The sequence below is a fragment of the Poecilia mexicana genome, unplaced genomic scaffold (assembly GCF_051168715.1).
Source record: "Poecilia mexicana isolate PSO_F unplaced genomic scaffold, ASM5116871v1 scaffold_4, whole genome shotgun sequence".
Taxonomy (NCBI): Eukaryota; Metazoa; Chordata; class Actinopteri; order Cyprinodontiformes; family Poeciliidae; genus Poecilia; species Poecilia mexicana.
Window position 1 is genome coordinate 11,284,891 of NW_028263373.1, and position 115,870 is coordinate 11,400,760.

General features: G+C 39.0%; 1 protein-coding gene across 1 annotated transcript; it reads left to right on the forward strand.

Annotated features, from left to right (window-relative positions):
• The first annotated feature begins 11,300 nt into the window (after positions 1-11,300).
• Positions 11,301-96,873, forward strand: trabd2b (TraB domain containing 2B). Its single transcript, XM_014985377.2, has 7 exons — positions 11,301-12,002; positions 15,724-16,293; positions 62,460-62,606; positions 68,874-69,048; positions 91,269-91,365; positions 94,400-94,678; positions 96,027-96,873. The coding sequence occupies exons 1-7, from the start codon at positions 11,889-11,891 to the stop codon at positions 96,250-96,252; spliced, it is 1,608 nt and encodes a 535-aa protein (XP_014840863.2). The 5' UTR covers positions 11,301-11,888; the 3' UTR covers positions 96,253-96,873.
• The last annotated feature ends 18,997 nt before the right edge of the window (positions 96,874-115,870 follow it).

Sequence of the window (115,870 nt, forward strand, 5' to 3'; positions counted from 1 at the left end):
ACACTAAAGCTGAAGAAATAAGGTACACATTGTATCTTCAAAGCCTGTCACAAAACATGTGTATTGGCTTTAAATTTTACATTGTTCATTCCCATTCACCTGTCCTGAATGGGAATTAACTAAGTTCATTTATTTTTCAATGATGTCACCGTCTTATCATCTGACCGTCTCGGGATAAAAATTCAATGTTCTACGTACAGCCTGTGACTGTTCCCTGTTGGCCAAATAGTTATTGTCTGAACTAATCAGAAGATAACTCCAACACTGCCGTGTGACCTTAGCCACGCCATGCATTCAACATGCTGAGTGAATATTCATATGCGCAAACAGTACATCTCCATTGCCTAGCATGACATTAAATAATGGTAATATGTCTGGTTTAGCAAATGATCCCATTGTGTGTGTTGGGTAGAAAAGTCAATCCAGACGCTTTGTTTCCTAAAAGCAGTTTGTGTTTGCTTGTCTCCGCAGCAGATTTCAGAGTGTATTGGGGATAATATTGAATTGAATGGGTATTTTAGAGCAGTTCTTGGTTTAATAACCAAACTTTAAGTTGGAAAATAAAGACAGCTGATTTCACTGTATCCATTTTTGACATTGCAAATTCTGTAAGAAGTTTGTTCACTAATTTTCAAAAATATAACCAGTTTGAGTTTGTCTTTATGCTGCAACGTCCAAGAAAACAAGTACAACTCTTCAGTAACTTTGTCAGTTCTGAATTAGAGTTAGAACATTCAAACAGATTCACTGACTTAATTGTAGCTTTTTGCCAAGCTGAAAATAAGTTTCCATGAAAATATATTTGGTACTACATTCACAAACAAAGGTTTGCGTGTAATGTTGTATGTGCGAGTCTCGCTGAAGCAGATTATAGCGCTCCAAGTGTTTTATTGGCCGTGCCGCTGGGTTGCGAGTGTCAAAGCTTAGTCAGATTCAGGCTGTAATTTATCTTACATGAGGCCGGCTGGAGACTGGGAGCTGTCATCGCTGCGTTATTGATGCGTAGCACTTAAGCCACACTCCTAGACTGCATTGCTAAAAGAGCCAGACTAATCTTTGCTTGACGCAGTAATAATACAATAAATAAGATGGTTATTTTGAGAATGAATTTTGGATGATATTTATTAATCATCTGTCTCACTCACTGAAAGCTAAGTGGATTTAGGGACACACACACACACACACACACACACCGGAGCACAGCAGAAGAATCCCAAACAGAACTCCAGGAAAGTCTACAAACAAACCTGGAAGTGAAAGAACAGATGAAGTTGGTGTATTTTCTTTGTCTGATTTTTAATTTTTTTTTTTACTGTAGATTAGAGTGTAAACTGTGACACATGTTGAGGATCAGCTCAAGAAGAAGAAGAAGAAGAAGCGAATCATTTTCCTGGACCTTTCCCCAGAGCTCTGTTTATAAATCAGTCTGTGTGTTTCTGTATTCAGACACAGGAGTCATACTGTTTTCATGTGTTTCAGCTCTTTGTATACAATGTTTGTGTGTCTTCCAGCTCACAGTCAAACAAACGCTGCTGTTTAATGTATTCACCTTACATACCTCGTGTGTTTGTGTGCATTTTGTCAGAGGAGCCATCTTGCTTGACATGTTTCAACTGCGCTGTCTGTACGGATCTCTGTTTATGTCAGCGTCTGTGAGCGAGTGTGTTTCGCATGACGGTGCAGCCTGCTTCTCTGCAGACCCTGGGCCTGTCGACAGTCCAACTGCTCCCCGTCAAGCGCCAGAACAGCTTCAAGTGTTGGTGAGGAGCTGTTGAAGGAGCCATGCCCATAGAGGAGAAAAGGCGTCTTGTGTGTGTAGTAGATCTACCTGTTTTAATGTTTATGCGATTCTGTGTGTTTATGCGACTTGTCTCTCTACATTACACTTCTGTGTCTCCTCACCTTAAAAGCTTTTCTTTAAAACTTTTACTTTTTTTTTTTTTTGCATTATTTTTGTTCCCACTCTTCCACCTCCTCACAGATTCTGACAAATGCACATCCAGACCTGAGACGTGACCTTGTCTCCAGGGGTTCGAGTGAGCAGAGCAGCCAAGTGTTACAGAACCCCGCCTTTGTCATGAAAATAAACAGAACTCTGAAAATATGGGGAGGGAAGAGACAAAGACTCACAGGAGAGAAGAAGACGGCGTGAATCGTCATATTACTCAAAATTATATTCATACTCTTCAACCACTATAAGCTACAAGAAACCAGGGCTGATAATAGTGGTGAATTTGCTCATTGGTTACATGCTTATTTATTGCAACTGGAGACTCGGCTGGGTTATAAGTGTTGAACCATATCAAGGCTTAAAAATGCTAACGGTAAAAAAAAAAAAAAAGAATTAAAGTTTTCCATTGTAAAATTTTCTCAGTTTCACATCCGTTATTTATATGCCAGAAAAAGGGCCGGTGTAATTTTCTTTACCTGTGTGAAGCTCAGCATAATGCAGCACTGCACTGCCCATCAGCTGACTAAAACAAGGCTGATACCCTTTTTCTTTTCTTATTTTTATTTTTTTCCAAGACTATTTAGTTGTAAACATTTCCAGTCACAAGAGACACATTAAGTGATGTTGTGGAAAGTAAGGGAGCACCATCCTTATAAAGGATAACTGTTACTATTTGTTAGACTGCTTCGAGAGAACGGAGGAATAAACAGGAAAGGAAGAGGAGAACGGGGAGCCGAGCATGGAGGGAACAGACAACGCAGGACAGAATAATCTGGTTAGGAAACTGACAGGCTTTTTACTACAGGGAAGGTGAATAATTGACATGAGAGCCAGGTGTGTCTAATCAGGGAAACACAGTACAGCTGGAGGAGAACCCAAGCAGGGAAACCGACTAATAAACTCTGGAATGAACCCAAATGAAATAAAACAAGAAACAGGAAGATTTAACAATGGAATCCAAAAGAAGAAAAAAACCCACTAACATTAGAATCTAGTTTGAGACACAAAGAAGAGAAAAACTCAACCAAACTTTAATATTAAAAACACTTTAGTGTTTAAAAACTTTAGTGTTAAAAAATTGAACGTATTGAACATCCTTAGTGTTGTAAAATAGTCCAAGTACAAAAATGAAGTACGAACAAAAATACGGACTGTTCCTGACCCTTAACATCAAAATGAGATGACATTCTTCACAATACATATTTTATAAATTTATAAACCTCTGTTTCAAAAATCCAAATAAATAAATGTCATGCAGTTGACATGAATGTAATAGTTAATATACCATTCAACTTTTTGTAGTGATGGAAACAATTGCTACTGTTCTGCTTTAAATACGATTCTATTACACACTTTTTTAGTCATTTATTCTGTTGGAAATTACAAATTAAACAGATGCATTTTTACTCGAGGTTATCAGATTGAGACTCTCCCTCCGGTCCAGGCCAGTGCCCCGTTGGTACTAGCTTTTTGTGGTGGTGCTCAGCACTTTTTTTTTTTTTACTAAAAGAAAAACTTATCTTCTGTGCAAATCTATCAGCATATCCAACACACGTGTTTCACCAAGCAAACAACTTCACGTGGTTTGGTATTTAAACACCTGGCTCAAGAAGACACACTATGTCTAAAGTTCCTCTCTGAAATGATTTTTTTGTCTAACGACACCACCGGGAATGCTGTATGACCAGAAACTGAGTACCACAGGGCACTAAGCAAACTCTACATGAATGCAGAGCAAACGGTTAAAATCCCATCAGTCTGAACGCTGAGCCAGGAGCTGAACTTTCAGAAGACGGGCTTAGCTTTCTTTAGACCGTGTAAACTCCCAGAGGCTAGAGAGAGCAACCACAGACCAACAGTGGCTAAAACATCCACTTCACATTCTCTGACGCACTTTAAGGAGAGTATCTTTTAACCAAGGCAAACTTTGATGCCATGCATTTACTATATATATGACATTAAAGTACCTGGAACAATAAGCTAATCTTCAAAGAACCTCATTAGAGCACACAACCTCCTTCAAAAGGAGACTGAGTCTAAATCCTTTTTTCTTTTTTTTTTCTTCATCTTACAGAAGAGCTCATCTGATCCCTGAGGCTGGAATTCATGTCTGGTTCCTGCACATCACTAAAGACCCGAGGCTTTGATTTCATGATATCATAACACATGCTGTTAATACTCTCCAGCAAATGCAAAAAGGCCTCGTCTGGCTGCGGGAGCCTCTGACTGAATAAACTACAAACAGGACATTGATGATGACAAACAACAGTATCACAGAGACAAACATTAGTGATACTCGGCATCCATAATATTATTACACCGGCAAAAACTATTTTCCAGCCCTGGGATTTATACAGAAACACCATTATGGCAGCTGAAATGACAGGAGGGGAAACATTATTATTTCTCTGCATCCTTTTCTTTTACCATTCAAATAGCTAAAAGGTGGATGTGCCTAACAGCAGGAGGAGCCTTTTCACTCCTCTGCCTCGCCTGCTTCGGCTTTCACGAGGTAAATGGGGTTGAGGGAAAAAAAGAAGATAGCAGGGGGCCTGCAGATTTGGATAATGCAATTACTCACAATGGCGGTGATCAGTGGGAGAGAGTATAATGCATCACAGGGTGACTTTGGCAGCTAAGGCTTTGATGTGAGAGCATCAGCGGCTCTACAAAACAAACACGGGGATGAGGTATGGCTCTTTCTGAAGGAAGTTGGTATCTGTGTATGAAAAGAGCGGGAAAAGAAACATTATGATCCAAAGAGTCATTTTTTACCAAAATCAAAAGGGACAGGATTGATTCCAATTACCAAGCAGGCTTCATTTATCTTAAAATAGAAATTTGTCAATGCATGTTTTTTTTAAGACTTATCAGAGTCTCAGTAAGATATTGGGTCACCAGGGGTTTCTATATAAATGAAACAGATTCTGTATAACACACTTACATCTTTCTAATAAAGATCCGTGGTGTTCAACTGTTTGGAAATTCTTTAAATATTGCTTTTTCGTTTACATGAACTTTGAGTGGGAAGAGTAATCATCTGCTAGTCTTCTATGTAATAAATAACCTTTTATATAGTCACACTACAAATAATTACAAGTAAGACATGATTCAAAACACACCTCATATTGGCTGAAAGGCCACTTAGGGAAATAAGAAGCCATTAATCCAAAAGAAACATAAAATAAGTTTGCGTATTAGAAATGTATTTGCGCACAAAGACCTCAGTATTTGTGACTTTCCTGTGCAGTGATGACCTAAAGTTGAAGCATTTCCCCTTGTTACGTTTGGAGGAAAAGGGTGGAAACTTCCAAATCAAAGAAAACCATCCCGACAGTGAAGTATGAAACAACAACATCATGTTGTGTTGGCAGAGGTGGGTGAGCAAAACAGAGGGCAAATATTGAAACAACATAAAGACATTAGCTAGGAAATGCATGCATATGCACAAATTGAACTTCTACATATGAATATTGAACCAAAGCACAAAGTTTGGTCAATTACTAAGTGGCTTGGAGACAGAAAAGCCAGTAATTTTGGAGGCAAAGATTTCATCTCAGTCCGGTATAAGTAAAAAAACAATCTAAAAAAAATAATAAATTAGGGTTAGGTTTACACAACAGGAAAAGTTTGGTCTGATTTAAAGTCAGAGACAAATGAAAGGTGTTGATAGGTTTTCGAACTTTATGCAAATATCTGCTTTCACCAGTAACTTCTCTCCACTTACTTTACTTGCCTCAGTATCTATTTGAAACTTTTTCATACCTTTGGGCGTCACGTTCAAATACACAAACCTACATCCAGTCTCATGCTGCTTTGGATTGGCAGTGTAGAGTGCCTCATATAGTATGAGTAATATGAGTTTTAAGTTTATGAATGCAAAAACTGACTCTTAAAAATCTATGGAATCAACCGCACTTTTTCACCCCAGTTTTACTGGATCAGATACTTAAAAAAAAAAAAAAACACAACCCTGACTGTGACCCTTGCCATTTTATCTCCTCCTCTCATCTTCCTCCTCCTGCTCTTGCTCATTCAGGAAGACGAAGACAGATAGCCATCATCTGCATGTGTTGACAAGCCGTGGCAGATATCAGTCTGACTGCTGGCGGGAAACACCTAAACAGAGCCTCTGCAAAGTCTCTAAGTGACAACAAAACAAACAATGCAAAACACAGACGTCGACTGAACCTTGTTTCACTTCCTGCTCAGCTATGTGTCGTCCCAACTTTGAACCCTTTTGGAGTTGTGTCATATTTTGCAACGAATATCGTTGTCCTTCACCTCCTTCCCCTTTTGTATGGCCTCCTATTTTACCATGAAATCCAGAAAAGGGAGACTACAATAACATTTCACTAGAGACTCAGTCAATATTATTCCTTGACATCTTCAAAGCACGACAGAGGATATTGGAGCCTGAGCAAGAGATGGGTGGAGGTAGGATAGACTGTGCGTGTCTGTGTGTGGGTGTGTCTCTTTGCGTACAGCACCTAGCAAAAGTATTCACACCCCTTGAGCTTTTAACGTTCTCTCACAAAGTAACCATAAACATAGACTAAAACAAAGTAGTCGTGAAGTGGGAATTAGTGGAAGTTTTCAAAGTATTTTCCAGATAAAGTATGGCATAAATTTGTTTTCTGCCCTCCAAGGAAAATACTTTCTTGAAATGCCTTTTGTTGCAACTGCAGCTGCATGTGATTTGGGGGTTTGTCTAGGACAGCTTTGCAGGTCAGCACACAAAAGATATTGCCTCGTTTTCCTTGCACAGCAGCCCAGCTCAGTCAGGTTAGACGTAGAACATCAGCATCTGTGAACAATAACTTTGGGATCACGCCACAAATTCTCAATGGGATTAAGGTTTGGACTTTGACTGGGCCATTTTCAAACATGAATGTGCTTTGATCTAAACTATGCCATTTGCCTGAACTCCTTTGTAGCTTCTAACAGGGTTTTTTTTTTTAATCACCCTGTATTTAGCTGCATCCAAATACCCATCAATTCTGACCAAATTCCCTGACGGTGCTGAAGAAAAGCATCTCCACAGCATGATGCTGCCACCACCATGTTTTACTGCAGGGATGATGTATTGAATAGTGCCTCACTTCCAAAGCTTTTTCATAACCTAGCCTGTTTAAAACTTCTTCACAACAGTTTCCCTGATCTGTCTGATGTGTTTCCCGTTCTCCTTGATGCTGTTCTCTAATAAATCTCTAAGGCCTCCAAAGAACAGAATTTTACTAAGGCCAGTTTTATATATAGACTCTATTAACTAAGGCTACGTTGACACTGCACCCTGAAGTGACCTCCCGCATGCGCAGTAGAGGGCGCAATAACGTCAGAAGAAGAAGAAGAAGAAGTGCTCAGTGTTTGCGTAAGTAGACGTGGATGCTAATGGTGAGCATCTTACGATTCTAAAGTTGTTGTCCGGTCGGAGTCAGCACATTAACAACTTACTCCAGATCATGGTCCGCCATGGTTGTTGCTTTTCTTCCCGCTTGCGCGTATCAGGGCGCAGAATAGTGACGTTTGTCGAGCATCAATGACGTTCAGGTCAGATACGATCAGACAGGCTATCACTAAGTAGCCTGGATCGCATTCTAAAAAAATGGTTTAGACTGTCATGAAGAGATCAGACACAGGTCGCATTAATTCAAGCTGCAGTGTGAACGTAGCCTAATTGACTCCGGAACTCTGTTGGCTGCTCCGGAATGTATTAGAGGCGTCACAGTAAGGAGGTATGTGTCACATTCACAGCAGACTTGTATTGTTTTTCCCTGTTTACAAATATGCACAACTTTGTTGTGCAGTTGTTGCAAATTCCAATAAAACGCAAAGTCACAAAATGGAAGAAAGGTTGAAGGACCCTGAGTACTTTTGTAAATGAAAAAGATTGAGGTAGAATGAGAGTCAGAAGTTTCTTTTTTCCCGCCACTAGGGGTCCCTGTGCTCATAATAAACAATTTGATTACGTCCTTTTTGTCAATCAAATTTCACTGGATTCTTCAAGATATACAGTATTTTTATGTTGCGTTTCTACAACGATACCTAATGTTGAGAGAATGCAGAGCAATGCGAGAGATTTCTGCACATCATCAGACAGACAGCCTCAAGGACAAAGCAGACATTAACAAAGTCTCATTCTCCTCCCTCACTGTGTGCTTTCCTCTTTATCAGCTCACGCAGAATGTAACAGCCAGAGAAAGTGCTGGGAAGCATATTAACAGGGTTCAACTACAGACATGCGTTGTTCAGTATTTCAAAAAAATACCTTTACGAGTAGCAAGGGGAGGCTTTCCGTTTCTCCAAGGCCTTCCCCAAACCTGCCCTCTGTAGATAAGGGCATTTCTGCAATCTGCTTACAGAACATTAACTCTAAAGTCTTCTTTCGTCCCCGGCTATATATGCACACCATGCAGTAAGGCACTGGCCTGGGTCCAGGAATCTCCCGCAGCCGGGGCGCTCATAAGCCCTCTTCTAACAGGCCAAGAATGCGAAAAGCTCCTTCAAAGAGAAAGCCCTCTGCAAGGTGTGGTTAAAGTAAGGCACCGGAGTTCGCAGGTGGCTGGGTTAGAGCAGTTGAAGCAGCTAAATGAAATCCCACACCTGTTGGAGCAAAAGCCACAAAATGGGGAAAACAGCACAGTAAGTTTATAGTAATTAGGTTACATCATCATGCTTTTATTGTCCTACTGCTTTTTATCTGCAGCAAGCACGAGAAATCATTTGAGGAAACATTATGGAAAGGAGAAAGAAGACTTGTCTACTTCTTTGAGTCTCGGAGACTGATGTATGGGAGCCAGAAGAAGCTATCCAACTCAAATTTTTTTGCAATATGAAACGTGCTTAAAATTCAAATAGAACACAGTTACTCGGCACTCGTGAAATGGAAAACACAATAAAGGTGCAGAAGGACAGTCAGCTGCGAGCAGAACAGCCCCACAGCAAAAGTGAATGCTGAGTGGTGAGAAGAGGAGTGGAGAGGACGGGGAGAACACGGCCGAGGACAAAGAAACGCTTGTCTGGGGTCTTTCTACCACCAGCTTGGCTGATGGGGTCGGGGGGAGTGGGGGGGTTGGCTGGTGCCACTTGTTTGAGGGGGTCCCCATGATAAATTTCCACTACTTGACTCTGTCACACAGTCTGCCACTTGAACAATAACTGAGGTCACAGCTGAGTAGTGGAGCGTTGACATCGTGGCCCGGGCGGGGACGGGGGGAGAGGGGGGGGGGTCACTTTCTCTCAACACTGGCTGCTATTCCAGATCCGCCTGCTCCACATCATGACTGATGAATCTTTAAAAGAAGACTGACTGCAGGTAACATAAATGAAACAATTCTCACTGTTCTCTTTAATCGTACTTATTTATTTGCGTTCATTAATCACGCCCGTAGGGCTCAAGGCTCTTTGCCCCAACAAGACCCCCGCACAAAGGTTTTGTCGAGCAAGAATTCAGGGAGGATGCACGTTGTCGCATTTGAAACATTGTGTATTTACGTCTTTGAAATGAAGGTGCTGTAAATAACGTAAAACAAACAAACATCTCAGCTGCCCTGCAGGTTCTCGCGTTCAGACAGGAAATAGAAGCCATGGGCCTATTAACCGTCAGTCCGTCCGTCTGTCTGACCATCCATCCACTGTTTACACCTGTTTAACCAAGTATGGTAGTGGAAGTTAGTTTGATCTGATTGGACAATGGAAAACGCTATTGTTGTGTGCAAGTTGTACAAAAAGGAGATGGCCAATCACTGGAGCTATTCAAGCCTAACGTTATCATCTCAATGCCAAATATGTTGCAGCTGCCATACATGATGTCGGCGTCCAAACTCCACATTTCTAAAAAATGTACTTTTTCACAGAAATTACATGAATGATCAGGGTTTGAAAGCTGAATGTGTAATATCACTTTGCGCCAATCTGATGATTGAATGACGTAAATAACACTAAAACCAATAAATGTTTTTGTTGTTGAGCTCATATGTCTATTTATTTAATAATTTAGCAGCAAAATATTTGAATCCAAAATGTTGCTGATTTTGTCAATACTTGGTTTTAGATTTAAAATGCCATTAATGGTGTTTAATTATTAAAAATTTTAATTGAGGTCCACCACTAATTATTAGTAAAAAATGCCAACATATATATGATATAATATGTTATATTATAACAGCACTAGATATAATCTAGTGCTTGTAGTTAAAACAAAAAAAAAAGCAACATTTATTCTCATGGATGCTAAAAATATGATTGAATCAGTAAAAAGTGCTACCTATAGCATCAATTTATTTTTATTTTGGCAAACTTCAAAAGCACATTAAGCTGATATTAACTGCCAATCTGCTGAGGCAGCCAGCCTGCAGCCCGGTGCTTTACAGTCATGCTGCTGTATCTTGTCAACTGCAGTTTTATAACAATGTACTGACGGTTGGTGCTCTTCATCCCCCCTCCCACTCACCACCACTACACTCACCACCACTATCCAAGTTCTTACTGGACTCTAAATATTTTCAGTCAAAATGATCTTTCTTGTAAGCAAAGACATGCTGTTATTTTTAGCAAGCTGATAAGCAGTGTGCAGCAACAGGTGGTAGTGAGGTTTGGGGGGCTATTTTAACTCTTGGTATACCAATGCTGTCCCATGCCTTGATGCTCCTGTTACTAAAAAAGAAAAAAAAAAACAATCAGTGTCTTAGGGGTGTCAGGAAATGAACGACTAAAAGAGTAGTAGCTTTAGTTGGCCCAAGCTTATGTAAAGCCTGAAGAAAAATTCAATTTGGGGCTCACCTCTAGCTCAACCTCCACCACAGCAACACTAACCTTCTGTAAAATAATCAATGCTTGGTCTTTTCTAAGTGACTTCTGAAGGCAGTTGACATTTCTACTTAGAGATATTGAAGTAAGGGCACATGTTATTCACATTTAGCATTTTTTTTCCTGTCATTTTACTTAAAAGTGGTCAAGTTTGATGTGCCAACAAGTCCTCCCCTCTGCGCCCCCCCCCCCCCCAAAAAAAAAAAAAAAAAAAAAGACAAGCTCAGGCGGCAGAAACTGCGAAATTAGCTCAAGGTTATGGTTCTGTTATCAAAACTTTCAGATTATGATTTTTTTCATATGTCTCTCTCTCTCTCTCTGTGTGTGTGTGTACACAAATGTAGTGTGAGCAGGGTCTGTGAACATGTTAATGTCTCCTGAGCCCTAAGGCAAGCAGCTGCACCATTCGGTTTTACCAACCTGCTCTGCCTGCGGCAAGAAAATATATACACAATCACCAACTCTGTAAGATTTGTATATTTTAAGTAATTATTTGGAAGGGACTCGTTAATACTGATTAGTACGCAGGACAGATCCGGCTGTGCTAGACATAATATTGAGGTAAATTCAAGAATATAAGGCGATTTAAACCTCGCCGCGTTCTCTCTGCGTCTATCTTTAGGGTCTTCTCTCACGCACGCATGTCCTTCTCCGCTCTGGACCTGCTGCTCACTCCTCTCTAAAGGGGCTGTGGTGGTGTATGCATACTTTGTGTTTAATGTTGTGGAGGGGTGAGGGGTGTACTCATGTCGTTCCACCTCTCTCGCTCGCTCTCTCTCTCTCTCTCTCTCTCTCTCGCCCCCGTCCAAACTCGCGCAGCGCAAACTTTTCCCTAAGACTTTTTCAGCTCGTGCCCCCGGAGCGCACCGTGCGACGAGACACGAGAAAAACTGCAGACAGAAACAAAACAAACTCAGAGGCAGAGTGCGTGAAGAGGCGGGATGGTGCTCCAGCCGAGCTGCACATGTGAGCCCAGAGGCCACCGGTAGCGCTTCTTTTTTTTTTTTTGTTTTAACTCTTAATTCAAAGCACAGAGAGTAAGAGGAGAGGACGCAGTCTGACAGAGAGAGAGAGAGAGAGAGTTAAAAAAAAAAGTTCTGTGCTACAAGTGTCCTGTCACCTCGTGGAGATGTTTTACTCGCCGGTGTTCAGCTGGATCCTCCTGGGCGGTCTGCTGCAAACTGTGGCACCCTGGGGCGCAGGGCGTACGGGCAGACCGAGGCAGTGCGACCCACCGAAGTCGGTGAGTTTTATTGGGGGAAACTTTATTACGCAGAAGCGTCCTTTTATTAGACTCGTTACATAATTTGCTTCTGAGAAAACAAGTCCATGGCAAAACACACACAGACATGTGTGTTTTGCAGCCCTACTAGCAAAAATAGCAGACAATTTTTCTGTTTTATGTTTGCATTTGTAACAGTTTGGAGAATGTTGGAAAAACTAGAATCAAGTTCGAATAATAAAACATAGCTGAACGGCACAAAAAGTAATTATTCAAAAATCTATTGTATTGATGCCTTAATACTTGAAAAGATTTGCAGCTTTGAACCAAATATATAATTTATAATTAATATATTCTTATTAATAAAAAATATTATTAATATTAGTAACCATTATTATTATTATTATTATTATTATTATTATGTAAAAATATAAAGAGATTCTGTATAGGATTGTACAGATCTCGGCCTTCCCAATGAGCGGGTTTGCCAAAGGAAACTACGCGCTTGCCAACTTTACGGCTGTTTATGTGACAAAGTAGAGAACACCCACGGTTGACTTAACTTCATTTGGAAAAGTTTCATTGACCTTTCAGAAATGGTCATGTTTAAACACAGTGTGCGGCTTATTAAACAAATAAAGGTTATTATAGGGCAAATCAAAGATTTTCCTATGTGCGCAGAGGAACACTAATCATACATCCCACACGCTTTTCTTTTTTTTTTTTTTGCTGCTGACAGGAAGAAAAGAAAAAAAAATGCATCACCTCAGAAACAGGTGTATGGCACTTGAAAATCGCTCTCCCAAGTATTTGCAGCGAGGTTATTATCATTATGTCATTATATCGTTATGTCTCAAAAAAATGGTTTTGTTTTTTAGAGTTCAATGTAAAGACTTCGTGCCCCTGCGCGTCGTGTGATTTGTACGCGTCAGTACAGTGGTCTCTGTTTTGCATTAGGAGTAATTACCCTCATAAAAAAGGAGCACCGCGCGTCAAGGCTCTCCAGAAAAAGTCAGCACTGCCTCAGCAGAGGGGATCTCTCCTCTTGTCGGTTATAAGTCAAGCACGACCACACTTTCCGTGTCTAAAAGTCATCTTAGCCCTTTACAGCAAACATAAGTAATACAAATCAGGAAATGATGATCTTTTAAAACTAAACTGTTTATTGAACTTTTCTTTTTAGCAAGAAAAGTTACAAAATGTCCTCTTTTTTTGTATTTTATCTAAAAGGTCTGCCTTTTCTTTATCTTTTCTTGACAATATTTATCACTTTTACCACAATTAAAAACTACATTACATTTTTGTCTGGCACTGTTAAAGTTTCTTAAATATGTTCCGCAACACATTTACTTCACATGGAAGATTGAACTAAATGATTATATTATTATATTTGGAAACATGTTTGTTTTTCAATTGTTGAGGATTTCCAATATTTGCCACCGCTCCATTTGTGTCGGGACCTTGGGGAAAAAAATGCAACACACTGGGCATGTTGACAAACGCACACAAATTTGTGTTAACCGAGTCATAATTTAAAGATTATTTAATAATTTATGCTGCTTGTGTCTGAGTCAAGAAAACATTGTATGCACATGTCAACTATATGTGAAAAGATCAAAATGGAACAGGAGCAAGATTGGATATGAAGGCTATGTCAAACTTGGAGATATACACAGTCAGTAAATTATATATCATAAAGAAGATGCATTCGATGAGGGTCATTTGTCATATTAAAAATATCTTTTGAAAATAGCAACCCTGTAGCACGTAATAAACATGCACTTCATTAAACCCACATTTCTATGTTAAAAATGTGTTTTATTGGTCATTTGTAGTAGTCCAGTCTTATGAGAAATTAAGCATCGTCATCATAAATAATTGAAATAGAAGCTTATGAACATCAGTCTGTGTAAGGCACTGCACTACACATTTTTTTTGTTCAATTAATTAGAGGTTTTGCAAGTAATTACTCCAAATTAATCAAATTTTTCTAAATGAATTGGCACTTCAAATATCACCTTTATGAAATAACAGTATGCATTACCATCAGCAATCATTGAGAACAAAATTTCAATCACGACTGAATCAATCATGACTGTACACATACATGAACAGTTTTGTCAGATGTAGACTTACTCATTTTGGCTCTGAATCCCGTCATCTGTTTTGTTGCTGCCTGTCGTAGCTAAAGTCAGACCTGGTGTCAGCGCTCACACGACATGTTTTGCATTAAAGTAAAACTGTAGTCTTGAAGTACTCAATGCGTAATCCGTTTGGTTGGCAGACGTGCTTTAGATGCATTCAGACCATCTACTGGGGTGGAGTGTGTGCATCAGTGTTACCAGTGTGCCAGGAATCAGGGAACTAAAAAAGATACTCCCCCCCTTCCCCGTAAATAAATATCTGAAAATCTATATTCGGTATGCTTATACCCCTAATACCCCAAAGATGGAATTTGGTGAAAGCCACTGATTTCGCTGAACAATATACTGGACAGTATAGAGGGAGGTCAGTGGTGTTGTGGTGGATGGTCGACTCAAATGGAGCTTGGCCCCAAAGCGATTTCTGCTTAGGTCCTCAAACTGCTTGGGCTGGCACTGGCGCTCAGAACAAAAATACTCTATCCCCATTTCTCAGAAATACGACGAAGGGAGAATTTACAAATCCAATCCTGACAAGGAAAATATTAAAAACGAAATAAAACTCAAAATCTACTCTTCTTAAGTATCCCAGCTTATCTGCAAAGACTTCAAACCGCTGTAATGAAATCATCCAGACCATAGCAGCTCTGTTTAGTTTGCCCTTGCAGCAGACTGCCAGGAAAAATACTGGCTGCTCATTGCAATTAATTAAAGAGAACATCCCGCAAGAAGTCTTTGCTCATTTTGGCTGCTATTTGAAATTTTAAAGGCAAACTTGGCAGTATGCAGCATGGCTGGAGCACAGATGAGGGAAATCTTCTTGATTTAATTGTAGAGGTAAACATTTTCTAAGAATAACTTTATTTTACTGTAATGGGTTTCATCCCCTCCGTCGCCTGATTACACTGTGCGTCGGTGGCCAGCAGCTTCATATTGTTTAGAGAAGCAAATTCTTTTTTCATATTCAAATAATGCCAACATCAAAGCCGTAGCGCATGCACGGCACATTCGCTGAGCTCTTAACAAGAAACATATTTCAAATGCAACACGGTCTGATGTTTATTTAAAATGACTGTGATTATTTAATTTCCTTTGTGACATTGTTTTTTATGAATATAAGCATAACAGACAAATGCTTCCTGTTATGGAAACCACAGAAAAACACAATGCTGTGTTTAGGACTGTCAGCATCGCATCTCCTGTCTTGTGGCGAGCGCACAAAAACATCACAAACAAAGGTATCACAGTGAGGTCAGAATGGAGAGCAGGTTTCTTTCAGCTTTTTGTTTTTGTAAGCTTCAACGCCGCATTATTTTTGCACTGTTGCCTCGAAAATGCTACACAGGGTGAAAAGAGGCTTTGGCAACAGAAGTATGCGCCTCAACAATACACAAGGGTCTGTTTACAACCCCGGAGGCCTCGCTATAAACTCCTTCAAATCCACAATTCTCTGTTACTGAACAAAAACCCGTTTTCATTTTAGTTTCTTTTTTTTTTTTTTCTTTTTAAGCTCAGAGAAAATTTTCTTCAGCTCTAGTTTTAGTGTAAGCTTAACTGCTCTCTAAAGTGATACTTTTGGTTTTCCTCTCCCTTTTCCACAGCAAAGCGAGCTGAATTCTTTCCTGTGGAGGATAAACCGCACACCTCCTCAGCCACCCTCTTACTTGTTTGGTACCATACACGTTCCCTACACCCGAGTCTGGGACTTCATCCCCAACAGCTCCAAGCAAGCCTTCCGAAGCAGCAGTAACGTGTTCTTTGAGCTGGACCTCACAGATCCTCTGACCATCTCCAAGCTCACGAGCTGCCAGCTGCTCCCCCACGGAGAAAACCTGCAGACCCTTTTGCCCCGAGACCTGTACCGTCGCCTCAAACGCCACCTGGACTACGTCAAACACATGATGCCTTATTGGATGACTGCGGACCAGAGAGGCCGTGGCCTGTACGCCGACTATCTGTTCAACGCCATCGCAGGGAACTGGGAGAGGAAGAGGCCTGTGTGGGTGATGCTGATGGTAAACTCGTTGACGGAGTGGGACGTCCGGTCCAGAGGGACTCCGGTGTTGGACTTGTTCTTGGCTCAAGAGGCAGAACGAATGAGGAAGAAGACGGGGGCAGTGGAGCGGGTTGAGGAGCAGTGTCACCCCCTTAACGGGCTAAACTTCTCTCAGGTAAGAAGGAGAAAGGGAAGCTCTTTTCGTCTTTATCCTGTTGTTTTGCTTTTGAGTCCAGACGGCTGGGGACATCTGGAGAACTTGAGCAGAATCTTACTTTGTGTGTCGGTCATAACTCTGGCTGCAGTAAAGTAGCTCCAAAGGAGAAGGAGGTTGGGCTTTATAGTCTACTATAAAAGTTTAGTGTATATGGACGGATTCTAAAAGAGCGAGCGAAGAAAAAAGAGGGAGAGGACAATATGAGGAGAAGGAAGCGCTAAAAATGTGTCTGTATGGAGACAGCTTTATGGTTATGTATGTCTCTCCACCTCACTAGACAAACACGCTCAGCAGCTGAATCTGCAGGAGGGGTATCAGTGTGAGTGGTGTACACGAGACCAGATTAGCGAAGGTGAAGAGAGCATGGAGCTCTCCCTTCCATCAGCATAGATTGGCTCTATCTCTGCCAAATTGTTTGACTAGGACTGTGACTGGAGACTAAAATATTGCAGACACTAATTAGCTGATGAGTAAAACATGAGAATTTTCGTGTAAGGATAAAAAAAGCATGAATGTAGTTTGTTCTGGCATCAAATCACGAGGCGTATTTGATGTGATGGAAAACCCAGCAGTGAGTCGTGGCAGCAAGAAAAAGATGCTCTCCTCTGCCCTGTGTAGAGGCTTGCTGGAGCCATGAAGAGGCTTCACATAGGAACATTTATGGTGCGCTGCAACAGAATCTGCAGGGGGGCCGTGATGGCACGGATTGGTTCACAGCTAATTTGAGCGGCAGAGTGTTTTGAGCCTCTCCGCTTTCATCAGTACTTTCTAACTATGCTGTCAAAACGGCACTGCACATGCCTGGGAGCTTTTTCTCCCCCCTAGAAATAAGCAGCTGCAAGGAGCACTGTTTTTCGGTAATGACGAGGGTAAAGGCTTCCAGCTTTGGGTGGGCTTTCCAGTGATCTGTTTTGTGCTGCAGACATGCTGTTTCCGTAATGCATCAGAGGCCCCATGGGCCAAAACGTACAAACTCTCTTACATTCACTATCAAACTCTCTTACTCGTACTATCAAACTCTCTTACAGAGTTTGATTGCAACGGAAGTTAACTTAAAATTTCAGTTTCTGATTGGACCCCAGGCAGGAGTAGGCGGGTTTTCAGGAACAGAAAAATAGCTGAGCGGCAGCGACTCACAGAGGCAACTAATATTTTAAATGGCATCGTTAGCGCTCCTACAGTAATGTCAGCATTATCAGAAGTGTTTAGAAGCCGACAGCCACCATCGGAGACTCCGTCTATCAATGGGATAAAGCTAGCCGCCTCTTCGGAAATGGCAGTAAAGCCAGCCTGCACTCGATTTTAATGTGCGCAACAGCACAAGTTATGGCGCTCTCTTTTCAAAATAAAAGCGCATCTCCGGTTTATGTTTGACTCACACGTCAAGTTTCTCTCCGGCTGCTATAACAGGCTAAAGCTTTGTGTTAATTAATTTGCAAAACGACATTATGTATCTGAAAAAAAAAGAAAAAAAAAATTTTTTGTGTGGGCAAAAAATCCTGTAAAGCACATATGTGCAACCTCAGTTAAAATTGGTCTTATAGGTGTCTCTGTGTCATCCTGAAGTGAGAGAAGTACCTGGTAAGGTATTGTTTATGTAATCTGAAAGATTTTTTTTGCATGTCAAATGTCAGCAATTTTGATTGAGGTAGCACATATGTGGTTTACAGAACTTTTTGCCCACATAATATGTTTTATTTTATTTTTAGATACATAATTTCCTTTAGCAAATCAATTAACACAGAGTTTTACATTTTTAAAGCCGCAGAAAAACTGCAAAATCGTGAACTGGAAGCGACGGGACAACTAGCTTCCAAAAATATTTCAGCATGGAAAATTGAAATTTGCGCCATGCATTCTTATTCACTTCTCTTTACTTGTACAGCCCTAAATATAATCAAGCTACACCATATGCCTTCAGAAGTCACCTAATGAGTGAAAATAGTCCACCTGTGTGTAATTTATTCTCAGTACGTTTACAGCTATTCAGTGAAGGCCTCAGAGCTTGGATGGAGAACGTTAGGAAACAGGCGGTTTCATGAAGACCAAAGATCACAGCAGAGAGGTCAGGGAGAAAGTTGTTGTGTGGAGTTGGGTTATAAAACAATGTCTCAAGCATTGAAGTTCTTACAGAGCACTGTTTAATCCATAATCTTAAAATGGAAGGCCTATTAAACTGACACAGACTGTGCAAGGACAGCATTAATAAGTGGAGCAGGAGCTGTGGAGGATCTGCAGAGATAAACAGCTCTGGTGGGAGAATCAGTAAAAAAAAAAAAAAAAAAGTAAAGGAAAAAGGCTAACGTGAAATCAACCCAACCTGTGTGCTCTGAACTTCTGAGCCCCGGGTCCTTCTCTTTCCACATATGTATAAATACAATTCAGAGCTGGACTGAAACTGATATGGGAACCATTATTCTCAATTACAATAATGTGAGGTTTAATCTGAAGATCATGGCTGATTGGATCCTTTTACGCTTGACTGTAACAATGATGAGGTCAGGAGAATGGCTAGACCTCAAGTCAAAAGGGAAACTGTGTGGGTGTGAACTAAAGGAAAGTGAAGCACCAGAGAGACGGTCAAAGACACACACACACGCACACACACATGCACACACACACGCTCACACGCATACACACTATGCTGGGATAGATGGTGTGTTGAAACAGTGGTAAGGCTGAGTCTGGGGTGCGTCATTTCCCTGCTAACACGAATCTGAATCACTAAGAAAAAGGCAATCTGAATTTGTAAAGATCCCAAACCTCACCGTATTTTTTTTGTTCTTTCTCAGAGAGTTGTAGCTTGTGATATTTAAAGAGAAGCTTTTGCAGAAAGGTGAACTGTCTTGCCACACAGAGATGCCTTCAACAGAACTTGGTCCTGGGGATGCATGTGATTTCAACACATTTTCATGCAAAAATCCCACACTTTTCCAGACTCCGTTTTCCAAGGTTGCCAAACTCACTCAGTCTGTTCTTAGAGTATAGAAAGAAAAGGTTACATTGGATTTATGGCAGGTAGATGGATAGACGGACAGATGCATGCACGGGATAAACGGACAGGCAGATGGATGGATACATGGATGGAAAGTCATCTCCTGGAGCGTATAGAAACGTTAGACACACCAGAGTCTTCTTTTGACAATAAGCTGCGGCGGTCTAACACGAACCCTGCCCGTCTGAGACCTCTCTGTGGTCTCTTTAGATCTCAGAGAGGTGTGAATATGACTGTGAGAAACAGTTTAGAGGCTGTGGAAATAAAGGCAAGTCACGGTGCATGGTTCTTCTCCGGCTCCTTGAGGGCTGATGCAACTTGACAGGTGGGCAGGACAGCGAGTAGCGAATGCTTTGAGCGCAGATTGGAAAAGGCTGGAGAAAGTTTAGTCAGTTCAAAGAGTGCAAGCTGCACATCGGTATCCCTTTAAAGGCTTCCTTTTTTCCCACAGGGGTAGGTCATTAAAGTGCCATCAGTATTTATCAAGTCAACGCATCCATCAAATATCTAAAAAATTGCTTCAAAAAAAAAAAAGTTTCTCTTTGATCAAATCTCTTAATAATATCAGCTGTCGCAAAATAGCAATAGCAGTATGTAACTGTGATGCACTTTACCAAACTGAAACTGATTATTTATGTCACTATGTATGTCACTGGACATGTAAGCTAGACATTTCTCTTATTTAAGCTTCGTTCTGTTCCACCAAGCAAACACACATATTTATTTTCCCAGGGTCACATTTCGGCTGAGACCAGCGGCCCATGTCGAGGAGAAATTACATCATATTGGTGGCGCCTTTCTCCTGGGCTGGGGTCAGAGGTCATGGTAGGAGGTGGCGGTGGAGTCATGAGCAACGAAGCAGTAAGGAGACTGGCAGTCTGCTGGGGTCACGTCTAGGCACTGCTGAGCTGGACGGCAACGCCACTGCCCACCTCGGTCTCTGACCAAAGTTGAGTTACCATCGGCTGCTTTTTATGGGGACCGGTGCAATCACGCAGAGGGGGAGAGAGAGAGATGTCACTTGTCACTTCACGACTTAAGCTCAAATAGGGTTAAAGGTTTTGAGATTGCGAGGTGACAGAATCTGGTTTCCTCTTGGTCTCATCCTTTTTCTTAAGGGCTGCGATGTTTACGATGCCTATTTCAGTCAGCGTGACTACTGCAGTATCCTTCTGCTTAAGTGGGATTCTCCACCAACCAAACACAACCCTATTGGTCATTTGTCTATGCAGGAATTTACAATCTGTAGTTACAAGAATAGTTTCCAGAAACAGGTGACATTTAATGGCCAGTGGAACAACATATGAAGCTTTAAAAATGTGTTTTTAAAGCACCTGTTAGTGATAGAAGTAAATACATTGACAGAAGAGCAGAAATCACTTGTTGCATGTGGTCAAAGGTTTATAGTTGAAAGCATTGTGTGTGTGTGTGTGTGTGTGTGTGTGTGTGTGTGTGTGTGTGTGTGTATGCGTGCATGTGTATTAATAGTGCTATTTTTCTTCCTTGAGAGGACTCTGACATGAAAAACCCTTGGGATTGAAGTCTGCTGTGAAGTGAAAATGCTCATTTAAGTGTTTATTCTTGTGGTTGTAAGAAGCTATATTAAGCCATCATAAACAGTCACTTTCAAGCACTTTCATAACATATGCATAACATAATTTATCCAAACTGCGTCTGAAAGACTAATTCTTACCATCCTGTTTCCCATCTTGGATGGCGGTGCAGCAGCAGCTCCAACTAGTTTATCTGGCGCAGGCTGTCGGATGATTGCGTAGTTATCGCTGCATAGAAGGAAAGACAAAATAAGGAGAACCTTCACATAAAATTTGATAAAAGTAACAATGCACATGATACAATCAAAAACATTTATTTCAATCAAATCTCAAGACAGTGATCAGGCCTCGGCTCTATGTTGGCTGCACTTCTTCTTCATGGGTTTGTGATAAAATTTCATTTTCTTAGCTGCCTCGAATGCCAGCAGCTTCTGCTGATGGAATTCGTTGTGAGAGCCTGATCAGCCAATCAGATGTAGAATGTGGATTATTTTCAACCAGGTCGTACTAGGCAGCCAGTAAGAAAAGTGAATTCTATTTTCCTAACATTGCTTGTAATCGTTTTAATTTGGTGAACATTTCAGGCTCATAATACCCTTCTCAGATTGAAGATTCAGGATGACATCTGTGTCGGATAAGGAGTGTTTTACAGCTGATGAAACACTCCAGCAGTGGCATTTGGAAGGACCTCAACATTAGCAGCATGTGAAATGTCACGGCTGGTGTGTTTGTAAACATAACTTACTATATTATAGATTTGCTCCTGTAAGAGCAACTCTATAATCCTGCTTTTTGTTCCACCATCAAACTTGAAATACGAATAAACAAAAACATCTGTTTTTGCCTCCTACGGTCTAGGCACCAACACTCTCCAGCATTTAGCACAGATTTGCTGACTGCGGCTATTATGTTAGCAAACGGCAACAATAAATCTCCAAGTCAAAGGGTGGCGCCAAACACACAGCTGTCAGAGAAACCCACAATTTATAAAACAAGCAGGATGGTGTTTAATTTCCTTTTATTCTAAAATTTGTATTATTTTTATAATTCTTTACACATTTCAGTTTATTATGATTTTAATCCACATTTGGGTTAGTTGGGTTTTATGAAAGATGACAGATGACAGATTAAGACAAATTTTAATATATATATTTTTTGCTGGTCGACACCACTTATTACAGAAAACTGAGTAGAATAGGTAAAATCTGCTCTGATTTTATCTAATCTACTCAAAACATTTGAGTACAAACTGAAGCTTGTTCAATACCAGACAGCTCCTTTCCATATCTTAAAAAGTCAGGTACCAAAGTCAACCGACACCTTTTAAGAATAAAAACAATCAACCTGTGTTTGGATGAACTTGGTGGATTCTTCAGACTTGTTTATTGCTATGACTTCAGTCTCATATGTGCTTGGTCATTGTTTGCTCCAGACCCTGTGTATCTCAAGATGTGGTCATAGTTTTATAACTAATATTTACTTATTTATAACATTTAGACTTTATTATTTTTATGGAGCGATATAATGAAAAAAAAAAAGGCACTCAGTGGGTTTACAACCACTGATCCTGAAGATACTTTTTTCTGTCTGAATGAAAAAAAAAATGCTTCTCTTAACTGTTTATAGCCACACAATCTGTTTTCCACTAGTCACTATATTTTTTACATGCTGCTAAATTTGATTTGTGTTTATGTTTCAGTCCAGAAAACCTACTAAAAATATTCCCTTAAAAACAAATAAGTAATTTGACATACATAAAGAAAAAGGTAAAGACAGTACAATGTAGAATATCCAGGGAGAGTGTCCACTGTGCAGATCCAGATATTTCTGGCTGTTCAATTCACCAACAAGTGTTTATGGTGAGCAGCTCAATATTCATAGTTCAGAGCAGTAAATGTCTGCACTGACTGAACAAGCACTGTTTCAAATAACAGTCAAGGATCCTCACATGTCATAAATCATGCTAAATATTTCCCTTAGATAGTATTTATCCAAAAAGGCATATTTCAGGGAGGATTTTGAATTCCATGCGACCATGCCAAAATCCAAATATTTACATACAGTGATGGGGTGTGTATGTCTAGGTTTAAAGACGTGTGCGGACCATGATCTGTCTAATGGAAAGGGCAAATCTGTGTCTGAACTCTGCTCTAACCTTGTGCCTCCCTTTTGATTCTTTCTTCTTGCTTTCTTCTTCCTGTCTGACATGACCCGAGGGTCTGGCTGTGTCGTTGCTCACTTACTGCTCATTTGAACACACAATAACACACCCACACCAAGTGGAAAAAAAAAGTGAGAAAGGGAAGGAGAGACCGGGGGCATTACCTTTAAAGTGTGCTGGTGACGTCCAATTCCTTTTTAAGCGTGACATCTGAGTCACGGTCCACTAAGTCAACTAACCTATAATTACGTGCGCAAATATGTGGAAAAATGCTAGGTAAAACCTATCAGGCTGATCATCTGGTCCCTTCGGCAGGCAGACGGCAGTCCCACTGTTACTCTAATGACTTAATAGACTTCTTAATGACCAAATAGCTCTCTGCCATCCAGAAGCATTTAGAGAATTATATCCTGGACAGAACTCTGTAGGAGAGATGGAGCATGTTACATCGGCACTGTACACAGTAGACAAAACAAACGTCAACAGATCTTCAGCTTGATTCAAATTTTGGGAGAAAAGTAATGCATTTCTTGAACACACGTCTGGAAAAGTCAGCAGGCAGGAGCTTATTGAAAAATACAAAGTGGGTACACAAAGGCCTGGGTAGAAGTCAATCAGCAAATGTTTTTCCTGAATGGAAAAAAAACATTTTGGCTCTCTTCCACTTTAACAAACATAGAAGAAATGACTGGAAAGTACTAATGCTAAAAGTTAATTGCATATCCAGACGTTTTTTTCTTTTCTCCTTCAAAAAAATTGTATCAAACTGTTTTTCAAAATCATACTCGGTCAAACCAAGACGCCTGTAAAACATGTGCGTCCCTATAAACTTTCAGTCCTGTCTCCATTCCCCCGACTCCAACTGAGGCCATGTCCCCCTTTCACTCAGACTACCTGAAATCTAAAGTAATGACTCCACCATGTTTTCAGTACACTGGGAAGAAAAGTTTTTTGGGTGGCATTTAATTTACTAAATTCGGTCAAATAAAGAAATAAAATATATGATATTGATTAAATATCTACCACCATTGATAAGCCCTTCTAATCTAAAAATATGTTTTAGTTTTACACCAAAACACAGAAAAATAGATCATTTAAATTTTATTATAAGGAATTTAATGTTTAACTGAGTATTTTTCATTAAGCCATGACTTTTTAACAGAACAATTTCGCTATCTGGTTGAAAACATAGTCCCTTTTTAAATCCCACGGGGATAGCCACTATTGTAGCCACTATGTAGCTGACATCTCAGAATCTTCAGGTGACAGCTAGACATGTAGGCTACATGTTCCCTGCGGGTCCATCATGATAAATAATTGCTAATAAAAACAAATAAGCCATGTTTTACTGAAAAAAACCCTTTAATTTATTATGGACAGTAAAACTTATGCCAATTCCTTTGAGGTGAGATCTAAAGAATATAATACAAGTTTTTATCATGTCTTGCCTCCGACACTGCAAAGCGTTTTATGCTAGGTTCAGTAAAGGCTTCGATATACTCTAGTGTTCTGTGTGTATTACCGATTGCATACATTTCTCCTGACAAATTCCTTAATTTCCCTCAATCCCAATGGGTACTCGCAGGTTTGATGATCTAGATGGACTCCTAGCTGTGTTTCTTCTCTGCCAGTGAAGCCACTGCACAACAGTTAGTGCAACACAAAGTGGCAGTCTTGCTGATATGCATCCCTTCCACTGGTTGCCCTGACTCAACCTTTTCAGCTCGGTGTCACATACAGTTCGATGTGAACACCGTTTCCCGAGCAGTTACCTTGCGACACCAAGAACACGGTCGTCCAAATTACCTGTACGCGAACGTCTGCTTCGAGTCTGCATTGAATGCGCCTCAAGTATGTGCAGCGGTTGTGCGTATGCAGGGGCATTAAGACCACCTTTATGAGTCTATAGCTCAGGGGTATTCAGCTCCTGCCCTCTAGGGTCAGTGTTCTGCAACTTTCAGGATGTGTCTCTGCTTCAACGTCAAAATGATCAGATCATTAGCGGGACTCTGCGTGCTAAGAAGGTAATTCAACCATTTGGACAAAGTCTGTTGGACCAGGAACATCTCTAAAAGTTGTAGGACACAAGGCTTGAGGACTAGAGTGGGAGACCCCTCCTCTAGTTTGATATGATTTCTTCTACCCGTGTCCTTTTAACTGGAATACTCACATATAAACATATCTGTCCAGAGACATTGCGCTTTTTCAGGTCCTAAACTTCGGCACCAGTTAAAATATTAGACAGGCACTTTCACTGTATATTTTTAAATCTCTTTTGGCAGCCTGTGTTCAAGTGGCCTTCAGCACAGTGTGTTTATTCCACGTTAGTTTTTTTTTCTCCTTTGTGACACGCTTTATGTCTATTTTGTGTTAGTTTTATGTCTTGTACATATTTTATCATCGTTAAGCACTTAATTGTTTTGGACTTTCTTTTTTACATAGGTTGTAGATATAAATTGGACTTGGACTTTGACTAATTTGTTGGTTATGTTCCGACATTTCTTCTCCCCAGTGTGAGCCGAGTGCTGCTGAGACTGGGAGTTAAGCATGGCAGACTAAAGTACTCTTTCATTCCTCTTTTCTTCGCCCACAGAGAAAACAAATGTTCCTACCTGCTTAAATTGTAACAACCTCACATCTCTCATCATTTTTATACACAATTCTTCCCTTCAATGAGAAACAGAGCTGCCAAGCACACCTACACAGTGGTCGGTTTCTATGTAATTATTGTGTCAACCTTAAGGAAAAGGAGGAAGTTGCAATAAAGTGTGGTTGAATTGTTTTGTTGTTGGCTGGTGGTCTTGTTTATGTTCTTTTTTTCCCCCCAGATACAGTATTTGCTCAAAAAAAGAGAGACGGCTAGACATTAGAAAGAGCAGGAGGTTATTTTTTGTGCCAAGGACAGGTAGTTTTAAAGATGGGTTGGTCTGACCTGGGTTTGGCTGGGGCCAGAGGCTGATTGATCACAGACAAGAATGTGACTGACTGATTTCCTCAGAGACTTACATGGCCCCTCTGGCATGTTGTCTTTTGGGACATTCCCAAAAGACAAGGATCATCTTTTGTTTGAGGCCAGGAGTGTAGAGAATTAAGGATACATGTCGTCTCTCCAAAAAAAAGTTCAGGAAACAGAGCATCAGACTCAATGCAAAATTTTGTTTTAGTTTGTTATAGTAGCCTTTTTGATTTCTGACTGATATCTACTAAATAGATAAATAACCCATTCTATGTATGTAGCATTTCCTCACCTTTCTTGACTCCACCATATTTTCAGTACACTGGAAAGTGATCTTCTGATAAGACTCACCAATCTCAAGAAAATTCACAAATTTTGACCCCAATCCTTTTTTAGTCCATCGTCCGACTTCGTAGCTCTACCATTACATACATACCACAAGACTCTGGTGTTTCCTTTTCTTCCTATAATGTAGGAAAAATATATCTCATTTATTTATTTATTTATTTACAATGACAGCTTATAGACAGATGCCATTTAAAGGGTCCTTTGCATGTCATGCTATTCTAATTTATGGTACATTCACTGATTCAAAGGGAAAAAAAAAAGATTTTTGAAAATCTGACTTCTTTGTTCAGAGCTGATCAAGCAGGAAATGATTTGTCTTTATCTGTTTATGTAATATAAAATTTGATGCTCCGCTAGCTACACGTAGTATCCTGCACTGTTGCATTTTGCCATTTTGTAAAGGTGTTTCATCATTCCATAGAAAAATAACACTTTTGAATCACCTTGCTTCCAACTGTACACTGTAGCATTCACAATTTAATTTCCAGCATGTCACAGATTTTTAGGACATAAAAAATTCCATCTCATGATTGCCGGAGCTTTCCCACGTTACACACATACTGCATGTTCCTCACTCCTGCAGAAATGATGCAACTGTGACTCACACATCACTGCAATGATCCAATAAGACAATATCCTAATCTCATACCACGCCATGCAGATGATTTATTCACCTGTGGGGTTGTGGGATTGAGAAAGTGAAACCTCAGCAAACTAATTAAGTTTGCCAATAAGTGCGTGGTCATCTCGGGACATTCAGAGACTATCTATCAGTAAATCCTTCTTATGAACAAAAAATAAATAAATAAACAAAACAAGATGGTGACATCACAGAAAAGTTGCATATCCAGACACAACACATTAGAAAACTACATGAACTTTTGAATGTAAGACTATTGAAAGGAGTTAAACAAGTTGTTCCACAAAATCTCCTTCATTAGAAATAAACATGCTAAAACGACTTTGAGAGCATGATGAACTTTGTCGTTGTGACCTATCCTGATGATTTCTTGGCTTGAAGAGCTACGTTACCAGTTGTGCATGAATGAGTGTAGCTCACATTTTTGAGGATTTTGACCTGTTCAGTGCTGTTTTTAGGTCAGGAATGTAAAATTTACTTACTCATCTTGATGCCATATAAATCAAGACTTCTTGTTTGTACACAACCTGTATTGTTTAATGTTATAACATATCTGTTGACCGTGCTGGGTAATTTGGAGATCACATAAATACACAGTAAGCAGGATTGTCACTAAATGTTTCTTAACCTGTTCTAAAATTCTGCCTGAATTTGTTAATTTGTATTTATTTATGTTATTAGTTTTATTTTAGTACAATACCAGAAATTATTTATAATTTTTGTCTGTCTTATGTCATTTTTAAATGTAAAATCAGATGTTATAATAATTAAGTACAGTTTTACCACATAATTTTTGGTCCTCTTTACTTTTAGTTGAGAAAAATATGTTGAAGTAGTGGGATTTTTATCCATCCATTTTCCTTCACCCTTGTCCCTCAGTGGGGTCGGGAGGGGTGCTGGTGCCTATCTCCAGCTCACGTTCCGGGCGAGAGGCGGGGTACACCCTGGACAGGTCGCCAGCCTGTCGCAGGGCAACACAGAGACACACAGGACAAACAACCATGCACACACACACTCACACCTAGGGGCAATTTGGAAAGGCCAATTAACCTGACAGTCATGTTTTTTGGACTGTGGGAGGAAACCGGAGAACCCGGAGAAAACCCACGCATGCACAGGGAGAACATGCAAACTCCATGCAGAAAGACCGGGGCCGGGAATCGAACCCAGAACCTTCTTGCTGCAAGGCGACAGCTCTACCAACCGCGCCACTGTGCAGCCTAGTGGGATTTTTACTTGAGTAAAATTTTTAGTAATCTATGTAACAGAAATTAAGGCATAGCTAAAGTTTCATTAGGTTTAAGTTGAAGAATCAAGCAATTGTCATAATCACTTTGTGTTTTGTTAGGGTTACACTGTGTTCATCGAAAACAGGAAGCAACTGTTTGTAAATGTTAAAGTCCAGTGTTTGGTTGACCCATGAACCCACCCTGAACTCCCTCTTTGTTGACTGTGTAAGTCAATATAATTGCCAGTTTTAGCACTTCCTCTGTTCCCTGTTGCAAAAAAAAAAAAAAAAAAAAAAAACATTCACGGGCAAGTTAAAAGGATTTATAACAATAAAAAACAGCCTAAAAATCAATTAGTCATTAATTTTGGAATGTTTATTTCTGCTTGTTTTGAAAAGAACATTGGGTTGATTGTTGGAAACACTTTGCACTCTTGTGAACAAACAATAGAGCTCCACTTGACATTTAACTATACAGGGATCATTATGAGTCAGAGTAAGTGAGCATAGAAACAGGATTGTCAGCACGCCATGGTATGCAACTTTCCATGTTGTATGCTTGGTCCGTGATTAACTCAGTTTCCTGGTCTGTCTGTGATTGTAGCCACACATGCACCGCGGTCCAACAATCCAAAATAGAGAACCGCATGTATGTTGTGCGTTGGGAGCTCCAGGCTTTTTTAGGATTAAATAGCATTAGCTAAAACCTCCCGCTGAACCTGCTTTTAATGTGACCTGTGCTTCTCTTCAGCCCCCCTCGGTCCATTTCTCATTACACACAACCCAGTGGAGCACTTTGTCTTTCCTCACACTCTGCTCCCGTACCTCTTCCCTGTCTACGCCCCACCACAGAAATGGTGGTGGGACATAGACTAAAATGAAACTATAAGATCAAACTTGTTTCTGTTCTTATAAAAGTATTCTCTTGTACATTATTGGGGTTTTATATGACAAATACAAAGCAGAGCATATTTGTGAAGCATAAAGAAAATAATACATTGTTTTTATTATTTTACTTATACAAATAAGTGTCATAAAATATAGCTTGGATTAGTCTTCAATCTTTTATCTCATGTATCTAAATAAAACACAGTGCAACAAATTGCCTTCTGAATTTAGTGAATTAGCAAAAAAAAGAAAAAGAAAAAATTAAAGCTACTTGAAAGAAAGTAATTTTTGATTTGACAAAAAGAACAAAAAAAAACATGTAGGAACTTGCGAATGAAGGTGCTTTGGTCAGATGAGACCTTTTGTCCACATTCAAAATGCTTTGTATTTTGTAAATTTTGTATGGCGAATACATACTTTACACTGCTCCGCTGCATGTTTCTTCTGCTTAGGTCCGTTATCCGCTCTGCTTTGCTGTGAACTGCAAGAACCATGCGTGGGGAGTAGTTATCAACTTCCAAAATTAGTAATTTTCCCTCCACTGCTCTCTCAATTCACCTCGCTCTTTCTGTGACTTGAGAGAGAAACTTGACTTAATTGGTGTCAGTATTACAGCAACACATTTTGTGTGATTTCATAGCCATAACTACATGCAGACAGCATATTTGTATAAATTGGGGGTGCATTATAAATCCACATTTATCTGAGGTTTCATTATGCCTAAGGTTATACACGGAGATGGTGGTGTCATGCTGTGGGAAAGCCTTTCTCGAGTAGTTACAGAAGTGGGTCAGTGTTTATAAGAAGATGAATGGAGCTAAATACAAGGTAATCCTGAAAAAAAAAATCATATTAAAGGCTTCAAAAGACTTCAGGAAAGAGGAGAGGTTCAGCTTCTAAAAGGACATCAATCTTAAAGTACAACCACATATGGAATAGTTTAGATTAAAGTATGCAGTACATCCAGAAAGCATTCACAACCCTTCAGTTTTTTTTTTTTTTTTACATTTTCTTATGTTACAGCTTCATTTCAAATTTTGTTAAGTTAACCTTTTCTCTCAAAATTCTACACACACATTTTCCATCACGACAATGTGGATCTCTTTCAGATGTTTGAAAACTTATTAAAAATAGAAAATCAAGAAATCGTATTTGCAGCCTTTGGCATGAATCTCAAAACTGAACCGTTTCCATTGAGCACCTGGATTCCATGACTCATGTTTGGAAGAAATGAGGCCCACCTCATTACCAGGCCAATACCATCCCTACAGTGAAGCATGGTGGTGGCAGCATCATGCTAGAGGGACGTCTTACAGCCACAGTAAATGGCAGGGTAGTCAGGATAGAGGGAAAAAAAGACCAATGTACAGAGATGTCCTGGATGAAAACCTGCTCCACAGCTCTCTTGACCACAGACTGGGACAGATTTTTCAGTTTTTAATACAGTTGCAAAAATTACCAAAAACTTTTCCACATTGTTGCAATGGTGTACTTTTATGAAGAACTTAAAATTCTTCACACAAATTAATTTAATCCAATTTAGAATAAGGATGTAGCATACAATGTGGAAAAAATTAAAGACTTGAATACTTTTCAGATGCAGACCTAACTTTGAATTGCTGCTTTCATTTTGACTGACCTTAAGCTATTTTGCACAGATGGATTGGAAAACACTTCAGTTTCTAGACGTGCTACACTGGAATATACATTCCCCAAATGTCTTGTAATTGCAATTGCATACGTTGGGATGGTTGAAGTAGTGGAGGCAAACTTTTGATATTTTCTCCAATACTTTTGAACTTATAAACAGTTCTTTTACCTTTTCTCCCCAAAGAAGTAAAAAAAAAAAGGACTTCAAACAAGGCTCCACTCATAAACTTTACTGCAGAACACATAAGTCTTCTTGTGTTATCTGCATTATAAGCAGGTTTAGTGACTCCCTTTGCACACCTCTACTTTAAAGAAAACTTCTTAACTGAAGCCGGAGTGTTGAGGGTCAGTGGGTCAATAGATAAATGAGAAAAGTGACCCACAATCAGACAGGCAGGCAGCCAAGGTGCAGGCAGGTCAACAGGGGAAAAAGGCAGGCAGGGAAGCTGAAGGAAGGCTCCAGTACTATTAACAAACCGTCTAAAGTTATCGTATCGGTACAAACAACATTTTTGCATGGATAGGTTACATCTGAGATAAAAGAAAGTGTAAACACAGAACTTTACGAGTTAAGCTGAACTTCATGTGAAAAATGCAAGGCTTCAGCCAGACATTCATCCTCCCTTACAAACTTGTTCTGAGTTAAAACTGTTTTCGTAAAGTGTAGCCAGGTTGTCAACCGTAACACATAACAGAAGTATGAAGTTTGGGATGATTGTAGCGAACAAGCAGAAACCTAAAGGAACTAAAAATTAAAATAAATGAATCCCAATAAGTAGTTTGGAACCTGTCTAACTATAATGTTGCCTACATTTTCCCTACAGATGCTTAATTCCTAATCCATATATTTATTTTAAGATGGTGTTTCTTTTCTATGGATTAGTGGCCTCTGTTTCACCTTCCAAACTAGAGTTTGAAGAACTTAGTTTGCCTGTAGAGGGAGACGGTTTTGCACTTGCCCTCTGGGTGACCCCACTCCTTTGGCTGAGACCCAGTATGTTCAACCCCTCCCTGCTCTGCAGTTGAACATGACATTTTAGTCCTTCCTAATAAAACAGACCTACGTCAATAAGTCATTGCCTATTTGGCTTTAATGAGATAAGAGGCTTAGTGAACACCTCAGAGGAGGATTATAGCCAAATATTTTTTAAAGTGGGTATACAGCACCATGACAATAGTGAAAGTAACATATTTCCTGCTGCCTGAAACTCCCTGTGTTTGCTTTAATGTCCATCTACTGCCAGTGTTTAGAAAGTAAGGAAATTTTGAAACCAAGACTAAGGAACATGGGTAAGAAGCAAGGGAAGCACAACCAAATGAAAAAAAAAAAAAAAAAACAACAACAAAAAAAAAAACAATAGTGTATTTTCCAGACAGTCATTCCAGAGTGTAAGTCGCATATCTCAAAAAATGTGTCATGACAAAAACACATATGTCACACTGAATTATCAGTTGAATTAGTTTATAAATTGCACCCCATCACTGTTGACAATGTAATCTGATGAAACTTTATGTTCAGTTACCTGCTTTTCAAAAAAACTCATGGAAACTGTTGTCTTGGACTTGGAGGTCTGTTTGCGACTCTGCTCCACTGGTGAAGTGGGCTGTGCAGCGGAGACGCATGCAGTGTAAATCCGTGGTGATAGAGAGGTAGCCGCATTGCTCCTTGGTAACTCCTTGGGTCATGTCTGTCAGTATGAATTAACATTTAGCACATCAGTCAAAAAAAAAAAAAGCATAGAAAAACAGGAAAAAGTTGTACCAACCAAACTATGAAAAAAAGTCTGGAAAATATGGTAGCTTAATTCGGTGAAACTGGTGAGCCAAATCAACAATTTTACCAGAAGACTTTCATTCCCCCTTCTCAACAGCTTTCTGTGTGCTGAAATAAAGAAGGACAACAAAAACGGAGAGGCTGCTGTGAAGGTTTCCCCTTCTTTTCTTGTCCTGATTTTTCCCCCATCTCTAATCATGCTCAATTTAACTTGTCATTCACCAGAGCAATTTTTCTAGCACAATTCCTCCACTTTTCCCAAGGCATACATTCTCTTGGCATCCACTGGAACTGTTTAAATATAATATTAACCACATGGTAGAGTGTACAGAACGTAAAAAAAAAAGAAGAAAGAATTTACTTTGTGAGTCATAGTAATGCTGAGGTCCTCAGGAGGACATAGGAGTGCTGTAGTTAAGGGACATCCTAAAAGATGAGGAGCTGTAACTACACCCGCAAACTGTGTGGGATACGCGAAGGAGCCAGGAGCAGAGGCATCATGGGAGGTGGAGATAGGTTCAGGGAAAGGAAAACCAGGGTGAGAAGGGGAAGAAATTTTGAAAAGAGGGGGGGCTCTCAGTGGGTGGCTCTTTACTCATTTTTCTTTTTCATTCTGTCTTGTGGGTGTGCTTCATGTGACCATGTGTAATTGGCCTGTGGTCACACCAGAGTTGTGCAAACAGATTAGCGAGGAAACATGTCAGCTTGAGGTGAATGTGTGTGTTGTGTGATTCACAGATGTGGGGATAGTGTGGGAAATTGTTTGATGGAGTAAAGCCTGTATAGTGAACAGGTGGGACAGTTGACTTTGTCATTGACAAATTTGCTGTCCTGGACACTTGAGGAATGTGGTAGAGTAGTAGAGGTCTGTTTATGCACCATTACATATGCACTACATGTCCAATGCAAACACTCTTGCATAAACTTGCTCCAATCTTTACTAGTCTGCTTATATAGCATATGATGTGAAGTTAGGGTTTTGATATGGACCTCAAAACCAAAGTTACACCACAAAAACAACATTCTGAACAAATGTAAAGAGCTGTGGATGCAACAAAGACCTAAAGAGTTCTGGGTCAAGCTCCTTTTCCACCCGTTGCTACCACCGATTTATACCCATTTGATTTTGTTCCAACCTACTTTCTGCTGGTTGTTAAGCACTTTGATGATTTATTGCAATAAATAATTATAAAAATGCTCAAATCCCACAAATCATCAAAAGGTTCACTGTTAATTTTATTATAATATTTATACCTCTGCCCAGCTACAATTGCAGGTTTTCCTTCAAAACTTCCAAATAAAACTTCCTTTCCAAGAATATAAAAAAAATAAATAAAAAAAAGATTGAAAATATAATTTACATTTATACTCTGATTAAAAATTGAGTCCATCAGCTACATTGTGAAAGTAGTGGCTATAGAAACTTTTCTTCAGGCTAAGATCTGAAATATTCCCAGGTACGATTAGTTCTGGGAAAAAGAAAGACTTCCACAAAGTGAGCATTCCTGGAACTTAACTCTGGAGACAGACAATTAGAGACCAGCAAAGAAAATAACAGCTATAAAGAAATGTCATGGACACACTATACGGGGCCATTCACACTTAAGTTTGACTTGGCTGAGGAAAGTAGGTGTGTAAGCAAATTCATTTATTGCTTTCTGATGCTCCAACTCTGTGCCAAACCGCCTGCTTTCTGCTGATGACAACCTGACTTATTTGTGTATAAATAAGTCACAATTTAAATGTCTTGGAAATATTGAAATTATTATTTTGATTCTGGGTTACAACTAAAAACAAATGGGATGTCTTGTAGTGTATTCATAAGAGTAAAGTTAAATTACAGTAAAGTAAAAAAAAAAATAGAAGGTTATTAACCCTCTGATGCATGAGTGACTGACTATACAGTCTTCTGTGAGTGGGTCCTTTTTGACCCGGGTTACAATCAATGTGTTTTTATGCTTCTTTTGTCATTTTGATTCAAAATAATGTTTTATTTCACACAAGAGTTATTTCATGTTTGAAATATTTTCATTTTTCACTTTTTTAAATGTTTTTAGAACAATTTGTAAAACATTTTTTAAAACAAAATGACAACAGCAGCAATTTTACAACAACAATGATGAAATGTCAATAATAGACAATGTTAACATCCATTGTGTGTGTGGGCATTGTGGGGGGGCTGCGAAAGAGCACGTTTCTTGAAACTACCTAGCTAACCAAGCTAGCTAACATTACTGTCTATTCTATTATGCTATGTGTATCACACATGTGAGTGTGTGTTTGTGTGTGATCCATCCATCCATCCATCCATCCATCCATCCATCCATCCATCCATCCATCCATCCATCCATCCATCCATCCATCCATCCATCCATCCATCCATCCATCCATCCATCCATCCATCCATCCATCCATCCATCCATCTTCCGTCGGGTCGTGGGGTCAGCAGTCTAAGTAAGGAGGCTCAGAGTTTGCTCTCCCCAGCCACTTGTTCCAGCTCCTCTGGGGGAACCCATGGCATTCCCAGACCAGCTGAGAAACATTGTCAGCATGTCCTAGGTCTTCCCCAGGCCTCCTCCTGGTGGGACGTACCCGGAACACCTCACCAGGGAGGCGTCCAGGAGGCATCCTGACCAGATGCAGAGTCACCTCAACTAGCTCCTCTTGACATGAAGGAGCAGCGGCTCTACTCTGAGTCTCTCCTGGATATCTGACCTTCTCACCCTATCTCTAAGGGAAAGCCCAGACACCCTACAGGGAAAACTAAGTTTGGCCGCTTGTGTCCGTGACCTCGTTCTTTCGGTCATGACCCAAAGCTCATGACCATAGACGAGGGTAGGAACTTAGATCAACCGGTAAATCAAGAGCTTTGCTTTTTGGCTCAGCTCTCTCTTCACCACGACAGATCGGTACGGCCGCTTCACTGCCGACGCTGCACCAATCCGCCTGTCGATCTCCTGCTCCATTTTTCCCTCATTGGTGAACAAGATCCTGAGATACTTGAACTCGTCCACTTGGGGCACTACATCCTCCCCGACCCAAAGAAGGCACTCTATATTTTTCTGGCTCATTTATTTATGCACTTATTTCTATAGCTATGAATTTTTATTTTATTTATTGAGATGATACAAGAAAGAACCTTGAACACATTGATCAACAGGTTTTGCATGTCATTCAACACATTCTCTCTCTTGGTTTTCTCATCCAGGTTGTCAGACACACACACACACACGCACACACAAATAATACACATGCACAATAAAGTATAGGTGGTAATGTTAGCTAGTTGGTTAGATAACTAGTGTTAGTTAACTTTGAAGAAGGCTAATATGTTGATTTGTGACAATAACGCTGTCACAGTACTCACGATTGACACACACAAACACATTTGTGAGTAAAAAAATTAAATATAATACCTAAATGTAAGAATTCTTGCTGTGTAAAATAATATTATTCAGGGGTGACACTTAGGTCTCAGTGTGTTTGGTTCACAAAAAAATGTTTTCCTTACAGTCACAGTTGGTTAGAAACAAAGATTCCCATTAAATTCCATAGGAAATGAATGCCGGTCATTTTGGACCCACTCACGGAAGAATAGGGTAGTAACATAAAACATGCTATTTCTTAAAATGTATAAAAGGTAAATAAAAAATTTGAACTGCATGATATCAGTAACATGTTTCTTGAGGAATACCTGGAATATGAAGTTATGAAAACTTTTCATTACAAAGATATTGCAAAAAGATGACCTCACCGGGTCAAAAAGGACCCACTTACTCATCAGAGGGTTAAAACACAGATGCAAAGAACTGGAATACTGCTAGAAAACCATATTTCATTAAAATCCAGAGACAATTAAGAGATGCTGATTAAGAATTTGCAATATAAAATACAATTTGCGATTATTTCAGCTTTATCTGAATTGATCTTATTGATGCAGCTGAGGTCACATGAAGCACAGCTGATAGCAGACTCAATAAAAATTGTTTATATACACCCAAAATATACTGCTTATTGTAGAAGTTTATAGGATAATTAAAAGAAAAGTATAACAATTGCTTGTATTTCCTAAAAGACAGAATGAAAGTTCATAAAAAAAAGCATTGAATAAAACAATTTTTACATAAAGCACGTGATAAAATCTACTCTACTCTTTTCTTATTGTTGTTGTCTGTTATTCCTCAGATTCTGCCAAAGATCTACTTTGACAGATCTACTTTGACTGACATGTATACATGCAACATTTATACTGGCACATCTTTCATTTTATTTTTTTCACCCCATCTAAAAAAAGAAAGTACAACTGTTGCAACTGGCAGCATCCAATTACAAATGTACTCTTCTTTTTTAGGTTGTCAGGGGTTTGTTTGGTATATGAAAGGTCTGTCACTTAAAATTTGAGTTTTCCTGTGCTTTTCCTCCTGTTAAATAGGTTCCAGTTAAGTAAAACTTTATTGATGAGAGCTTGGTTCCACTGGTTTTACAACTTTGGTAGCATTTGAAATACATTCATTTGCATATCAAACATGCTTTTTCTGGGGCAAAACAAGAAATGCAAAGGGATTATTTAATGCAATTTAATCACACTGAGCTGGGATGCACCACATATTATGAGTAGTTTTCAAAAACAGAGATTTAACTTTATACAACTTAATTCATATATGTCCAGAACGCTAGAGTTTTATTTAAAAAAAAAAAAAAAAGCATACAGAGAGGATTACACAGGCCTGCAGAAATGCGGAGAGAAGACTGGTTGGCAGACTCATAGGAAGAGAATCAGGAGACGAAAGAGGACGGGTTTAGGACCCCTTAAAACCTCTTTGCAGAGCCATGGTGTCGAGCCAGTTGAAGCACTTCAGTCGTAGTGTGAATTGCTTTTTAATGCCTGCTAACAACCAGGGTATTTTGTGGGATGCTCACATGGATAAAGTGATATGAGGAGGAGCTGAAAAGATGGAAAGAGGGTGAGAGTAGCAGAGTAGCAACAATGTTTGGACAAGAGGTTTCAGCTGACCATGCTGCTGGCTCTACATGGCTGCATGACTTAAATACTGTTTGGGTTTATTGCTATCAGTGATTGTATATTTAACATTGTGATTTTTCTTTGACTTCAGCCTCATTTCTCTTGGCTGTCTCTGTGTGTTTTTGCTCAAACTTGTTATTTAGTTCGAGACTGACAAAAAAATCAAATCTGTTATGCTGAAATCACAGCAGCAATTACCTTCATTGTTCTTCAATCCATACGTGACTGTCCAGCTGGCTACTGATGATACGCTCTCTTAATTTTCAATAATTTGCTGGTAAAAATCTTCATCCAACAAAAGTAAAATGCAAGATCCAATATCAATAGCAGTTCTAACAAATTTGAACAGCATTACTGTAGTGGTTAGAAGAGACATTTACTGTTTTTTATCTTGATGTGAACCTAACTCCTGTTTGATCAGTTCCTGGCCCTCTATGACACTTTTTCCTACAACAAATCAAAGTATAAAAGAGAAAGTGTTGCTCTAGTTTTCAAACACAATTTTCTTCATTTACTAAATAAAATGTCAAGATTAGATTCTGGGAAAATAAGTATGGATCAAATTATAAGCAGTTATGTCAATTAAACAATGTCACAACCAAACCTATCAAACTGCAGGGAACTGTGCGACCAATCCCGCCGCCATTTTGATTCGCTGCAATAGTGAAGGTAAATCTTCTGAATGTTTTCAGTTCAGCTTAAAAGGAAGCAGAAACATATAAAATATGTTCAACAAAAATTTACTGGGTTTGAATCACAAATTCCCATGTGAACTGAATCAAGGGCGTAGGTTTGGTCTAAGTTTTGGTGGGGACCTTGACACCCCCCCCCCACCCCCCTGCAGCACAGTGAAATTCCGAAGAGCACCGAACATTTTTGAGAAGGGGGGGGAAACCACATTGGCTTAATAACCACTCCCCCCAACCATAACCATATCATACATCTTGTGTATACAACCAGATACAGTCATACTCAGCAGATCAGTTCAAGAACACTTTACTTTTTCCTTTACAAAATTCAGCAAACGTTACAAGTAAGATCAAAAGAAATATCCTCTGGATACTCCCTGGTCACTGGCACTCACACTGACTGCCTCCTATAGAGCAAACAAAGCGTAACCTGGTTTGTATTCACACTAGCTTAACTTAATTTAAGACTAACACTTCAAATGCCATATTTACTGAGATAATTTCACAGTATATTTCATATCTGAGAACTAACACCTCACCTGGAGCCCTGAAGCTCCAGCCACCTCTCCATCGTTCTGCTCTGCTGTCTGAGCATCCTATGTGAAAAAATATTACATAATTAACAGACCTATTCTACCTCACATTCAGTGCTGACCTTACTAAACACCGGACTTTACAACAAATGCGTTGCGTGATAGATATCTAACTTATGGGTCCACTCACTGTACTTACAGCCGACGTAGCGAAATAACTTCTAATGTCTGTCCTTTTCTTTTTTGGTGGCGACATGGTCTGGAGACTCAGAAGGAGACGCGTGTGCCCAGCTAGCCGCCGCCTTTTGCAGCTAATCAAAGAACGTCCGACGATTCAACTGACTCCCCCTCCCCCCACACCCCCCGACAGCACCGTTCCGACTCGGTCTCGGAGGCTCATAATAAATGTCAAACTAAGAAGCTTCCGTTCCGCGCACCGCCTGTTGCTGCTAATCAAAGATCGTAGATCCACGTTCTTTGAGCCAATATGGCAAAAATTGGTCGGGACTTTTTCATATCCCGTGAATATTAGTCGGGACATGTCCCTACCGTCCCTACCCAAACCTACGCCCATGAACTGAATACAAAAACCAAAAATAACATTTCTATGCAATAAAAACTAAATGTAAGAAAATCTAGAAAACATTATCATAAAACAGATGAAATTCCTAAGAAACATCAGACAAAGTAGGCTAAATTATGAAAATTAATACCAAACAACAGCTCAGACTATAAATATACTGTTAAAACTATGTTGATCTGTAGTTTAGATGAAACCGGGATTTGTTTCTTACTTGAAATTACCGCAAAGAAAGAAAATATTTCTGGGAGTCCGGTGGCTTTCTTCTCAATTGCATGCACAAACACTAAGTGCTCAATAATGGAGTAATGAACACACACTCAGAATGAATTTCACAAGTTTTCACAGCATAGGAAAGATTTTTTGTGAATCTTCCTCACACTGGTTTGGGACTGGATTGTTCAACAATCCAACTATTGTTCAACAATCCAACTATTGTTCAACAATCCAACTATTGTTCTTAAAAAAAAAATAAAAAAAATCCCAGAGGAGATGGGGTGCAAAAATGACCGGAGGACCCAGGAAGGGTTAAAAAAGCAGATAGAAAAACTGATAAATCATAAAACAATAAAGCGAGGATGCCTGTAGTTTTTCCAGATTCAGATGACTCTATTTATTTTATTTCATTTTTTTTATTTTACTTCTTTGTTTATCTTTCAAAGACCTTTTACACAAACATTCCTGAAGCTTTTACTTTCTGCATGAATTGCGACCAGTAGGTAGAACTATTTGGAATTTACTAACGCTGTCACTTTGTAAGTTGATATGAGCCATTCTAAGTGCTTGGCAAGGAAATGCCTTCTTACATATCATGACATTTTGGTTAGACTACACCACTCCAAGGAATTGATCATAACGTGGAATTTTGTAATGACATCTTTCCTGTTGCATGCTTGTTACCCGACACAGCACAAGAGACTTTAACTTCAATTCACCCCCAAACCTTGTGGGAACTAAGGCTCTTCTACACATGCAAGTGATAAATTAAATTATGAGAATTCCAATTTAGTTTGTAATGATATATGAAGATATCAAACCAGGATAAGTCTATCTCACAAAACACTACACAGTTGCTGTTTTAGGTCAAGACACAATAATTATGGCGACCTGATGCTGTATGTTTTACATTTTAAACTATGTAAGTTATGTGTTGAGGTAGGCTTGAAAGTTATTGGTTGTTGAATGATAATTGCATGAAAAGGTCAATAAGACCTGTAGGTTGACTGGCTGACACTCAGCTACATAGATACACACCAGTGGCCAGTGAGTTCTTTTGTGAAACCTTTGTTGTATTTCTGGAAAGAAGAAAAAGAAATCTTCTCAATTTATTTACAAAAATCTTGTAGTTCTCATGAGCTGATTGATTGCTACACCTCTGGTGTTCAAGGACTTTTGACCCGTCCGTCTCAGAGTCAACCTGTGGTGTTTTTGAATTACGGTTATGACGGCACATTGGATAGGAGGAATTTGGTTTCTAATAAAAAATAATAACTCAGAGTGTTTGTGGAATAGTGGATATTTCTGTCTCTGTTGCTATATTCTCACATATGCAATGCTTATTTTGGATTTGCTGCAGTCAATAGCACATCAGGGACTGGGGATGAAATCATTTAGAAAGATATCTGGCTTGGGTTGGGCACCATTGCCCACCCAAGAGGTTGTGCTGATCTGGGTCTTGTAAAAAAAAAAAAAAAGAAATCTCCATTTCACTTCATCTCTCATAGAAACACAAATAAATTCCTTTTAATCAGCCATGGATTGTCCAGGGCCTCATTTGGAAAGAATGTAATCGAATCTAAGGTAACATTATTCATAAGGTAAATTTGCTTTCCTAAGCTCGATTTCTTTTTCTACCACAGCTGGCTCTTGATACACACAAGGGTGATCTTGTGGTTTACATAAAGAACCAGTTATTGGAGATGAACAGAGAGCTTCAACTTTTAAGGGCGCTGCGCCTTGTGAAATGTAGGAATTCACACGGCATTGAAACTATTTTAACAAATGATTAAACATAAACTTTCTGGTATCATGAGAGCTCCTTGGCTCTCACTTCCTGTCTGTCCTGTTTCCTCTGTGTTTGCTCCATTCCTGTTTCCACAAGCTCTTGACACTCTGGAAGTGCTGAGGGAAAAAGGTCCGAGGTTCACCTTCTCTGAAAGGGGATCTAAACCGCCTGCTAACAGGAATGCCAAGCCTAACAGCGACTGACAGCTCATCACACTGAACATTGTTGCATGCATGTGTGTGTGTGTGTGTGTTCGGGTGGGAGTTTTTTTTTTTTTTAAGAGTGTGCCAAATATTTCTGCACATTTATTATGAGAATGCAAACATCCTTGATAAGGCTTAATAAGTCTTATTGTTTTCTCTTGCGTGCATGCTAGGAATGTGCCAGCATAAACACATGCAGCTGATTAAACTACATACACAATCACACATGCTCCATACACATCAATCAGTCGGCAATAATAATATTTAGGAGCTTGATTGGAAATGTAAGGTATATGTCCCCCTTAGCTCCCCCTACCTTACTTAGCTGCGTCAAGGCCCTAACCACCGGCTTTCTCCACTCGTCAATCTCAGCTCAGATGGAAAGCAGATGGGTGCTTAGGATCGTCAAAGGGAGTCTGAATGAAAGACATGAGGTGGAATAAAACAGGCGTAGAGTCAGATGAAGGCCAGGAGGTCATGGTTAAAGACAGAAGAGATGAAAATGTGAATAAGAGACAGTGTGCCTTAGAGAAATTTAGAGACAGACAACCAGCAAAGAGGGAGATAAAGGCAGCCAAGGGATCAAGATGGAAACCAGGGACTAGACAGCCATTTTCAGATGAAAGGAATCCAACCAATCCCCTCAATGATAAACATGTGTCTGTGTCACCCATACTAGGGCTCTATTTATGCATGCGTGTGTTTGTGTGAGACTGCGTGTCATTGCGTTGTTATAGACACCGATTCCTGACTCACACGGTGCAGATGAAGATATACACTCAGACACATGACACCTTGTTCACCAGCTTGGCAACAGCAAGGGAAATATCCAGCAGGGGTGTCAACTGACAAAAACCATCATGCTCTCAGCACAGCAACAACCCAGATACACAAATATTTCATCTTTTCTCTTCTTTGGTCCGAACCGCTGCTAGTTTAAACTTTTGCACTTTCTCACGGAACATTGTACAGATAAATGTATGCTTAGTGTTTCAATAGTTGTGGTACAGCTTTCTCTGTAAAGTAGTACATTAAAAATATCTGCTTAAACACAATACTTGTAGTGCTTACTCACATGTATTATTCCACTTTAACAACACAGTATTATAGGGTTCTGCAACAAAATATAACTGTGGAAGCGGTAGGGGAATTACTACGAACCAAGAGCATGGAGAGATTTACAAATGAGATTTTTCAAGCTGATGTGAAACTTAGCTGAAATCCAGTACAGTTAAATAAGGATAGATCTGCTGCAAGTATTTGGATTGCCTTTTATTGCTTAATTTACTGTTGGTGAGTTAATTAAGATTTATTAGCATCCAGTTTTAGAAGCAGGGAGTATGGTGGAGATACTGAGGGGTAGGGGCTCGAAGACGAGACTTGAGACACACCCTGTTTGGCAGGGCACTGTAGGGACAGAACTGTCAATGAAGGTAAAAAAAAACAAAGGATTTTCAAATTAATGCAAAACCTGCGCCAGTTTTGAATAACTTGCTTATTCAAATCAAGTTGAATCAAGTGTCTTTCCGTCTTCATGTCTCCTATAGGAAGATATTCTAAGTACTGAGCCTTAGGCACAGTGCTTGACTGTGACTGTAGGAGTTCTTTGTGTTAGTATTAGACCACTACATAATGTAAATATAGGACCACAACCAGAGGGGTAGACTATCACGCATGTAAACTACATGGTATCAAGTGAAAACATGCTTTATATTACTATCAAGTATGTAAAAAAAAAAAAAAAAAGAGAGAAATGTGTCTCTTTGAGTAGCCTGTCGTGACAAAATCTAAAACCAAGCTTAGAAATAATACGCAAATGATGTAGTACCCATATTAAACATGGTTCTGTAATATTTTCTTTACAGGCTCCATGGAAACATTTATTTCACATGTCATTTGACACTTCAATAATGGATAAAAAATACAAAAAAAACCCCTCATGTATTCTGACTGAATTATCAGACTGCATTCTTCATTAAACTTAAATCTTCCTTTAAAAACTATTTGTACATAAATTGTGAACTCTTAGATTTCTATAAAGAAAGATTACTGGGGCCACTTTAACAGGAAGTGGACATTCAAATTTCTTTTAACAGTTTACCCTATAATTGTTCAGAAAAAACATATATTGATCAACAGAGCGTCTTAAATAGTGTAAGCCTTCGCTTTAGAAACAAGCATGGTCTCCAGCAGAACTTTAAACTGAAGAAAAGGAAGCACCACTGGACAAACCTCTCGAACACAAGTAAAGTCAACTTGAATCTTTGGTGTGGTTAGAAATTCAGAAATAAGTTGAGTGTTGTTAAAGCAGGCTATAAGGAAAAAAAAAAATCAACAAAGTTCCTCTGAGTTGGTGGTCTTCTATGGCAAGGACGCCAGACAATTCGTAAACACGACATCTTAGGGTCCACATTAGCTGATGGTTTGGTTGTGTGTTGCAAGCCGTTTTGCCTAACTTCAATAACATACAGAAAATCTGTTTCCTTTTCTGTTGTGATAACTGATGAGTTACTTAATGTGGCTTTGTGGCCATGTTTTGTACATTTTGATAGTGTTGTTCTTTTTAAATCCTAAGCAAGATAAAATGGATTTTACATACTGGGGGTTTTGGTCCACCTGGTTGTGAGTGGGGTTTGTTGTGATGACCCTGTTGTTGCGTGTGGATACACAAGGTCAGGAATGTACTGTATGATGATGATTAGTGAACAAATTGCGTTGTTTGTGCAAAATCAGTACAACAGTCTTGTTGTCTGTTCTGTTGTACGGGTGTTGGTATTGTGAGGTAAAGCAGTCTTATTTTCACACAGTTTAAGGTTTGCTGAGATGATAGAAGCTGAACTTTAGAGCCATTCATTTTATTTAAACAGACCATTCCCTTTTTGCAGCCATGGATTTTGATTACTAATATTATGAGCCATCAAAACTACTCATCTCCATATTTACAGTTTATCGCTAAGCCTCTTCTGTGAGTCTTTTGGTGAAAATGCAATCAGTAACGCTGATGCAGGGCTTCCCATAATCACATCTCCATTAGCAAGCAAGTCTTCTTCAAAAATCTGCCCCGTTCAGCATGTGTTTGCATGTATGTTTACCGACGCATGTTTAGTTTGGTGTTTTTTTATTTTCATAGCAGTTCACAACAATGACTGTGGGTAACATGGTATTTATTTGTGGGTCACGAAGTGTACATTCGTTCCTTTTTTTTTATTTTTTTTTTATTCTTAGTGTGTAACCCATAGCTGTTTTGAACATCCATCAGCACATCGCCTTGAATGTGTGTTTGTGAATGTGTGGAGCCATCGAAACCACGGCTACTCACCCGTAACCACACCATAACTACTGGGTCGCTGGCATGCATTGACGCATGCAGAAGAATAGATAAACACTTGAGGACACTCACTCATTCGTATTCTGCGGTATTGCTTCTTGTGGCTCGGTTCCACTCACTGACTTTGACAGATATTGTTTTAGTGAGGTCAATAACATCATGTTGGTGTGACACCTTCTTATTTCTGTTGGCACGTTGTCGCCCGAGTTTCAACTTCGCCACTTAATTACTGTCAAAGCCAGTACTAAACCAACAGCAATCTAGCAAGATTTCAGTGTTAATAAATAGAGGTTTTGGCACGTAAGGAAGGGGGGTGAGAGACATATGGAAGGCTTTGTGGCCTTGAAAACAAATGCTTCCCAGTTCACTCAAGGCTATCAATACTGTATAAATTTGAGTAAATGTGATGAATAGATTTCATATTTTGTGGGTGAAAAAGAAAGAAAATGGTATCTCAAGAAAATAATGAGATAAAGAGCTTGGAAAATCCACAGGACTTTGAAAAAGGAATTTGTTTCCTCTGTGGTAACACTTGGCCTATTAAACCTACGGTCTGAGAAACTGTGAGAAAATGTTTGTTTGTGCTTTTTTGGCTCAAATTTAAGTTGAGAGTCGACCAGAAGTGTTTGTCATTGATCAAAAGATATCATTAAAGTTAGGCTGCATGGAGAAAGTTTGTGTTTCTAAGTGTTTGGGTTTTGTTTTGTCTATACAGACATTTAAAAGGAACATTTCTCTGGGTTTGAGCTGTAATGCCGCCTCTTGCTTTCTAAGAGAGGAAGCATTTTGTTCTGAGTTCTTTAAAATTTGCAAAGAGGAAGACTTTTTTTTTCTGTCAAATTTCTGACGATTGTCAATTTTGAAGAATTACTGTGACTTTCAAAGCTGTATTTAAACTGAAAACAGTGATTCCTTTTTATGTTTTAAAATTACAAGTGCTGATGTAGCTGTACATGTTTGTGCTGACATGCAGATAGGCTGTGCTTTTCAGAGATCATTTCCAAATATGTGGTGGACTTTAAAGGCTTTGAAATGTACTATAGCCATCAGTTTGTTAACATGGGTATTTGCATCATGAGTCATCGTCAGACTCCAATACAAGACAATAGAAGTTTCATTAAATCACAATTTTAGGCCTACTTTAACCTTGCCTATTCTTGGAGCAACTCTCTAATCATTTTAGATTTTGAGTTAGATAGAGATCCGCTGATTGAAGATCTTTTTTACTTATTCAAGTGGAAATAAATTCCGTTTTAACTACTATAATCAACAGCTTTAACACAGCATAGGCTACCGGGAGCTCAAGCTTCTGAGAAAAGGTTTGTGGAGGTTCTGATCAACCAATCAGAGGACTGAAATTCAGATATGAAAACAAAAAAGGAAAGAGAGAGGTTTTTTGCACATTTCAAAATTCAACTTCAATTTTAAATGATAAACAATTCTTAATCAATTTAAAAACCTTCAACATTTCCAAATGAGCTAATTGAAATATTGTACAGCTGATTAACGAGCTGTTAAACAGTCAAAATGGATATTCTGTGGAGAACTTTCCAAGTCTAGCGTGTTCCATGACAGAAAAGGGGTGGAAGCTCAAAAGAATGAAAAAGATGAACTTTGCTGTAGGTCATTCAACCTTTCTATAAAATCCATAAGTCTTATGATCTTTTTCTATCTATCATGTTTTATACATGCTCAGAATTTCCTTTTCACACTGAAAAAGCAAAGTTTGAGACTACTTGCCTCAGTAGCAACTTGTTCATCTTTTCCTGTCTCTGAAGTGTTGCACAAGAATCTAGTTTAAAATCAACCAATTAGGGTCACCTACTGATCTGTGTGCATCTGCAAAGTTAGCCACATTACTGAGCAATTCTTAAGAGACATGGGCACAATCCAACTGTAATATAACAACTCTTACGAGCATTGAGTGAAGAAATACACGTCATTTTATGCATGACCTAAAAAGAGCTGTTTCACACATCTGCCGCTGAATATTCACTGCTAACAGACAGCTCAGAAAAAAAGGATAAACAAGTAGGTTCCTCTTTCCTACGCTTGCTTAAACCTGGCAGGATTGTGGGGTGCTGGTAGCTGTTGGTAGTTGTCATTCTAGAGAGGGAAAAACAATTTTAGAGCGGCCGATTAACCTTTCCATTCATGCTTTTAGACCGTGTAAGGAAGCCAGAGTACCCTGAAAAAATCCACCTTTCCAAACCGATCATATCCGGTTCCACATAAAAAGAAACTCCCTCAGCAAGGATTTGAAGCCAGCGCCTTCATGGTTTGAGGAAACAAAATGGAAACAACTTTGCTCCAGTGAAACCCTAAAACAACTAGTTTCAGCAAATCTCAATAAAAATCAGCGATAAAATATGACATGGTGTCATAAAAACTAAGTGGTGAAAGTGCAAGACAAAGATACATAACACATTGGTATATCTGACTAATTTAGCACAACTTCTGTTTCCTGGAGATGCCACTGGATGGTTTTCTTTTACATTATTTGCTACACTTAGACCTTTGTTTCAACACATTTTTAATGGGGACCTACGTCCAACCAGACTAATAAGCAACAAAAAGGAAACAGTTAAAATATATGTAAATTCTTAGTCACCGACTGGTGTCAACCCAGACGTCTGGGGAGTTGAAAATCCTCCAATAAACACCTTCATTAAAATGAGCTGCATGGTTTATAAGACTAATAATGGTGTTACTTTAGAGATTTTACCAATACCTTTATTTTCTAAGGTTATTACAGAAAAAAAAAATCTTCCACTCTTTGTCAAGCACTGAACCCCAATCTTTGGTTAAGGCAAGGAGCGACAGAGTTGCTGTTGTTCCTTGCCTCTAACAAGGAACGGCAGCAGCTAAACAGTTGTGATATGGCAGACATTTATTAATGACAGCTGCTTTTTGCATTTGGGTAGAAAAACAGAGCTTGCCTTTTAATTGAGAGAACTGCACCCAATCCCTGTTAGCTGCTTCTGTGAGTCCAATTTTAGAAATGTGTCAAATAAATCACGAAGGACACGGCGAAAACACTGCAAGGGCTCATTAGGAAGCTCTGTTTTCTCAAATTAGTAGATACTGTTGCTTAAGAGTTGAGACAAGCATTAAATGGCACATATATTTGAGGAAAGTTTCCATATGAAACGGTGAAACCTCACATATTGTTGCAATTTGCTCTACTTCCACTCCGAGATTTATTCTTTGCTCCACAGGTTTTATTCTTTGTCTTCTTGACAAACTGCAGAGGTTGTAATCTTGTTTATCTTGTTCTCCTCCCTTCTGCTTTGGCATTCCTCTCCATCGGTGTGGCCTCTTTGATGATTTGTGGCCCACTTAAAGCCACAATCCTGTGATCTGTTGGTCATGTTGACCACAAACACTCAGCAGCAACATGAGCTCACAGTTTTACATGCACACAAGAAGAGAGCGGGGGGAAAAAGTTAGTCAGGCATATTCAGATGTATATATAGCTCACACTTATTTTATCCACATGCACAATCTTAAACACTGGATTATAGGTCTCTTATACAGGCTGATTCTCTCTGTCACAAGATTATGCTGAGCTGTGGTTCAACCCTCTCTATTTTTCCTAATAGAGGGTATGGGTGCTAAGACTATTAGACATAGCAATTATAGATTTAATAATACTGTCTTTCTTCATACCAAGCACTTTTCCTTAGAGGCTGTGAGTGCTGGGTGGTTAAAAGGATGATGAATGACATTCATGTGAGGGCAGAAATTTTTTTTTTTTTTTTTTTTTTCTTTTTTATGTAAGGATACTCGCAAAACTGAGGAAAAATAATAATTGCCACTCCACAGAAATGCGTTTTGAGCCGAGCAGGGACTATAAACGTACATGTAGTTTTACTTCAACATATGTTTACATTTGAGGTCATAGAGATGTAGACTTTGGAGTCTGGTAGACGGTACGTCAGCAGACAGCGTGTTTTCCGTTGTGGGGAGTTCACTGATAACAAATATAATGCAGGGATAAAGAAGCAGCCAGGAATGTGACTGGGATAAATAGAATAAAATATGTGTCGCATTTTCATCAAAGGATAATTTCATGTGCACACCAGATGTGGTGGCACTGTGCGAGAATTATCACCATACGGTTCTTTGTGGCGCACGAGGACGCAAGCGAAGTGGGTGTGCACTCCATTTTACTTTATTTTCACCTATTTAGCGTCTTCAAAGTTTTTTTTTGAAGACCAACCAGACTGTGCAGATGTTTTAAGCCTCTTTTAAAGTAATATTATTATGTATGCTATGTATTTTCCAGGCACATAGTGCTAATTTGGCTTAATTATAATGTGGACTGGGCAACAATTCCAGACTCTGGGTGCAAACGTAACAGGGGAATACCCTAAAGCTTGCTGCAGAAATGTGGTTCGGCAAAGTACTGATACAGGGAAACTAAACAGTTGTTTACTTAAAACTGATTTATGATGACAGGTACAGTTGTTGGTGCTATTACATGTCGACATGCATGCGTGGGTTTTCTTCAGGCCGTAAACGGCATCCTCCCACAGTTTATGACGTGCATTTTTAATTAAATACAGATTCTAAAATGCCACTGAGTGGGTATGTTTTTTTTTTTTTGTTGTTGTTTTGTTTTTTTTGTCCCCTGTGTCTCTGTCCATGGTGTGTCCCGCTTCTCACCTATTGACTACTGGATATAGTTACCATCACCATGTAGCCCCACAAGGATTAAGTGGATAGATAGATTGTTGTTATCATTCCATCATCTTCTCCCACTTTTGTACTCTTTGATTTTTTTTTTTTCTTTTTCTTTTTCTGGCCCTTGCTCTAGCAGCTACACACATACACACAGCTGTACATACACACATAATTCAAGGCTGTAAATAAATTAAAAAGACTGTAAAAACATTCTCTAAGCCCTAGCCGGGGCTCAAGTCAACAGAGCCGACTGCCTAAACTGCAGATTTATGAAATAATGAGAGTCTTACGAGGGCAGTTAAATGACCAGTCTCTGATGTGATAGCCAGCTCCGCTCTTCATCATGTCATGCTAGAGGAAGGGCAGCTAATCTAGGGCCGACATCGCTGTATCCCCATAATCTAATGTTGAACAGACACTGTCTCCCCAAACCACTGGTAACCAGAGGAGGTTACCTCCTTATCCTACCTTTGCTCTCATTTCCCTTTCACTCCTGCCACCTTGGTGCTTCTGTGAGCTTTTCATTTTGTCTCCTTCTTGTCTGCTTTGCACAGTCTCTGTTGACCTCTTTGTCTTCTACTCTGGCCTCCCTTTTCAACAGACACGAATACATTTTTCCCTCTGTATTTATTTCTCCGTCTGTCAAACTCAAACGTGCTTGAACCCTTGAACCATTGGATTTTTATTTTTTTTTTTTTTACAGTTTTCTTCCCCCCAGCTTTGATTAGTTGCTTTGATGATGCAGTCAGACTCATTCATGGCTGGCTCATAAACACGAATAATTCCTCACAAGTCCATACTTCAGCACAAGCTTGATGATTTGATTTAGTTTTCATTAACAACTGGTCATGGTAATAAAGTTCACCAGGTGTTGACAAGAATATTTCATGTAGAATTCCTGCTTCTGAGCACCTGCACTGTATTTCAGTTTTATGATCATAAGACAGATATGATAAAGTCAAGCCAACAACATGTCCTTTTCCTAATTCAGATTCAGTTCGATTCTGATATGAACTGAATGAAGTCAGTTAAGTAGGTTCATTCAGTTGTGTTTCATTTAATTGAGTTTGATGTATGATTTATTTTAGCTTAATTTCACTTAGTTCAGCTCAGTTTTTTTCAATTATTTTCAGTTTTATTGACCTCAATGGAATTCAGTTCAACTCAGTTATGTACATTTTCATTTAGTTCACTTATTGATTCAAATTAATTAATATCAGTTCAGGTTATTTCAGCTCAATTTTAAACTGAATACACACACACACACACGCCCACACACACACACACACACACACACACACACACATATATATACATATATATATATATATATATATATATATATATATATATATATATATATATATATATATATATATGTATATATATGTGTGTATATATAACTGTTGTAATTATATTTAGAACAGTGATTTCTGAATACGACTTCACTTTGCTGAACCTGCACTGCATATAACATAAAGAACAGCTCAAGTTAGTCCATATTTGTCTCTGTGTGGCAGGAGCAGGAATTTATTCCATAATTTTTTTTTTCAGTTTCACGCAACAAAAAGATACTAAGCACATCATGTTACATCAGACAGAATGATGCAGAGAGAGCAATTGAAAGGATGCACCCAATTCAGTTTCCAAGACTTTGTGGGTTAAACACATAAAAGCCCTCCTTGGTGGTCTAACAATTTGAAGTCCTGGCAGACATTGACTGGCAGCATAATAGGAACGGTTGTGAGCAGTGTATTTGTGAACCCTCACTTCTCTCTGTGCTAATGTTAAAGATGAGTAACATTTCCTGAAAGAGCTTTGAAATATTCAAGGAACATGACCCTTCATGTCGGTATGATTTCAGACCTTAAAAAACCATAAATGTACACACTCACACAGACACACTCACCATTCAGAGTCTGTGCCTCTTTTGTGCCTGAGAGTTTTGCGTTACAGGCTTTCTCTATGTCTCTCTGTTTTCCTGCCGGCTGAATACACTTGCGTGAAATCGAACATCTCTCCTGCTGATTTGCCGTGAAATGGTGTGCTTGTGTGGGATTACCCTGTCAGCTTCGGCTCCGAGCGCAACACGGGCCAGACTGAAGGAAAGGAGGAGAAGAAAGGAAGCTTGGTCCAAGTACTGTGCCTTCTGCCACTCAAGTCCATTAGACAATCAGAGCACTGTGCAATTTAGACAAATTTTGTGGTGCAGACAGACGCATGCAGAAACGCAAACAGGGTATCGTCATGCATGGACATATACACACAAGCAGTGCATGCACATTTTGGACTGTGTCAGTGTGTATGATGTGCAGCACAGGAAGGGAGGAAGGATTTGAAAGCTAAATAAACAGAGATCAGTGACGGTGGACGGGGATCTGCCATGAGATGAAAGAAAATGTGGGACGCTTTTGGAGAGATTGGATTGAGTGGAAGCGAGAGAAAGGGAAAACTTTGAATTTCTCACAGTTAACATATAACCCGGAGACATAAAAAGAAAATGGCTGATAATTGAGTGTAAAAATAAAAATAAAAAAGGTTGATGAAGCAACATGAACGCTTGGAGAGGATGTGGACAGTTTAGAATGAAGAGGGTGTTTGTGAAGACAAAGAGGGTTGAAGGGGTTCAGGATCAGCCTGAACCATCTGTGCTGCAGATCTGTGTTTTTTGACCAGGAGGATGAGGAGGTCAGAGAGAAAAAAGTCGCACCCTTATCTCTTACAACTCTGGGCTAACTGTAAACATCTGGTCTTTTGTTTCTTCTTGTTATTTATTTTTGTCTTGTGGATATTTAACAGATTAACCCTCCAGTTGTGTCTCTTCAGTTATTTCTATTTTTTTTTTTCTTCTGAGGATATTTCATCTCGGCTCCACATGTGTCTTTACTGATGACTGAGGTTTGCTAACTTCCAACAAAAGTTCACATTTGCACAAAGTGGTAGAATTTGTGCTTTTTATGGCTATAATTTGCAGCCTTGCTCCACGACCCAGGACAACATTGTAAATGCAATGTACATAGATGTTAAATTTATTTCAGTTTTTCAAAAGGCTGGGATGTGTACGTTTGCATAAAAACAGGCTGAGACACAGATGTTACTGACACTGACTGAATGATATTTTATTTAAAATGTTAAGTTGCCAGAAAGATTTTTTATTATTATTTTTTTAATATTTTATTATTATTATTATTATTATTATTTTGCTCGGCAAAGGCATCCATCCACAATCTCCATTGTATCTAATTAGGATATGATGTTACAGACAAGGTAAAAAAGCATTGTACATCTGTGAAATGAAAAGATATAATGCATGATTTTCAATTTTCAAAATCAGAAAGGCATGGTATGCAATCTAATTACTTTCTTTTGCTATGATAGTCACTAAAATCAAAATACCTTCAGAATTTACCTAATTACTAAATTGACTGTAGTTTAAGCATCTCTAATATCACCATAGCTTCCTTGTATTATGCTAAATTGTTCAACTTTTATGATGAAGAACTTTTTATCAACATAAAAGTTGTTCTGCAAATAATTGAGTCATCATAGATTTAATTCAAAATCTATTCCACTGTATTTTAGATTCTCTTAACCATGTTCCAGCTGAATATGGTTAAGCATCGCAGTCTCTCAAAATCTGTATCACATTTGGCCATCAAGGGCATTATTATTTCCACTGGCGATTATGATTCAGTATATTGTGTTGCTTTATCACAGATCTGTTGGGGCAGAAGTTAATCTCAAAAATAAGACCAACAGATTTAATAAAGCGCTTAAAAAAGTTTACAACTAACAACAAAAAGAAAGTAGCATTGCAGCAGAATGAATGGGATGATTAAATGTTTTTGTTACTCACACCTTCAGAGATGTCTGCAGCGATTCCTCCCATGAAAAGTGCACAGTCCGAATTCAGCCTTTTGCTAAAAAATTACAAAACAGATTATGTGCTGTTCTTGTGCTTCAGCCAGCCTTCGAATGCGGCTTTAAAGCAGACTAAAAGAGATAAGACAGAGTGGTTGGGGCTGGAGAAAGTATGTTTTAAACATTTTAAACTATTCCTTCCTCATGTTGTGGAGATGACCCTACTCATCTGGTTTGCATAGCATCACACATAATAACGGAAAGCCAGATAAATCCAAGTGAATTCAATAAGAGTTTTTCTCTTGGAAAGAATGCAGATGAGAAATGTGTTGGGCTTAGTGGAAGCCATGATGCCAGAGATGGCCCGTGCGTTTTGGGAAAGATAAGGTTAGCGTAACCTGATGCAAGGTCTGCCTGTGCAGGACATTAAATCAGATTTTCCTTTAAAAGAAAAGGAGAGATGTAACTCTAGAGTCATGTGAAAAAAAAGAAGCACCCTATGAGGTCCAGTATGTTTTTTTTTAATTATTATTATTGTATTTGGATCTTTGTAATAAATTATACTTCATTAGAAGGCGTGGATCATGAAAATGACATAAAAACCCAGACTGAACTTTGCCAGAGAGAATGTAGATAAAGACCAGAACTTATGAAGTAATTTTCGAGACGTAATTCTGAATTTAATTTATATAGATATCAGAACCAAGAATTTGTTAGGAAGCAAATGCAGCATTTCAGGAAAATAACCTTTTACCAGGTATGAAGCACAGAGGTGGGAGTGTTGTGGTTTAGGGGTTAATTTGCTGAATCTGACCTGGTCAGCTGAAAATCACAGAATCCACCATGATTTCTGTGGTGTATCAGAGGGTCCCGGGGAACTAAATGAGACTATCTGAAATAAATAAAGGAAGGAAGGAAGAAAGATTAAGTAGAACTGGACCTGTAAATAACAATAACCCAAAACATGCCAGTAAATTCACAAAGGACTGGATGGAAATTAGGAAAAGGCAAAGAGCATCACATGTAAGAAACCCCTCAAACATCTCGGAGCTGAAGTGAAGAGCTCGGCAAACTTTCCTTATAGCGACACCAGAAACTCTAAGATGGCTACAAACAGCATTTCACCAAAATTTTTCAGTGAAGAAGTTAAAATTTTGAAAAAAAAAAAAAAAAAGTTTTATCGTGGAAATTATAAATGTCAGTTTTGTTATAAACAGTTTTGTGTTGATAAATTGCAAAAAAAAAAAAAAAACACTTATGAGAAAATGAGAATATTTCTTAATAAAGATCTTAGTATTTTATGTGGTATCTAAATATTTCACATGAATACACGTTTGTCTGAGCATATGACTAAGTGACATAAATTTATTTCCACTTCAGGTCGAAATAAAATGCTCCACCTGAAGTTATGACAGTTTATGTTGTTACCTAGTTCCTCCATAACAACAATGAAACCTCTGAAAATGCTCTACTTTCCTTTTATTGTCTTCCATCTTGCACTACTTTCTGGTGGGCAATCATGAACAGGAGTCGACTGCTTGCTTTTTCACTCTGCTTTAAGCGATTCTTTCGTATTTTCTCATGAATTCTGGAGACGCAGGAAAGCTGGGATGACTGATGCAGCAGCAGCAAGTTCTGCCAAGTCAAACATGGGGGTTTATATGTGGACAAGTGGATACGGTGGAGACCCCCACCTCAGAGTTCCTTGAGACTCTCATTAAGAGGGCAGATAGGATGTTCTGGTGTGTTTAGGGATGCATTTAGAAAAATCTACGCACAAGGAAAAGAGCAAGCAAAGACAGGATACTAGTACAGTTAATCAAAAACAGAAACAATTAGAAAAGAGAGTAATGGTTTCTATCATAAAGAGATATTGTACACCCCTGCCTCAGAGTAAATTAGGCAGAATGGATGAAAGAGGTGGGGAGGGGGGCTCTGGAGAACCTGGGAGCAGCAGGCCTCTGCCACTTGGATTGTCCCTCTGGTAATCCCTGGATTTCCTGGGCTGAGACAGAGGTAGACCAGGCACAGCGAAGGACTTAGTGAGTGAGGGATAAAAAGAGAAAGGAAGCCGGAGGAGAAGAAAATGAGGCAGAGGAAAAACAGAAATGGCGCTCCAAACATTAGTGTTGCAATTTCTGCATTATGTGGTTTTGTATGCAGGTATTGCTCTAAGAGGACTGCGGTGCTTGTAACTATTTGCACATGTGTGAGTGTGTGTGTGTGTTGTTGTTGTTGTTGTGTGTGTGCTTTTGATAGTGTGTTTGAGCGTACTGAGAAGTAACAAGGATAGAAAATGGGAAGAAAACAGATGTGCAGATGTCATGAGCTGAAAAGGCTTCTTACTTTTAAATAAAAAAAATCAAAACAAGTATAGAAAGAATAAAAAATAAAAATCTGTAAAACTATTTCGGAATTGCTTTGACACCAGGGGAACACTTCAGACTGACTTTTGCCTTTAAATTCGATCATGTTTCCCTGTTCCTTCAAAATCAAAACAAATAACATTGAGTTCTGAGTGGCTGACAGAAAAGATATTGCATGAAATAAACCAGATAGTTTCGAAGTTCTGACACCATCGTGTCATGATATACTCAAGGTGCCTTTAAGAGCTTGTGAAGAGGAAGGTCAGATCAGACCGCAGCAAGCTTAAACGGTTTTACCACCGCTATTTTGTATGTAGACAGTAAAAATATAAAACAAATCGGATGGAAAAGTATTTTCTTATGAGTTAATTTACGACCCTGTCCTGTGGCTGTACATTGGAAAGCACAATCTCAAACACACACTCTCCTGGTAACTACCTCCTTTGGGGCTCCTCTGTGGGGAACAGAGATGAGATATCGCACTTCTTCTATTCTTGGGTTGCCCAGGATGTTATTTCAACTCCCTACCTCCTTCCCTTCAGTCACCCCTGGGTGTTGTGAACCCGGTGCCTTCTTGTAGTCCGTATAGCTGAAGCCCAGAGGGAAGGCCGGTTAGACCCAGAGGAGCTCAGTAGTGTGTGTTTTGGGTCAGAGGTCCAGCTCTTCTCTTTCTCAGGCGGTGAAACACAAGTGGCTCTCGGGGAAACGAGAGTGTTTGAGGAGAAAGAAGCACCATGAGACTGTTTTCTTTATCGAAGGCTGATTAAATAACCAAAGCAAAGTGCTGCAGAGAGAGCGCGAGCACAATTTCAACCACTTTTTTTTTATTTAAAGATATTATAGATTTCTGTTAAAAAAAATAAACAAAAAGGATTGAGAGAAGACCCCAAAACACTATTGCTGCAGAGTTGTGTTGAGTGTTCTTTCTTTAGAGCACAAAAAGTAAGATATTATTTGTCTTACTGTTTCATATTTCAAATTTCTGTATTGACTTATCTCTAAAATAGTTATTCTCGTATGCAGAATTGAGATAGGGACTGAAATCAGGATATGTTTATGAACAAAGAGATTAAGGAAGACAAGACAAGGAACACAAAGGAGTGATGAGAAATGAAGTTATGGAGAAATTTAAAGTAGAGTTAGATTATAAAACAATGTCCCAGGCCTTTGACATCTCAGAGAGCGCCTGTACAATCCACCACTTGAAAATGGAAAACAAAAACATGGCAAAACTGCTAATCCAGTCAGTCATGATTTTCAACATAAACTGAAAGACCAGCAAACAGAGCATCAATTAGAGAAGCAGCCAGGAGACCTATGGTGGATTCACAGCGTAGGCGGCAGAATCTGCAGACAGGACTTCAACCCTGCAACAGTGAGACCTCTATGGAGAAGCTGCAGCAAGAAAGGTTTTGTTGGAAGAAAGTTATACAAAGCTCTGTTTGCAGTTTGTCACAAGTCATAAGGGTGACACAGCAAACATGTGGAAAGCGCTTCTCTAGTCAGATGAGAAAAACAACACTTCAAAAACACGAAATGTACCAGTGGGACCAAGGAGACATCCAATATGCATGCCCTAATATGTCTTTGGTTTTGTTCTTGGTTTCTGTTGTGCATGTGCTTCACTTTTGTTGTTTTAGATTAGTGAAAAGCTTTGAAGCCCATAATAAATTATTTACTATAGTCGCAAGTTTTTTATTTTTATTTTATCACTCTCTCTCTTTTTCTCTCTTGTTCAAATACTCACAGAGGCAGAAATCTATTTATTCCTGCACCTCATCAGCTCATTTAATGCCCATAACTCAAAATTTCAACTCACCTAATGCTAATTTGAGGTAACAGCCAGGATTCAATGTACTTTGAGGTCAGTTGCTGTGATACACACTCATGTTAATACATGACATTCCTCCTATGCTCCTGGATTTTATTCATCTCCCCCCTCTGCCCAGCCCTTATTTCTGTTTTCTTTCCAGCTCACACTAATGAATTTTTGGAGTGCTGCGTTTTGATTGCAGCTTCCAAGACCGTCCATGTGCCCTTCTACTTCCAGCTTTGTTCTTATAAACCTTTTTAATTTATTTTACAGTCAGAGTTTCTCACGCATGGATAAAATCATTTTGAAAAAATAACAAATCCGAGGCAGGAAAACATCTTGTTGCAACTATTTACGATCCAAAACGTCCATTTTTGTTATTGTGACCAGGTCTGTTGGCTAAAGAGTTTGTCACTTTAGCAAGGAAGCATCCAAACTGTCAGTCAGCACACATTCACATGTTCAGATGCATGCTGGCAAACACAGAGTAATATTTGCACTTTCCTTCTTAAACCTCCTTTCTTCTTTGCCTCCCGTTCGGCGACTGACGGGCTCCCTCATTCTGGCCCCCGCAAACTTTGTCACCATGGTTGCAACTGCATAGATGTTCTTTTCCCAGGAGACAGACAATATTGAAATAACAGCTTCCTTGACGACGCAGCCGTCCGTCTGTGTACTCGCTGTCATGTCTGTTGTGTCCTAGCAGAGTTTACCATGTAAGAGAAACTACTGAAGCTGTCAGGGCTACAATAATCCTGGCGATTATTGCAGTATTTGCTTTGTCAGCTCCTGACCAAGAGTCTGCCCAGAGTCTGATGCACTGTTTCCCTTGGAAAACCCTGAAGACGTAGAGGTAGTAACCCAGTGCTGCAGCAGCATCAGTAGATCCTCAAGAGTCCACCTAGCAGTGTTAGCGTCTCTGGGTTTTTCATCCGGCTGCAATATTACCATGAGTAAAGATTATGAAACCCGATCAGATGGAAATAGAAACTAAATAGGGTGGATAGTGACATCCTAAAGCCGGTTCCTAGTTTAAAACTGTTTGATGCAAAGATCTGAGTGACGGATAGCAACAAAAAGAATCCTTCTGAGGTTGCTTGCCTCTGGCAAAGCAGCAGTGAGTGACATACTGCACATTGCAAAAAAAATATTCATTCTTCTTTAACGTTTTCATATTTAGTCGTGTTACAACCACAAACTCCAGCATATTTCATTGGGATGTATTTTAGGTAGACAAGCCCCGAGCTGTGCTTTATAGAACAGTTTCCACTACAGTTTCACATAAATGTCTCTTGAATTGGACCTGAAGACTACATTTTGTTTCCAAATTTCTCTTTGCACAAAAAAAAGAAGCTCAAACTCAATGATCTTCAGTTCTAAAGTCTTGCCTGGATTTAGATCTAGTTGGCTGAATGGTACAATGAATTTAAATAGCTGACTGAGTCGCTTCACGACTCAATTGTTTGACTGTGTTGTGCAGAACCAGAGAAACATCCAAAGCATGGAGGACACCGGCTCTTGAGGTCTGATACTGGACATCACTTCTTTTTCCTACAATAATCTTACTATCCACATCCAGGAGTTTTCTATTCCCTGCTGTTGACGAGCATCTCCACAGCATGATGCTGCCAATACCATGGTTTTTAGGAGGGTGTTCAGAGTGAAGTGCATCTTTGCAGAGGTCAAAAAGTTGGATTTTTGTCTTATCTGACCAAAACACATTTATCTATTTTCAGTTTAGCTACAGTCTGTCTATTTCTGGGTGGCAGACTGAACAGTGATCTATAAGAAGCTCAGAGCTTGGGAAATACAAGCTCCATGTTTACCTTAAAGTTTAAACATGGATATGCACTATTTACCAATGAGGTGACTTCTGGGGGAAATTGGTTGCACTGGATTTTATTTATCGGTATAACACTAAAGTGTGTTGAATACGAATGCAATCAAAAATTTCAGATTTTTATTATGACAAAATGGAAAATTCAATGCTTTTCTTTGTACTTTTTTTCCACAGTTTTATGTTTAACCATCATATAAATGAAAAAAAAAAATACATTCACATTTGTGTTTGCAACATGATGTGGTTTGTAAAAGTTCAAAAGGTTTTAAAAAATGTGGAGGGTATATGAAAAATAGCAGAAAGGCAGCAGGGATTAGCTGCTGAATGTCCATAGCTGGACATTCAGCAGCTATGGAAGCTATGGAATAGAAAAAAAAAAGGTTTAATGAAACAAAAAGATGGGGAGATAGGAGCTTCACAAGGTTAAAGCTTAGAACTTGGTTCTTGTTATCCCAGTGGAAAGGTTGTGCAGAGTTTAAACCTGTAATGTGAACAGTATTGGGATATATGACTGGGAAAACACAGCTTTCTGAATTGCGACCCAAAATTTGACCTCAGTCAGTCGTGCATTTTAATATTGCATTTTAATATTGCATTTTAATATCGCATTTTAATATCGCGATTACACCATGTTGTAGGTATTGGTGGCACTGTTCTTAGATGGTTCCGGTCTTACCTGGAGGACAGAACATTTTCAGTGAATATTAGTGACTCTGAATCATCTGCTGCTTCAATGCCATATGGTGTCCTGCAGGGCTCAATTCTGGGCCCACTGCTTTTCTCTCTGTATTTACTGCCTCTGGGTTCTATCTTCAGGAAACATGGGATTTCATTTCATTGTTATGCTGACGATTGCCAGATTTATTTGCCCCTGAAGCAGAAAGATGTCCATTCCATCAAACATCTCCTGGCATGTCTAGGTGATATTAAAGCTTGGTTGGCCTTGAACTTTTTAAATTTTAATTAAAATAAAACAGAGGTGATGGCGTTTGGACCCAGTGGCTCCTGTGAGTCCTCCTCTGTTGACCTGAGACCCTTGGAAGTTTATTTTAAACCTGTTATTACAGATCTTGGTTTTAAGTTGGACAGTGATTTCAAATTGGACAGTCAAATCAGAGCCGTGGTTAAGTCCAGCTTTTATCATTTAAGGCAATTGGCGTCAGTGAAATCTTTTCTTTCCAGGCAGCATTTTGAAACAGTGATCCACGCTTTTATTTCAACCCGATTGGATTACTGTAACTCACTTTATCTGAGAGTCAGTCAGTCGCCGCTCTCACGTCTGCAGCTAGTACAGAATGCTGCTGCACGACTTTTGACAGGAACTCGAAAGAGAGAGCATGTGACCTCTGTCCTGGCCTCACTTCACTGGCTGCCTGTATATTTTAGGATTCATTTTAATATTCTTATGTTTGTTTTTAAATCACTGCATAATCTTGCCCCGGCTTACCTCACTGAGCTTCTTCACCCCATATACCCTATCGGTATCTCAGGTCCGCAGATCAGCTGCTCCTGGAGGTACCGAGATCAAGAAGGAAGCTCAGAGGGGACAGGGCTTTCTCTATCATGGGCCCCAAGTTATGGGGCCCATGATAACTTGCCTTTGCAGGTTAGAGAGGCCCCTTCACTGTCCACTTTTAAAGCTCGTCTTAAAACCCATCTATTTTACTTGGCTTTCAACTCCAGTGGGATCTAGTTTTAAGTTGTATGTTGGTTGGTTTGTTTTTAAACAGTAAGAATTTTTATTTATTTATTTATTTATTTATTTATTGTTATGTTGTGTTTTAATGTACAGCACTTTGCATCAGCTGTGGTTGTTTTAAGGTGCTTTATAAATAAAGTTGGTACGGTGTGGTGCAGCTGCATCGGCCTTTAGCTGCTCCTCCAATCAGTCGAGAACGCTAACACCAACGTCCTCTCAGTCATATTTTCCCAATTCAGGATTTCTTTGTGATAATTAAAATCATAGACACAGATCAGGCAGGTTTAGAAAAAATATGTATCTGCTGAAGCTCAATGCAGAAAGAAAAGAAAATCTCCACCTGATGTACCTCTGGTTTCTGTAAGGGAGCTTTACGATGATTGACAACTTGGCCTTGGCTCCCTGGCCAGTCAGGGGAGGCGTGGGACTGTGGAGCGTGTGAGTGAGGAGGTTAACCCCTGGTGTCGAAGACAGCTGTGGAGTTTTTTTTGGCCGAGTGGCGGCTGCACGCTATAAATTCTTTCTAAAGAGGGTTTACTTCTGATTTTAATGGGTGCTGTAAATTTATTGCACGCTAGTACTGGAGAACACGAAGAGGGATTATATTTAGAAGGCCTCTCTCTTTCTTCACCCTCTTCTTTCTATAGCCATTCTATTCTTCCTGCAAGAACTTGCAATAGCTTACAATGGTGAAGTGGAAGAAAAATAACACTCCATCATTAAAAAGAGCAGCATTAAGCAAAGTCAAATTTTTGTGTTGGAAGGTAATTACTTCATCAAAAGCATAACTGCAGTGTTGCTTTGATTCTTTCATGCATGTTTCAGAAATCCGTTGATCTTATGTGACAACCAGTCAGCTATGAAAAACGCCTGGATGGACATTAGCTCCTCCTCGGAGCTGTAGTATCCAAGCTTCTGAATGTCCGCCTCACAAAGCAGCATCTCCCTCACTCAGCTCCTTCAGACTAGCCAGCAGCAATTAGCAAACATCTGGTGGAATTACACATCTGCTGAGCTCATTATAAGAGCTGCTTCTTTGTACAATGCTGGTACATAACAACTGAAGATAACAGTTTCTTGACTGCTATAAAATAGTACTATGTTCCGGAAAAACATGTAGTGCTGCCCATTTAATGGTTCAAAAGCAGTAATAGCCCACAGTGCCTGAAAAACCCACAGCTCAGGTGAAATCTGTTGACAGGACAACCAGTTTATACAAGTGGGGGAAAAAATGCTTTGCTCATTTCACACTTGTATTTTGCTTTTTAGTGTGACATTCCTTTACTTTAATTGCTTTGTCTGCAGGTTTTGTTTGCATTGAATCAGACGCTGTTGCAGCATGAGGGTGTCCGAGCGGGCAGCTTGCAAGGATCCTACACCACGGAAGATCTCATCACACACTACAACTGTGGAGATCTTAACTCTATCATCTTCAACCATGACACCTCACAGGTTTGTTGCATCACTCTGGAGCTAATTTATCAAGATAAAGTGCAGTGTGCTGCTTGTTCTTGATTTCAGTTGTTCTGCAGAACAACCAAAACTGTTTAAATCTTCTGGGTTTTCTGGAGTTTCACCATAAAGCATAAAAATTCCACCTTTTAAACACAATACAAATGATCTGATGCCACTACGTTATCTTTCCTATACATACAAAACTAGATATTATCTTCCACATTTTGCCACTTACAAAGCTGTAAGTTGTCCAACAGCAACATGCTCCAACAAAACCTTTCCTTTAAATGTGTAAAGGTTCTGGCACTGTATTCTGTCAGATAGCAAAGTGCTTTAATGCTAGGACTGAAGTGGACTGCAGCTCTGATAACAGCTCACCCAGAAGCCAAGAAGAAGTCATTATAACATTCATCATCAGTAAACCTATAAATTAGTTTAATTTTCTGCAGATGCTTGGCAAAGCTTGTTTAGTTTTATGCACTGAGGCAGTGTTTCCACCAAGTTTAACATCAGCAAAGACTTTTGTTGAAATGTTGCATGCCGCTGTTAATCAGCTCTTGAGTGCTTCAGCTTTGGAATCTGATTTAGTGCAAAACTTAAAGATCGTTTCTGTACTTTGTGCTCCATTCTTTTCTGTTTTAAAACGCATGTAATTATTTTCATACCCCCTTCACTACATAAAATAATGGACTCTGGCCTGCAGACTGCCTACAGAGTGTAGTTTTGTCAGTAATTCAAATAATAATAATAATAGTGATATAATTCAACTATTTTAAAATGGTTCAACAAAGGATGTGAGTTTTGTTTGTATAAATTGTCCATAGTTATCTACTTAAAACTAGAGTTTAGTAAAAGGATTCTGTTTTCCTGTTTACAGATGCAGCTCAGGCAGCCTTACAAAACTATACTTTGCGATGTTTTGAGCCATCGATATCAGATTACGAGTTCTTAACCTGAACAGTAAGTGTTCTCTATATGACGAGCACCAGCTATTTTTAGCCTTAAAGCATCTCAGTGTTACAAAACACAAATCTGTCAAGACTCTGGATTTAAGTTGGCATAAATCTCTTCCCTGCTCCTCTGCCATTACATAATCATCACCTCAAACATTTAGGCTTACCCATCCGTTCCACAAATCTGCAAAACTGCCACATTAATCCTACTCAACCTCGGGTTACTTGATAGTCTGACACTTTAATAGCTCTGAATGTAACTAAAAACTCATCATCTCACCTCTCGCTGACACTGACTCAGCTCCTTTGCTGAAAGCTACCATCACCATTTCCTTAGAGCTGTCAAAAGGCTATTCAGCCCATAACGTATGTACATAAATGCTAAACGTCCACATGCTAGAGCCGTGCCGGTTATACAAAAAGGCCGTTTTGTAGGACTGACTTGTCAATGTCCCTCACAGACCCTAAAGTTCCAGGCCACACATCATGCAACCTCAACTCAAAAGTTTACATACAGACTCTTAATCATTTACACAGTAGAGACACATAAGGTGTGCACACCATGCCTCTATTCTCATGCCAAATTACAATAAACACGCATATTTTTATTATTCCCGTCTCTCCTGCTCACGTTATGCTCATCCAGCTCTTTCACTGAGGAGACCATTAAGAGAATATTAGCCTTTAGTTTCACCTGCAGACATAGCTTCAGCTGTATCCATTAGTATATGGCAGCAGTTTGCCCCTGCTCCATGTGTCATAATAAAATACACCAACATTCACGAGCATTTGGTTAAGCAATCAGATACCCGACTGCAGAGAACAGTTGTAGCATGGTGATCTACGACAGGTTTGGGCCTCTGGACTTACCATGCCGTTTTTTAAAACAGATCGGTCCAGAGGCCTCCAACAACCATAATACTCTCTCCAAACTCCGATTCAACTTAAAAGAGAGAAGTTGATGCTGAACTGCGGTCCACTGTTAAGCAAATGCACTACAACATCTGACATCTACTAATAAATTATATTATGGCAGAAGAAATGTTGAAGGGCAGAAATATGAAAGCGAGTATATCACTATTTTTTTTATTTCTTTCCGATTTGTGTTTGGCTTGGTAGCATACAAAAATTCTAATCATTTGTGTCTGGAGTTGAGAAACGCATAAAAAACCCCATCAAAGTATAAAAGCAGCTGAGAGTTGTCCAAGTGTGATGACATTACAAATGAAACATCAAACTCTGGCATCAACGCACAATAAAATGCTCCCCCAAGAAAAAGAAAGTAGCATTAGTAAAGTCTACAAAAGGAAGGCGAGTTCATGGATGACTATTTATGCAATTTTTCAGTGATTAGGAGGCAGACAGGAGAAATATTTTAAGGGCAATAGCTCAGAGACATAGCAATCTGGCACAATACCCAGGGTTTTAAAAGTGTGACAAACCCAGTGTGCCTGTCATTTGCCACAGTGGAGAGTGACCACATGAGAAATGTTGCTTCAAAAAGCAGAAACTGCATTGCAATGTTCGCTCTAATTTTGACTTTCATGGTTAAACGAGAGGCAGTGCTTAGCGGGAGTTAGGAGTCCCTGGAGTCACTATTGTGGTGACAAGGTTGAGCAGCACAGTGCTGACCATTATGTCTAATTGTAAATCCATTCATCACTATCATATAAGTTGTTAGAAAAACGTAGCAGCTACCCTAACCCTAATGGAAGCAGAAGATAATTTCACTTTTCAACTTGTAATAAGTTCAGTCCTGAAGGTTCTCCCGAATACATTCAAACTGGAAATCCATCAACTCAGGTTTCTTATAACATTTTGTTTGGTATTTTAACTCATTTCAAGCTATTGCTGTGATTTAAAAAAACAAAAAAACAGTCAAAATTCTGAGAAACAATCTGAAACAATGTGATAAATGGCCTCTACTTCTGTAGTGCGATATCAAGTCTGAGGACTTCAAAGCATTTTCCACGACAATCAACAATTCACCCATTCACTCACTAACGGTGGAAAGCTACAAAGTAGCCACAGCTGCCCTGGGGGAGACTGATGTAAGTTGCCATTCATTCGGCACCACTGAGCCCTCTGACCACAATCGGCAGGGAAAGTGGATGAAACGATGATATGCTTGAAACAGGCAACCAGCTGGTTACAGGACAAACCCCTGAGACATCACAAATACCACTTTAATGGTGGGGCAACATGTTTAAGACCCACTATAATTTAATAAAGTGATCATTGGATGTCAACAGATATTTTACACTGTCAGAGGACAGATGCGAAGTGAAAACCACAGAATAACAATGTGTTTTACAATCAGCTAATACCTGCAGTCACCTTGATGTTGCAGTTGTCTTAATGTTCACCCACTTCTCGTGAGTTTTATTGCTTCAATAAGAAAAGAGCAGAAAACGTATACAAAAGGAGAACTGAATAGAAAATATTAGGAATAAAACCAAAGAAAAGACCTTAGGAATGAAGTAAACTGCTGTATAACAGGAAACAAAAAAAGAGGGGAGGTATAATTCCAATAGAAGGGGTTTTGGAGGGCTATATCACCGTTTCCCTACATTTCCTGTCTGGGTTGGAACATTGGACAGTAAATGATCTTTCACTGGATAACCTTCTGCATTCACTGCTGCAATCACACCATGAAAGAAAACATAATTTGTAGCCACAAAGCTCCCTTCATTCAGCCGAGTTAATACATCTTTTTGACATATTTCATGTCAGACCAAATTTAATTATATTTTTAAACATCGGGATATGTGGCCTTCTCTGAACCAGTTTCACCTCCCCCAATAAAACACAAGCAGGTGGAATTGATTTTATCTTCCTTATACATTAAAATATATTAAGCTATTTTTTCTTTTCTTTTTTTAAATGAAGTTCTACAAAGGCATGCAAAAAGATTTCAATAGTAGATCAACATAAAAATCAATAAAAACAAATTGCTGTATATTTTACAATTGAACAAAAAGCATCCGGGCCTTACGTAAAACAAAGGACTGGAACAGAAACAACTCAAAGGAGAGAGGGGAAATGAGTGAGACCCAAATTTTGACTTGATGCTCAAATACCTTGTGATAATAAATCCTTCCATATATTTACAAACCATTCAGTATGAAATATACACACACATTTAGCCACCATTTTCAGCCATTATTCAGTCCCTTGTCAACCTGTAACTCACTTGTTGACAGCAAAGCAATGCATGTTCTGCATGTGTCTCCTTGTCACTCTCTAATACAACCCAGATAAACACATCTGTTCAACACAGGACACAAACATTGATTCTCTCGCCAAACTCTCAGTCATTTCATTTCTTCCACAGCAGAACAGAAGACGGCAGAGTGAGTTTTCTCATGTGACCTCTTTATACTTGTTCACATTAACATGCATCTTTAGGGATTTCTTTTAAGAAGTCAGTATAGCGAGTATGCTCCCTGGATGCACAATTATAGTCGGTCAATCAGAAGTGATTTAGGTTACATTTGACCAAATTGTTTTTGCAGCACAAATATCAAGATACTAGCACCATGCTGCAGGACAAACTGGCAAGTTAACACTTACAGATTTTCACCAAGGTGGTGTGCTTTATTAAATAACAGTATTTTTATTTGGAAGAGTAGTAAATGAATAATTAAAGGTGAGGCCCTTTAGTGTATAAAAATCAGCCTAGAAAAATGTCAATAGAGTGAGGATTTTAAGTCATTGGGTAATGTAATGCCCCGGGTCAAAAGGCATGCACTAAGGCTGTCTGCGCCTCTCTTACAGCATCTGTGAGCATCTGATGCCGAAGGCATCTGTGATTTGTTTTGTGTTGCAGCAGGGATTTTATGTGATTAAATGTTAGATGAAGAGCTTAAGTTTAATTCAGCTAAATAATTTCAGTTGTGTCTTTTGCCGTGTTTATTTTTCTTTTACAGGGATTGTATGAAATTTGTTGGATTAGATGTGCTAATGAATAAATATCGGATGAAAAGAGGATTAAATAAGTAAATTGTGAGTGTCGTCATATTTTCCCACAAAAGTTAATAAAAACCCATGTTTGACTGTGAATGTGCTAATTATCCTCTTGCAGAGGTAGTTCAGCCATGGAAGATTATCAAGTAATTAAGAATATCCATTGAATTTATGAAAAAAAAAAAAAGTATGTGTTGAAAAAAATCTCTTCTTTTTAAGTCTACATTAAAGTTACGAGAATTATGAACTCCAAAGGAGAAGACGTCAGGGAAAGCCTCATCCATCTCTAGAAGGAGAAGGAGAAATTATTTAGTTTCAGCATTAGGAAAAGACAGGTTAGGTTAGGTTAGTTTAGGTTAATTTATTTTCATTATTTCAATACTCTGTGCTGTTGAATTAGACTGTACTAGCTCCTGCTACATTTTTACTAATTAAAGAAGTATATCAAATTGCTTATTTAATTTGCCATTATTTTGTCTACACAATTATTGTGTTGCTGCAATCTTGAGTTCTTCAACTGTAGTAAAATAGTCTTAGTGGATAGATCACAAATTTATCGGGGCATTTATGAGCCTTAAGCCGTTTAAACAACGCCTCTGAGTCACTAAAACATACTTGGATCAGAATCAAGAGCCAGTTGTAATTGGGGGAAAGTTGTTTTAATGAGTGTCATCTGTGAAACTGCAAGCCCAGCTGAGTCATGGAAAGAAGAGGGTTGGGACACTCAGTTTATCCACTCAAGTTTTCACAGATAAACCAGCTAAACAGATTATGTTTTAATCCAGAATAGGATAATACCCAAAAGGCAGGAAACACATTCTGTGTTCGAAGCTAGATTAAACAGAGTTTAATCATTGTTTTTTTTTTTTTTTTGTACTATTTCAGGTAGAATCAGAGAATATATCTTGAAAGGTTCATTGGAAACAAACATAACCTTATCTTTTTTTGCTTGTTTACTCAACTATATCCCAGAATACAACATATATGGGAAGGTTTTCGGGTCAAAGTCGCATTGTACGTCCTGGTAGCAGTGTCAGATTGAAATCCAATCACATTCACGACATAAACTAATTGCTGTAGTGCTTGTTTAGAACAATATCAAGACCCGTTTCCTCTCCGTACAGTTGCTTTGTTCAGTACCTTGGTGTGATTTTTGTATTAACATCCACACAATGAAACCTCATCGAGGGAGGAAACAAACCAGAGCTCATATTAAACGGACTAAATTTTCACACTAAAGTGTGAAAATGCCCTAAGGGATTCGTAATATGTTAAGTTTAAGATAGATTTTTAAAGTAAAGTCTTTCAACATCTTATTTTCTCACAGTCCCTTTCTCTTTTTCAGCTTCCTCACTTCATCAACAGCTCTCTGCCAGCACATGACCGTATGACCGCCATGCAGATCGACAACTACTTCCGTCAGGAGCTCATCTACAAACGCAATGAGCGAATGGCTCGACGCGTCTCTGCACTGCTGCAGAAGAATCCCAACCAGACTTTCTTTTTCGCTTTCGGAGCAGGTATAGCATGTCCTTATACAACATCTGGAGTTTGCATTAATGCCGATTGTTAATTGTCAAGTAATGGCCACATTAAAACTGATGTTCTGTAATTTGCTGGTTATGGGTTGCTCCTCTAGCAGCCAAACTCACAAAGCCATAATTGCACCAAGACCTGTCAGACTCTCTTTTTGCATTCAGTGACGTCTTTCCAAGCACATTGTTTTGCAGTTAGGAGGGTGTGTTTGCATGTAATTGTGAAGAATCGACAGGAGGTTTACTGTGGTCTGGAACAATTTCGGTTAGTGTTGCTGTCTAGTCATGTTTAACAAATTTCCCGTTATTTGTAATTTCAAGTAAAACTGGAGAAAATGCAGAGTGTTCAATTGGTCCCAGGTCTTTGGCATGCAAAGCTGATGTTCAGAAATTCAAAAGTACGTGGACACACGCTTGCACACAGAAGTCCTGTTTACAACCATCTCCCACCTTAGAAATGAAGACACCATTAGCTTGTTTGTTTCAATTAGCATTCCTAGCAAATGCTGGTTAGGAAAGTATGTGTGTTTATGTGAATCAATAGGTAAACAGGTGGTGTTCCTGTTTACTGTCGAACTGTGCATCTCTGTTTTCGATTCTGTTAAAGGGTAGCACTTCCTCTGGGCCGTGCAGACATGGGTGTACCAACATGTCAGTGCATACAGTGTGTGCCACAGCGTATTATTACCGCAGAATGCCTGGTTCCTTCCTTTGGGTTTGTTGCTCCCAGTTCTTTTTGTGATTTTTGGACTGTTGCACGATCCAGCTGCTAAGTGTGTGTCGTCACAGACGTAACTAAACACTTCAAGTACGCATTAGGCTTGTACTTTGGGTGTAACAGGAGGATGGATGGAAGTAATATCACATAAATGTGCGTTATGTGAATAAATAAAGAAACGCACTATATTTATGAAACAACTAATTGTCAATTGGTAGTCTGGAGACTGATTTAGTTTATAACTAAAAGGTCTTTGAAACTTAGGGTTAAGAAATATAGAGTGAATCTGAAGTATTTTGCAAGTTATTAAAATGAATTATTTGAAATGAAAGTGATACTGGTTTGGGTGGAATGTGACTGGATGAATTACAAATGAAACAAATGTAGTTATTTTGTGTTTCAGATAAAGCTAGGCCCAAAACCATTCATTCTTCTGGCAGATTTAAACTTGAAATGGTTTTTGTTCTTCCAAGAAGGTTGTTTCTAATAATGCGAGTAGATAGCGGGGAAATCAGGGAGAAGTGACGAGAGGAATAGGCAAGTAATGACTGACAATGAAGTGCTTAAATACTAGGAGGTAGAACACTGGAACAAAGAAACTGGGCTGATTGCTGACGGGTTGCAGGTGTGATTGACGGAAGCGAAGCAGACAGAGTGAGACAGAAATGGCACAGGGAGGAGAGGGAGAATATACGGGGGATCATGAAACGATTCTAACACTAAAGAATAACTACACTGAAGAAACAAAGAAACTGGCGTAGCAAAAATAACTATAAAAACTAGAAACACTAAGAAGTACTGAACTTAAAGAAAACAGGAACAAGATCTAACTAAAATATAAAAAAGTAACACAAAATAAATAATAATAAACTATTATGAAATCAAGTTACCAAAACAACTCAACAAACCAGGAACCAACATAGGAAACATAAAATGAAACTAGAAAGATGTAACCCAAAGTGAACCAAAAACTAGTCTAAAATAAAAGTTCCATTTTTATTTTAGACTAGACTTGTTTTTTCTAAGAAGTGTCCTTCTTTCATGCATGATTCCTACAAAATGTGGCTTAAATTAAAGCTGAGAAAATTGCTGATGTTTTGATATGTAAATATGTAAATTCCTGGGATATTAATCTATAAATAGTTTGTTTTTTTTGTCAAGAAATTGCAAGCGAGGACTAAGAAAATGTCTCTTTTATGCTGGTAGGTTTAATTTTACATAATTGCTTTTATTAAAATTAGTTTGTTAAAATTTAACAAGCCACAGTCCCTATACTTTATGTAAATATTTCATCCTATTTGATGATTGTTATGAATATCACCATATTCTACAAACAAGGCAATTAGTCCAGTTTTTGTCATTTATTAGAGGGTTTAAAAATGACAGTGGCTGCAGTGCGCCACTCCAAAAAGAAAAAAAAAACTGATGAGCAGGTGTTAACTTTAAACCACTTATATTCTGCTTTTCTTCGTTCTCTGTGTTGGCTTTACTCTACACGCAGACCTGTTGCCACGGCAACACCTCCGCTAACCCGCAGAGCAGGGGATAATATATTGACCAGAATGCCCTGCACTACAGTTAGCTTTCTGCTTTTGGAGCGATCTCCGGTCCTCTTGCATTCACAAACCGCGCATGAGTTCACTTCAGCCGAAATGAGACCAGAGTTTGCTTTTTTTTTTTTTTGGTCCGCATCAGAGTCGATTGCACATTCATACTTCCCCAGATGAACCAGACCTTCTGGACAAGTGAACTGGAGTTCGATTAAAGCAGACTCTACATGGCTGGTGTGAATTCACCCTAAGATTCAGACCCTTCCACAGATTTACTGTCAGATTAATCAGAAAATAATATTTTAATGAATTCTGTTTAAATCTAAATAACGTTGAACTTTACCAAGTTCCTTTAGGTTTTTGTCGTTTCCCTTGCTTCTTTTTTTTTTGTATGTTTGTCGTTAGGTTGAATAACATCAAAAATGATTGTTTGGGTCTTCAGATGACAACATTTTCACATTACCAGTTCGACTCTTGCATATTGTGCGTGTTTTAAACAGTTCAGTAAGTTTTCGGTTAAAAGTTTTCTTCCTCAGCAAAGCCCTAGACTTTGAGACGTTTTCCATTTTGAGCGCACTGGAAAACTACAGTGCCTCCAGCCGCATGCTTTAGAGGTGAACGTGTGTGTTGGGTCGCCTGCAGGTTGCAGGCACTACATGCGACAAGACTGACAGCTAGTGTGAAGTGATAGGAACCATTACATTACGCTACGCCTGCTGAGTGAGCTCACACACGTGTGCTTACACACATGCAAACAAAGCGGTACATTCAAAGGTGTAAAACACAGTGCTGCTCACATTTGAGTGTGTATTTCCTGATATGCACAGTTGCTCTAATATCCATGTAACAACGTGAAATTTGTGTTTGACTTATAACAGTTGGGGGAAAACAATCTGATTAATGTAATTTGAGGAAATGCTTACTAATGAGTTTATGTGATATTACGACATCATGTGACAAAAAGATATTCAAATATAAGCAAATAATTTATCACATAAAACCTTTACACATCTACAGAAATCAAAGCTACAAGTACTGCAAAAAAAAAAAAAAAAAAAATAGAGTTTAAATTCCACATCTGACCACATTTTATAACTCTTGGAAAATGAAACTTGTTAAAAACAACGAAAAGCAAGTTGTTTTCAACAAGTTTCAAGTTTTAAGTCAAAACAGATAAAAATCCTCAGAAATCTCTCCCACATTTGAATCACAAATCACTTCCTCTCTCTAACGTCTCTTTTCTTCCAGTTCAGATCGCTGACACACATCTTTATGGTCTTGTAAATGTCCCTACTGGTCCCAGTTTCCCACTGGCCATGGCGAGCAGTGAAATTGTATCATCCAGTGATGCCAGTTTGTATTATGTGACAACCCCGACTTCCTAGAATCTGGCCTCTCCTTCGACATTTTTGGACCTTGTTCTTAGAGCAGCGATGGTTGCCGTTATATTTTAAACGCCTTTCCTCTAATAATTTCACAACAGAGAACATTCTAAGTAACAAAGGGATATAAAGATGTGAGGCTTTGGGAGGGTTAAGGTTATCCAGACTTTAAAATAAATAGAGCCGAGGGAGACGGATAACAGGCGAAGAATAATGGTGATCATATAAAATTAAATCTTTATAGTAGGATCTCGGATCACGTTAGATGGAATGTGTGTTTACCTCAGAACAAAGCTTTATAGGGAGCTTTATGGCTGACTTTAAAATAGTCATAATATGGATATTTTTTATTGTAGATGTGTTTCCAGGTGTGGACTTCCAAGTTTCTGGTTACTACTTTGTTTTTCAGTACATTTCTGCATTACGTCCATATTGAATGGGCCGTGTATTGGCGGTCGCTTTCAGCCACTAACTTTACAAGATGGAGAGCTGAAGAAAAACAGGTATTTTAAAAATACAGATTTCAGGTCAAAGTTCTGAAAGTTACCAAGCTGTAGCAGCTCGAATGGAGGAAATTTTTCTATAACTACTAAAGATATATACCACGTCCATGAAGTGATTCAAGCAGATACAACTCTTCTCAGCACCTTGCATTCTGCTCTTTCTTGTACTTTGGAGAAATCTACATTTTCTTCTTAGGTTAGAGCTTAACACAATATGCATGGTTTTGTTGTAGAGGTCATTTCACCTATATGTTCAACAATATTAATAACTGAAATAAAAACACTACAAACATCATCAAAGTCTATTTGACTCCATTCAGAAGACAGCAATCCTTTGAAGAACTTTGCATAATGTGTGTTGCAAAAACATTTAATATTCCTTTGGGATCAACACAGTTTTTTTTTTTTTTTTTTGAATTTCCGATTCAGACTAACTTTATTTTGGTAAATTTGACAACATTACACAAAATGTAGACGAAAATAAATACTACTTAAACCAATAATTTATCAGAAAAAGAACGAAAAACATCCACTGTCCATATACATACATAATACACACATTTATATTTAAATACATACTCACATTACATATATACATGGTTACATAATGCATATAAACGTTTACATAAAAACTTAAGCTTTATAATAGCTTTATAACTTTACATTTTAAGGCTCTTTCAAAGCCCACCAAAAAAATCTTTGAGATCATTTCACGGTTTCACACCGGTAACTGAAACACATTTAAACCGTACTTTACTTTTCTCTTTAGCATATTCAAATGTTAACAAGCCTCAGAAATTATATTTCTCTTTCTTAACTTAAATAATTTCTGAAATCCAAAAGGAAGACTTTTGTTCTATGCTTTATTATGCATTATTTCAAGCATTTTTATTTGTACAATATCTTTTAGTTTTAACATATTACTTAGAAACCATATATTAGTTGGTCCATAATATCTCATTGTATTAGTAAGCCTAATAGCATATTTGTATGTAAATATTTATTTTATTTCAATTTCTCCATATTTCTGAACAATATGGCAAATAATGCATAACCGAGGACTAGTATATAATATTTTAGACAATCCTGCAATCAGTGTTGTGGTACTCGAAGTTGGTCTTGGTCTTAAGACCGGTCTTAAGACCATTTTTTGATGGTCTCGGTCTCGTCTCGGACTCGACCGCATTTGGTCTCGGTCTTGTCTCGGTCTCGGGCGCTGAGGACTCGGCATTTTATTTCAAGACCAGTCAAGACCGCAACTGTGAAAATATCACTAAACGTGCAGCATACTGTCCACTTCATTTGTTAACATCTTTGTTTTCAGTGGATGCAAAACGCACCGATTAAAATCCAAGCAACTACTATTTCTGTTACTTCCCCCTCCCCTCCCCACCTTTTACTCTCCCTCCCCTCCCCACCTTTTACTCTCCCTCCGCCTCCCCTCCCCACTTTCCACGCGCGCAGCGCTCCAGGACATGCGCAGTGGTTTCCTCTCAGCGGCAGAAAATGTTTGTCTAATCGTCAGTAATATAATAGCGCTGCATAAACAGTAAGAAATCCGATGGCCACAGCTAACTCAGCAGCGCTTCGCTTTCACAGACGGTGGGGACAACGTCTAACTTTTTTCATCACTTAGAAAAGTAGCTCAAAGAAGGTAAGCTCCGTTAACGTGATGTTAGCAAAGCTAGCTGTACAGAGACACATAAGCATTGTGATGAAAAATGTTATCACTCACTGTGCTGAATTATTGTGCGGAGGTGTTGACTGACTTGTCGCATTATGAGACAACGCTATGTCCAAAAGTCTGCAATATAGTGATGTGACATTCAGAAACAGTCGATTCTTCTCCACGGCTCTTTACTTATTAGATAGGACTGGAGTGTCACTGAGAGCCGTTGTTCTATCAGATAGCCATACGCTGTCAGGATAGCATACATGCATTAAGCATTAAGAAATCCGACTGTCAGAGGAGTTGTCAGTCCACCATATGCAGCAAGTTATGATGAACATAAGTCATTAAATTGTTTTCAATGATAACTATATAGACATGTGTTGTCATGATTTCAAAGTGTATTTAAAGCAGGGTCTGGCTGCAGCTGGAGTCAGCTACAACACACTGACTGACCTGACAGAACACCCGTTCTTTGTTCTTGTAATGCTCTGTGTACACTGCATTATTATTTTATTTTATTATGTACGTTAATATTTAAATTAACAAATAACTAAAACACAAGAACGAAAGAGCACGCAGAACATGCACATTGCTCTTTGATTGTTTTTGTTCAAAGTGGCAGCTGTAATGTCTGCCATGGTGTCAGACTACCAGGCTTCATGTACTAGGATAGAGAGTGAGAACAGTCACGATGAGCGCCTTCTGTTTGGTTACTTCTTGCTTGTTGCTCCTTGGTCAGTGTTCATAGTTGAGCGTTATTTACCGTCAGGGCATTGCCTCAATTGCTATGTTTAATGGTGCAGACAGTGGTGGTTTCTTATATGAGCAATATGGGCAAATGCCCAGGGCGTTATGTTTTTAGGGATGGCACGAGACCATCACACTTTTTAGCACATAAATGGAATATTTAATATTGGTAAAATGTATTAAGTATTTAATATCTAGGTGTTTTATGGTAATATGGATCTTTCAGATTATTTTGAGAAGCAATTTCGATCATATTTTACATTTTATTGTGTCATGTAGCGCGGGCCGCTGGTCTTGGTCTTGACTCGGTCTCGACTCCCCTCGGTCTTGGTCTTGACTTGGTCTCAGACCCTAAAAGTCTTGGTCTTGTCTCGGTCTCGATACACTCTGGTCTTGGTCTTGTCTTGGTCTCGGGTTAGGTGGTCTTGAACACAACACTGCCTGCAATAGTTTTAGTTGGTAATTTTGAATTTCAATTTAAGAGGAAATAGTGTTGAGAGTGCGGTGCACTTTTAGTTTTGCTACATTGTGGTTCGCTGTAACCCAAGCCACAAATGAAATAGTTATTGTTTTCAGGTCAAGTTAATTGGCCCAAAATCAAGTGAGCACATATTTATATTAGAGCATTTATCAATGTCTGTCAGTGAAAAACAGTCAAAGATTTTTATAGAGCTCAGTTGCTTTATATGAGTTTGTGCTCAACATAAAACATCAGTTAATGGCGAATAAACTCAAAGCTTAACACTAATTTTCTAATAAGCCAAATTAAAGGAAAGGAACCCCTACTTTTGCAAAAAATAAAAAAAATAAAAAATAATGAGCAGTTACTGAGTTCAAGCTATTAACAGCAACAGTGATTAATGCAGAAATTCTGCCTCTTTCCTTTGGGCTGTTTTGCTCCCGAAGCTTTTTGTGGGTTTTGGACCGGAGTTGTGTTACTCCATCCAGCAGCTAATTTTGTGTTCTGATTAAACTTCACATTCTAAGTATGCCTGCGCTATGTGCTTTGCTTGTGATGGTGGAATAAATATATTAAGTAAAATTTGTGAATCTGTGGGCATTCTTACCAGTGAGGGTGTTATAAAATGTGTTTTGAGACAAAAATGTGACAAAAAACTTTGAAGATTTATTTTTACAAAAGAGATCAATTAAACATGACTTTTCAATATAAGACACGAAAGAAAGAAAGCCCTAAAGTGACATATTTTCAACTTTTTTTTAATTCTGACTCAAATAGCTCTGCATTCTTTACGCAGCATACAAAAGCTTCATGTCTCATTGTTATGCATGTTCAAAAGGTGCTGTTTTCATGCTTTTAGAGAAGGTGTTGAAGTTGGAGTTTTGTGAGTAATTGTAGCCGGATATAAAATTAATTTGTTTCATTTCAGGATTTTTGATTTTTGTCAGTCTTTCATGTCATCTTTTGAGCGTCTCGATCAAACTCTGATTTTCTTTTTTCCTTTTTCAACTTTGGCTGTTTTTTTTCCACAAATTTACAAACATTGATTTTAACAGATGGAACAGTGTTCTTTCTGCCAATATCTAGGAAATTACAAAAAAACACTAAAAATAAATGGGAGTTTAAGGCTTTTTGTTACTTGCAGCTTATTATAGTAGCACACTTTGTTCCCATTTGTTTTGCTGAATGTGTGGAAAACGACAAGCAATGTTGAATTGTATTTTAGACCCAACCAGGCGATTCCTTAAAAAGTTGTTAGCTTAAAACTGGATATGCAGCAAATTATGGTACAGTATACAACCAGAATGCGTTGTTTTGATGATGTCCAATTCATTCAAAGTTGGTGCATTTCATGTCTAGATAAACAGCTTTCTTCTTACTTATAAATTGCTTGTAAAATTAGTTTGCAAGTTGAATTTTTATTCTAATCTACAGAATAAAAAAAATGTACAATATATAAATGTGTCTAAGAAATGTTGAAAGGGCTTTGGTTTCACTTCGGTGTCATTATTAAATGGAAAGGGACAATTTGGAAGTCAATAGCCACTTTTGGTTCATTTAAAAAAAATTGAGTTACTTGACGCAGGATCTGGCAGCACATCTTCTACTAGTAAAGGCGGTGCAGAATGGAAAACTCTGGGTAACATGCAGCTTTTGAGGAAAGGAAAAAGCCAAGACACACTGGCAACAAACATGACAATGATGTAGGACGTTGGTGTCCCGGTCCAGTCCTTATGGGCCGGTGTCCTGCCAGTTTTAGACGCGTCTCTGCTCCAACGAAGCTGGTTCAGAGGGTTCAACTACCTTGTTAGAATGCCAGAGTTCTGCTAGGCTTGCTAATGAACTATCATTTGTTTCAGGTTTCTTGAATCAAACTTAAACATGCAGGATTCTGGCCTTTAAAGACTAACTTTGGACACCACTGATATAGGAACCACTCAAAGGTCTTTACGCTAGAGTAACAGTCGCCCAATTCCACTCATTCACACACCAATAAGCAGAACAGTGGGAGGAGAAATCTGGAATCAAAACCCCAATTTTCAGATTGCAAGACTCCTCTTACTAAGCCACATTGACAGCAACATACCAGAAGTCTCTCTTGGGGTGAAATTTTATGAACTACTTGGCCTTTTGTCAACGACTTTAATTCATTACACACAAAATCCGCTTGTAATTTTATATAAAGTTCTATCACAAGCAACCATTCACTACCAAGGCAAATTGCAGCCAACCATCACAGTACTTTTATTCACCGATATGGAGCAGCCTGAAAATCTTCTTGAATATTGTCTAGTTAGAATATCGCTATGCATTTACCAAGCTGATCTTAATCAGACATTTATTTAAGCTTTTCCATGCTCCTCCTCTGTTTATTGGCCTTTGTCTCCTCCAAGTCTCTAAGTGCTGCACAGCACTCCAAGTCCAAACGCTGTGGTCACCACTGTTCACTCTTAGGATCATGTAATGGGGGCTAATCGGGATAATCCGCTACAGCATGACGAAGCGTTCAAAACCCCAAATAAATGTTCCTCCTGGACAAACCGTCACAACATTACCACATAATAACAGTTAAATCTGTAGCTCAATGAGCACTTTTCTCTGTTCATTATATGTCTGTGTGTTCTCAGTTCATTGGATCACAAAAACAAAACAAAACAAAAAAAATACTAATAATCTGTAATCTTACCCAAACGCACATGTGAATTATCTGTGCTAAAGAGTGGAGCACTTCAAGGGCAAACGTTGTGTTGTTGCAGTTCCACGATGTTCTTCATCGGGTTTTCATTTGCCACTTCCCTGGCTGCTGCAGCCCGTCCTTATTGAAAACATCCCCTGGAATTTCCTGACGGTGCACTTACACACAAGTGGCCGAGTACGTTGCAGACGAAAAGAAAAAGTCATATGATCCGCAGATATTTATCGCCAGAATAGTAGTAGCAACTGTCAAAAGTGTAGCCCTTTTTGTTTGGAAGTCTGGGATTTTAGAGTTATTCTCTCTCTCTCTTTTTTTTATTTTTTATTTTCCAGCCAATGATAGTAAATTGTACAGACAGCATGGGTCCATGTGTTTTAGGTCCCTTTGTGGCATTGTGGTGTCGAGGTGATGAGTTGGGGAGAGAGCCTGCCTGCAGAGCATGTCACTCTCTGACTCTTCCCCTCTCAGACCATATTTGCCTTTTCAGCCCTTTTCCGCATCTGTTTGTCTGCCGTTGTGTCTCAGCCTTGACTTCAGTCTGTCTGCAGCAAAACTCGGCTTTCTGCTCGTCTATCAGTGTCTGTCTCATGTCTGCTTTCTTAATCCTTCACATCTGTGTCTAAAGATGTCACCATCCCCTTATCTTGTCCACCTCTGTCTTGACTTCATGTAGTCTTAACTTTCACATAGCTGGTGGTCAGGCAGTGCAAATTATTGTAGTGATTTTCTTATTACAGTTTGGTCCCAACACATATGCTGAACGAATATAAACACAACATTTTTGTTCCCATTTTTTGCGAGCACAAAATAGCAATTTCTCCCAAATATTGTTCACACATCTGTCTAAATCTGTGATGGTGAGCTGCAGCTTAAAGCTCAGTGACTTCATTTCTTAAGTGATGTGTTTGGAATGTGAATCTTTTGAACAAATTGGTTTGGACATGTGGTCAAGGTGTGACACTCGTGTTTTCCATCAACATGTTCTGCTCTCTTTGAAGTAGTGTGCTGGAAAAGATTGGCGGAAATAGCAAACTTAAAAAAAAATGAAATATAAAACACTTTCCAAGGCTTTTTACGTGAAAAAAGGAAATGCCTTTTGGGAATAAAACGTGATATTACAAGTTCTGGCAGACACACGCATGACAAGTCTCCTACTTTTGTCTTCCTTAGGGGGCGACATCTGGATGTGTTCTTTGGTTTCCAAAAAAACTAGATATGCATGTTAAATAACTCCGTATCAGAAACTTGAGGGAAGCCTTGAATTGCTTTAAGACAATAAAGTATCGTGATTTGTGATTGCATCATCAGTATATTATGCACACTGGGCTGTCGGGAGATCTAGTGTTTCTCTAAACACCAACATGTTTTAAGGAATTTTGTCAGAATGACTGCGCTGCACTTTTGTATTAATGGAGAAACAACTTACCGTTATCTGCCGTCATTCATGGCCATGCTAACTAGTGTTAGCATTCACGACAGAATCTCATATAGAGAACTACCAGGAGTCTAGCAGAAAGCAAGAGGTAGGGTGAATGCAGTGCATATAAGGAGTAATTGACAGCACTAACACAATCCTCCTAGCTCTCATAGTTTTTTTTCTGACTGAGCGGTGTATTTCCTGCAGATAGTTAGCGAGGAGGCAGAGGAGTTTGATCTATTCACAGATTCTCATCTTATTCTGACTAAACTGCAGGTTGAAGAATAGTGTTTGGAAATAGCCCATGATTTAAAATTTGCAAATAAAATCTAGAACTTTGGATTCATTTGTAATGTGTGCCTTTTTATTCTGATGACCGAAAATACATTTTAGTGGCATTTCCCAAGTCTTCCAATTGCTAGACAGATTCCTCTTGTGTTCACTTCAAACCAGCAGATCCCAGCTCAAACATAAGTTGCCGCCTCCGCTGCGTTTGAGCTCAGATCTTGTGCATTTTCAGAAATGTAAGCATTTGGGTTTTGTGTATTTTGGTAACTCTTTGCTGCACTGATTAGATTTGTCTCTGTAATTAAATCAGTACAGCTCATTAGGTTGTTCAAAGATTTCACGCTTCATTGGGAAGTGAAAGTACATGTTATTGCCCAGCAAATTTGACGCAACATTAAACATACGGTGGTCGCTTCGGGCTCTTTTCTAGTCCTTAAAAGGATCTAAATGCTCTCAGCAGAAACTACATCTGCTGCAACAGGGACCTGTTCCTTAACTGCATCCACCTGTTGTCCCAGGTGTAAATCAGATCCTGATTAAAGGGCAGGAATAAAATCCAGGCAGTCTGTAGGCTGTGAGAAACGGCTAATGTGATACACTGGTTTTAACCAGGACCGATACAATTTGAAGGAAAAAAGGGGTGGGGGGGGGAACCCCACATACTTATATTTGGTTAAATTCACAGTCACATACCTGAACACTTGCAAACAGAAATATGTTTGTGAAATTGAGGCCCGCATTTGATTTCTAATTAAAATAATTACAGAGGAAAAAGGCAGTAATAAGTGGAAAAAGGAAAAAAAAAACAGAGGAAGGGTGTCACATGTTCTTTCATTGTTTATTTCCTATTAAATGCTATATTTAGACCAACTTAAAGGTCAAATGAAGGAAAAATCTAAAAAAATATATATATTTTTTTATTCATACATAGAATTTCTTGATCAAAATTCCCGACCAGGAGCACTGAGGGTTATGTTGTTGGACCACAAAGATGTCATGCATCACTTCGCCTCCTTCAAGAGCTCTGAAGAAAAATTTATGGAGATGTCAAATTTTAATTTTAATATTCGGAGTTCCACTTTTTAACTTTTTCTTTTCTGTTTCCTTTTGAACTCCTTTTCTAAACTCTCCGCGTGACAGACGTACGTTCCAGATGGAAGCAGGAAGTTCAGTCTAAATATTTAAACGCAGTGGAATCCCAAGTCCCCAACAATGAGGGACTGAGCCGTTCCGCCAGGTTTTGTTTTTACAGAGACCGACGTCAAGACCACCACATGTTACTGTTTTATGTCCCAGGACGTGATCCCTGTAGCTCTCCTGATCCGTCTTTGACCAGAACTTCAACCAGACCATGCACATGTATGCTCCATCAATGCTTGTCACTCATAAACCCTCACCACGGCGCAATGAGACAGACTTACGCCTTGCCGCATGGAGAGGAAATGAAGTCATTACCGAGATGAGGAATGGGTGACAGAAGGCCGGTGGTGAATGGGGCTGTTTGGCAAATACCCATTTATACACTTAAAGAAATCCGGCACAATCCTGAAATGTGGATTATAGTTCTTTAGACTCACACTTGATGTGAAAGGCATCAGAACTATGGGGGCAGTTGTTTCTGCAGCTCTGCTCGGTTAATAGAAAAGCTGATGTGTGATTTATAGAAGGAGTCCAGTGCTGTTAAACTGTACGTGGAAGTTCACTGCAAGGCACAGGGGTGCTGGGCTTATTAAAATCTTTGTTGCATTACTCATGGGTTCTGCAAAGGAAAACGTGGGGGTACTGCACATGGGTTAGTCATAAAGAAACTTTCTCATACAACACAAACAGGTGTACAAGTTATTGACTGCCTCTAACAGCGAGGTTAGCACATTTGCGGTTTCAAGCACAAATCCGTCATGACTGAGATCAAGTCTTTTGCAAACAAAAGAGACATGCATTAGAATAAGTATATTTTGAGCAAGCTTTAGATATAAATTGTAATGATTCATATTATACAGCACTTACATTAATACTGGGTAAATAATGGAAAATTTAGGAATATATTTTTAAAGAATCATGTAAGATAATTTTGTTTTTATGCTCTCTCTGACAAAGTGTTTTCCCCTTGTCAGATATTTTTCATATATATATATATATATATATATATATATATATATATATATATATATATATATATATATATATATATATATATACACACTGCTCAAAAAAATAAAGGGAACACTCAAATAACACATCCTAGATCTGAATGAATGAAATATTCTCATTGAATACTTTGTTCTGTACAAAGTTGAATGTGCTGACAACAAAATCACACAAAAATCATCAATGGAAATCAAATTTATTAACCAATGGAGGCCTGGATTTGGAGCCACACACAAAATTAAAGTGAAATGTTCCCTTTAGTTTTTTCAGCAGTATATATTGTTCTAACATTATATTCTAATCATGACTCATCCAAAATGTTGCTGGGCATACATACATTTTGGATACACCATCTACTGAGGCCAGTCCTGGAGCAGAAACCATCAACCCTGTGATTATGGTACAAGTATTCTGCTTCCTAAACCATAATCTCTGAAATATTAAATTTCTCAGTGTTTCTAATAAAAGGTTATAGATTTACAAAGGTAAACAAAATAAGAGACCCAGTGTGGAACAAAACTGTTTACCATATGTCTTCAAGAAATGTGCAGATTCTTATTTTATTCATTTATGTATTTATTTTTTATATATGCCAACTTAAAATGTTTAAGTTTTTCACCTAGTTTGACCAGCAGGAAAGAAGTCTTGAAACTTCACTGAAATCTGAAATTCACATTTTATGCAATGAAACAGCATTACTACACATCACATCATGTCATCCCATTAAATGCACAGTTTAATGAATTTATCGTGCTTCCATGGTAGAAAATGAAATGAAACCGAATGGATTTCAAGTTGATTTAATAAGCTAAATTTGTGATTTTAGATAGTCGCCTCCTGTACCTGTAATTATTTGCTTGAATTAAAAAGAAAAAAGACAAAAGCTAAAATGTAACCTTGACTTTATTGCACAATTAAAGCTTTACTCTTCTTGTCCTTTGACAGGAACAACGATAAGCTAAAGTAACCCACAACAAATGAAACAGATGCAAGGCCACGTTGTAGGATCTGACCTCCAGTGGGACATCGGGGAGACAGGTCAAATAGTTTGCTTTAGTGAGAGAAACAATTTAAATGTTTGAAGGAAAGTCTTACAACAAATGGCCAAAGCTAATGTAATGTCTTTTTTTTTTTTTTTTTGAAAATGTCATACTCCCTTACCGTCTGTTTTGAATTCGCACACATCCTCACACTACACTTTTGCTATTTATATACTGGTTCTCTATTATATTCTACATCTTCACCAAAAACAAAAGGAAGGGCTAGAAACCAAACCTCCAAACATCCAGTTGGCTTTAAACCACTCTCAGCCATAGCCACCATGGAGAAGTACATATAATCAAACATTGGAGAAAAAAGTCACTACATTGAGCTGATCTACTCGATAAAACAAACTTAGAAAAAAAAAAAAAAGACCGAAGTGGCTGAAATGTCACTGAAGGCAGTGAAAAGAGCCTCAACTGGCTACAGTTTGACTTCAGAGACTTGTAAATTATATTTGCAAAGGCTTTGATACTCCTCTGGTGATTCATGGTGGTCCAATACATTTGATGTATTTATTTTACTACCTCTTTAACACCTACATACACATTGGGAAACAGAAATTAGAGGAATTTTCCCCTCATCATCTCTGTCTGGACATAGATGAGACACATTTTCAAATAACTCTAAAGAGGTGCAAACCCACGTCAAGTCTTTAGGAACGTTTTCCCCTCAGTTCACTGTACTTGTCTCCTTTTTTCTGTTCTCAGTTTTGTCTTCCTTTAAATCTGCCAAGAAAAGAGAGCTCACTTTTGTTTGAGCCATGATATAGTAATGGTACCAAACATGTACTTTTAGTGTGGTGAATGGTTCCCACTATTGCATTTTTCTCTTAGTTTATGATCGGACTATATCTGTACTGTTTACAGTTTTTTTTTTTTTCTTATTTTATTTTTTTTTATCCCATATAACTCTATAGTAATAATTCTGCTAGGCCTGTACCCTGTTTTTCTCTCTTACTCTGCTATTTGTTTGTGCAATTTTCATGTGAGGTGGTCTGTGTGCAAGCCTTGTGGGATTTTCTAAACCAACCCGACATATCAGTTGCTTCAGTGTTTACATGGTCTAATTGCAAACACATTTGCTTTGTGAAAAACAGCAAAATACACATCATTCTCATCCTGTTTTCTTCACACTTGGATGAACCTCAGATGACTAATTCTTTTATTTCATTTTTTTTTTCATTTGCTCTTTCTTCTATTCTCTCCACTGTTGCTTTGTAGTCCCACCTGCACATTTGAAAAGGAAATGTTCGCAAGGGCGATGAAGTGGCTGAACAACAGATAAGCATGGAGATAGAGGCTATGTTTACGCAAGACCGCTGTCTGGAAACCGCCGGTATTTTCGGATGTTTATTGGAAAAAGTTCCACATTTAGACAAGACTGCAAAGACTCCTCGAGTTCCTCTTTTGTCATCTCAGGCCACTTTAAGGCTTCTTCAAAACATGCATGTGCTTTCATGTCACTACACCAAAAAGCTTCACTCCGAGACCTGGTTTCAAAAAGTGTTGGGGTCAGAAACACTGATCACTGCAGACGTGTAAACATGTGACCTAATCACTACAAAAATGTTATGGTTTCACTGAAGATCTGCTCCATGTAAACAGGCTATTGACTCGCTTGGAGTTGCAGTATAAAAATTTAGCCAAAGCCAAGTACACATGGGAATTAAAATAGCAATCTTCAGTGGAGTGTTGTGAAATATTTACCAACAACTTGAATGGAAACTGAAAAAAATATATACATTACAATGCTGGAGCTTTTAATGCATTGTGCAGCTTTGCTGTACCAGCTGAAGAAAATCTTACTCAGCATATTGCTCCCAACATCTGATTTATACTTTACATAGACTGATATGTTTTGACAGGTTTGCAGTTTTACCGTATTGTTTTCACTTCCTGATGCCTGTTGACCTTTGCGCTGTGGGATTCTCAAAATCTGGAATATTCTCCTGTAATGTAATCATATTATAAACCTTCCTACAACTTCATCAACAACCTGTTTGCTGCGTTCCTTGGACTTCTTGAGTCCCGTTTATTTACATTCACTTAGAAATCTCTTAGGCCTTTACAAAACAGCTGGAGTTGTAGTAGGATTAAATTCCACAGACTTTTACAATCTTATAATTATAAGATAATTATAATTAGGGGATCCTCTAAAGACAATTCATGAGTTCAAATCCAGCAATTGAACAAATTTTTCTAGAGGGGTATCAGAGTTGAATACAAATGCAGGCAGACTTAAATGAGTAAAAACAGGAGATTGAAAATCCTGCATTCTAGTACTTCTACTTGAAAACGATGTGCTGCTTCATGTTGGTGTGTCACAGAACATCACGATAAAATAAATCAGAGTTTGCGGTTGTGGCAAAATGTGAAAAAGCTTAACTGGTAAGAACACTGTGCAATTACAGGATTGACAACAGCAAGTAGTTTTTCAGAGAAATACGTCTGGAACACCAGACATAATGACACTGGCCTCGGTCAAGAAATACTTCCAGTCACAGCACACGGATGAAGTGTGCTAGACCACCAATGTAAGTTCGGATCAAGATGGAAAGGTTTTTAAACTGAGGAGTCACTGGGTCATTAACTCTGTTCCCTGGAGCGGCAGATAAGAAAAGCCTTGGTTTAAGTGGCATGCAATGCAAAAAAGACATAATTGCACCTTTATAACCAAATATTTTTTAAGCAAACATGAAGTATATGTGCTGAAATAGTGATGACAGCAAATTGGCAGGAAAAATCAGGTTGAGTGATATGTGAAAGAGGTTGTAAGTGGTTTGTTGCCGCAATCTGCCTTATGCAGCGCCGCAGCTTACTGGAAAGATTAACCACCATGATGATGCTGATGAGGATACAGTAAACGATGTCTGGTCCAGCAGTTCATAGGGCATGAACCTACAAGCCTGCCATTTGCAGAGCAACATCACATACAAACTACTAAAACTGTTGGAAAAACAGATCCTCGGCACACGAGAGAGATCTACACCGTGTACTATATCCAAAAATCACAATTACATTTACAAGGGGAGAGATGTTATGAAACAGTATTTACAGAATCACTGTTCTCTATGGAAATAAAGGCAAACCATAATATAATATTGGGTTATTCTGGGATATATTAAAAAAACAAAACAATAAGGCTCAAAATAAATGGTAAAGAGCCTGATCTTACTTTATCATTTCTAATATTTTAAACCGCAATGCAGTTTTAGAGTTTCCGTTCTGAAAAGATGTGCTAAGTTGCTTTATGTATGTATATATGCAAATAGTAAATTATGAAAGTTAACACCAGCTGACACTCAGTCCACATACTTTTTTTTGTTTTGTTTTGTTTTTTGATACAAGCATAATCTTTTCATGTTTTGGCCCCAAACAAAGTGATCTTGTTTATATATATATAGTATTTATGAGCTTTGTGAAAACAAATGTCGATGTATTTTTAGCCTGTTCGGCATTCTTCTTCGATTCCCAGTTCAAATTATCTGAACCCCTGGTTCAGATAACCCCAACAGGTTTGTTTCTGACAGGAAATGAGACGGGCATCTCCTGCTGCTGCTTCTCATACTGGTGGCCTTTGGTTTGGTTTGGTTTGGGTAATTCAGTTTTTGAGGATTCAGCATAACAAACTACAAAAAAACACCTTTTATTTGGTTCTGTTGGATAATACTTAGATTGCCCAATTATACCACGAAGGGCAATTCAGTTTAATGACTGCTCTCGTTTTATAAAACTAAACCTAAAACTGAAGTTTTATATTATGGCCTTTTAACCATTTTATAACAGTTTTGTAAAACAAGATTCTGCCTCCCAGGATGTTATTTAATAGGCCAATCCACCCCCACGACCACAAAAAAACCTAATAAAACAGCAAGTAAAAAATAATGCTCTTTTCATAGATCAGATTACCAGTTGTTTTTTTTAGATGTATTACAGAAATGTGGCCAATACCAAAGTTAGACCAACACAATTTCAGAGAAACAAAATACTTTTTGTTGGGGTTTAATAAAATTGTCTCAGTGAAAGATTAAAACTATTGATCTGTCACCATAGGAGTACATTTTACAGGAACGAGCAGTTTATTTATTTTTTTATTGTTTAATCTTTCCAGCCAGTTCGGGAATGCTAAATGGGGCAGAGGTGCCATTAGGGATCAGCTGACCTCTTATTACATCTTGACGAGTGAAATTGTTTGTTGGGTCTACTCTCTGCTTCTGAAGCACCACAATTTACCGTCTGGACACTTCACTAACAACCACACAAGCTCATCCGCCCACGCTCATTCAAGAGCTTTTATTTCTTACTCCTTCACATATGGGGAGGAAACCTACGTAAGCACAAATGCTTTTGCCACTGTTGCAAGATGAAAAGCTAGTGCGTATTATTTATTTATTTATTATCCAAGATACCAGATCTGTAGGAAACAGGAACACAGCTGTTTGCTTTGACAAATTGCATCAAATCAAGGAGAACCATGCAATCCCTCAAATGTTAGTTCAAACATACATTTTTAGAAGTGGAGGGTCGGGGGGGCGGGGGGGGGGGGGGGGGTGTTCACCCTGACCGGGAAGGCTTGATTGTGTTTTGTTTTGAGTCGGGACCCAGACCAGAGATTTGTCATTGTTTACCAATTTTGTTTATGAGTACAGTAGGTTTTCCAAGGACGGGGTGCATGTTAATGATCCTGAACATAACAAACCATCACAATGTACAGTGTGGACGGTCTGCATGCAGACAAGGGTTTGGAGGAACATGCTGGAGGAAATATTTTTTTTTAATTATTATTATTATTATTAACAGCTTTTATTATGTAGATGAGCCGAACCTTTACTGACCAAAAGATTAACCTTTTTCCTTAAATAGTGTTTTATAATAATAACCTTTTCCTAATGCTAGAAACTGTTACATATGGTTTAAGTTTATTTTTGACTGCTTTGGGGTAGTTTGAATACAACACAAAATCGTGAAGGTTCACCTTTCTAATATCTGTAATTAGAATACTTCCATACTGTTTTAATGGTAAATTGTCTTCATGTCAAACTTACAGACTTGCTTTTAACCTATGAAGTGGTTACATGGGTTAAAGTTGCCTCAGTGAGTAAGGCAGGTGGTGTCTTTTGAATAAAAAAGGAAAATACGATGATGGTAATACAGAGAAATAACTTTCAGGTAAGGTTTGTTGAGATTGTTGATACTGAGATGTACAGTTGAAACTAGACGTTTACGTAAACTGAATAAAAAGACATGCATTTTTTGTCCCTCATTGTCTGAAATCAAATCAGGCCAAACTTCCCCTGTTTTAGATTGGTTAGAATTACTAAAATGATTTCTATTTGCTAAATATTGGAGAATTTAAGAATAACATTTTTAAGGATTTTTTTTTTTAGCTACATACATTTGGTCAGTATCAAGGATAATTTTTTTGAACTCTGTGATTTAGATCAAACCTTTTGGTGTCCCTCTGCAATCCTCTGATAGGTTAACTAACACATTTGAGTTAGTTGGTGGAACACCTGTGGATTTATTTTAAGACCACACCAGGAACATGTTGCTTTCTTTTTTTTTTTTTTTTTTTTTTTTGGACATGATGAGAAGGTCAAAATCAGCCAAGTCATCAGGAAGAGAATTGTGCAGCTGCATACGTCTGATCCAACGATCATATCACTCAGGATGAACATATAAATGTGCAAATCAATCCCTGAACAAAAGCCAAAGACCTTGTGAGGAGATTGCTCAAGTTGGTGATGCAGCGTCATTATCCACAGTGAAAATCTCAGCGAGATGCAAGTGATACCAGACTGGAAACAACTGCTGCAGATGACAAAATACCAATTATACTCATTGAGAAGCAGTTTCTAGCTCTATTTCGCTTGCTGTGTTGCTACGACTGAAAGCAACCTTTCACTGCTGTCAAATGTTTGCCATTAACAGTGCGACTGTTTTTAATTAAGTTTATTGCTTTAACTTTTTCAGTATGAATGTCATAAAGAAAACGTGGCAGTAACTTGAGAAAATTACCTAATTTTACCTTTGGTTTATGTTGCCCTGCAGATGAAGAAGCCACTTTCATACACATTTATACATAAATAGACAGAATCACTTTCACCGAGACAAAACCTCACACTCAGCCCTCTGTGTAATCCCGTCTGATCTCGCCGACTCCGCTGTTAGCAGCCTCCTCTGACTCCGTGGCCTCGCCTTGGACTGCCTTTGAACTCGCCTGCCAAGAAAGTGTAACGCCGCATGTTTCTCTCATTGACTTTCAGGAATGATTGGGAACATTATAATGATAAAATTGACAGGAGGTGGAGAGCTGAGTGGGAGCAGAGGGCCCTGACAGAAAGCAAATAAGAGGCTTGAATATTGTCAGCATGTTGTTAATAAGCCGCGGGAGAGAGCCGAGGTGTGTGAGTGAGGGAGCGAATTCCTTTGTGTGAGCACAAATATGAATTCCTCTCGTAGAGCATGTGTGCTTGCAAAGGTGATGTCAGGCTAAAGAACGGCTTATTGCCGAGTTGAGTGACACGCAGGATTATCGGCCGATGGCAGAAATTAAAAAAAAAAAAAGCTTTCATCAGTGTGTGGCTGAGGCCTGCATGTTTGATGTTAGACCGAGGGAATCGCAGACAAGGTGACTGAAAGCGATGGATGATTGGAGGAGAGGCGAGAGGTTGAGTGTCGACAATGCGGGGTCATTACCAAACAACGAGTAAGCCCAGTAGATATAAGGCGTGACTGCATTTGAACAGTCTCTGCGTTTGAAAGCTTCTCTGCTTTTTCTCACTAACGAAATCTAAAATTGTTTGTTAAAGAAATATTTTTTGCCAAGAGTCGGTACAGATTTAGTCACCTTGTAAGGATTATTTGAAAGACAATTATCCTCTAACCAGCGGCAAAGTTTAAAACAGGAGTGACATGAGCTCTTTTTGTTCCACCCAAAGGTTCTTCCTTAAATTTGACTCGACAGCTATATTGGCATGACTGATCTCTTGCTTTTTTCTTTTTTTTACCAGTTTGCAGCTTCTTTAAATCTTATAGTGTGTGCAAGATGAACAGGATGTTGTAAAGAAGAAAAAAAAGGCAGAGAACATGATTTTGAGATTGTTGACTTTCGGCTAAAATTGTTTGGACAGAACTACACATAACGCACGATAGTTCACGTAATAGGAAGCTACGTCAGTCAATGATTTTTGCTACTGCAAAGGATCACTTGCAACATTTGATATTACAGTATTTCATGTGTTATACGTTCAAACTTGCAAATCGATAATATATTGTACGTTGATAGCTGAACGGAGTCTAACTTCCCTTAATACCAACACCAGGCGTATCTGCTTAGTGGCTGAGGTACTGGGGCTCATGGAGAGTGGAAACATTTTATTGTTATTGGTAAAGAAAGAAACGTGTGGAGAATACATTATCAATACTGAAAATGTGTAGTTTGTTTCATACAGGAATGTGTTATGAGTCTTTTTTTTTTATTTCCATCAAGATTCAGTCATGAAGATAAAACGAGAACATTGTTACAAGTTGTTTATAAAGTAAATTTCCCCATCACTTTTCTGTTTTTGTCCACTTTTAGGTCACTTCCTTGGGAACCACAGTGTGCTGGATATACTGAAGCTGGACGGTTATGAAATTGTTCACCTTCTCTCCGACCATCATGAGCAAGTTACAGAGTAAGTAAGGTAAAAGGGCAAATAACTGTGTGGTAAACAAAGTCTGCACCTCATACAGAACACCGATCAAAAATATGTATCCCCAGAACCTCTGCAGATTTCATGTTACAACAAGTCAGTAAGATTTTTATTTGGATTGTATGTGACAGACCAACACAATGAAGAACGCAATTCTGAAGTGGAATGAAAATAAAAAGGTTTTTAAAGGTCTCACAAAATTGTTTAGAAAATTGAAAATATAGCATGAGTTTGTGTTAAGTCCTCTTGACTCTTAAATGCTCTTAAATAAAATCCAGTGCGTCCAATTACCTTCAGATGCCACTCAATTTGTAAACTTTTGTGTAACTTAATCAGCAAATTAGAGCTGTTTTTGGAAGATCTCCAATGTATTTTGGAGAACATTAATGAAAAATTAGCAATAGAATGACCAAGGAACACAGCAGACGTGTCAGACATAACATTGTGGGGAACGTTAAAGAGGATTTAAGCTATATAGTCATATCCACAGCTTGGAACATCCCACAAGGCGCTGCTTAATCCATCGTCCAAAAATGAAGAGTGTGACATAAGTGCAAACCTAACAAGACATAACCATCTAAACCAATGAGCTAGACAAGGAGGGTTTAAATCAGATAAGCTTTCAAAAGATCATAGCAACTCTCAAAAACATGGCGGCGGCCGAATCTTGCTTTGGGAATTCTTTAGCAGGGAAAAGGAAGCGGGGCCAACAGGACCATGCCCCTAATCATACAAGCTGGGGTTACAATGGACTGGTATTGGTCAAAGCCTAATCCTGCGTATGAACGGCAGACACAACCAGGCTGTGCTTAAGCAATCATGCAATGAAAACTGGCCATAAAATTCAGTCTCTAGATGTGTAAAGGTGATATACCCCAAAAGACCTGCAGCTGTTACATCAGAGAAAAGCAACGCTACAAAAGTATTGATTCCAGTGGGCTAAAAACATATGCTCCCCAGATTTTCAGATTGTTTGTTGCTGCAAGTTGACGAAATAGGAAAAAAGGTCAAAAGTTTTTTTCCAATCCATTGCAGCCTGGTTTTAGTTATTTAATTCTCGACAACTGAGTTATTTAGACTCCGCAGATTTATAGCAGCTCTTTGTGGACAAACCCAACCCAAACTGAGATAAGTAACAAAAAACAACTCGGCTACGCTGGAATACTTTTAAACATCATCACCTCCATCACTTTAGTCCATCTCTTCTTCACCAGCCTCTGCTTTGATGCTGCTAAAGCAAGCTGCCAACAGTTGTTCTGCTTGTTCTCGCCACAACACATGAGCACATGCCCACACACATGCTTGCAGGAGTGAGTAGAATGATGTGCGCTGCCAAGGAGGGGCAGTGTTGCACACACTTAAGCTCGCAGATGTTCACTACATGCGAAGAACCTCACAGAAAATTGGAGTTGGCTCGGCCGAGTGTCTTTACAAAAGCTTTCTGCCAACCAGTGTTTGAGTTTGTCTGCCTCCAGTTCTTGGCATTCTGCAGCTCCCCTGTTACCTTGGGCCTTAATCCATCTGCCCATAAAACGATATCAAAAGCAACTTCAGTCGGAGTAAGACGGAAATAAAAGCAAGGTACAAAATAATTATCGTGTTGCAGGCGTAAAAAAAACATTACCGTTCATCAATTTGGAGAATTAATCTTTGCAAATTGAAGCAACAAAACTAACCCTCCTGCCCCTCTCTGTCCAATTGAAGGCTTCATTCAGTGGTGGTTCACGTTGTTAAAGTTAACAAGTGAGTTAACTTGCTGTGGTCACAAAACCCAGACATGCGTGCAAAGATACGTTTGCACCTTCCTGATGTGAGATGATACAATATGCATGAGAAAACATTTCAAGATGCATGACGGGTGTTCATGAAAGCTGTAAGCCTGACACCTGGATTGTGTCAAGGAATAACCTAAAGAGCAGTAATGCTGCTGTGTGACAGGCAGAACAGTTTGAAACTGCCTTTGGCTCCACAGTAACTCCTGGAGATATCGTCACAGTGCTGACTGAGCCGTGGAGATAAAAACTCATCTCACTTCCTCCATATCACACCTTGCACGGCTAAGAATTCATTGATTTCATTGGTAAGTGAAAAGGCTCCGTTTGCGTTCTCCAAGTATGATGCTCGTATCATAACAGCTGTTCCACCTTGTTTTTTCACCTCAAGATAAGATCACATATTAGGCTTGTTTCTTTGTTTGTTTTAATAACCTAAAGCTAACTGTGCAGCTTTTGTGTGGATTCATCTTCATTACTGTAAAGCACTTCAAAATTCAGCAGTGAGGCACAACACAAGAGAAGAAGGCTCCAAACATGTGCCTCCTGCAGACACCTGCAAGCAACTTTCGTAGAAAGTATGTGTCTAAATTGACACACAGACATTTATTTAGCAAAGTTAGTGTTTATGGAAGACTTCTTAATCCATTCTCATTCATTTAACTTCCCTTTGAGACCAATAAAGTGTGTTTGAATTCAACTAATTGCTCATTGACTTTAAACTATAGTGACTTGGATACTAAAAGAAACGAACATAAGAAGAGAAACTATGAGTAATGGATGTAAGAAAGATGAGTATGTTGAGTTTTTCAGGGAAGATTCTGGGTGGTCTTTTTTTCTTTTTTTTGGGTCAAATTGTTAGTCTTGGTAGAGAAAATATGGCAACCACAAATGTTGAACTTTTCTCTAATGTTGGCTGCTTTGCATTTAAGCCACTCCGGGTATCATTAATAGAGTGAGGCTTTCCTTGCGGTGTTCATGTCCTTGATTCAAATTGGGGTATTTGACGAGGAAAGTGACTGAGTGGTCAGAAACCACTAAAAAAAATAACATTCACTAGCTGCAGGTTAAAGCTTGTAGGAAAGCGTAAAAAAAAAAAATCCCTCCCATTTCCCATTAGGTGTGGAGCTAAATTGTTTTAGTGAAACCTCTGATTATGTTGGGGTTTATACAATCAAATGTTTTAATAATTGACTCCATGCAAGCCTTGTTTAATTTTCTCCCTTTCTCTTTTTCTGTTCCAGGAGTAAACGAGATCCAGAACCGCCTGCAGCAAGGTCTGTTGAGGAGCCCTTAGACACCAGTACAGTGACTCCCACCAGCTGGCCAACCGGTCTGGAGGAGGAGATGGAGGACCCAGATGATGTGCCTGGGCTGCCAGGGGAGGAGCTGCCTCACATGCTTCTCCCCGACAGCCTGAATCAGCTGGAGGAGTTTGGACGGCACAAACGGCCCCACAAAGCCCACCGCAGCAACGGACGGCCCAGACTGTTCAGCGACCTGTGGGTTCGCTTCGGGGACAGGTGAGACATTTACTGTGATCAAAAGTCAAAGCAGACTTTAACCAACCAGCTCACTCTGGAGACTTTATTGACTTGATTTAAATTTGGCTTTCTTGCGCAGCACCGATTCGCAACAGATGTCGGCATCATTTGTGAGACGGTTTACAAGACAAACGGGTTCAATTTGCATCCACTTCGGTCAAAATGATGTTTCAATTAATGCAATTCACCCAATCCGATCTTTATATCAGATTCGGATACACAGTCCAAATCGGTTATAAAAGCAATACGGTTTTACTTGACTGATTATAAAATGCCATTTAGTAAAGAGTTCCAAGGAAGCCAACAGATTACTTTCAAAATTGGTTTTAAAGTGATTCTTCATCCTCAGCAAGCATGTGGGAACAATGAAGAGCAGCCACTGCTGAAAGGCTCAATAAGAGCAGGAATGGAGAACAAAAACCAGATAGGCTTTTGGAAAACGATAGTTAAGTCTAGAAGTAACTAATGGATGAGTGATGCAGTTTTCCAGCTTTACTCTGACACCAGGTGTTTGTGTTACTTTCTCATAAAGTACCTCGAGGAATGTACCTTGTGAAACGTCATCATAAAAATAAACGGAACTGAACTGAATTTACCAGAGAAGGTCTAGTCAAAGTTAACTCCGAGATTCTTCATATATATATATATATATATATATATATATATATATATATATATATATATATATCAAATTATTATCAAAGGCCAAATAAATGCTACTAAGACTAAGTGGCTGGCTAATCTACAGATAACTGTGATCCATGAAGCTTTATTTTTAAAATAAACATTACGATAGCCACTTACATCCTATAAGAAGCCCTTAAATTTTTCTCAAACTCTTCACGTCATTATAGAATAAATGTTTACACGATGTTCCCAGAATTGAAATATGTTCAGTTTTAAAGGAATTAGATACAGGTTAGACTTTTAAAAAGTTGAGATCTTTTATTAGGGGGCGGGGGGGTGGGGGGGGGGGGTGTCAACGTCTTACCTGTAGCAGATGGTTGCCTGAAGAATCAGGGTCTACCAGGTACTCTGGCCAGTGAAAGTGCATTTTATATTGAGTTATTGATGATTCATATTGCAAATAAACATAAACTTCCATGTTGTTTAATGTTATTGGAGCTACAAGATCAAAGACGTTTGGCAGACATTCAGTTTGTAACTTCTTCCTGGTCTTATTAACTTATAGACAGCTGCAGAAAATCATCCTAATGATTTTTCCAAACTGAGGCAACTCTGAATGGTTTGACAAAAAAAAAAAAAAAAAAAAAAAAAAACACCACAAAGTTTTAATTAACTGTTTTTTTTTCTATCCCACCTCCAGCACACCACCACCTAATGTGAGGATAATCAACGGGTATATAACAGTGGAGCCTCCGCTGACCCATCGAGAACAGCACAGACAGTCGGAAATCTTTTCTTTAGAGCGACGCGCTGACTCTCCTTCGCCCACGCTGCACAGCCTCAGCTCAGCCCAGCTGGCTCACACTTCCCTCACCCTGCCTTGTAGTGTCGTCTGGTTTTTATCACACTTGCTGCTCACCTCCTGACCACAAGACAGAGCTATCTCACGGGCAGACACTTAAGACGCTACTGCATCCATACCAGAGCAGAGGAATGTATGTGATAAAGACGAACGAGGGCGGCCATCGCCAGCACGCGCAGACATGAGATGGAGAGAAGCTTCAGCCAACAGGACAGCCGATCTTCAGAGGGAACACTCCTGCTGTCAGCCTCCTCAGTACAGAGACATCGTGGCCGGCATGTTGGACGTGCTTAATGACTCACCAGGCGTCAAAGTGTGAGGAAGAGGCTCTTAACGGCACAACAACGCGGGCCGTGGATGAAGGTTCACAGGCCTCTTGAACTATTAGAATAACAAACGCATAACAGTGAATTATTCCAAAGAATTGGGAGTCTTGACCTAATGTAATATTAATATTGAGTAGAAAAGATTTACTTTAACAATGAGATCTGAACATATTAATGACGGTTACGATTCTGTGATGAATGGCTTCGTCGCGCACAGTGCTGCGCATGAGCTGTCACTTTGTAAATTGTGCATTTGTTCATAAAGAAAATTTGTATTGTATTTATTAATTCTGGAAAACAGAGTATATTTTCTTGCTATTTGATAAGTATATAAAAAAAATAAAAACTAATGAAGTATACTGTGAGTTGTTGTTTTTAGTGGAAGTGCATTAAATAAAAATGAAAATACATCAATAATTACTTCCCTGATGAAGCCAAAGCTAAAAAAGACTCTTATCTGATTTTTATTTATTTATTTATTTTATTTTATTATTTTTTTGTATGTAGATTTCTGAAACTTCAAATAGAGCAATCCAGTGATTTAATTCTATTTTTAAGTTTGTAAAGTTTTAGTGAAGAAGGGAAACTTGTGCAACAGGTAGTCTTAATCCGCCATCTGCTGGTTAAATTGAAGACAAGCACTGAAACTTAAAAGTCTTCTCAGATTTGTACTTCAGACAAATTCAGTTTTAGTAATTGTGGGACAATTAAAATCAGTAGTGCAAAGAGATGTGCTTACAAAAGGTAAGTTGACTGAAAGAAACCAGTTTATTACCGTGATTTTTTTATTTTTATTTATTACAACCTATAAAGACACAGAGTGGCATTGTCTAAAATTGCACCAGTCAAACACAATATGATAAACAACAACTCAGGAAAAGTTAACCTTCCTGTGTTTACTTTCTAGATTCCAGTACAGAATGGACCGTTCTCATCAACCCATTGGGTGAAAAAATATAACAAAAGATGTACATTTTTGAAGTAATTATGAGTTTTGGCGTATGACAAACATTAGTAATTAGAAAAAGTCCAACATATTTCGGCCAACATGTTCAACTAATCCTAGATCCCTTTAATACATACATCATCAAGTCTGTCTCTCTCTTACTGGAAACACCTCCACTACTACACAAGCTGTAGTTATTGTTACCGCCACTAGATGACACTAGAGTCTCAATATAAGTAGCGCAGAAGCAAGCAACGCGGATGGCAGTTCAGTTTGAAGACCTCACGCAGGGTAGGCGCATTTAAATTGGACATTGCGTTTGGCAATTCCTTTTTTTATTGTCTATATGCTCTAATGATGTACAATTAATTTTAGAGCAATATTAATCTTTAAGGGATAAAAGATCATTAAGCCAACGTACAAGACAAAAGAGGTCTTAGAAATAACTTTACTTTTAAAAACACAACTTTAGAAGAATTTACAAGGAAGAAGACTTCAAAAATATAACATGCAATTTATAATCCAATACACACATACATATTTTAATGTCACAGGACCTTTGCAACTTTAAATAATGTTAATATCCATCCACTTTTTATCCATAGCAGCTTGTCTTTGCAGACTTGTGGTGGAATTGGTGCCTATCTTTAGACAAGAATACTGTTAATATTGTATTTTTTCTGCAAATTTTTGTTTGAAACAAGCATTTTTTTTTTTTTTTTGGACATAATTAATTGTTGTCAACAAGAAACTGAATACATTATATTAAATGAAAATTGTAACTTAAATAGATCCGTTTGCAAAAAATATTATTATTATTAAATGGACTTGACCACATTGTTTAGTAAGTAGGATAAATTTGTAAGTAATTATCTTAGTAATATGGTTTGATTTAACCAACGTTTTTGGATGATGTCTGAAGAAAACATTTGCTGTAAAATTGTGCTACTTAAATTTAATTTAACTTATGTAATAATTAGGTTTAAGAACAACTAATTGATCTTTTTTCAATTACGAAAGCATTTTTTTATGGAAGCAATTTAAGAAGTTCTTAAATTATTAAGAGAGCAAAGCGTTCTATTAATTTGGAAAAAGAGGAACAGACAACTTTTTTTTTCTTTTTTTTTTCATTTAGAGCAAACAGCCCCTTAAGCCAAGACAGGGCAATATTTGCCTTAGTTAGAATACCATTTTCCCTGGGCTTTGGGGTGTTGTTTGAGGGTGTGGGGCCTTGACAGGGTGCTCTGAGGGCTGACCCTCCCTCCACCAGGGACACAACGCCGGCCGCATATAAATAAAAGATTACAGTGGAAAATCAATTTCTGAGCAAACTCATTAAAAATGCCCCTCACCTTAAATGATTCCCATTTCCTTGCATTCAACCTGTTAGCGCCTAGCTGTCCCTTACAACCAACCACACTCACATCCCCACCACCTACACCTCGTCCAGCTCCCCCTCCCTCCCTCCCTCCCCTCATGCCTCTTCTCCATCCTTCCTTCACCCTGTTGCTCTCCCCCAGTGGTAATTACTTGCACAAGTCGTTTTTGCCCTTTGATTTGCACCGTTTCACAAATGAAGGTTAAGTTTGTTTAACCGTGGTGGATTTGCCAGTCATGTTGGAGCATATAATGTGGCAGATCCTTGGTTTTTCTCCGTATACCTCAGACACGGCTGAGTCTAAAGACACCCGCCCACCAAAACACCTCCTTCTCCGCATCCACTTCCCTGGAAAAGGGGGAAACGGAGGGGGGGGGGCTCCAAGGTTAAGGCTTTGTGGGACTTTGGAAAGCTACCAAGGATCAAGCTTCAGTCTCACTCAAAGGAGACCAGGAACTTGTTAAAGATCACCTTTGCTAGAATGATTAGGAATCAGACTGAGGTATTTAGAGGCCTATGGATAACTCACAGCCCTCACAATAGAAAGCAAGGAAAATAACTTGTTAATCCAGGGGTGACCAGCACTTTTCAAGACCTCTGGGGTCCTTTGGGGGCACCGGTGAACCTGTGATTGGTGGCTATTAAATGGGTGTCAAGGAGGTAATTCTGAGTTGGGCAGCACTGCTATGAGATGTATTTGTTCCCACTTTTTACCTATAAATGTTCCATATTAAACCTATACAACATCCTATTTGAGGACCATTTTTCAGCTCATTACCCATATGGGTCCCGTCTTCAAAACCAGTGCATTTTCTATTTATAAATTTTCAATTTAAAACTGCAGTAAATATTTAAATTTGTTGCTAAGACAAGAAAAAATAAATAAATAATATATATATATATATATATATATATATATATATATATATATATATATATATATATATATATATATATATATATATATATATATATATATATATAAGCTCATTTTGATCTTCATGGTATGGTATTTGTAGCACCTTGAGAGGATCTTGCTGTTTTAGATGCCCTAGACACTCTGAGGGGCTGGACACAATATAGCTATTTTAAAAATCTGTGTGTAACATTTGTATGTAGTCCATGTAAAAAAAAAAAAAAAGTGGATAAAGTCTGCAGAGTTTCTAAAACTACGTTTGACATTTAAGAATTTTAGAAAACTCACTTAGTTATTTTTTTTTTTACAGGTGTACTGGCTAAACAGGCCATCAGAAATTATGATGTGAGGGCAAACCGTAATTATCATTATTTGGACTAGAAACTACAGACAAATTTCAGATTAAAAAAAAAAAGGTGAAGTATTCAGTGGAAAGTGTAAGTAAATGTCAAATCTTGAGCTTAGCACTATTTTACTGAAAATAAATATTTTTTTTTTAATATTGATCTTATTTTATTTTCAGTGGAGGACAAAAAAAAATTAAAACAATGTTTTAAAAATACCAAAGGGTGGTGTAGCCATAGCTGTGGTTTGTCTGCCTGAGTGCATGCAGTGTAGAGGACACAATGATAGAAAATGCAGAGTAGCACATGGAACAAGTGGCATAGCTTAAAACAGGATCAATACCTGATAAAGTGTCACTAGAGCCAAGGAGAACATTGATTTCAGGTAGCTGCAGCTGTTAAGAGCATTTCAAGAGTGTGTTGCTTTGACTGTTAAGCTGCAGCACGCACACTGGTGACAGGGAGATTCTCCGGTGGACTTTGTTATCACATTACCCGCAAAAAGTGACAGTTCCAGTCGGCTCTGTTTTCTCATAGTAAATCACGGCAATCAAAGTATCGTAAAGAATTCCATCGTGACTATTGCTGGACAATGAATAAACGAGGTAGCGTTTATTAATTAAACAATGCATCCGTGAACCTCTCAGTGACCTGCTTTTCCACCTTTCCCGTGTCCTGCGTACCAAGGAGAGCTTTGTTAGTCTGTCTAGCCGAGAGGGAAGCCATAAAGCAATGGGACAACAAAAAAGTGTGTTTAGCCCCGGAGCAGATAGCTGTTCTCCTTTTTAGATAATCCCCCTGATAGCGGGTAAAGCGGGGGCTTTTTGGAGGGTTCTGCAAACTCGCAGCTCATCTCTGTTTGTGTTGGGTGAGATGTTATTTTCACCCATTGTCCAAATCTCGTTGGAGGCTTTGTGGCTTAAGCTGCTAAATTGAGCCCAGTGGCCTTGTGGTGCCAAAACACAGGTCAGGTGCAAGTTGCAAAAGAAAAACAGACCATATTATCCTGGAATTTATTTAAAGGGTTCATAAAAAAAAATGCACTATTTTATGTTATGCTATTAGCTAAAATTATACTGGTTTATTGTTATTCTCATTGAACTTTCTTTTTCTAGATTTTAAAGTAAAAAAAAAATTGTTATGTTCGAACTATAAACTCATGGTGCAATAAAGAAATATGACACAGTTTATCAGTTTGCTTTATGCCTCATGAGGAAATATGAACTAATATGTATATATATATATATATATATATATATATATATATATATATATATATATATATATATATATATATATATATATATATATATATATAAAGTGATAATAATAATAATAATAATAATAATAATAATAATAATAATAATAATAATAATAATAATAATAATAATAATAATAATAATAAACATGCTTTGCAATTTACTCACATTTTCACACCTTAACAAATAAAATTACCTTTGTTGACCTGCTGCTCATGGATAAGGTAAACAGCCATACAGTGGAGCTCTGTGTAGAACACCCCGCAAGACAGGATAGCATGTTTTTAACTGGCAGGCCAGACAGAGTGAATGTGTACCAAGGAGTGTAAAGAAGCCACAAAGGGGGAAAGGAATACCATGTGCGCTTGTGTGTCCATATGTACATATGTGTGTCCTTGGGTTGTGCATTGAAGGATGATGGCGAGAGTGTTGTGTTTCACAGTTTTTTGCCATGATGCACTGCTTTATTATTCTGCACAAGGGGCACTTCACATGCGGAATGGGTTCTCTTTGATATCGACAGCAGCTTGAGGGAGAGAGTGCACTCAAAAACAGGCGAGGGCGAATTTATTCTGGGGGGAGAGAAAAACAGATAGTTGTGTACTTCCCTGGCAGCGGTTTCCGCACATATATACGGAGAGCCAACCGCTTTGATGCTCCAGCAGTGACACTCCACACGCTAATGAAATATGGTAATTACAGCCACATGAAAGCCCTCCTAGACACAGTTGGGGGAAAGGGCATAAAACAAATATGACTTTATCCAAAGATACCTAGTGAGATTAATTCTTCTTTTCATAAACATATTCTTGTTGTTTACCTGCTACAAAGCATTGTGTGTCAGTTGATCCTAGGAAAAAAAAAAGCGTAAGGGTAAAGTCCTTTGATTAAGAACCCAGTTGTTCCCTCTTTTGCCAGAAAATGTTTGAAGACCCAAAAGTGACAGATGTGGAAAAAAAAAGAGGGAGAGAGCACTAACTGTGCTGCTGTAACTTGACAGTATGCAGAAACTGAAATGTTTTTTTTCTAATTAGAAATTCATCCCGTCTGGAGTCCTAAACTCAGCAGGTCTAAAAACAGGCTCCAACACCAGGTGGCTGTATTTGAGGGCCGGGGGTGGAGGGTGGAGAGCGCCAAATGAGTTCAGTCAGTTCACAATTTAAGTGCTAGATATTTATGCAGTGCGCTTCTATCATACACTTAAATTTCAAAACCCTCAAGGAGAAGGATCAAAGCTTAATCAGCCACTTAGAGGCTGTAAATTGGGACAGTGAATTACCAATTAACACGGAGAATTTAACTTTGGTATGTCTGCAAGAAAAACACTGACACATCACAGAGGAGCAAATTAGCAACGTGTTGGAAATCATTTTTTTTAAAAGACATTGCATTTTATTGCTGTAACAAAATCGCTTATTGAAAAAAGTTACGTTAGATAAAAAAGTTTTTTTTTTTTTTTATTAAATTAATTAGTGGCACAATTACTGACTTTAAAAAAAGTTAAGGCATTTATTCTTTACTTTATTCTTAGGTGATCTGAATGTCATCTGCAATGATGTGGCAATGGGATATAAATATCACACAGCCTGAACGAGGATCTATATTTATCTGTGCCACCATGGTAGACAATGACCGAGAACTTAAGGAAACTAAAAATAAAACTCTTAGGTGTTAGAGAAGCGTAGCAAAGAATGGCATCTTTGCATCACCCAGTCACCATAGCAACCTGGAGACAATATCTACATCTTTCATGTCATACCATCAAAAACATAAAGACCAGAAGTTTATCGAACTCCTCATGTTGTGTGTGTTTTGTGAACAATGCATGATGTAGTGGATTCATTTCAGTGATGTTAAGTATTTTTTGTAGCTTTTTTGATCGGCTACAACACCTGCTGGCCTAAATGGAGCGCAGCATTTAGGTGATGAAACCTTGTGGGGCAAACTGAAGAGAAGACACAGAAATCTGGTTGAACTAGAGAAACTTTGTGAGCAGGAATGGTCAAATGTCTCTCTGTATTGTAAAAAGTTACAGAAAACCAAATAAGTTTGGGTTGGCAGTGTTTTATTTGTATATAAAATTTCCTTTCTTTTCTCAAAATGTTAAAAATTCTAGTTTTTCCAGTATGACATTATGTCATGTAGGTCAAAGATTAATTTATTACATTTTTTTAACATATTTACCAGCAGTGAAAGCTAATGCCTCTATGTCTGTAACACAGGCAAAACAGAGAAATAAACAATGAACACATCACCTCTCCAATGGCTGTGTCTACAGTTTTCACTCATGTTACATTACAAAAAAAAATGTATTAAAATGTTTCTATCAGGCAAAATACAGTCAGATATTTTTCTGCAGTTTTGAGCAACAAGCAAACATCACTAGAAAAAACTGAGCATTTTACAAGCCTACAGTGAGATGCATTACCTAACTCTACTGCAAAACTTCTTTTGCAGTAGAAAAAGAAGAATTACAAAAGAATATTTTGTAACTGAACAAAATATTAGAACATGGTTGTGATGTAAATCCCACCGAGTAGGGAGACGGCAGTGGAAGTGAAAATGCAAGGGGTGGAGGAAGTGTGTTTGACCATCAGTGTTTGCTCACAGTCAGACAGTGTAGCAGCCCCTCTGTCCCACATACACGCACTCACACACTTTCGCCCCACTGACCATGGATCTCCCAAGGGATGGAGCTGGAGGTCAGGGAGAAGGTGGAGGTCAAATGGGCCTTGATAAGTCCTCCTAATAGGTTGCTGTGTGTCTTTGTGTGTGTTCGAAAAAGAGCTGACGGGCTAACTGGGGGGCTAAAAGCTAAGCGAACAAATACACGCACACACGCACAGGGTCACGCACTGTGTGCATGCATGCTCAGTCTTTAAGGTCAGACCACGGGTTGAGAATGTTAAATGGGGAGACTGGGGACATCAAATATTTTCCTACCCATCACTGTCTGCAAACCACCTGAAATCCTGAACTCTCATTTGTGTGTGTGTGTGTGTGTGTGCAGAGGACATGGATTAAGGTTTAGTTTATGAATCTGTGCACACTGAAACAGACAGATGTGCAGACATAAAGTCAGCCAGACACACAGACACACAGACAGGGTGTGTGTCGTTGGGCGCCAGTCAGACAGATGGACTTTCGGGTGCAGACTGCGGCCACAGAGATAGGAGCTCACTCCCATCGCTTTTCTAACACCCGCTGCTCGTTTTATCGCTCCCCTCCAGATGTATCCAGGTAACTCCAAGGCCAGCCCGGTCTTAAAACCCTGCCAGTCAAGGTAACAGGTAATTGCAGAACGGTACTCGTAAAACCGCGTGTTTGCTAACAGCTGGGCTCCGCCCACAAGGCTTTAATCACCAAACTTGGGGAGACGGCGAACGACAACGCACACTGCGACATAATTGGTGGCTTAATCTGTTTTTTTCACTCTGCTTCCCTTTTCCTTTACATGCCGACTTGTTTTCACTTGCCAACATTTGTCTAAAGTTATCCCAGTCGTGACTTATTTTCTGTCTTTATCTGAACCCCCTTCCCCCCTCCTTCTGTGCCTGTATTTCTACAACTTTATGAGCGACTCTGTCACCCTCCCTCTTTTAATGTTTGATTCCAGGTGATAAGGCAAGACAGAGAGATGAGTCTGATTGCACTGGTTAATGTGGTCAAAGGTCAGAGGCTGTGTGCTGGGAGTGGAGAACAGAGGAGGGACGTTAGTCCCAGTGAATCCCAGTTGAAACTAGAGCATGAGCACGTTTGAACCATCAACATGTCTGGCACACGAAAACCGAAGCAACTGTCCCTATCAGCCTGAAAGTCATTACCTAACAGTCTAACAAGATACGCATCAAGAGTTTGTATATATATCTACTGTCACATGTACTTACCCTCTGAACGACGATAAGATTACTGATCCTCTTAGCAAACAGGCCATTAAATACACTTGAGAGGACAAACCTAAAGATCCACAAACATCACCCCACAGAAGCGTTCACAACCCTTGAACTTTTCCAAAGTCTTCACCTTATACCTGCAAACTTCAGTGTATCTAGTGGGATTTCATAGTGTGGAAAAAAATTATGCATAGTTTTGAAAACTCATGTTAAAAATAGAAATCTGAATTTTGTGTCTTGCAACCCTGATGTAAACCTTTTATAGAACTAACTTTTGTTGCAATTACAGCCTTTTAAGATATGTATCTACCAGTGTTGTGCCCAGACGATTTTGGCCTCTCCTCTTCGAGAGCTAACTGGGGCTCGTTTGATTTGGATGGAGAGTTTTTAACAATTGTTGCACATTTTAGATTGAATTTAGACTTGGACTTTGATTAGGACAGTCTAAGGGTGCTTTGATCCCAACCACTCCATTGTAGTTTTTTCTGCTCAAGGAACAATTTCCAAAGCCTAAAGTTTTTTGAATCCTCTAAAATATTTTGTCAGTATTTAGCTCCATCCATCTTCTTATTAACTCTGTTAGCTTAGCTTAACTTAACGTGATGCTAAACCTATCATGTTTCTACATGAAGATGATATTTGCACTGATGCGCTGTGTTCGCTTTCCACTGCACATGGCACTTCGCGTGACCCTGTATGTTGGACTGTCCCATGCTCTTCCCATTTTCAGATCTCTTTTAGGGGTATGAGAGTAAAGGGGCAGCTGAAAATAATTTTTTACTTGTGTAGAAGCTTGGAAAACATGAATCACTTGCCTTCCACTTTACAATTAAGGCCTACCTTGTGTTGTTTTTTCACAAACGGTTCAGGTAAAACACACAGATGTTTTGTGTGGCAAAATGCGAAAATGTTTAAGGGCGGGGTGGGGGGTGAAATACAGAAAGTACATACGAGCAGCTGCTTGATAGATTTAGTGCACATACAACCTACGCAAAAATAAAAAAAAAAGGCATGCAAACATGAAACTTCACACACATGTATACAGTACAGTTTACTGTCAAACAAGGACACAGTTCATCTCCTCTTTCCTCAACAATCTCTTGTTTGTTTCAGACCGCAAACAAACAACACACTCCCCCACAACAGTGGTCATTGACACAGACTGAAACTCAATCGTCCTCCGGCTCTTCGCTTCACCCTCTTCTGCTCTATCCTAAACACCCCGACCTTTCTTCTCCCTCTCGTTCGCAGTTCTCATCTGATTTCATTCTTCGCTCGGATCCGGCTATTATAAATTCATTGTGTGCTGTTGTGGCTGATTGAAGTGATGGGCTGATTCCTCGGGGCTTCCTGCCTGATGGAGGGTGCTATAACAAATAGCCCAATGGGTCTGTTTAGATAACACTGACCTCTCGCAGACCGCCACCACATCTGCTGTAAGGGGGGAGCTTTTGTGGGATTTGCTGTCATCAGTGGGTGAAAGGAAGGAAAGTGAAACAGACAAATTGGATCAAATAAAATAAATAAATACAAAAAATACCATAAATGAAGGTTAAGTTAAAGGAAGGGAAAAGAGAGGTGGGGGAGGTCACAGAGGGAAGGAAGTCTTGGGTGGACAATAATTTGAGACGTATTGTAACTCCCACCTGCCCTCTCAAAGAACAAAAGTGTGAGTCATCATCGGGGTGAATTGTGAAGGGAGACAAGGGGCCGCTGCTTCGTTGGTCTGCCTGATCTGCATTCTGCCCATGGGGTTACCAGGGTAACGAATACAGAAGACAGAGGGGTGAGGAGGGCGAGGGGGGGGGGTGCATGGAGAGGGCACTCACCCTTTTCCTTGGAAATGGATATTTGCGCCTTTGTTATCCTGCATGGGGTTATGATCGTGTTGATTAACAAAAATAAAAAATGTTTAAACAGCCCGCCCTCTCCCCGCTGGCCTCTAATACCAGGAGGCTGATCAGACTTCACCTGGCCAACTCATCAGCATTTAGAAACCTGTGCCCATTAGAAATAGGTTAGATAAAGGAACACACATAATAACCACAGATGAAAAAAGCTCAGTGTCGGGAGCTTGACATAATGCTTAAAAGAGGGGGCAATCAGCTCAGTTTTCTTCCACTGACAACCCATCTGCTTCCATTTTGTGGATTTTTTTCATACATGAGCATGTTTAGCGAGAGGCTTCAGCACAGTCTGTTTGGGGTAAAGGCTGATTATTTACCTCATAACATCCGTCCTATTTAAATGTGGCTTTCTTTACACTGAAAGTGGGCTTTAGTGGTCAAGTCACTCTTTGAATTACAACAGCAAGGCTGGCCCAAGGCACAAGCAAACTAAGCAGCAGCTTCAGACCTCTAATAAAACAGGCAGCGCTAAACGAGGATTGGAACTGTTACATAAATCAGGTTTACAAATGTAAGTTTTTTTTTTTTGTTGTTCTAGTGATACATTATTTGAATTTGTGCAAAACAAAACCTGGGATTCATGATATTTAATATATATATATATATGCAAATAAATTCAATAGGACTGGAAGGATTTTGATTAAGTAAAATATTCAGCTTAAAATTTTAGAGACTGGATGTCATTGTACTCATGAAGCCCAGTTTCTCCTTGAATGAGTAAGGAGAAACTGCTCAATACAAAGAAAAGAATTACTTAGAAATTGTCTTTATATTTTTAAAGGCTGGAATGGAAAATGCTAATATCATTTTAATCCTCTACACAGTATTTATCATGTTCTGCGCTCCAGAAACTACATTTGTCATCTTTTTAAATTTGAGCATCACAAATTATGTGAACCGAAAGTGATTCAATCAGCCCAGATTTTACAATTGTGTGCCTGGTATTAGATTTTATTTCCGATTCTGTTTAGAGCCCCACGCAGCCTTGAACCAGCTCTGTCAACAGAGCTCACATACTTACTGAGCAGCAGTTAAAAATAATGATCGGTGGCAATATGCATGTTTTCACATATACTGAAAAACATTACAGGGTACGAGACTATAGCACATATTTGAAATCCAGCAGCTATGAATCATAACTCTAACTCTCTCGTGTGACAAAATGTTTTACAACCACACTATTAAAAACATTGACCAAGCCTGGGCCACACAGAGCAGCGTTAGCAACTGCATGCTATCTATCTCGCCTGACACAGCAGTTAAAACGGGACACTCCTCACTCTGAGACACACAGCTGCCCCTTAAGATAATGTTGTTCTTTAATTAAGCTATCTGTGCTGTGCAGTTTAAAGAAGCAGAGGAGACAAGGGGCTTCCAAAAACAGTCATTTTGTGCGCATGGGTGAATACATGAATACATGCTAACAATGCGTTGTAAATAAGCCGAGAGGAGGGTTGTTGTTTCCTAAGAGCGAAGACACATCCATTTTTTTTTTTTTTTAGACAGCAAGGGATTTATTTCATTTTAGCGATTTATCTGAAAGCAGAACAGCCCAGACTGTGGCAGTGTGTTTGAAATGGGACTGGACATTTGTCTTTATGGTTTCATTCATGCAATGTGTTATAGCATAATTACATCAGATGGCATTTAAGCATATACAGGCTTCTAATTTAGTTAATTTCATACTAACTTTGGACTCACAACAAGAATAGAGGATATGAAGCATGAATGTTCAGGGTAAAGTGGGTGACATTTCATAAAAGGATCTCCGAAGTTTACCCCAAACCTTAACCATGTTATTGTCTCTACCATCGAGCAAATTTCTCCACTTTGATGCCAAACCTAGCCTGATTCACACTGTCAAGCAAACATAGCTGGCCCAACGTTTTTTTCAGGCCCTATGCAAAATTTCATTTTACCCCGCAAAATTTTTTTATGTGGTTTTAAACCACATATGTGGTTTTAAATTGGATACGTATCCAGTAGAGTCTGCTGTCAGAATGGTCATGTTGCATTTTATCCAAATTTGATACAACTGCGTCGTAATTTTGCACCAGCAGCAACAATGGCTGAAGAAAGCATTTGCCGATACTCAACTTTCTTCATTTTTTATTTTTTTTTAACTTCCTTCATTTTGTTATGATCTTGTGACAATACTGTCGGCTCCCGTTGCTCAACATATTTAAAATCAATCCACTGACGACGGCATCCATTACTGTTTCTGTAAACTGTGCAACGCTTTGTGACGTACATTCCTCTTCTGCTCACGGAGGTCACTGAAGGGTCATAACTCGGCACACTGAAGTCTGATTGCGATTGTATTTAATTAACAGAATTAATGACCATGTAAAATAATTGGATTTCAGTTCAAGACATGCTGTGTAAATGTAGCTTAATGCTTTTTTTAAATTTTATTTTTTACATGCGTCCTGTCTGGGAGTGTGATACTCACAATCGTTGCCTGAGAGCGAATGTGAGGCCCTAAACATTGACTTTCACAAGCGTCACAACTGTCTCCATTCGCAATTATGAAGCTGTGTTTTTAGTTAGCCGTGATCAGCTCTGCTTTCTTTCTGCACATTAACTGCTAGAATGACTCGACTGCATCCTCAACCCTGTAAGTGTAAAGGATGAATAGCAGGATGGAAAGACTGCTGCTCAAGTATTTCATTCTGCAGGCACTAGGAGGAGGAGTGAATGAAAGTACACAGATTCCGGCAGCAGTTCTTGTGCAGTGGACCAAAATGCACCTGCATCTGCAACACAAAGACAAATCCATAACATGTTTCAAGCTATAAATATAAAAAAAACAGAGGTTAGGTTGAACTTCATCAAACATCACATGGGAGGTTTTCAACTTTCAACCTTTATAATACACCATGGTAATGCAGTTTGGAATTTATATGATCATTTATAAATACTAAGGCAAATCAGAGATTTAAAAACACCTATATCTAGTCTTTTTTTTTTTTTTAAGACACATTTTTAGGGTTCAACCAGTGGCAAAGTATGTGCAAAATATTAATCGCCTGAAGTGGATTCAAGCGGCTGGGCCGAGAGAAAAACGCCATTTAGGATTCAAGATTTTCCATTTGGCCACCTGAAAGAGACTTACCGCCAATTGTCCTGCTGGTCATCTCACAGGATAGAATGCAAATGCAGGGGTCCATATAGGGCCTGGTGCGGGGAAAGCCATTGATTTGAGATGAATACAGTGGCTACTCTCAGGCCCTTCACGGTTATTAGGGCTAATGGAGAAACATAAAATAGTGAGCGAGAGAAGCAGAGATCCGGCACAAATGCTCTAAATAGCTGGCTACTCCACAGGCCTCTTGGAGAGTTTGGCTTGCAATTTGCATTCCTTTGTGCGACAACTTGTAATCCTCCCCTCAGCATGCCAAGAAACACACAACAGATTTATTGTCCCAGTCAACAAATCGTTTAGGTCATCCCGAGCCTATTACTGCCTAATGCGGAGGGAGAACCCCACCACCCTCCCTCACCCTTGTCTCCACTCCCCACTCTGTCCACCGCCTCATATCCTCCACCGACCGGAGACTTTTGCAAACACAGCCCCCTTTGCTCAGCCCGGGGCCCCCAGTGCTCTGTCGCTTTGTTGGGGGCCCCCACCGGTCCATTCAAGCTCCATGGAGCAGAGCTGCGACTTCTGTGCACGTCTGCTTGGGAGGTTGGGAGGGACTGAGAGCAGCGGTTGAGGCTCGGATAGTTTGCAGCGCTTTAAAGACATGAGGTTTCCACCGCCGCAGGCCCACACAGGCTGCGCGAAGATTTCACACGACATGACAAAAAAATAAGGGCAAGTTTGCGGGATGACAACGTGTGTTTGTCGCTTTAAAATAACTTCAAATCAGCAACTCTGTCTTCGCTAGTGTTTTATATATGGGCTGAACAAAAAAAATAAAACAAATAAAAATATAAACGCCACAAAACCAGCTGAGTATAACTTGATAATTTTGTAGACAGTTGTCTAAATCCAGATATTTTTGACTGTTTCTCGTACCATTGTTCATATTATCATTGTGCAACAAATTCCCTTTTTATTTTATTTTTTTTTATAAAAAGCTTGGCCAGGAGCTTGAGTAAATCATGGTGCGTCATATTGTTTTTGGATAAGATGTCCCAAGTGTGACAGTTGGTTGGTCCTGTTATTATGTTTGATGGAGCACAACCACATCCTCTGTGTGTCAGCAGGAAAACCCAGAAACACTGTATTTTTGTCTGCCTGGGTGTTTGTTGTGGGTCTGAGACAGAAGGATGTTTTTATTATTTTTTTATAGATAGATAGATAGATAGATAGATAGATAGATAGATAGATAGATAGATAGATAGATAGATAGATAGATAGATAGATAGATAGATAGATAGATAGATAGATAGATAGATAGATAGATAGATAGATAGATAGATGATAGATAGATAGATAGAATTCATATCAAATGAACTAAGACTAATTTTGAGATAATGAAAGCTTGAGAAACAGAGACTGCAGTCCATCTGTGTGTGTTGGCCCCGCTCTGCAGGACTCAAACAAGGGGTCAACCCCGAGAGAACAACTCCCCCCACCGTCATCTTCCCACTAACACAACGGGCCTTTGATTCGTTTGTTTGGACACACACACTCGCGTCTAATCGTTGTTTTTCTTTTTTAGTTTACCCCCACAAGGCGCACATGCATCACGCAGGACAAGCAGCGCATATGGGATCGGTACTCCTCGCAAACCACACCAAACACATTGTGAGACCCCCACCCCCGTCCCCAACATGCCCCCCTCTCCTCATTGCATGCAGAGAAGCGGTGCTCCGCGCTTGTGGCCCAACAAGCGTCACTCTTTCTCCGCATATACGGAGATAAACACGGCCATAATTAAAACGCATGGAATTTCTGTTCCATAGAATTGACATCTGCAAAATGTGTCTCCGAAGCAGTGCAAGGGCTGATTTTCGTCATTAAAATAAATTGAATTGATTTTTAAAAAAAAAATCATGATTTTAATGATTTTATATTGTGTGTTTTGCTGCGCCGTACAGACAAATAGTCGAGACTGATAAGTAATATAATCCACTCATGTATCCTCCAGTTATTTAACAACTGGGCCTGACAACATCTAATATCCATGTCTAATTTCTGTCAGAGGCCATAATCCTGATTGTTCTCCTTCTATTCAGGTTTATTACTAGGAACGACATTATACAGGTGAACGAAAGGGTTAAGAAAATAATTCTTCATCTCTGGACCACGGGATGAAAGCTGCATAATAGAGTTAAAACGGAAACACATGTTCACCATTTCCACACGCTCACTTTGAAGAAGATGTTGCATCGCATCCAATGGGAATGCATTACCTGAAGGGAAATATTTATTCATTCATCAGTGTACTCATGTATTTGTTTGTACACCAAAAATATAACACTGTTTTTAATAATAATAATAATAATAATAATAATAATAATAATAATAATAATAATAATAATAATAATAATAATGTATTACTAATTTTACACATTCATAAAAATAAAAAATGAAACAACTTAAATAGAGACACTTATTTTATGCTGTTGGGAGCTTTTGTAATAATAATAATAATAATAATCATAAGAAGAAGAAGACGAAGAAGAAGAAGAAGAAGAAGAAGAAGAAGAAGAAGAAGAAGAAGAAGAAGAAGAAGGAGAAAAAGAAGAAGAAGAAGAAGAAGAGCTTTTCTGTTATAAGTAAGCCAGATCCCCCCCTGCCCTCCCTAAAAGAAAGGAGAGTGAAAAGCGCTGCAACGTTGACACATTTTACAAGTGCCTTACATCCCAGCAGAACCAGCTACATGACACTGCAGCTGCACCTCCGTTGCAGTGGGGCGCTGGTATTAATTTATTTTGTCAAATTGAATTTTCTCTGGGAGTGCGTCAAGGCCAGTAGAAGCGAACATCGGGGGGATGTTTGCAGTTGTGCTTGGCAGAGAAGGCAGGCGACTCCTCAAGACTGCATGGCCCCGCTGTTCAAAGACAACTTTTATGCGTTTATTTCATTTTGAAGTATAATCTTTTTTGGCTCTTGAGCGCTGCACGTTTTTTTTTTTTTTTAAGAGGAGCCCCTATATGTAGACAATTTCCCCGCGATAAAAAAGATCAGATTTTAAAACCACTCATGGAATGAATGTCATTCGGTTCTCAGAGAATTTTTAGGAAGGAAAGTAAAATATGGAAAATATTCAAACAGTGAAAGATTGCAAACAAAAAAACAGATTTAAATGCACAAGGCCGAAAGATGATGGGGAATCTAGAGATTGCAGCAAGAGCGCCTCGTTAAGAAATACAAAGGGGCCCCAATTAAATACAGCCACCTTGGGTAACACGTGAATTTGGTTTGAATACATTTTCTGGCCGCACCGCTCCCTGCACACATGCCCTTGGTTAGGTCGTCTCCTTCTGTGATTCCCACAGAATCGCTGGTAACTCTATCTGGCGACAATCAATTCCTTGCCAGGAGCTTACTGGATGTATACATTATCCAGTTGTTTGCACCACACCTTGCAGGACTTATTTTGTTTCTGTCATTAGCTGAGGAAGTGTAGATGAAGCCGCATTTGAAATTAGTTGGGAAATTTTGTCTAAAAGCGAAACTCAAAGATTTATCACACGGTGGTATATCTGAAGAGTTTATTTCGGTTAACCAAAATTTTAGGAGCAATATTACACAAAGTGTTACCCTACTATAAAAAGTGCCAAAGTAATCCCTGTGCACATTTTTTGATCACACTTTTTTTTTTTTTTCAGTCAACTTTCCATGGGCACAAACCTTCTTTCAAAACTTTAGCTATGGTCAAGTGAAGTCTAATTTGTTTATGGAGCACATTTCATTCAACAATCTGCAAGAGACATGTAAAAATAGAAATAAAGGCTACCCTCCACATGTTGCACATTATTTTCTCCCAGGACAGCTACTGACTCAGCAAGTTTCCACATGATTACCAAATATAGCATTTCTGCTATATTTTAAATTCAGTCAAATTTAATATTAATCTTGTTAGAAACACAGTTGTCATGGGTCTGAACCACAACATATAATTTTGTTTTTACAATAAATAGATTCCTGTGTAATGTAACAATATCACTTTCTGAAGTTAATTGCCAAAATGTATGCATGTTTGACAATATTATTTATTTATTTTATATGCACCTGTGAAAGGCAGATGAGTGCATTAGCAGAACAGGCGGCTTGTCTTGTTTGAAAAAGTCCAACCAATTTAAGCACACAGTCATCCTGGTTCTGCAGCTCTTGCTTCCCTTCCTGTCTCTCTCTCCTTTAACCTCCTCCTCCTCCTCCTCCTCCTTTGGGGCCTGTGATCAAAGCTGGCCTCTCTGCCACAGCTGCCCATCAGGGGGCTCCTCACCCTCACCTACAACAACACTGCCTGCTGGGCTTCCCTCTCTGATGCACACAGCCAGATACATACAGGGGCAAATGCTGGAACCCACACACAGGTTCACACACACTTCAGGCCTCCCAGAGTTTCATCCCCCTGCACCCCCTTTCAAAATACCATTAATCTCCAAGGTGAAAGCAGATGACACCCTAAACTCAGTGCAGATCAAGTTGTAAACTCAAGATATTGCGCATATATCTTGAGCGATGAGAGGCCACGATCCTGCGTATGTCGTCCTGCCAACGTTTGCACCAGGCTTCACAACTTCACACTATGTTTTGGAAGAGCAAAAAGCAGACGCGCCACACTGTCCAGGGTATTAGCAACCCTCCGCAAGAGCAAACACATGATGCAGTGGCAGACGCCAGGAAAAACAACCTCCACAGCTTGCATGTGCAGGACTGTGTTTTGGTTCCACCTGTAAGCTTTTATCCGATGGCTTAGCACATAAGTTACTTCCTCTTCTGTGCTTGACCTCAGCACTTCTCTCATTTGGCATGTGCGCTCCCAATTACACACATGACAAACACTTTGGTCTACTTCTAAGAGGCACTAAGAGCACTCCGGTGTGGAAACCTTCTAAACGCCCTTGTTTTGCTCCTCATGCCAGTTTGTTGACTCCTTCTGTCGTTTGACGAAACGCGCCGAGGGTTTCACTTTGAAAATCCACCACCCCGCTCCAGAACTGGAAGTAATCCTGTCGAAACATCTGGTGATGACTCAGGCTGCGTATCGGATGCACATCACATGCGATTCATTATCCTGAGGTTGGACTGTCCCAGGCAAATTGGTCTTTGTATATTTTCAGACAGACCCATACATATACATAGGACTGTGCTGTGATGACACATCGGCACGATGAAAGTGTTTCCAGTGTTTTTCGTCTGAGTTCAAAGGGGTTGATGGGAAACCTCCACCGGTCGTGTGACTCAGGAAACACCTTAGGCCTATCCTCTCCACTCTCACCTGTGCCCCGCTCCCCTCCATCACCCTGTTATCCCAATTCCCCTAAGACTGTGGGGTCAGTTAGCTAAATAATTGCCCATTAAAGCATTATCTGCTTCCTGAATGTGGTGAGGCGGCGCTGGGTTAGGACATGGATCAGGTGGTGTTTTTTATTACATCAAAAAATAGTAGCAAAGAAGTCAACTGGCCACTGTGGTGAGACAGGATGACTTCAGTGTATTTAAAGTGCAATGACATCACAGTTTAAACTCTTAGGGGATCAAAACAGATTTTTCCAACCTTTGTTCTCTGCTTTCGGCAGAATCCTTAAA

Coding starts and splice junctions, on each gene's coding strand:
- trabd2b (XM_014985377.2), top strand. CDS start 11,889: ATGTTTTACTCGCCGGTGTTCAGCTGGATCCTCCTGGGCGGTCTGCTG. Junction 12,003..15,723: donor AGTGCGACCCACCGAAGTCG/GTGAGTTTTATT, acceptor CCTTTTCCACAG/CAAAGCGAGCTGAATTCTTT. Junction 62,607..68,873: donor TCAACCATGACACCTCACAG/GTTTGTTGCATC, acceptor TCTCTTTTTCAG/CTTCCTCACTTCATCAACAG.